General features: G+C 43.0%; 5 protein-coding genes and 1 pseudogene across 19 annotated transcripts; 3 read left to right on the top strand and 3 right to left on the bottom strand.

Moving 5' to 3' along the window:
• The first annotated feature begins 856 nt into the window (after positions 1–856).
• Positions 857–1438, top strand: LOC102942232 (annotated as a pseudogene).
• Positions 1439–14836: 13398 nt separating this feature from the next.
• On the bottom strand, positions 14837–20482 carry FUT4 (fucosyltransferase 4). The gene has a single exon (XM_043529091.1). The coding sequence runs from the start codon at positions 20296–20298 to the stop codon at positions 19228–19230; it is 1071 nt and encodes a 356-aa protein (XP_043385026.1). The 5' UTR covers positions 20299–20482; the 3' UTR covers positions 14837–19227.
• An 18937-nt stretch (positions 20483–39419) lies between these two features.
• Positions 39420–51646, bottom strand: C1H11orf97 (chromosome 1 C11orf97 homolog). Of its 2 annotated transcripts, XM_043529077.1 has the most exons (5): positions 51424–51535; positions 50473–50780; positions 49457–49561; positions 40794–40919; positions 39420–39579 (listed from the first exon to the last, which is right to left on the bottom strand). In XM_043529077.1, exons 2-5 carry the CDS (start codon positions 50627–50629, stop codon positions 39575–39577), a joined length of 393 nt encoding a protein of 130 aa, XP_043385012.1. In that variant the 5' UTR covers positions 50630–50780; positions 51424–51535; the 3' UTR covers positions 39420–39574. The 2 variants fall into 2 exon arrangements, with proteins under 2 accessions (XP_043385012.1, XP_037744995.1); XM_037889067.2 differs by lacking the exon at positions 50473–50780 and having other exon boundaries at positions 51424–51646.
• A 4451-nt stretch (positions 51647–56097) lies between these two features.
• On the bottom strand, positions 56098–60445 carry ANKRD49 (ankyrin repeat domain 49). 5 transcript variants are annotated; one of them, XM_027821842.3, is made up of 3 exons: positions 60298–60445; positions 58610–58895; positions 56098–57107 (listed from the first exon to the last, which is right to left on the bottom strand). In XM_027821842.3, the coding sequence occupies exons 2-3, from the start codon at positions 58880–58882 to the stop codon at positions 56646–56648; spliced, it is 735 nt and encodes a 244-aa protein (XP_027677643.1). In that variant the 5' UTR covers positions 58883–58895; positions 60298–60445; the 3' UTR covers positions 56098–56645. The 5 variants fall into 5 exon arrangements, with proteins under 5 accessions (XP_027677643.1, XP_027677647.1, XP_027677645.1 ...); XM_027821846.3 differs by having other exon boundaries at positions 60243–60390; XM_027821844.3 differs by having other exon boundaries at positions 58610–58977; positions 60298–60365.
• Positions 60446–60451: 6 nt separating this feature from the next.
• MRE11 (MRE11 homolog, double strand break repair nuclease) lies at positions 60452–114335 on the top strand. Of its 10 annotated transcripts, none has more exons than XM_037889683.2 (20): positions 60452–60586; positions 61525–61605; positions 62117–62249; positions 63360–63520; positions 64782–64869; positions 65756–65897; positions 71200–71314; positions 72939–73124; positions 73641–73812; positions 74369–74437; positions 74974–75100; positions 82473–82576; positions 91975–92148; positions 94486–94548; positions 97279–97501; positions 99008–99091; positions 102589–102647; positions 107440–107507; positions 108352–108430; positions 112626–114335. In XM_037889683.2, the coding sequence occupies exons 2-20, from the start codon at positions 61586–61588 to the stop codon at positions 112677–112679; spliced, it is 2121 nt and encodes a 706-aa protein (XP_037745611.1). In that variant the 5' UTR covers positions 60452–60586; positions 61525–61585; the 3' UTR covers positions 112680–114335. The 10 variants fall into 10 exon arrangements, with proteins under 10 accessions (XP_037745611.1, XP_037745607.1, XP_037745592.1 ...); XM_037889679.2 differs by having other exon boundaries at positions 74369–74449; positions 82476–82576; XM_037889664.2 differs by having other exon boundaries at positions 74369–74449.
• Positions 114336–127440: 13105 nt separating this feature from the next.
• On the top strand, positions 127441–133970 carry GPR83 (G protein-coupled receptor 83). The gene is made up of 4 exons (XM_007059400.3): positions 127441–128350; positions 129490–129615; positions 131064–131197; positions 132038–133970. Exons 1-4 carry the CDS (start codon positions 127964–127966, stop codon positions 132660–132662), a joined length of 1272 nt encoding a protein of 423 aa, XP_007059462.2. The 5' UTR covers positions 127441–127963; the 3' UTR covers positions 132663–133970.
• Positions 133971–143613: the final 9643 nt, after the last annotated feature.

Below are 143613 nucleotides of genomic sequence, written 5' to 3'. Positions count from 1 at the left end.
GTCTCCCTGGGCTACTTCTTACCCTGTCCTTGGTGCAGTGGTCCAGGTGTCTCCGGGGTCTCTGGGCTTCTTGGCCTGTGCAGCTCACAGCAGCTCTGACACTCCTTGGGCGTTCGCAGATGCTTGGGCATCTGCCTGGGTCTCAGCGCCTCTGGCTTCCACTGCCAGGGCCTCAGCAGTTCCCAGGCTGGAGCCTGCAATGTACATCCTCCCTCCTCAGCCCTGAATGAGCTGGGCTGCTCCCTTTTATACCTAGTCTCCAGCTGGAGCATGCCCAGAAAGGCCAACGGGTGTGGCCTCTTCGGCCCAAATTGTAGAGTTAACCCCTGCTGTTTCAGTGCAGGACAAGCGCACCCTGTAACAGTCTGTGACTGAGGCTCAAGGCCAGCCTTAGAGGTGGGCGATCAGAGCAGTTGCCCTGACTGTCAACTTCCAGGGGCACCAGATCAACATCTGGGGGGTAGGGGAGAAGGAGTGCCAAATTGTTTTGTTTGCTCAGCTGCTTGGGGAGCACCAAAAACGTTTTCTGTCCCTGGCAGCAAAACACATAGGGCTGGCCCTTCCTGGGCTCCTAGGTGAATTAATAAATACATACCTTAGGTATACTTTTAAAAGCAGAGAATGAAATGGCCAGAATTTGCCAAGAGGATTTGAAGTTCTATGATTATATTGATCAGGAAAGATCCCCTCTTTTTTCCTGACCAGGACTTTAGAACAGCTCAAATAAAGATACCCTCTCAGATCTCCATCCCGTGTTTTAAAAAAGACCCTATGCAGGCTGAGCTAGGACAGCCAACAGTTTTAGTTAAGTTTCCTATAGTGATCCCAGCCGGACGCGGAGCAAGATGACGCAACCATGGCCCTAGCAGAGCTGAGGAGGCGGCCAGGTGGCGTGTGGGGCACGGGGGCTCAGCGGTTGCTGCAGAGCCAATCCTGGGAAAAACCTGAGACCCGTGACCCTCATTATCCCGGGACTGTGGAATCCACTGAAGAGTATTTGTGGAGAGATTCATTCCACCCACCAAAAATCCTGCTTCCCCCAAACATGACCAGTACCCCACCCTGTCTGACTGGAGAGCGCCATCAGATACTCCACTTGCCCTTCCTTACTTTGTGAGATGTCCCCACATGCACAACGTTCCAGTCTATAAGGACATTATCAGTGGCAACAGGAGGATGACTCTCATCAGGAAAATCGAAGGACATATCTGGGCCCTGGAGGAGGAAGTTCTTCACTCAGCTTTCTGGAAAACCAACACCTATTCAAGTCAACGAAGTCACTGGCAGCATCCGTATCATGGGCTATTTTGACAATGAATTGAAAGAGTGGTTGTTGAACAAGGGGTTTTAAATAAACCAACTATCCCGTTTTCTTTGTGCTGATTCATGCTATCTGTCCCCTTCTGAAGAGGGTGTGTTTTCTTGCTCATAGCTATTCTAGACCCAGATGAACCAGTCTTACGATTTATTTAACAGCAGCAAGGAACCACAGGGGCACAACAAGGTTCCAGTAACATCAGTGATGAGTTGCCAAAATCTTAACAACGGGTTCCCTCCTCACCCCACGAGGGGGTTGTTGCCCACCCCCGCCCCCCGGGACTCCTGCCCCATCCAACCGCCCCCCCCCGGATCTCTGCCCCATCCACCCCCCTTCCCTGTCCCCTGACTGCCCCCAGAACTGGGCAGGAGGGTCTCATTGGCCACCGTAGTGGGTGCCCACCCCTAAGAGCCAGAGGCACCTGCCGGGGGGTGAGGTGCGGAGTCCCGGAGGTGCTTACCTGGGGCAGCTCCCAGCAGGTCCCTCTGGCTCCTAGGGGCGGGGGAGTGTAGCTGGGGGGGAGCAGGGGGAGCAGCTGCTCCCCCACTGATCACATCAAAAGTGGCGCCTTAGGCGCCAGCTCCATGGGTACTCCAGCCCTGGAGCACCCACAGGGAAAATTTGGCAGGTGCAGAGCACCCACTGGCAGCTCCCTGCCCCGCCCCGCGCCCTGCCCCAGCTCACCTCCGCTCCGCCTCCACCTCCCTGGACCTGAGCACGAACAACCTTCGTGGAACAACCGGTTCTAAAAGGGCTTCTAAATTTAACAACCGGTTCTAGCGAACCCGGAGCGAACTGGCTCCAGCTCACCACTGAGTAACATCCATATTACGCCCCATCTAGAGAAGGGGGAAGTGTCCACGTAATGTCCTATTAGCACAATGCTTTTTGCCAAGAGAAGGAGCTATACTATGACACCCATGTGAAAGTGAACAAAACTCCATCCTCTGCTGCGCTGAAGGACAAGGTCTGATTAATTGCACGTTTATTTACACCACATGAAATGTGCAGGAAAAGTTTACAAAATGACCCTTCCCTGCATGACTATTGCAATAAAGTTAATAAAAAAAAAAAACTACACCAAAGCCGGGTGCATTCATTAAAGCCACTAGATCTTTCCCTTCATTCTGAGTCTCAGTTAAATGCTCCGAATAGGACATATCTGGATTTGTTTTCTTTTTTCAGAGTGGATTACTATTTGTGAAGCTGGACAAATTGGCAGCCTTGAAAACTTAAGTTCTCTGTATCCCCACAGAACAGATATAGCACAGGCTGCAAGTTTCACCAAACTGTCCCACCCATCTGGTAACACCAGGGTGGGAAGGCTGGGACAGATGACAACACATCATCATCATCATGTTCCTATTAGGCCTCTGGCGTTTAGGACAGTGACGAAGCTCCTCCACGCCTGTCTGTTTCTGGCAAGTCTTTCAATGGTTCCCCCGCTGTGCCCCAGGTTTTTCAGCTCGGCTTCCACAGCTCTTCGCCATGTTGTTTTTGCACGGCCTCGTTTTCACTTGCCTTCAGGTGTCCATTGTGATCAACACTAAAGTTGAAATAGAAGCTTTTGATGACTTTGATTATACGGAAAGGAATTCCATATGCCTGCAGAATGTGCCATAGGCTGGTGCTGTGAATGCTATCAAAAGCCTTCTCAAAATCTATGAAATTTATGTAGAGTTGCCATTGCCATTCTAAGCACTGTTCTATTATGTTTCAAAGTGTTAAAATCTGGTCTGTGCATCCACACCTTTTCCGAAAACCAGCTTGCTTTTTTCTGAGAACACTATCAGCTGCCTCTGATATACGCTGAACTATGATCCTACACAATACGTTGCTTGGCACAGATAAAAGTGTGATACCACGCCTGTTATTACAATCACTGAGAGTTCCTCATCTCTGCGAACAGGGACCGCTAACAGGGAGTTTGGAAGGGGAGTGGGAAGAGGGCGAGGTACACTTGCCATTCTTTAAAACCTTTAAACTAAACTATAATCAAAACTTCTTGATTTAAACAAAAACCCTATCATTAACCTAGGTAACTGTAGGAGAAAATGCAGGCAGAAGCCCAGCAGCAGAGTGTGGGCTATCCTGTTTATTGCACTTAGTGTAGCATGTATGATTACCTGTCCTGTGGGCGGGTCGTGTATGTGTGCATTCAGTGCAAGGAGCTCCTGGCCCTCAGAGACCGTGTACAGGCTTTGGAGGACAGGGTGGCGGAACTGGAGGAGCTAAGGGAGGCAGAGAGGTATGTTGATGAGGCTTTCTGGGACACTGTAGATTTGCCCCACCTCTAGTCAGACAGCCCCTGCACTGTTAAGGAGGATGAAAGACCCAGAGAAGGAGAGCAGTCAACGGGAACAGAGGGAAACCTTCCCATAATTGGGACCCTCCTTCCAGATGATGATGGAGTATCCTCTTGCACTGAGGTTACCTCTCCGGGGAAGGGAACTCCAGTCATTAGGAAAAGGCAGGTGTTAGTAATGGGAGAGTCCATCATTAGAAACATACATACCTGGGTTTGTGATGACCGGGAGAACCGTACGGTGACTTGCCTGGTGCGAAGGTTGCAGATCTCTCGAGACATCTAGATAGACTTATGTGTAGTGCTGGGGAGGAGCCGGTGGTAGTGGTACATGTAGGTACCAATGATGTAGGGAAGGGTAGGAGAGACGTCCTGGAGACCAAATTTAGGCTGCTAGGAAAGAGACTGAAATCCAGGACCTCTGTGGTGGCATTCTCAGAAATGCTTCCAGTTCCACCCGCAGGGCCAGGTGGGCAGGCAGAGCTTCAGAGTCTCAATGCGTGGATGAGACGATGGTGTAGAGAGGAGAGCTTTCGATTTATTAGAAACCGGGGAAACTTTTGGGATGGGGGAGCCTATACAGGAAGGATGGGCTCCACCTAAACCAAAGTGGATCCAGACTGCTGGCACTTAACATTAAAAAGGTTGCAGAGCAGTTTTAAAACTAAGAGATGGGGGGAAAGCCGATTGCTGCAGAGGCGCATGTGGCTCGGACAGAGACTTCTCTTAGAGGAGAGTCTATTGATAGAGATTCTCTAGGTTTTAGTCATGAGGAGGGGATGAAAGAGGATAAAGTATGGGCCAGATCAGATGAGAAACATTCACATAAAGAATCTGACACATCAGAAAAGGGCAGACAAATAAACAGTGACAAGTTTTTAAAGTGCTTGTACACAAATGCTAGAAGTCTAAATAATAAGATGGGTGAACTAGAGTGCCTCATGTTCAAGGAGCATATTGATATAATAGGCATCACAGAAACCTGGTGGAGTGAGGACAATCAATGGAACACAATCATTCCAGGGTACAAAATATATCAGAAGGACAGAACAGGTCGGGGGGCGGAGGGAGGAAGGAGTGGCGCTATATGTGAAAGAAAATGTAGAATCAAATGAAATAAAAATCTTAAGTGAATCCACATGTTCCATAGAATCTCTATGGATAGTAATTCCATGCTCTAATAAGAATATAACAGTAGGGATCTATTATCGACCACCTGACCAGGACAGTGATAGAGATGATGAAATGCTAAGGGAGATTAGAGAGGCTATCAAAATAAAAAACTTAATAATAGTGGGGGATTTCAATTATCCCCATATTGAATGGGTACATGTCACCTCAGGATGAAATGCAGAGATAAAATTTCTTGATACTTTAAATGTCTGCTTCCTGGAGCAGCTGGTACAGGAACCCACAAGGGGAGAGGCAACTCTCGATCTAGTCCTGAGTGGAGCACAGGATCTGGTCCAAGAGGTAACAATAACAGGACCGCTTGGAAATAGTGACCATAATATAATAACATGTAACATTCCTGTGGTGGGAAGAACACCTCAACAGCCCAACACTGGCATTTAATTTCAGAAAGGGGAAGTATGCAAAAATGAGGTTAGTTAAACAGCAATTAAAAGGTACAGTGACTAGAGTGAAATCTCTGCAAGCTGCATGGACACTTTTCAAAGACACCATAATAGAGGCTCAACTTAAATGTATACCCCAAATTAAAAAACACAGTAAAAGAACTAAAAAAGAGCCACCGTGGCTTAACAACCATGTAAAAGAAGCAGTGAGAGATAAAAAGGAATCTTTTAAAAAGTGGAAGTCAAATCTTAGTGAGGTAAATAGAAAGGAGCATAAACACTGCCAAATTAAGTGTAAAAATGTAATAAGAAAAGCCAAAAAGGAGTTTGAAGAACAGCTAGCCAAAAACTCAAAAGGTAATAACAAAATGTTTTTTAAGTGCATCAGAAGCAGGAAGCCTGCTAAACAAACAGTGGGGCCCCTGGATGATCGAGATACAAAAGGAGCACTTAAAAACAATAAAGTCATCGCGGAGAAACTAAATGAATTCTTTGCTTCAGTCTTCACGGCTGAGGATGTTAGGGAGATTCCCAAACCTGAGCCCTATTTTGTAGGTGACAAATCTGAGGAATTGTCATAGATTGAAGTGTCACTAGAGGAGGTTTTGGAATTAATTGAGAAACTTAACAGTAACAAGTCATCAGGACCAGATGCCATTCACCCAAGAGTTCTGAAAGAACTCAAATGTGAAATTGTGAAACTATTAACTATGGTTTGTAACCTGTCCTTTAAATCAGCTACTGTACCCAATGACTGGAAGATAGCTAATGTAACGCCAATATGTAGGAAGGGCTCTAGAGGTGATCCTGGCAATTACAGACCAGTAAGTCTAACGTCAGTACTGGGCAAATTAATTGAAAAAATAGTAAAGAATAAAATTGTCAGACACATAGAAGAACATAAATTGTTGCACAAAAGTCAACATGGTTTCTGTAAAGGGAGATCGTGTCTTACTAATCTATTAGAGTTCTTTGAGGGGGTCAACAAACATGTGGACAAGGGGGATCCAGTGGACATAGTGTACTTAGATTTCCAGAAAGCCTTTGACAAGGTCCCTCTCGAAAGGCTCTTACGTAAATTAAGTTGTCATGGGATAAGAGGAAAAATTCTTTCATAGATTAAGAACTGGTTAAATGACAGGGAACAAAGGGTAGGAATAAATGGTAAATTTTCAGAATGGAGAGGGGTAACTAGTGGTGTTCCCAAAGGGTCAGTCCTGGAACCAATCCTATTCAATTTATTCATAAATGATCTGGAGAAAGGGGTAAACAGTGAGTTGGCAAAGTCTGTAGATGATACTAAACTGCTCAAAATAGTTAAGACCAAAGCAGACTGTGAAGAACTTCAAAAAGATCTCACAAAATTAAGTGATTGGGCAACAAAATGGCACATGAAATTCAATGCGGATAAATGTAAAGTAACGCACATTGGAAAAAATAACCCCAATTACACATATAATATGATAGGGGCTAATTTAGCTACAACTAATCAGGAGAAAGATCTTGGAGTCATCGTGGATAGTTCTCTGAAGACATCCACGCAGCGTGCAGCGGCAGTCAAAAAAGCAAATGCGATGTTAGGAATCATGAAAAAAGGGATAGAGAATAAGACGGAGAATATCTTATTGCCCTTATATAAATCCATGGTACTCCCACTTCTTGAATACTGCGAACAGATGTGGTCTCCTCATCTCAAAAAAGATATACTGGCATTAGAACAGGTTCAGAAAAGGGCAACTAAAATGATTGGGGGTTTGGAACGAGTTCCATATGAGGAGAGATTAAAGAGGCTAGGACTTTCCAGCTTGCAAAAGAGGAGACTAAGGGGGGATATGATAGAGGTATATAAAATCTTGAGTGGTGTGGAGAAAGTGAATAAGGAAAAGTTTTTTACTTGTTCCCATAATATAAGAACTAGGGTCCATCAAATGAAATTAATGGGCAGCAGGTTTAAAACAAATAAAAGGAAGTTCTTCTTCACTCAGCAAACAGTCAACCTGTGGAACTCCTTGCCTGAGGAGGTTGTGAAGGCTAGGACTATAACAGGGTTTAAAAGAGAACTGGACAAATTCATGGAGGTTAAGTCCATTAATGGCTATTAGCCAGGATGTGTAAGGAAGGTGTCCCTAGTTTCTGTTTGTCAGAGGGTGGAGATGGATGGCAGGAGAGAGATCATTAGATCATTACCTGTTAGGTTCACTCCCTCTGGGGCACCTGGCATTGGCCACTGTCAGCAGACAGGATACTGGGCTGGATGGACCTTTGGTCTGACCCAGTATGGCCATTCTTATGTTCTTATTTTCCTTTATTTGGTATCTTCACTATAACCCCATTGGTCCACTCATCTGGCACTTTTTCCCTTTCCCAGACTGATGTAAATAGGGGGGCCAGAATAGATGCTGCTAATTTAGAATTTACCTTGAACAATTCTGCATTCAAGCTATCCTTGCCAGGAGCTTTCCCATTTTGTAAGGATTTGATGGCTTGAATGATCTCTTCCTTAGTGTGGGGTGTGGGTGGGGGTTGATATCAAGATCTTCTGCCTCCTGGATGTTTGCTTCCTCTTTAGGTGACTCCCTGTTCAGCAATTCTTTGAAATGCTCTGTCCAGCCCATTTCTTGTTCTTTTTCGGTTGTTAGCAGGTGTCCTTGTTTGTTCCTGATAAGAGTGTTTGTTGGTGTCTGCCGTTTCCCACTGATAAACCACGTCATTTTGTAGACGGTTCCTTGTTCACCACAAGCAGCTGCATCTTCTGCTCATGTTGCCAGATTATCTATATAATGCCATTTGTCCACTCTCACAAGGTGTTTGACGTCCCTGTGTGCCTTGCGATACTGCTCATGGTATTTGTCCTTTAGCTTCTGGGATTTTGTGTCTAAAACTTTTTTCTTCAGGACTCATCTGGTTTCTATGGTGTTCCATGTGCTGGGTGTAGTCCACTCCTTCCTTCTCTTCTGCTGGTAGCCTAGACAGGCTTCATTGCTCTGTTTATTAATTGCTGTTACTTTGTCCCACTTCTTGTTGATCTTCTCATCTGCATTCCCCTCCTCTTCATCAAGGTCTGCTAGTGCTTGAAACCTGTTCTTTAACTGCAGAATGAAGGCTTTCTGTATTTCAAGGGATTTTAGCTTTATACACTGTGTTTTATAATGAACACTCCAAGCCTAAGATATATTTTAAACAACATGAAAAATAGAATAGACCCTGGAAGGACAAGGCAGGTCAGATCCACTAGTGATAACATCCATCAGCAGCATTTTTATGCTAATGACTTTAAGGCACGACCACCTCAGGCCAGATTCAGATTCATGATTAGCAATCAAATGCTCTACACCCCATTACTAATCCCTTGAGTCATCCAGTCCATGGTTTTCAGAATTATTTTGTTATTTGTATACAGCTAGGTATATGCAGAAAACTAAACATGTGGAGGGGTTCAATCATAAAAATAATGTTATGGATAGTGTACTGTACAGGTGCATTTTACTGCTAAAACACTGGCACCACTCATGAAAGATATTCCTTTAGTGCAAGAGGTGAAAACTGGTGCTTTAGGCGAACACAGTCCTGAGTTTTAACTCCACATATAACCATGTGACCACAGTCATAGATTCATAGCATTTAAGGCGAGAAGGGACCACCAGGTTATTTAGCTCTGAGTGTCCCCTGCCTCGGTTTGCTAGAAGCTGGGAGGGGACGACAGGGTGGATTTCTTGATGATTGCCTGTTCTGTTCATTCCCTCTGAAGCACCTGGCATTGGCCACTGTCAGAAGACAGGATACTGGGCTAGATGGGCCATTGGTCTGACCCAGTATGGCCATTCTTATGTTAGACTGACCTCCTGCATATCCCAGGCCACACCATCATCTGTAGTATAGATGATGAATGTGAAGTTCTATGCAGCCACTGAATCACTACAATTGCTTTAAAAAGATCCCCCAATACATTTTTATACATTCTGCAAAGCTTACTTCTCTTGCTTCTTATACAGATCTTTGTTTAAGGATTTAGTCTGCTACATATGTTCAACTTCTTAAACTTCTCTAGCGATACTGACATTATACTTAAATGTATTGCACGTGCACCGTGGGCTGAATACAATAGTCATGAACACATAACTTGTGAATATATTTGCATCTGCTTATGTGCTGCACAACTATAGTTTGTTGGCAGGTGCACTTGAATATAAAATAGGAAACTCCCAGTACCTAAGCTACCTTCCCATCTTCATAATACCTTTAATAAGCCGTTTAAACTTATCCCCTTCACCTTTAGTAGGTGGCTTTATGAAATTACCCAAGAACTGCTTCATTAGAATATATATGAAATCTGTTCTTTTTCCTTGTTTGTTGTTTATTTTATTTATTTATTTTTTTTTGTAGCAGCCTTACATCTGTTAGAACAGAATATGCAACAGGTATAACCAAGAAGATACATTTTCCTCCAGCACCAGACACCAATGCAGTAATGAAGTATGTTACCAGTAAAGATTCTCTCAGCACACCCTAAAACACTGAGCCAAATTTAGCCTTGATGTAGGTGGGCATTAGGCCACAGAAACTTACATACTTTAAAATGTCTTGCTTGTATTTTCTAGCTGTCTGACAGATATTTTTGTATAGATTGTATACATAGAGTGTAACATTTTCAAAAATGCCTAAGTGACCTAGGAGCACACGTCCTGTTGACTTTTAGTGTGCTCTTAAATTACTTAGGCACTTCTGAATATCCCACCCAAAGATAGGAGCTGGCTATATTCAGTATGGTAACCTATTCAGAGAGGCATGTATGTGTTTATGTTGACTGAGGTTTAAGTAGCACATGCCTTACAAATAGCCTGAGGGCCCAGATATACCCTTGGCAGCCTATAATTGCTCTGGGAGTTAGGCATTGGAAGAAAAGCAAACAAGGGATCCTTGATGTGAGTAACTGACTTTCTCCTGGGTGGGATAACACTCTCTGCCTTCCTTCCTTCCTCAGCACAGCTAGAATTAGAGAGCAGTGTGGAACCCGGCTGCCCAGGAAGAGACTAAGGTTTGTAGGATTTGCAGTATCAGAGGACAGGGGAAAATATATAATGACCACAGAAGATACACCTCCCATAAATGCCACTTGGTATTAATTTCAAAAAGTCCTACAGAAAATCCAAAAAGTAGCATTACAAATAGTACATTGGGTCACCTTCCCTCATTGATTCTCCCTTGCTCCTTGTGAGATGCTCCGTCTTGTGTCATGGGCAGCATGATTAATTCAGAACATAACAGAGCTACTCTAGGATATATTGCAAGATGACAACTACACTAAAATGACACTATGCCAAATCTTGCCCAGTTTACACAAGTAGTCCCAATGAAGTGAAAGAGATTACTCCATGAGTAAGGCAGACAGAACATGGCCTACAATCGTACAATGGTACAATCTGATGCTGCCTTCAGAGCTAGTTACAACCTCAGGCATATCTTTGATAATCATTATTTCAAGAAATCATTATGTTGATAATAGCATATACTTTCTGTATTATAATCATTTCACTATTAGTTATTATTTATTCACATTCTGGTAGCACCCCCACTGTGCTAGGCACTGTCCAAACACACAGGTAAACACAAGCCCTGCCAGAAAAAGCTAAAAATCTAAGCATGGGTCTTATCCTCTGCACTCCTGTAGTTTTTTCTGTGCAAGGATCTCAACATACACTTTACAATCATGAATGAATTAACCTCTCATCACAACACTTTTGTGGGATAAATCAATTTCATTCCCCTCCCACCTATGTGCTTTAATCAGGAGACTATGCTTCCTCTTCTAAAGATATGTGCATAAAACTAAGATATTTATTTAAGAATTCATCAGTGCCTGCTGTTTATTCCTCACATCACATCATAATCTTTAATTTAAATATCATTCTAATTAGCTGCTGTGGAGGTAATTAAAGTGTCACAACAAATTATAACAACTGCAGGCAAAGAATCTTTGGGGAAAATATATGTCAGAACCTAAGAAATGGTGTGTTAACTTTAAGAAAATCTAATTTTTGCCAGCATCCTTAATATTCTGGAGGAAGAAATAGCTGAGTGTATAATATTCCAAGAAAGAAAGGAGGAGCCAAATTCTCAGTTGTTGAAGTCAGTTATGTTGATATACACCCACTGAGGACCTGTATCTGTATTTCAGGTAATTCTGGAGCTTCAGGTGGAAAGAGACCTCTCAAAGGAGGGGTTGCTTTATGAAATCCTTAAAGCTACTGCTAGAACCAAGGAAAATGTAAATAAACATTTTAGGAAATTTTATTCCTAACCAGAATTTGATAGATCGATTTGAAGACAATTGCCTGTAGCTCCATGATAAAGTTCAGTAAGTACTTTAGACTAATTTCTAGCTGCCCACTTTCTAAAATGGAGTAAGGTGAGTATATTAATGGCCTGACTTTTAGAGGCGGACAGCAACCCCAGCTCCCATTCAAGTCAATGGGAGCTGCAGGCTCTCAGCCTCTTTGAAAATCAGGCCAAAAAAGAGAACCAGATGACTGAGTTTGCAAGCTTTTTCTATCTTGGGCTAACACATTTCTGTTGCTTGGCCAATAGTGCTTTCAATACCCTAAACTAGGTGCTGTAAATAAGAAAAGGAGAGGAAACTGAGAAAACAGACAACTCGACCACTCCGCTTTTTCATATTTGAGTGCCATGAGTGAAGATCTTTGTTGCTGTCTCTGCATTGGCCAAGGCTCACTCTATTGGTTTTGTCGATATGAATTCTTTCCTTTCTGTCTTAAGTCTTGCAGATTTTGCCCTTTCATGGGCATGCCGATTTTGCCCAAAGCCCACACCCAAGCCTGCTACCCAACACATTCATATATTTTTTCTTATTCTCTGTCTGCCTTATTGCAGAACTTTATAAATGACTGAAAGCAAAATATTTCACACTTGGGCCCAGAAAAGAGAAGAATTTGACGTGAACGGTATGGTGTCATTTCAAGAACTTTACAAGGGCAAAGGGCTTTCTCATTTTTGCATGGTCTGTTAAAACTAGCTCCTGAGCATGGTACTTTTCACATGTCTTCAGTGGGAGTTAAACTGATGAGGGCAGAAATAAATATACTGGGTGAAATCCTGGCCCCACTGAAGTCAATTGCAAAAAATATGTCTTCTGCAATTTCCACAGTATGCATCCGATGAAGTGAGCTGTAGCTCACGAAAGCTCATGCTCAAATAAATTGGTTAGTCTCTAAGGTGCCACAAGTCCTCCTTTTCCATTGCCATAGGTGGAGTCACCCCAATGTATACCCATGTGACAGAAGAATCAGCCCCGAGGTGTATAAACTCCAAACTTCTGTAGTGAACTTCCACAAATTAGGGTAGCCTGACACCCATTGAAAATGACCGGGGCTGTGACTGAAAATAGAGGTCTGACAGATGCACCAGTACAAGGGCTATATGGAGGACAGAGATTGTAATGGCATGAGGTCTAATGTGGCCTAAGTGTAGGTTCCTACAGATAAATGATCTGCTGGTATAACTCCATTAATTGAGAATTTGGCCCCTAGATCCATATTTAGATACCTTAGAGGACTGACATGATTTTCAAAGGTGCTGAGCACCAGTTCTGCTCAGCACCCTTACGCAGACAAGTTTGAAAATTGTGTTTTTTGTCTCTAAAGCACTATGCACACCTATAGGATTATATCAACAATAACATTATGGAAGGGATAGTAAAATGGCACACTTTTAATGTATGACAGTGGTAGATAATAGTGCAAGAAGGTCAGGAGGGTCAAGAGATTATATAGAAGATAAAAAAGAGTTTCAGAGCTTTGGTCCCAATTCAGGAGAGCATCCCTATTCAGGAAAGCACTTAAGCATGTACCTAAAGTTATGCATGTGCTCAAATGCTTTCCTGAATCAGGCCTTAATCAAGTACAGCCTATGGTACTCCTGCGGGAATTCTGCCACAAAAAAATAAAAATTCTGTGTACAATATTTTAAAATTCTGCAAAAATCTGCATATTTTATTTGTCAAAATAACACAATATAATCACACCAGTTTCAATTATTTTTAGTCATTAATTTCAAAATACCTGTCAGAAAGTATGTCTGTAACAATACATACAACAAAAAGAATTCAGGAGATGTTTTTTGAGAAATAGATTCCTTACTAGGCATATTAATACAGAACTCTGAGTAATAATTCATTTAAACTACAACAGGTTTTCTCAAAATTCATTGCACTGTGACCCCCTTCTCACAACAAAAATTACTACACAACCCCAGGAAGGGGGACTGAAGCCTGAGCTCTACCGCCCCAGGCCAGGGGGCCAAAGGCGAAGCTTGAGGGCTTCAGCCCAGGGTGATGGGGTGGGGGCTGTAACCTGAGTCCCACCGCCCAGGGCTGAAGCCCTCGGGATTCGGCTTCAGCCCTAGGTGGCGGGGCTTCGACAGGCTGGGTACTGCACCCTGGTTCCCCAAGAACCCAGAGCTGCTAGGTAACAGTTATGAGGAAGAAATTGTGTCCTCATGGCTTAAAACAAGCCCAGGCAAAACTCTCCAAGAGCAGAGGGGCAGTTCACACCTCATCAGGGCATGTATGGGACAAACCCAGCCCAGCCTCTCAGAAACAAAGGACACTGGCCTAGGGAGCAACAAAGGATCTGATGGACTCTCGAGTGAGTCACCCCCCTTCCTTTGGTCAGTTTGGGACTATGATGAGGTAATGCTCACTGGACTCTGAAGGGGGGAAGAAAGAACATGATAAAAGGGAGAGACGTTTGCCATGCTCATTCTCTCTTTTCCACCTCCATCTACAGACATCACTGCCAAGCAACTGAAGCACTGATCAAAGGGGAGAGCCTGGCTGCAGGCTAACCACCCAGCCTGTGGTGAGAAGCATCTAAGTTTATAAGGGCAATGAAAGTGTTAAGATCAGCTTAGAATGTGTTTTGCTTTTATTTCATTTGACCAAATCCGACTTGTTATGCTTTGACTTATAATCACGTAAAATTTATCTTTGTAGTTAATAAATTTGTTTATTCTACCTGAAGAAGTGTGTTTGGTTTGACGCATGACAGAAACTCCCCTTGGAATAACAAGCCTGATGCATATCAATTTATTTGTTAAATTGATGAACTCATATAAGCTTGCAGCATCCAGCGGGCATAACTTGACACTACAAGAAGGAGACTCCTAGGATTGTGTCTGGGACCGGGGATAATGGCTAGTGTCATTTGGTTGCACAATCCAAGGAGCAGCTTACATGCCAGAGGCTGTAAGCCCCGGAGTGGGGTTCTCACAGCAGAGCAGGGTAAGGCTGGCTCCCAGAGTCAAGGACTGGAGTGACCTAGCAGATCACCAGTCCAGATAACACCAGGGGAACACTGTGTCCGGTGTCTGCCTGCTCCCCTATCTCATAGGGAGCCTCCTGCTGCGGGTCTAACACCCCCACTCAGAGGCCACCATCCCTGTCCCCATGTGTCTCTGCCCCCACCCAGCCAGTCCTCTGTAGCTCTACACCCCCTTCTCCATCACCATGTGGCTCTGCACCTCCTCCCCCTGTGGCCCTGTGCCTCCAATCCCATTCAGCCCCTGCCCCAGTCTGTTCTCCCCCACTAGCCCTTATGAGCCCCTGTCTGACCCCCCCCCCCCCAGTACCCCACGCTGTCTGTCTCCCCATAGCACCTGTCTCCTGACCTGGCCTGACAGGTGCTGTGAAGAAGGCAGGCTCTTTCTCTTCTCTAGCTGGTTGGGAGCGGCTGCTGTGTTCTATCACCACAGTGCCATCTAGTAGGCAAAAGACAGAACTGCAGCAACATTTCAGCAGAAGCTCTGTTTTGCGCAAAAAATTAAAAATATGCATGGTTCATTAATTATGTGCACGCACAGTAGTGCAGAATTCCCCCAGGAGTAATATAGATTCAGTAATTCCCACATAGTTCTGGTTGTTTAAATATGTAAAATTCATGTTCTTGTTCTCCTGCAATTCCAATCCATTTGCTTCAGTTTGTTCTGAATTCGATGTGTCTATTTTAAAATATTTAATTTTGCTTTTAGAACAAAACTTTTAACATTTCTGAGCTGAACCTATTGGGTTGTTTCACAACAAACAATTTTCATATTTCACACTAGAAAAGACTTGGCAAGGCTGGCAATGTTGCAAAATATATTCCACAATACAATCATCTACATTTATTTTTTAATAAATAGAATTCAACATGTTGTGATTAAAAAACAGAAAGTTCCAGTTGTAGGCATACAGGTTTGCATTTGGATGCTCAAAGAAGCCCATCAAGCCATATCCTGCAAGTGCAATCTCTTTGTCATGAAAGTTGAACTTACAAATGTAGAATTATGTACAAAAAACTGCATTCAAAAATAAAACAATGTAAAATTTTAGACCCTGCAAGTCCACTCAGTCCTACTTCTCGTTCAGCCGATCACTCAAATGAGTTTGTTTACATTTGCAGAAGATAATGCTGCCTGCTTCCTGTTCACGTCACCTGAAAGTGAGAATAGGTGTTTTCATAGCACTGTGGCAGCCAGCATCACAAGATATTTATATGCCAGCTGCGCTATAGATTCATAAGTCCCTTCATGCTTCAACCACCTTTCAAGGGGACATGCATCCATACTCTACTCTACTCTACTCGATAACAATCCAAAGCAGTGCAGACCGACGCATGTTCTTTTTCATTATCTGAGTCAGATACCACCATCAGAAGGCTGATTTTCTTCTTTGGTAGTCTGGGTTCTGTAGTTTCCGCACAGAGTGTTGCTTTTTTAAGACTTCTGAAAGCATGCTGCACACCTCATCCCTCTCAGATTTTGGAAGACACTTCAGATTCTTAAATCTTGGGTCAAGTGCTGCAGCTATCTTTAGAAATCTCATATTGATACCTTCTTTGCTCTTTGTCAAATCTGCAGTGGAAGTGTTCTTAAAATGAACAACATGTGCTGGGTCATCAACCGAGACTGCTTTAACATGAAATCTATGGCAGAATGCGGGTAAAACACAGCAGGGGACATACAGTTCTCGCTCAAGGAGTTCAATCATAAATTTAATTAACACATTTTTTTAACAAGCATCATCAGGATGGAAGCAAGTCCTCTGGAATGGTAGTCGAAGCATGAAGGGGCCTACGAATGTTTAGTGTATCTGGCACTAAATACTTTGCAATGCCGGCTACAAAAGTGCCATGCAAATGCCTGTTCTCACTTTCTGGTGACATTATAAATAAGAAGTGGGCAGCATTATCTCCCTTAAATGTAAACAAACTTGTAAATTGGCTGAACAAGAACTGAGTGGACATGTAGGTTCTGAAGTTTTATATTGTTGGTTTTGAGTGCAGTTATGTAACAAACAAACAAAAAAAATCTACATTTGTAAGTTGCACTATCACAACAAAGAGATTGCACTACCGTACTTGTCTGATGTGAACTGAAAAATACTATTTTTTTATCATTTTTACAGTGCAGATATTTGTAATCAAAAATAATATACACTTTGATTTCAGTTACAACACAGAATACTATTTGAAAATGTAGAAAAACATCCAAAATATGTAATAAATTTAAATTGGTATTCTATTGTTTAACAGTGCCATTACAACTGTGATTAATTTTTTTTGTTAATCACATGAGTTAACTGTGATTAATCAACAGCCCTACAATTTATGTAATAAATGATAAATCAGAACTTTAGATTAGCACTCCAAACTGTGGTTCTCTAACTTTTTCCATGATGTGGACCACATTTTAATGAGTCTCACGGACCTGCCCATCCCACTCCCAATTGTGCAGACCATCTTCCTTGACATTCAGAATCATATAATATCCCTGCAGCAACTATGGCAATTGCCAATATCAAAGAGTAAGATCAGGAAAGAATATGAAGTGCTTTTAGCTGCATTTTACTGAAACTTTAGCAACCGGGAATACAGATGGGAACCAGCAGTGTGTGACCTGACCACCAGCCAGTGGCTCATGCACCAGTTTTATTATTATTAATAATAATATTAAATATTCAAAAATATTCAATAATGTACAGAAGTGTCACTTGACCATCTACCTAGCCATGGGAACCACTGATTTAAAGTATATTATAGTCTGCTGACAGCAAATGAATCTCAAAACTAGCAACTCGCCATGTAATAAGTTCAGATCAAGTCCAAACCTCTTCAGAATACTGGTCCCCAATGCTGGTAAACTTACCTGTACTGACACGTCATTCTTTTGAAACTGGTCTCCCCCTTCCTTCCTTTAGACCCAATCCTATTCCTACTGAGGTCCATGGGTTGCAGAAAAAGGCCCATAAATGTCTGTATTGCACTGCAGTGTGTGGCAACTGTGTGCCCTTTAACCTGCAATAAAGCTTGGGCACCTGAAACACCAGAGGAGAGCCGCCCAAGGCCTTTTGTGGGTTGGAAAGCATGCAGACACTGGAGGTGGCAAGTAACTAGGACAGGGGTTCCCAACGCGGTGCCCGCGGGCGCAATGGCACCCACCGGGGCAGTTGTGTGCACCCGCAGGACATCGCGCCGCCAAAATGCCGCCGGAGAACCGCCCACCGTTTCTCGGCGGTATTTCAGCGGCGGGGTGTTTGGCGCCCACCACAGTCTTCTGGGAATAGGAATGTGCTATTCCCACAGAAAAGTTGGGGACCACTGAACTAGGAGGTAGAAAATACTGACTGGTATGCCAAAATCTTAGTCTGGCAAACTGACACAATTGCATTAAAGAGTTGGGACCCATTGCACTAACAGGAAAGTTTCTAGCCTAGGGACCTCATTTTATCTAAACAAACAAAACAAAAAAAACTGGAATAAAGGTATCAGAAAAATAAACTCAGTAAATAATAGATCTCTGTCCTCCTCCATTTGCATTCTCTCTCAGTATCAAACATTTTAAAAATATAGCTTAGACCTAGTTTTCCATAATGTTTTTCTATAAGAAAGAGAACTGTACTTACAATTTACCACAAAACAGCATTTTGAATTGTCCACCACCTGATAGACTGATTTAAAATTCATGTTGCAAGCCTTGATTAACCATTATACAAGAACTTCTAATAATATAGAAATAAATTAACCTTTTCATAAATGTTTCATCTGTAGTAACAAAATTTGCATTGTTCTGAACCTTCCCCTGCCATTTCCTGTGTGGCAGTACTGTTACAGAGAAAAACATGCAGACTCCTTTAAACACATTCTGATTCCTGAATAAAGCAAAGATGGATGAGCTCCTGCTTTATTTCTGTATTCCTTCCTCTCCTTTCCCTAGGTCTCCTCTTCACCTTCATACAGGGCAGGAACGCACTTAATTTCAGCAGGCAGCAGAGGAATTACTTGCTACCCTGCAGAGCTTGTTATTTTTCTACTCACACCCACATCCTTCCACACACTTTTTCCTCACTGGGACTTTTAAGATGCCTAGTAAAGGATTTTTCCATTTTTATTTTTGGTTATAGCTCTTTAAAACACTGCCAGAAATTGCCTGTGCATTGTTATAATATTACATTAAAGGCACCAGGGTCGGAATTTGTATGCAAAGGAGTTTGCATCTTCCCAATGATCACTGTTAATACATTTGCCTTTGTGCAGCAGAAATATGTTCCCAGAAGGGAATAAAAATACACAGTCAGAACTGTATGAGGAAGTCTCACAATTCTGGAAACTGTCACAGCTGACAAAATTGGCTGAGTGACAGAAATTGGCATAGTTTATTTGTGTCTAACACCGTGCTGCATTTATGGTTTCCGCTCTGGATGACCAAATAATCAAGTTCTTGAGAAAGTGCTAGGTCTGTCATAGCTCAAAGATGGAATTGCATAGGTTCATAACAAACATATAGTGGTCTGATGGTCTGTTCACCCACATTTTTAATCCTGCCTCTCAAGCAACAGCTCAGACACACTTCTGAAATCCTCTATTTTTTTTTGGCGGGTGTGTGACCCCCTGAGAACCGGTACTTTTTAAGCCTTGGTTTGACTGCACTGCATCCCCAAGAGAAGCCAACAAAGAAAACCTCCCCAACCAACATTATCAGCTTTCAAACCAGCTAGCTAAATTTTGTATGGTCTTGAGCTGATCCCCAGCTGTCCTGACAGCCTCGCAAACCTTGCAGTATTGCTCATCCCAGAACGAAGTCATATGAACATCATATTTGTCCCTCCAGGCGAAGTACCGCCTGTAGAGGGGTTTGTTTTGGTCGAGGAATTTCAGGTAGATAGCTAACTTCCTAGGGCTGGGGAAGTCGTCGACGTGGATGAAGGAGCCGGGCGGGATAAAAAGCTCGTAGTTGGACCTGGAAGGGCCCAGCACAACGGGCACGGCGCTGGATTTGAAGGCATTCCGCCACAGCTTCTCGGTGATGTAGTCGGGGTGCTGGGAGTTTTCAAAGGCCAGGTAGAACTTGTACTGGGAGATGGTCCTCACCATGCTGCCCTGCTCCAGGGCCAGGCCTTGTGCCCCATACACGTCGATGGGGACGTACTTCCTCAGCTGGTGGTAGTAGCGCACCCTGGCATGCGCCTCGTTCCAGTTGCTGATGACCCAGGCCACCAGCTTGGTCTTGCGGGGCAGGCTGAAGTGCGAGGCCGCCCGCCTGGCCCGGAGGTACCCGTAGGGCACGAAGATGTCCGAGTCCACCCGGTAGGACATGGTCCAGTTGAAGATGCCAGCCAGGTCCCTGAGCCCGGGCGAGTGCGAGGGGGACTCGAAGTTCATCCACACCCACCGCTGGGCCGGGGGGCGCTGCGGGGGGCCGGCGGGCAGCTGGCCCAGGCCGTGGAGGACGAGGTCCCGGTGGTGGAAGATCACAGCCTGCGCCTCCCGGTAGCGGCTGCGGTCGGCGCTGGGCCGGCAGCCGCTGATGTTGAAGCGCCGCTGGCAGTCGGTCATATGGCGGCGGTGGCCGAAGGGCTCCCACCACAGCAGCACGGTCACCTCCGGCGGGGGCCGCGTCCGGCCGGGCCACGCGTCCAGCGCGGGCAGCTCCGGCAGCCAGGCGTACAGGGCCAGCAGCGTGCAGCTCAGCCCGGCCGCCAGCAGCCGCCGCCGCCTGCGGCGCAGCGCCCGGCTCCGGCCCGGGGGCCCAGCGGGGCCAGGCTCCATCGGGGGCAGCCGCCCGCGCCGCCTCCGCTCTGCCTCGGCAGCGCCCCGCGCCGCTGCTGCCGGGGAGCCGGGGACCGAAGCGAGGGCGCGAGCATCCTGCAGCCGCCGCAATCCCTCCAGCCCCTAGGAGCGGCAGCCGGGGGAGGCTCCGAGCCACTCCCCGCCGGCCACGCTGTCCCCTCTCCTGCCGGGCCGGAGCTAGCAGCCCCGCCCAGCCGGGCCCCGGCCATTGGACAGCCGCGGAGCCCCGACCAACAGCTCAGTGCTAGAGCCTCAGCCGCTCCCCAGGTCCCGCCCCCCAGCAAGGAACAAACCACTCCCCAGGGACCCACCCCCTACCTGGGCACAAGCTCTTCCCCTGGGACCTTCACCCCTTTCCAGGGCACCCTCACTCCCATAGGGACGCACTCCTCCCTGTTTTCAGAGTAACAGCCGTGTTAGTCTGTACTCGCAAAAAGAAAAGGAGGACTTGTGGCACCTTAGAGACTAACCAATTTATTTGAGTATGAGCTTTCGTGAGCTACAGCTCACTTCATCAGATGCATACTGTGGAAACTGCAGAAGACATTATATACACAGAGACCATGAAACAATACCTCCTCCCACTCCACTCTCCTGCTGGTAATAGCTTATCTAAAGTGATCATCAAGTTGGGCCATTTCCAGCACAAATCCAGGTTTTCTCACCCTCCGCCCCCCACCCCCCCAACAAACTCACTCTCCTGCTGGTAATAGCCCATCCAAAGTGACCACTCTCTTCACAATGTGTATGATAATCAAGGTGGGCCATTTCCTGCACAAATCCAGGTTCTCTTACCCCCTCACCCCCCTCCAAAAACCACACACACAAACTCGCTCTCCTGCTGGTAATAGCCTATCTAAAGGTTTCAGAGTAACAGCCGTGTTATTCTGTATTCGTAAAAAGAAAAGGAGTACTTGTGGCACCCTAGAGACCAACCAAACTACCCGAGCATGAGCCTTCGCGAGCCACAGCTCACCCCATCGGATGCATCCGATGAAGTGAGCTGTAGCCCACGAAAGCCCATGCTCAAACAAATTGGCTAGTCTCCAAGGTGTCACAAGTACTCCCCTTCTCTTAGCCTATCCAAAGTGACCATTCTCCTTACAACGTGCATGAAAATCAAGGTGGGCCATTTCCAGCACAAATACAGGTTTTCTCACCCCCCCCCCTTTTTTTCCAAAAAACACACACACACAAACTCACTCTCCTGCTGGTAATAGCTTATCCAAAGTGACCACTCTCCCTACAATGTGCATGATAATCAAGGTGGACCATTTCCAGCACAAATCCAGGTTTTCTCAACCCCCCACCCCCATACACACACAAACTCACTCTCCTGCTGGTAATAGCCTATCCAAAGTGACCACTCTCCTTACAACGTGCATGAAAATCAAGGTGGGCCATTTCCAGCACAAATACAGGTTTTTCTTACCCCCCCCCCCCTTTTTTTCCAAAAAAACCCCCATACACACACAAACTCACTCTCCTGCTGGTAATAGCTCATCCAAAGTGACCACTCTCCCTACAATGTGCATGATAATCAAGGTGGGCCATTTCCAGCACAAATCCAGGTTTTCTCACCCCCCCCCCCACAAGTTAATTTCTCATCCCAGGTTATTTCTCATCCCTTAGCTCATCCTTGCCTGTAAAGATACCATTCCTCCAAGCATCTCTTCCCCTACTTCTTACTTCCATCTAGGGTGCACAGATAGCAAATGTGAAAAATCGGGACGGGTGTGTGTGTGGGGTAATAGGAGCCCATATTAAAAAAAAAGCCCCAAATATCGGGACTGTCCCTATAAAATCGGGACATCTGGTCACCCTACTTCCATCCCTCCTCCTTCCCTTGTACAGTTCCCCGAGCAGCCCCACCGTCCCTCCCTGAGGTATGTTCCACTCCCGGCTCCTCATCCTTTCTGGGTTGATTTATCTGCAGCAGCATCTTGCTGATGTGGCACTGCGTGGCTGAAGGCAGCATAAAGACAAAGAACCTCCTTGTTCACTCTGGATCCTGCAGAGTAAAAGGAAATCCACTTCTTCCCTTCCACTGATTGCGTCAGGGAGTTGCATTTCAGGAAGGAGAGCCAGAGAAGACCAACACCCCTTGCTGTCTGCCTCCAAGCACAGGCATGAGGAGAATGCACAGGGAACAGAATGTGAAGACACAGACCATGAGGACTGTGGGCAGACACAGGGCAAGATGGGGAGGGCACAGAGGCCACAATAAGCACAGTGAGGAAAGGACCCTCAGCGTGAGGGTTGGAGGACTCTTGCTTCTTCATACACTTTCACTCATTCCTTATACTTCTTACTAGGCTCTCTCCTTCCAAGGGATCTGGAACAGCCTCCATGCTCCAAGTACTTTCCCTCCATCTTCTCCTTCAGATCACTCCTTCAAACCCACTTTGTTCCCAGAGCCACAGGCCTTGGCCCATCCAAATCCCCTTCTCACATTGCCTCTGTGTCAGGGGTTCTCAGACTTTTGTACTAGTGACCCCTTTCACACAGCAAGCCTCTGAGTGCGACCCCCCCTTATAAATTAAAAACTTTTTTTAATATTTAACACTAGTATTATAATTTTTTTATATATTTAACTGCCAGTTTGAGAACCCCAGCTCTATGTCTCCTTGTGTTTGAATCAGGTTGTGTATTTTCTGGGTTTGTCTGTAAACCCTGTGGGGCAGGCAGGGACATCCCCGTTTTAACAAAGTGCTGTGTACAGCTTTGGTGCTTTGTAAACCTGAGAGCTATTTTATGGAAAGGTGAAGTTTCCAAATCTGACACTCTATTTTCATATCCAGTAGATATGTAGGGCCAAAGTCATCTCTCATGTAAATCCACTGCATTCCATGGTGACCCATAATTTAGATGAGAAGCTAGATATTTATTACAAATAATAATAAATAATTTGATAACAGTAGCATCTAGATGCCTGCCAGGTCAGGGCCCCATATGTACTGGGCACGGTGCAAATACCAAAAATGACAGTCCCTGCCACAAAGAGTTTAGGAGGATTTATGTCAGGATTATGTTAATCCAGGAAAAGGAAGAAGAGTTTATGTGTGGAGGTGTTCAAAGATTAGCTAGCATCATAGACAGCCTTCCAATTCCCTGTTCACAGCAGTTACAAAAATCCAAGCAACAGTAGCCCTGATATTCACTGTATATGTATAATAGTCTATCTGTGCTGGGTCCTTATTTGCAAAGATTTACACATTCTATATAATATTTTCCTAACATAAAAAAACCACATATCTCACCAAACAAATATAAGATCATGTTTATTTTGCTAAATTTGTCACCACTGGGGAAGTGGCTGGGGATTATTATTTTTGAAGTCTGATGTTTTAAATAGTTATTTTCTTCAGTTGTGGGTATCCAGGTTTTGTTAGTAACTGGAACATGTTAAAAGCAAATGTAGGTCCGAATCCTGCAGTGAGTTTTGCATTCAATCTGTAATCCTCCTGCCCGTCAGAGCTGGCAGCAGCAAGGGCCAGGTTCAGTATCTAGGGGTTCCGTTTCAATAACACAATGCAAAACCGGCTCGAGCCTCCACCCAGTGACCTGGGACAATTACATACCACCCCCCTGGGTGCCTCTAAGAGGCAATAATTCCCCTCTTGCAAGCACAGAGTCTGAGTGTAGCAAAAGCCTTTTAATAAAGGAGGGAAACAATGTGGCATTATGTTGGGGAAACACCACAAACAGGATTCATAAACACCAACCATGAGCAAAAGACCCACCCCCAAGTAAGTTTGGCAGTGTCCTTTTCCTCTCAGGGTCTTAAGTCCAACAACCCAATAGTCACCCCACACACACACACAGAGTTTCTGTCCTTGGTCAGTGCAGCCCCCTAGAGTTCAGAAGTTAATCTGCAGAGTTTACCTCCCAGCCTGGGTGGAAGTGGAGGGAGGTATGGGGGGCATCTTACATGCTCCGCTGCTTGGGTCAATGGCCAAGTGCCATGCCTCTCCATGGGGTTCTGCTGCAGTCTTCACCACCAGCCACACCTTTCCGTCAGCTGCCCTGCTATCCACTCCACACTGCTCCGCCAGCCACCCAATTATCTGCTCTGCTCTCTACTCCTCTAGCTGCCCGGTTATCCACTCTGCTCTCGCCATCCTGCTGTCCACTCACCAACTTGTCTTCAGGGCCCCCCCACTAAACACAGCTCTCAGCAACTTCAAGCTGGTAGTAGGGGGAGCTTCAGTGCTGGTGCACCACTAGCCCAAAGTAGGTCTAACGCTTAGATTAGTGATTTCAGCTCTGCAGCATGTAACAATACTCCTAACGGAGCCAAAATTAGCTCTGTTATTACTCCATAGAAAGAGGAGAGGTCAAGATAGTGTTTAGGGCCCTCAGAAGAGGCCCACACTACTAGATACACATACCTATCCCCAGCCTCTCTTAATTCCCTGGGTTTTGAAACCTATGTCCCTTGCCTAGCAAGTACTATTTAGTTGAGGGCGACTCCCTCTGTCATAAAATGCCAAGTACAGTTCTATTTTCCTTGATTCACATAACCAGGATAACAACCTTTATTACTCCTGCTCCAATAACAGAGAGACTGGGGATCCCACAGCAGTCAAAGTGACCATTTGGGCAAGCAGTCCATCATGCTAGGCAGGGTGGGTGTGCCCATGCAAACGAGAGTGCCCATGCAAACGAGATCAGCCCCTGAAGTCCTTTTCCACAGCTCACCACCAGATGTCAGGGTAGAGCTCATTCTGACTGCTTACAGATCAACAAAGCTTTGGGCAGGCTCACTGAAGGATCAGCACAATAGTTATAAACACTCAGCACAGTTCTCTTATCTGAAGTAAATAGCACTTTACCCCTATTCTAATGCAATCTTCCTTCTGCCAGGTGGTTAATGGCAGCAAAAAGGGATGGGTTCAATACATCTAGGTCCCCACTTGAGAAACTGGCTTGAGCCCCCACCCAGAAATCTTGGGAAAACCAAAGACTCCCTGCTTGGGTTACCCACTGGCAAACATTCCAAAACTGTGTACAAACAGGAAAACCTTTATTATGGGAAAAGGAACATAGTCATAAACCCAGCAACAGAGTATGTATGTAAATAAAGAGTAAAATATCTCATCCCCAGCCTTCCAGTAACTTTGACTATCCTCTAACTCCTTTCCCATCAACCGGTGAGAATGTTGGATGGGTAGTGATCCCTTGACTGCACCACCTCACCCATCCACCAAACCCTGCTCACAGTTTGGATCACACAGGTAACCAGCACCACGAACGGCACGCACAAGTCAATGCAGAGCATTGAGCACATGTATTATGTGCTCACTTCGGCCTAACTGGCTTAAAGAGAGGATGACCATATTCTGCTCTAACAGAAGAGTCCAATTGATATAAAAGGGCTACTTTATTGCTACCGATTCTTTCGTTCAGCCATTTTTGCTTGATAATTTGTGAAAAACTGGCCCAACTGAAGTGAGAAAACTCCACTGACATCAATGGGGCAAGGAAGTTGTTCATTATATTTATTATAATGGCTATGATCATAATTCTTATGGCTTTCAATAGTATAATTTCTAGCAGTGATGTCAGATGCTATGGAAATTTCAGCTACATAATTTTTTGTTCATCTGGCTCCACTTGGCACATCACATTTTTATTTTTGTAGCTTGTGGGGGTGGTTCTATGTTAAGCATATTATGATTTGATCATACAAAGCCCAATCCTACACATAGTGAAGTCAATCAGTATTTTGTCATTGCTTTAGAATTTGTAAAGTACTTTGGGACCCCTCGAAATGTAAGTTGCTATATGTTAAATATTATTAACAAATATGAAAATAAATATAATGTAAATTCCAACTCTTCTGTCTGTGTTCCATTGATATAAGATATTGTTTCTCCCACTAATTGTACAAGGCTTCCCCTTTTCATAGCCTTATCTGTTTTAAAGGTAAAATGGTTTGTTTTTTCTTTGGGGATTAGTAGTACCATTTGGCTAATTATTTTTGATTTTTTGCAGTCTTACATTGAGTCTTCAGCAACAAATCTGAAATCACACCTAAAAGCCAAATAAACAAGTAGGAAAAACAGCTGCAATACACTTTGAGCCTGATTCTGTCCTTACATTGATGTAAAGCAAGTGCAATGCTATCCAAAACTGTGGAGTTATTCTGGTTTAAACGAGGTCAAAATCAGACTCTTGTATTCACATACACCAGCTAAAGCTCTATTATCTTGTATACAGGAGCAAGCTCTTATAAATATCTACATCAAGTTGTTACCGGTAGCTAGAGATTTGAAAATATAATATGGATATCACCTTATTATTTGACTTCCTATTATGACAAAAATAAGACCAATCTGAAGTAGAAGATGGATCTTAAATTGTTTTTTAGTATTATTGCAGTGTAGTAAGAGCACTTCCACGGTAATGTCCTGCTGTTAAAAAGACTTACACGTGCTTAGTTTTACATATTGTACATGGTCCATTAGAAATTATATTTCTAATAACAGAGTTAGTACAGATGGGGATACATGTAGCGTTAACTTGGATCCTGGCACATATCAGGATAACACGGAATTAAATCATGGAAAAAGTAGCTGAAAATGCTGTATGGAATGGAAGAATTGACACAGAAATACCCTTGAGTAAATGGGAATTCAAAAGCTTAGTACAGAAAAATATAAAAGAGGAATGGCAAGAAAATTAATGAAAAAAGAGGGAAAAGATTTTTTGAATTGAGGATAAAGATATATTTCAGGGCCTGGATAGGAACAATGAAGTGCTTTTGTTTAGAATACTAACTGGCTATTGTGGCTTAAACAAAAATCTTTTTCAAATAAGTAGACACAAAGATGGACTATGTGTGCACTCACTGTAAGGTGGAAGAAACAGTGGATCTCCTTTCATGGGTATGTAAAGGCTTTGATGAAGAAAGGGAAAAGCTTTCAGAGGAATTCAAACATCTTAAGATAACAAAAAATTACATTATGTTATTTAATAAAAATGTTGGGGAAATGGGGTAATACTAGAAATTGGTTGTTGCATTACCTGAAGGACACAGGGTCGACTGAGAAAATATAAACCGTTAAGTATGGATGTGTGCTTCATCCGCTAAACCACCTATGTCTCAGAGCCTAACAACTTCTACCTCTTCCACAAACACCAGAAATTTGAGAGACAGCATAATGGTCTCTTTTAAGCACAGTTAATAATTATCATAATAATTAATAATAGTACCTTGCACTTTTAAAGTGTCTTGCCTTTGACAGTCTAACAGCATGTTGTAAATGTGGACTAGTTAAGCCTGGGAGGCAGGTATTATAATTCCCACTTTGCAGGTGGAGAAACTGAAGCTCAAGAAAGTTGAGTGACTTGCCATAGAAAGAATCAATGTCATTGCCAGGGTTAGAAGTCAGGAGTTTTTGTCTCTCACTCCTGTGCTCACACCACTGGGTCACCGTTTTTTTTTTTTTTTTAATTCTTCACTTCCTTTATAGAGAAGGAGTACACAATTTGGACAAAATTCTGCATGTCATCTCCCCTATGCCTGATCCTTTCCTGGTATAAGGGATTTTATTCCAGCCGTGTCACTTGGACCTGCTTCCCTGCTGCTGGAATAGGAGGAATGAAGTAATTTTACCTCTGTATCTGGCACTGTGCCCCTGGAACTGCTGGAACACTGTGTCCAGTTCTGGTGCCCGCAATTCAAGCAGGCTGTTGATAAATTAGAGAGGGTTCAGAGAAGAGCCACAAGGCTGATTAAAGGATTAGAAAACCTGCCTTATAGTAACAGACTCAACAAGCTCAGTCTGTTTATCTTACCCAAGGGAAGGTAAGAGGTGACTTTATTACAGTCTGTAAGTACCTCCTTGGGGAACAAATATTTGATAATGGGCTCTTCAATCTAGCAGACAAAGCTATAACACGATCAATGGCTGGAAGCTGAAACTAGACAAATTCTGACTTGAAATAAGGTGCCCATTTTTAACAGTGAGGGTCACAGGAACAATTTACCAAGGGTTATGGTGGATTCTCTATCACTGGCAACTTTTAAATCAAGATTGGATGTTTTATGCTGTAGTTCCAACAGGCACTAATTCAAGGACGTCTTATGGCCTGAGTAACACAGGAGTCAGAGTAGATGAACACAGTGGTCCCTTCTGTCTTTATAATGTATAAATCAGGGCCAGGTGGCTCAGACACTAAGAGCTGTAACCAGCTCCCTGCACTGCCCCTCCCCCCGCACCTGAGCGGAGGTCAGACAGGGTGAAGAATCTGCCTCTCACGGTATGTCTACACTGCAATTAAAAACCTGCCTCTGGCCTGTGCCAGCTGACTTGGGCTTGTAGGACTCCAACTAAAGGGCTGTTTAATTGCAGTATGAAGAGCTTATATTCGGGCTGCAGCTGGGGCTCGAGGACCCTGCGAGTTGCGCGGGAGGTGGCAGAGCTCAGACTGCAGCCCAAGTTGAATGTTTACAGTGCAGTTAACAGCCCCATAGCCCAAGCTCTGCATGCCTGAGTCAGCTGGCACAGGCCAGCCCTGGGTGTCTAATTGCAGTGTAGACATACCCTTAGTTTCTCTGGGTGGGGAGACTGGAAACTCTGCAACGCTGTCCTTAGCCATGGTTCTTCTACATAAATGTAGGGTCTTATACAGCAGTCCTGCTTTTTCTTTACTTGGGCAAAACGCCCATTGATGTCAATGGCAAATATGCCTTAATAAGAACTGATAAGAGTAATATTCCAGTATTGGGCCCTTAAGCTATAAATGCATTGTGAAGCAAAACATGTTTGCTTCTTTTGTTGCAGTTTCTAACACCAGCAAATGCTTTTGCCCAAGAGCTGCCCAGCTGGCCTCTTCACCCTCTCTGACTCACTGTCTTCTTTAGCACTTGACGTTTATTTAGGTCTAAATTCTTTCTAAATTTATCAACTGTCTCAAAGCACCAGTTTGAAAAGGCACCGGAAGATGGTGATGTATTTCGAGTCCCAAACTACTGAGCCAGATACTGTAGTGCAATGGGAGACCTTACAGAGTTTTTTAAAAACAGAAATGAGTATTTTCACAGAATGGCAGGACACCATTTTCCTGCATATAAATATTTCTGGGTCAGATTTTCAAATCCTTTCCCCACAAATAGTACTGAAGGGAGTGTTTGCAGAGTACGGCATTACTCAGTGTGAAAAAGTGGGTCAAATCCAGCCCTAAGTGAATTATATGCTATTTGCTGGTGTAATGTTTAAACATATATGTAATTTGATTACATACAGCGTATTATTTGGATAATGTAATCAATTTGGTTGAAGGTATAAACAATTCTGAAAAGTATCTGTGTCTAAAAGATTAAATCCATGGTCCTTATATGCAGTAAAGGTGGAGTCAATGTGCACCTGTATTCTAGCAGGCAATAGCCCCATGTGCGTCTGAGTAGGGTAGAATTAATCTTTGCAGAGGGCTGTGTAAAGTTAATATTGCCAGGTGAGGTTGCAGAGATGCATAGATGTGTTGACCACACCCTGATCTGCAAACCCTGTCCCAGAATGCCTCTGTGCTTTCTGGTGCAGAAGATGTCCTCAATGACTGCTCCATGTGTTAAGGTCAGAGCCAAAACTGGAGCAAAAAACTTTCATCTCAAAGATTCCAAACTGCTCTCAGGTTTTGTGACACACACATAGAGGCAGCAGTGAGCTGGAGCCGGTTTGCACCAGTTCGCTGGAACCGGTTGTTAAATTTAGAAGCCCTTGTAGAACTGGTTGTCCCACGAGGGACAACCGGTTCTAAAAGGGCTTCTAAATTTAACCGGCCAAAAGTGGCGCCTTAGGCGCCGACTCTGTGGGTGCTCCAGGGCTGGAGCACCCACAGGAAAAATTTGGTGGGTGCAGAGCACCCACCAGCAGCTCCTCCCCGCTCCACCCTGTGTCCAGCCCCAGCTTACCTCCGCTCTGCCTCCCCCTCTGCTTCTCCACCCCCAGGTTTCCCGCAAATCAGCTGTTCGCGCAGGAAGCCTGGGAGGCCTGAGAAGCAAGCGGTGGCTTCGCGCTCAGGCCCAGGGAGGTGGAGGCGGAGTGGAGGTGAGCTGGGGCAGGGCGCGGGGCGGGGCAGGGCGGGGAGCTGCCAGTGGGTGCTCTGCACCTGCCAAATTTTCCCTGTGGGTGCTCCAGGGCTGGAGTACCCATGGAGCTGGCGCCTAAGTCGCCACTTTTGATGTGATCAGTGGGGGGAGCAGCCGCTCCCCCTGCTCCCCGCCCTAGCTACGCTCCCCGCCCCTAGGAGCCAGAGGGACCTGCCGGATGCTTCCTGGGAGCTGCCCCAGGTAAGCACCACCGGGACTCCCCACCTTGCCCCCTAGCAGGTCCCTCTGGCTTGTAGGGGCAGGGTGGACACCCACTATGGTGGCCCACGAGACCCTCCTGCCCAGTTCTGGGGGCAGTCAGGGGACAGGGGAGGGGGGTGGATGGGGCAAGGGTCCCGAGGGGGGTGGGGGTGGGCCATGACCCCCTCGTGGGGTGAGGAGGGAACCGGTTGTTAAGATTTTGGCAGCTCATCACTGCATAGAGGCACCAGACAGCCACAATATGACTCTGTGGATGTCTGTTAGTTCTTTTATGATACAGTATCCCATCTTGAATCTTTGGTTAGAAGCAATTCTTGGAACACTTGGTTATGAGACTTGGATTTATAAATCCAGAGACAAAGAATAATTCTGCACAACTAAGATTTCTCCCCTACCTTAAAGTCCCATATGTGATGATGCTATTAACTAAGGGAAAAGTTTAAAAAGACTAAGACCTGCGATTCTGCAACTGGCTCCACTCAGATGGATCCTTGCACTGACACCGGGCCTCACTGCAGTCAGTGAGTTTCCATACAGGTGCAAGGATCCACCCTTACAGAACTGCAGGATGGGGCTATAGCTCAAAGTAACATATTAAACTTACTCATCGGCTGCCGCAACTGCTAAAACCACACTATGCATAACTCTACTCCTACTCATGACAAGATGGAGGAGGAAATACTTGGAAGAAAAACAAAAAGACAATGACTTTTATGCCTTTATTTATGTAATTCAACACTCTTAATCAGCAACAACCATTTCATAGGGAGGTGTTTCCCTTAATATTTCATCTTTGATTTCTTGATATGTTGATTTTGGATCTCTTTTGTGTTAGTAGTTCAAATATATTGCGTGACTTTGAAAGACAAAAGTCAATATATCAGCATTTGTAAATCTTATCAACACTTACCAAAAATAAGAAGAGTTCTTTGGGTTTTTTAATAGTAGGATTGTTTAGTTTGGAAATGGCAGGAGAGATACAGGAGAGCTATATAACAGAGAAGGCCAGCTGGACAATCCTTTTAACCCTGTCCCAGAATAAAAGAACAAAACAACGGTTGATAAAATTAAAAGATAAACACAATCCATGCAGATAAAGGGAAATATTTTTGTGTGCAAGTACTTTGAACTCACAGTTGTGGAATATTATTGAAGCAAACTGTTTAATAAGATGCAAATGAATGATTAGACACATAACTAAGGATAGTGTCTGTGTGTATGTTAGCCTTGATAACAGTTCAAGAGAAATCAATCCTCAAGCTTCTAGGGAAAAATGTTCAGTGGACAGGATCAAGAAGAAATTTCTCCATGGTTCTACAGTTGTGCAGGTGCCGTATGAGGCTTTTCATCTGCCTCTGAAACTCCTGGTACAAACTACTTTCACAGCTAGGACACCAGACTAGATGGACACAACTAGACAGAGCGTGAAAGGAAATTGCTGTGCTCCCTGTAGTCAATTTTATACCATCTTCATCGCAGCAAGGTTGAGCTACTTTTAATGAGACTTAGGCTTCATAGGGTATGTCTACACTGTGATAAAAGACCCGCAGTACGGCTGACTAGGGTTTGCAGGGCTCAGTCTGCACGGCTATAAAACTGCAGTGTAGACATTCAGGCTCAGGCTGGAGCCTGGGAAGGGGTAGAGTCTCAGAGCCTGGGCTCCACCCTGAGCCCAAATGCTAACACTGCAGTTTCATAGCCCCACAGCCTGAGTCAGCTGACCTGGGCTCTGCGACTCAGTGCCACGGTTTTTTATTGCAGTGTAGGCATTCTTAATGCCTCAAGTGACTCCCAGGTCAGGTAGACAGATGTGCTGGCTGTGCTTGAGTGAGCATGCTGAAAATGGCGGTCTGGCTGTTGTGGCATGGATGACTGCATGGACATTGATTTTGTCACCTGTGGACTAAATTTATCCATTGCTTCCACACACACACACCCCTGACAGTTTTCTATTTACAACAGTTTGTTTTGTTGTGGCATGCCCGAATTGTACAGCCCGGCATATTAAAAGGGAAGGCAAAAAGGTTCTTACTTTAAACACCCCCAGCCCATCTCTGTAAGAATGTGTACATTTCTAGTAAAAATTTCATTTTATATGTTTATTTCACTGTTGTTTGTGCTTCCCAGTCTCCATTTTGAGTTCCACATGGCGGTGGCGGCCAGGATGCTGGAGTGTAATCCGCCATTAGTGGATGCATGCTGCTGCCTATGGCTTGCAATAAATTTTGCATTGGGTCATAAGCCAGAAATCCGTCCCATCCCTATACAGTATTAATAACAACAAACATGGGGTCAGAAACTGACCAGGCTCAGGGGTCAATTCTGCCCCTTGTGTTTCTGATGCTGGTTCTGCAGTGGACAGCTCCTCCAGGGACAGGTGGTGGGGGACCAAAAACCTGCTCTGAATAGGGACCCAGAATGTGTCGCAGCTGCTCTAGTGGCAGAGCCTCCTCGGGGACCAGTGTGAGTACAAGAGTCACTTCGGCAGCCTTATCTGATGCTTGCTGTCTCCCCTCCAGTCCTACATTGGATTCAGGGGTGAGAAGGTCACCGTCCCGGCTGACCAGGCGGTTAAGAAGCGCTGCTGGCTCTGCGCTTGGCACAGTACCCAGCACCCAGTAAAACTCCTTGTAAAAGTTCCCAGAGGTGCAGTTCTCATCCCTGGTTTCCTATAGTTGGTCTTGAGCCACTTAATCTGCTCCCTGCACTGGTCACTGGTCCAGTGAATCCCAAATGCTGCCAGCTTCTTCGCTATTAGCTGGTATGCATGGTCATTCCTTTGCTAAAGTCAAAGTGCTTACTTACCACACACCAGAGATTAACCAAAGTCTGGCCGTGTTCCCATGACCACTTAGCAGTGTGCTTGGTGAAGGATTTCTTCGTGTCAGTGGCCATTACAAACGCAGGGGAAGGTTTATTCTGCGTGCAGCTCAGCAGTCAAAACAAAATGGAAGGGTTAAATGCTGAACAGCTGTACTTGAACCATGGGGTTGCTTCAGTTTCCAGGGAGTCAATTGGCCAGTCTTGGGATAGAAGGGACACTAGCCCATGGGATTGTGGGATAGCATTGGTGACTCTCAGGACCTAAGACAGGGGGCCCAGGCTGAGCTGTATTCACACTGCAAAATGATGGAGTTCAGGCCTGTGCCTCGGCGGGACTCTGTCTCAAACCCTCTACCTCTCAGGGTCCTGGGCCCAAGTTAGACCCATCAATGGCTATTAGCCAGGATAGGCAGGGATGGTGTCCCTAGCCTCTGTTTGCCAGAAGTTGAGAATGGGCAACAGGGGATGGATCACTTGATGATTGCCTGTCCTGTTCATTCCCTCTGGGGCACCTGGCATTGGCCACTGTCGGAAGACAGGGTACTGGGCTAGATGGACCTTTGGTCTGACCCAGTGTGGCTGCTCTTATGTCCTTATGTTAAATAGATTGAGCGTAGATGGAAGTGGGGTTTGGGCTTGAGCCTGAATCTGAGCCTGGGCTTACATTGCAGTGTGGCTACACCCTTTTATGCTTTTGAAAATGTTACCCATGGTAAATAACCATGCTCTAAGTCAGCGGTTCTCAAACTTTAACAACCTGAAGACCCCCATTTTGATTTTAAAAATTGTGGGGACCCCCAAACCCTGACTCAGCCCCGGGCCTCACCCCCACTCCACCTCTTTCCCCAAGGCCCCGCCACACCTCTTCCTGCCCCCCGCTCACTCCATCGCTTTCTCTCCCCTACCCTTGCTCACTTTCACCAGGCTGGGGCAGGGGATTGGGGTGCAGGAGGAGGTGCAGGGTGCGGGCTCTGGAAGGAAGTTGGGGTGCGGGAGGGGGTGCGAGGTGTGGGCTTTGGGAGTTTGGGTGCAGGAGGGGGTGCAGGCTCTGGGAGGGAGTTCAGGTGCAGGAGGGTATGTGGGGTGCAGGCTCTAGGAGACAGCTTGGGTGCGGGGTGTGGGCTCTGGGCTGGGACATGGGTTTCGGGTGTGGGAGGGGGTGAGCGGTGCGGTTCTGGGAGGGACTTTGGGTGTGGGAGGGGGTACGGGCTCTGGGAGGGAGTTTGGGTGCAGGAGGGGGTGAAGGGTGCGGGCTCTCGGCTGGGGCAGGGGATTGGGGAGCGGGAGGGGGTGAGGAGTGGCACTTACCTCAGGTGGCTCCCGAAAGCAATCAGCACATCCCTCTGGCAGCAGCTTCTAGGTGGGGAGGGCAGGGGGTCTCCGCGTGCTGCCCCTGCCCACAGGCACCGCCCCTGCAGCTCCCATTTGCTTCAGTTCCCAGCCAATGGGAGCTGCGGAGTTGGTGCTGGGGCAGTGTGAAGAGACCCCCTGCCTTCCCACCCCAGGGGCTACAGGGACATAGCGGCCGCTTCTGGGAGCGGTGTGGAGCCAGGACAGGTAGGGAGCCTGCCTTAGCCCCACTGCACCGCCAGACCTTTAGTGGCTAAAATCTCCCGGTTTGGCTTCAGTAGCCTCTGGGAGATAGACGGTGGGGGAGGAGTTGAGGGAGGGAGGGAGGAGTTGATCAGTGGGGTCTGCGGAACCCCTGGAGTTCCCTAGGGGACACCCAGGGGTCCAAGGACCTCAGTTTGAGAAACGCTGCTGTAGGTTGATCTCTTTCCCATCTGTATCATACCAGTGACTACCATACATAGAATCATAGGACTGTAAGGGACCTCAAGATGTCATCTAGTCCAGTCCCCTACACTCTTGGCAGGACTAATTATTATGTAGACCAGTGCTATTCACTATTTCTGAAGTGGGGCCACTTTGGCAAAAAAACCTTCAATGTGAAAGCCACATGGGGTGGGGCCGAGGGGTTCGGAGTGTGAGAGGTGGCCCAGCGTAGGGCAGAGGATGGGGTGCGGGGGGTGAGGGCTTTGGCTGGGGGTGATGGCTCTAGGGTGGAGCTGGGGATGAGGGGTTCAGGGAGCAGGAGAGGGTTCAGGGCTGGGGCAGAGGGTTGGGATGCTGGGGTGAGGGCTGTGGGGTGGGGCCAGGGATGCAGGGTTCAGGGTGCAGGAGGGGGCTCAGGGCTGGGGCAGAGGGTTGGGATGCTGGGGTGAGGGCTGTGGGGTGGGGCCAGGGATGCAGGGTTCAGGGTGCAGGAGGGGGCTCAGGGCTGGGGCAGAGGGTTGGGATGCTGGGGTGAGGGCTGTGGGTGGGGCCAGGGATGTGGGGTTCAGGGTACAGGAGGGGGCTAAGGGCTGGGGCAGAGGGTTTGGATGCGGGGGTGCTGGCTCTGGGATGGGGCCGCGGATGAGGAGTTTGGTTCGCAGGCAGGCTGCTCCGGGGCTGGGGCCTCAGGATTCCCCTAGCCCTCTCTCTGCTGGCAGGCAGCATGGGAGCTCCCGCCCACCTCCTACCTCTCTCCTCTCCAGGTCCCCACTGTGTTGCCCTTTAGAGCTGCTGCACAGCTATTTATAGCCTGTTGTGGGGCCGCGCAGCTTAGAGGGAACGTAGGGAGCTGCACTTCGGGTCAATGGGAGCCGCCACTGGCTCACGGGCCTTGCAATGAAGACCCCTGATCTAGACCATCCCTGACCGGTGTTTGTCGAAGCTTCTCTTAAAAACCTCCAATGACGGAGATTCCACAACCTCCTGAGCCAGTTTATTCCAGTGCTTCACCACCCTGACAGCTAGAAAGTTTTTCCTAATGTCCAACCTAAACCACCCTGACTGCAATTTAACCCCATTGCTTCTAGTCCTGTCCTTAGAGGTTAAGGAGCACAATTTTTCTCCCTCTTCCTTGTAACAACCTTTTAGGTACTTGAAAACTGTTATCGTGGCCCCTTCTCAGTCTTCTCTTCTCCAGACTAAACAAACCCATTTTTTTCAATCTTCCCTCATAGGTCATGTTTTCTAGACCTTTAATCTTTTTTTTTTTTTTGCTCTTCTCTGGACTCTCTCCAATTTGTCCAAACTTTCCTGAAATGTGGCACCTAGAACTGAACACAATATTCCAGTAAAGACCTAATCAGTGTGGAGTAGAGCACAAGAATTACTTCTCATCTTCTTACAATACTCCTGCTAATACATCCCAGAACAATATTTGCTTGTTTTGCAACAGCGTTACACTGTTGACTCATATTTAGCTTGTGGTCCACTATGACCCCCAGATTGCTTTCTGCAGTACTCCTTCCTAGGCAGTCATTTCCCATTTTGTATGTGTGCAACTGATAGTTCCTTGCTAAGTGGAGTACTTTGCAGTGCCCTTATTGAATTTCATCCCATTTACTTCAGACCAAAGACAGGAGTTGCAGAGGGAGCAAAGTAACAGGAATGAAAGATGATTTTGTCAGCAGTTTTTTGGCTGGATTAAGGGTGGGCCAGATTAGTATGGAAAAGACCCAAGGTGATGTGGACGTGGATGATTAATATGGCTGTTGGGTAAAAAGGAAGACTGTTCATATGGAATTTAGCACTCGTCAGTGTGAAATGAAGACAATAACAACTTTGCTCTTAGAAAAGAGGCAAATTTTCATGTTTGGTTCATTATTATGTTAACTGATGGTTTTAAGGGTGTATCCTCAGCAAGACCATGGCAGCTGCATGTGCCCAGCACCTCTCAGGATCAGACCACATGAAAGGTATGGACTAGCAGCCTGCACAAAGTATGAGAAGCCAGGAACTCCTGAGCTCCAGCTCCCTCATCGACCTCGGGCAAGTCACTTAACCCCCATGCCTCAGTTTGCCCATCTGTAAAATAAAAATAATATTTGCTTACTTCACAAGTGTGTTGTGAGAATACTTGTGAAGTTCTCTGAAGATGAAAACTCTGGGATAAGGGTTAAAGGTTATTCAACCTGGAGTAAACCGTGAAACAAGTAGTTGGGAATATGCTGTAACTGTTCCTATCAATAAGTAATGGATTTCTCATTAACCATTTCTTTTTACCTCACTGTAGTAATGCCTAAAGGCTGCAGTTAATGGATTTATTATTTCTGGGTTCCCTGGTGCCCATTTCTATTCTCTTTAAAACCAGAATAACTTTGCTGTGTAAATATTAGATATTATGGGGGGGTGGTTATGTTCAACCTTTATTAAATGAGGATCTTGATTCACAATATTTTAATTTTGGGCCTACAAGATGCTGCCATCAATAAATGAGCCCAGACAAAGGAGGTTAAAACACTTGTCAATTGTTTTATAATCTTGCTGTGGGGATTGGTATCACTTTACAGTAAAATTGCCAGAAAGAGGGCCAAAAATACCAGCATTAACTACACTTTACCCTCAAACACATTTCACTGTTCACATGTGGCAAATGCATCTTGTATTGTGGAGTTGTGCTGGCCAAGATACATGCAGGTTTCCTTTCAGCTCAGAGATGGATGTTACAGTAATATCAGGTGACTAAGAAATACAACTTTAAGTAACAACTGAGCAGAACAATGAGCCCAACACTTTAGATGAGCAGGCCTACATTTTCAGAAGTGACTAGTGATTTGGAGCGGCCAACTGGAGAGACCAAAAAAGGCTCAGATTTTGACAGGGCAGGTGCTCAGCATTTTGTGAAAACCAGGCCCCTCTAAGGTGTCTCAAGTTGGACACCCAAAACCTATTTGCTTTTGAAAATTCAGGCCACAGGACAAATGTCAAGGAAAGACAATAAAATATAGCAGCAGTAATATATACAGGAAATTCACTAACGTCTGCATTGTAGGTATCTCTTCTTGATTCTCCCTCTCTTCCACTTCTTACCACCTCCTTTTCTCTCTTCTTTTATCCATTTTATTGCTTCTCCTTCATTTCTATTTAATTTTCTTATTTGAATCTTTCCTTCCCCTGAAAAGCAGCATCTCCCTCTCCTTCTTTGCCTCTCTCCTATTTGCCCCGTTCTGTTATCTACCCTGCTTGTTCTCCCTAGGTTGCCTCTGTCCCCTTATTCCTCCTCTTCTGCTCTTTCCTACTTCGGCCTCCCTTATCTCTCTGTTCCTTCTTGCTTCTCCCCTATATTGCATGGTCTCCGGATGGTCCTCCTCTCTCTCCTTCCCCTCGTCCCACTCTTTCCCATGAATTTTCCCTGTCTCTCTATCCCCAGGATATTTGCCTCTCCCCTCACACCTCTGGTTTCCATTCTTTTGCCCCTTCCCTCTTTTTCCTGGGGATCCCCTTATTCCTCCATTAAATTTCTCAGGCTCCTTGCCTATGCCCCTTATTTTTCAACCTTGCCCCATTACCCTAGTCTGTGTCCAGTTCCTCTCTTCTCTATTCTAGGATCTCACCAGCTTCTCTTTCCCCCAACTTGAGCATTCCTCCAGTCGCTCTCAGGTGAGAGGGAGTGTACAGCTGGTGCTGTCATTGCTGTATGTATGTGTGAAGGGGGATGTGTTGGTGAGCATGAGAGCTGAAGCCAGATCACATAGTATTGGGATAACTATCAGCTGTGGGTGTGATTTTTTACTGAACTAGCTATACCAGTATAACCTATAGTGTGGACACAGTTATACCAGTATAAAGGTGTCTTATATCACTATTGCTTATTCCCCCGCCCCTTCCCACATGGGAAAAAGCTCTACTGGGATAAGCACTTTATATGTCTCTAACTGCATCCACACTAGGGGAAATGTGCCACTTTAACTATACTGCTACAATTTTTCTATGTAGACAAAACCTTAGTACAAGATCATTTGCCCAATATGTTAATTTGAGGTAAAAAAACATCAATAAACCTGAGTGGCTGATCTTTACCTGCCAATGCCTGCAAATAGACAGGTTTGGCAATCAAGCCTTTACACATTCAACACCTTCTAGCTACAGCGCTCTGTAGTTAGAGCTGATCAGGTGCCAATACAGATGGCTTTATTATTTTATTGTACAAAATATAATATACAGTCTATATTGTGGTACTTTGAGTTTGCTGGAACAAAATAATCGTAGGCTTGGTAACACATGGAGGTGCCTGCCCTGACCCACGTCCTCCAGAAAGGGAGAAGTTGCTTTTCATTGGAGCTATCCTAGAGGGAAAAAATATATGGAAACAACAGAAATTAGTACAGATTTTACTTGGCAGGGGATATTTTTAAACAGCCTTTGCCTCAGAATTCTAGCATATTTTATATTTGTAAGGAAGCAGGACAAGACAAAGCAAGCACAGGGTGTTGAAATCCACTGTGGAGCAGTGCACACAGCACAGCATGCAACCTTTGAGGGAAGGAGAATAACCGTGGGAGTTGGGGAGAAATAAGGTGTAGATACTGTGTATATCTGTGTGTAAGCCAACAATTTATGGGCCCCCCAAAAATGAGTTCTTATGGGATCGATAATAGGTTAATCACAGAATCACATGCCCGGGCAGGAGGAGAGAACTGCTACAGAAGAGCTGAAGCAAGTCCTGCCTGGAATGCCCACTCCCCAGCCTGGTGAAGAGGAGCCCCACTTAATCACACAGTATGCAGAGAGTATCAACTCTGCATGGTCCCCCTGGCCCTAGCAGCACTGCCCTGACAGAGCTTATAAACTCTGTATGCCCCTGAGCTTGGCAGCTTTCTCCCCACCACAAAAAGTCTACAAATTCCTCAGGAAGAGAGCTGCTGGGCATAGTGAGCATGCTATGCTGATAGCTGGGAGAGGACAGGCCCATCGGACTGAAGAGGCCCCTTGGGGATTGTAAGGGAAAAGAGAAACCTCCCCAAACTGTCCACTACCCTCCCAACATATAAAGAAGGAAATGACTGAGATCTCACCCCAACCTCGTATCTCCCCAATGGGAGATGTGCAGAGGAAGGGGGTCACTGCATTCCAAGACCTGCAGAAAACTCTGAATCCCATGAAGAGAGGAAAGCAAGTGTGACTCAGGAGCCACATAAAGCTATTGAGATCCACCCACCAACATGAATAAAAAGTAAGTATTCTACATCTTCAAGCAAAGTCCTTAGCACATGAGCTTAAGGTGACTCAACAAAGCAGCACTAAGCAGCTTTCCCATGTAGGGTCTGCAACCCAGTGCCCTTCTATTTGCTGAAGGAAAAGAAGGGGTGGTTCATCTGTTAAAAAATGCCAAGATGCTATGGTGATGGGGGCCATATTGGTACCTAGGTAAACAGAATAAAACCAAGCAAGGTACAATTGCTATCTGTTTAATAGGTTTGTAGTGTATTATAAAACAGTGTCATCCTAATATTGCAAAATGAGGTGTTACAGTTGAAATCTACTGATTACTGTCTCTTACTTCTTATTCCTCCGTGCCTGGAATAGTACTTGGGCTGTGAAAGTAAACTGTTTCTGTTCTGTGATGTTGGCTTAAAGCCTCCCACGGAGAAATTTCTTTTCAAACTCCATATTCCTTCCAGAGCCACTGTTAAAAATGTATTAGAATAATACCATTAAAATGGATTATTCTAGCTTGGTTTGTTTTACTTTTCACCTAGGCTGCTGTAAAAGAATTAATATAAACCACTTTTAAAACAAATACCTTTGGTCAACATAATGAACAGAAACAAGATAATTTACTAGAAACAGACGAACACTACACAAAAGATATAGCACACAATTTACTTAACATACTTTAATTTTCTAACATTTTGGATCAACAATTATTGAATTTAAGGTTTTCATTAACTCCTTCCCTAAACAACACCAAGAGAAGCTCTACAAACTCATCCTCCAAGAACCCACACGAGGGACCTTCTACCAGCCACAGCACTCTTACTAAGGAATATAGGGACTCATAGAAACCATTCTCAAACCACTCACCACACCAAGGCCCAGCTTCCTCCAGGACATAACCAACTTCCTCCACAAATGCTGCAACGTTAATAACCTCCCTCAGTACACCATCCTTGCCGCCACGGATGTCAATTCCCTATATGTCACCATCCCTCACAATGACAGCATAGCTGTTTGCCTCACATATTTACAAGACAATAGACAACTCTGGGCTATCCACCCCAAACACATCACTAGACTCATCCATTTCATGCTCATCCATAACAATTTTTACATTCAACAACAAACACTTTGTCCATAACATGGGAACAGCCAGAGGTACGAGGATGGCTCCCCAATATGCCAACCTCTTCTTGGGCCACCTTGAAGAAGAATTTCTGGGCAAATGCACCACAAACCAATAATATACCTGAGATACACTGATGATATTTTCATCCTCTGAAGAGATGACTTAAACTCCCTCATAGATTTCCATCACAACTTCAACAGCTATCACCAGTCCATTAAATGCTCTCTAGAACACTCCCATACCAGCATCAACTTCCTAGACACCATGATCAGCTTCAACAACTTACAGATAACTATATACAAGAAACTCACAGATCACCACACCTACTTTCATAGATCCAGTAACCACCCCAAACACACCAAGAAATCTGTTATCTACAGCCAGACACTCAGATACCACAGAATATGCTCTGAGGAGAAAGTCCAGGATATACTCCTTAAAATACTCAAAACTACCTTCACTAACCAAGGACACTCCACCAGAGAAGTAGATTGCATCAGGGAATGGGTCCCCCAAATGCCCCAAGAGAATCTGCTTCAATACAAAAATAAAATCCCTTCTGACCACATACTACTAGTTGTCACCTACCACCCCACACTGGAATCCACACGGGGTATAATAAGGCTAAGATTTTGTCATGAGTATTTTTAGTAAAAGTCACAGACAGGACGCAGGCAATAAACAATAAATCATGGAAGCCTGAGCCCCGCAACCTGGTGCCAACAGCCTGAGCCCTGCTGTGCAGGGCTGAAGTTATGGAGGTCATGCAAAATCAAGGAATCTGCGACCTCCATGACCAACTCATAGTCTTAGTGTATCATCAAACAACTATCAACCCATACTTGATGGGGATCCTATCGTGAAAGACGCACCAATTCAAAGCGGCAACAGACCCTGCCAGAACAATAGATGCAAAACCTGCAGACATATCTCCACTACTACAATGATCAACACCCCCTACAAAACACCCTTCAAGATCCATGGTCCTACACAAGCCTATCACAACATGTGGTGTCAGAGGTGCTGGAAAAAATTGTATAGTGGGGGTGCTGAGAGCCATTGAACCAAACTGTAAATGACGGAAACCACTACAAGCCAAGGGGTGCAGCAGCACCCCCAGTTCCAGCACCTAAGTGCGGCATACCTCATCCAGTGCACTAAATGCCAAAATAGCAACTATGTGTGTGAAACCAGACAATCATTATCTCTGGAATGAATTTACACAGGAAAACATTAAAAGACAACAACAAACCTTTTGTTAAAACACAAAAACGCCCTGTGGGTGAACTCTATATCTGACCTATCAGCCCTCATCCTCAAAAGAAACCTGCACAACACTTTCAAAAGACGAGGCTGGGAGCTTAAATTCATTACTCAACTAGACACCAAAAATCATGGATTGAACAGAGATGCTGGATTTATGGCTTATTACAACAATCTGTAGCCCACTGACCCCCTCTTTTTGCCCTATGACTGCAGAGATTGTTAACGGGCCACTCTAGCTTGAATGGTCCCTTATACTATGTGCTAACTACCTATGCTAAACACTCTATTCCACCTGGCATTTTGCTGTGACTCTGGGAGTTCCTTTCCCAGTCCTGAAGAAGAGTTCTGTGTGGCTTGATAGCTTGTCTCTCAGGACAAGCCTACACTTAAAACACTGCATCAGCGCCACTGTAGCACTTTAATGAAGACGCTCTACACCGACAGGACAGAGCTCTCCTGTCAGCATAGTTAATCCACCTCCCTGAGAGGCGATGGTTATGTCCGCAGGAGAAGCTCTCCCACTGACATAGTGCTGTCTGCACGGAGGATAAGAATCAGTATAACTACGTCACTCAGGGGAGTGGATTTTTCATACCCCATAGAGATACAGCTATTCCGATATAGGTATGTAGCGCAGACCAGACCTCACCAACAGAAGTTGGTTCAATATAAGATATTACCTCGCCCACCTTGTCTCCCTACCAATGGTACCTTTCAATTCCAAGTGTGCTGGTGATTTATGTTACAATAGAAACAGTGCCTTTCTATATCTCCTCCCATCTAAGGATAAAGTCTTTTTATCAAAGATGATTGCCCACCCAGCCCCCTGAAAAATCAAGAGCTTGTACAGGAAATAGCAGGATGAGTGTGTGCAGACAGGAATGCATCCGATGAAGTGAGCTGTAGCTCACGAAAGCTCATGCTCAAATAAACTGGTTAGTCTCTAAGGTGCCACAAGTACTCCTTTTCTTTTTACGAATACAGACTAACACGGCTGTTACTCTGAAACCTTTAAATAGACATTAACTCAGGTGCAAGCATATTTTAAAATAACAGAAAATTCAACTCTCCGTAAGCTTGGAGAGATTTTTGAAAAAGGAATAACTCATGTGGAAAGAGTTTTATTAATAGGAATTCAGACTGATTTTACCCTAGTACTGTGACGATATTAAAGAGCATGCTGTAATGATTAAAGAAAAAGCCTTTTGTGATACTATGTATGAGGAGCAGGACACTATTACAATTAACTGTATAAGCCTATTAAAAACTAAGGATCCAGTCCCTTGTTATACAGTGCATTCTCAACCCACAGTGCAGTCAGTGGTAGTTGAGAACTCTCAGTACTTTCCTGGATCAGACCCTCTAATGGTCTTGTGCGGATTTAAATGCATTTTACTAGCCCCTGCCTGTTATATAATCAGACAGATATCTCATTAATATGTTCATTCAAACAACCATTTACATAAGGGAAGCGAATGGGTGGATTCTATTACAGAATGGGTGGATGGACCTGGTAGATATGCTGTAAAAGCAGACTTCCTGGATGAACTAAGTAGGTATGGTAGATTCATCAAATAATTTTAAAACTAATGTTCACCCCAAAAATAACACATTGGTTTTAATATTTGTGCAAATATTTGATTAAAATGTACTGAAGGTACAATCTTGCACCCGCAGGGAGATGTGCTGAATGACCTACACGGCCTTTTCCATCTCTAACATCAATGATTTTATGCTACCTAACATTTCACAGCTAGACAGCAATATTACTAGATAACAGTGTGGTGCTCACAGTCAGCTGGAAAACATTCAAAATCTCACTAACGTTTAAAAGGCAGGTAAAGGAGGCGTTGAAAGGGATTAAGTAAAAATGTGGAAGAACAATAAAGAGGTTTATATTTATTATGTGGTGACTCAAAGTCCTGTAGGTGCAGATTCATTCACCTTACTATAAACTGCTCTTGCATTCACTGGGAGTTTGGCCAAATCTGCGATTGCCCGTTGAGCAGGAAAAAACAGCCTGAGAGAACAGATTGCAAAAAGGAACTGTTTAAGCTTCATTTACCAATAATCCTTCACATCAGCTACCAGTCAGAGCTGCTGGGTTTAGCTGTAGGAATACATAGTCATGAAACAACTGTAATATAAAGGTTAAACAATAATTAAATAAGGAAACAAAAAATATGCTGAGATGCCTTTCAGTGTAGTCAATGGAGATTTCAAAAGCAATTTAATAATGAAAAGCCAGTTAGTGACATCAGCTAAAAAATGTTCCAAGAATGTTTCAGTGGGATCTGCCAAACACCCTCCTTCCTTATTCCCAATCTGATATATTACTACGGATCTTCTTAAACTGCAGTGTGATCCTCTCATGCCTTGAGGGCAAAATCTTGCCCTCCTAGCCCACCCGAAACTCACACTGACTTCAATGGAATATTGAGTATGTATGCAAGGAATGCAAGATTGGATCTTGAGTCTGCAAGTTAGTGGTCTCACTCTCTTTGTCCAAAGACCATTGCAATGTTGCATAATAAGGACTTGGTAGGAGTCAGGAACTCTTGCCCCAAAGCCTCCATTCAGGGTGGAGGAGGTATGTTTGTTCTTCACAGAAAGGGAATTTAAGGTATATTGGGAACACACAAGATTAATGTTTAGCAACCAAACTGTATGGTAGGAGAGTTGAAAACATAGCCTCCCATGTTTTCACTGGAAAAAAGGTTGTGTTTTTACACTGCGATAGCCATCTGAGTGTAAAATCCTAGTGGAGACAAAGCACTGTAGTTTTAACTCAATATAGCTAGTTCTCAAGGGGGAGTATTGACCCTGAGTAGCTATATTGGTATAGCTATAGGTAAAACTACCTATGTCATGTCTCCATTAGGATTTTACATTGAGATAGCTTTCGCAAGTTAAAAAACACACCTTTTTTGCAGTGACGATAAAACCTGAGTTACAGTGAATCTAGAGGGGTGTAATTTACATATTCAAGGGGTGGGAAGATGGAGGATACTTCTTAGACTTACCTCTGAATTTAGCTTTTGGTCACATACAAGCTTGGCACAATAATTTTGATGGATAATATCAATATTTGTTTTTAAGCATGTTTTTTTTTTTATTGATTTGAATTTTCACAGCTGCAGGAAATCCTGGGCCAGATCACATAATAATTATTTAAAGACAGTAAACATTGAGATTCAAAAAGCTAAAGCTTTATAGAAGGGCTGTCAATTAATTGCAGTTAACTCAAGTAATTAACACAAAACAAATTAACTAGATTAAAAAATAGTTGTGATTAATTGCAGTTTTAATAGCACTGTTAAATTAGTATTCTATTATTGTTTATTATAAATATTTTGGATGCTTTTCTACATTTTCAAATATATTGATTTCAATTACAACACAGAATACAAAGTGTACAGTGCTCACTTTATATTATTATATCGATTACAAATATTTGCTCTGTAAAAAGATAAACAAAAGAAATAGAATTTTTTTGATTCACCTCATGCAAGTATTATAGTGCAATCTCTTTATCGTGAAAGAGCAACTTACAAATGTAGAGTTTTCTGTTACAAAGCTGTGCTCAAAAGCAAAACAATGTAAAACTTGAGAGCCTACAAGTCCACTCAGTCCTACTATTTGTTCAACCAATTGCTAAGACAAACAAGTTTGTTTACATTTATGGGAGATAATGCTGCCCACTTCTTATTTACAGTATCACCTGAAAGTGAGAACAGTGATGCTTGTTTAAAAAAAATAATGCAGTCATAAATACAAAGGGAAGGGTAACCACCTTTCTGTATACAGTGCTATAAAATCCCTCCTGGCCAGAGGCAAAACCCATTCACCTGTAAAGGGTTAAGAAGCTAAGGTAACCTAGTTGGCACCTGACCCAAAATGACCAATGAGAGGATAAAATTCTTTCAAATCTGGAGCGGGGGGAACAAAGGGTCTTCTATCTGTGTGATGCTTTTACCGGGAACAGATCAGGAATGCAGACTTACAACTCCTGTTAATGACAGGTTTCAGAGTAACAGCCGTGTTAGTCTGTATTCGCAAAAAGAAAAGGAGTACTTGTGGCACCTTAGAGACTAAACAATTTATCTGAGCATAAGCTTTCGTGAGCTACAGCTCACTTCATCGGGTGCATCTGATGCTTCGTGGTTTTACCCACATTCTGCCATATATTTCATGTTATGGAAGCCTCAGATGACGGCCCAACATATGTTGTTCAATTTAAGAACACTTTCACTGCAGATTTGACAAAATACAAAGAAGGTACCAATGTGAGATTTCTAAAGATAGCTACAGCACCCAACCCCATGTTTAAGAAGCTGAAATGCCTTCCAAAATCTGAGAGGGATGAGGTGTGGAACATGTTGTCGGAAGTCTTAAAAGAGCAATGCCCCGAAACTACAATATCCAAACCACCACCAAAGAAAATCAACTGTCTGTTGGTGGCATCTGAGTCAGATGCCGAAAATGAAGGTGCGTCGGTTCGCACTGCTTTGGATCGTACCAAGTAGAACACACCTGTTCTCACTTTCAGGTGACATTGTAAATAAGAACCAGACAGCATCTTTAGAAATCTCCCCCAAGATTATTTTTTTAATGAGCATCATCAGCATGGAAGCATGTCCTCTGGAATGGTGGTCGAAGCACGAAGGGGCATACGAATGTTTAGGCATATCTGGCACGTAAATAGCTCGCAACACCGGCTACTACAATGCCATGCAAATGACTGTTCTCACTTTCAGGTGGCATTATAAATAAGAAGCGGGCAGCATTAATCTTCTACAAATATAAACAAACTCGTTTGTCTTAGCTATCGGATGAATAAGTAGCGGACCGAGTGGATTTGTAGGCTCTAAAGTTTTACATTGTTTTGGTTTTGAATGCAGTTATGTAAAAAATAAATAAATAAATAATTCCACATTTGAAAGTTACACTTCCACAATAAAGAGATTGCACTATAGTACTTGTATGAGGTGAACTGAAAAATACTATCTTTTATCTTTTTTACAGTGCAAATGTCTGTAATAGAAATAATAAAATGAGCACTGTACACTTTGTATTCTGTGTTGTAATTGAAAACAATATTATTTGAAAAGAAAGAAAAACATCCAAATACAATTAAATTGGTATTCTATTATTGTTTAACAGTGCAATTAAAACTGTAATTAATTGTAACTATTTTTTCATCTTGTGATTAATTGCAATTTTTTAAAATCGTTTGACAGTCCTATTTTATAGGTGTTAAAAAACAAATTGTCAACATCATATATCAAAATATTCAAAGTAAATATTCTTAAATCAAACTCTTATCTATTACCATTATCTTACTTTGCCTATAGGTAAATTTTGCTTATTATTAATGGAATTATTTTTATCAGTTTCTGTATGTACAGTGGAATCAACATTTATGGATAAAAATCTAATCCTTTAAAACAAAGTCCTATATCAAAAGGAAAAGTACAGTATAACAGTAGCATAAGTGAAACCTATCCAGAAAATGATTGTTACGGAAGCACCCTCTTTATGTGATATACAATCACTAGCAGCGCTAAAACAGGATGCTACAGAAGAAACAGTAGCCTTGTTTGTGCAGGACAATTTTAGTCTCAAATGATGGGATTTGGGAAACTCTGTTAATAGATTCAGGGAGACACAAATCAAGGCTGGAGAGATCTTAAACAATAAAATAGCCACAAGGATATGTTTTTGAACATGTGACTTAAAAATAGATGGATCATATGTTCTTAAAATGATTTTAAGTAGGTATAGACCGGAGCATATTAATTGAAGAAAATGATACTCAAGGTATGTTTTGAGACCTGCCATAGGATTTATTTAAACACACTCTGGGTCTTATCCAGAAAGTACCATTGGGGCCATGCAAGCCCTAAAAAGTTGCTGCAGATCCTGGTTCTGTAGCAGTCTGATTTGCTCAATGGAAAGACTGAAATGTCCTGGAAACCAATACACTGAAAATAACATTCATATCCCACGTGGCAAGTTGCAGAGCTGACTGGGAAGCAGAGATCTCTTTGCCTCTTGTAGTCTAGGTGTCATATTTTAAAACACTCTTCTGCCCCTTGTGATTACACTTCAAATGGGAATTCAAGAGTAGCATAAACCTCTTGCATGACCACAAGCAAATCAGACAAGTTCCTAAATCCATAGTCTGAGTAGCTGCAATTTAATTTCATAAAATATGGAGTTAGAAATATGCTGAACTCAGTGTTTAAGAAACAAAGGGAAAGAGCTATTTTCTCTGTGCAAGGTAACATAGGTATATTTGCCATGAGAAAATTTGAGAAATATCAGGTTACTGAATCACATGGTCTTTTCCGGGTTCTATGTTGCATAATGTCAAGCTGATGAATTGCATGGACTTCTATGTACTCTGTATGGTCCCCAAGTTTTAGAATGATGGAACAAATAACGGGCCATAAGGATTTCTCCAAGTTCTGTACATTCCCATAAGGATGATAATCAACATCATGGCTTTGCTTTAATGAACTGACCTGGTTTTCAGCATACTCTCTCATCAGCATTTTAGATTCCATTTCCCAAACAAACACTTCTTATTTTCTGACTATAGAGATTACCTGCAGCTGGATGTTTAATTTGGCATCCATCTCTCCGAAAATAAAGCTCTTCTTCAAGTACTTCCTTAACTCTCTTAGGTGGCTCAACATATACAAATTTCTTCCCTGTTCGCAAAACATATTGCAAAAAATTGGTTACTTTAAAGCCCCAAACTGTTAATGTACATCTTGTTTTATCCTATTCTATTAGTGTTTTTAATACACCTTCCCACTTCTCATCATTTAGAGATATCCAGAGGTATGCAGTCAGGTCCAGATATTCCAAGCTTGGGTGGCTCCCAATATTATGGCCAAAGGGGAACTGTTTGCAAACCTTTGCAGGGTTCAGAAAGTGCAAGACTGTGCTTGGATTCACTGAACCACCGTGACATGGCACTGCAACTTTTAAGACTATGGTACAGTACATCTAGACTACAAACAGCAGCCTGTGGCAGTGAGTCTTGGAGTCCGAGGTCTACAGACTCGGGCTCATGGGGCTCATGCTACAGCGCTAAAAACAGCTATGTAGACATTGCAGCTTGTGCTAGAGCCCCTACCCCCATCCGCTCCCCAGGGCCTCTGTGAGCTGCAGTTATCTTTAGCACTGTATTGTGAGCTCAACGAGCCAGAGTCTGTAGACCTGGGCTCTGAGACTTGCTGTCATGGGCCGCCATTTGTAGCATACATGCACCATGACCCCGTGATGTTGTTCCAGCACATGGAGAACCCAGGGGAATGGTAGTGCAGGGTAAACGGGCAGGTCACACCCCTGCCCAAGGAAAAGACAGTGTCCTCGGCAGGGTGGGGATGTCTGAGACTCCCTGGTGAAGGCTACTGCTCACTACAGGGTGGGGATGGGGTAGGAAAAGACCCCCAGGAGGAAGAGTGAAGGGGCAGGAGAGACTACACAGGAATAGTGAGGTGCCCCTACAGGGAGATATGGGAAGACACCCTCAAGGAAAGGCACTGCAGGGAAGGATGAGCTGGGAAGGGGGGAGACCACTAGAGCAGTAGTCTCCAAAGTGGGGTGCACACACCCCAGGGGGTGAGCCAGAGGATCCCAGGGGGTGCGCAGCAGGAGGAGCGCTGCCGGACGGCACTTCGCCATTTTTTTTCTTCGGTAGCAGCTCTGCACGACTGCAGCAGGCCTTCCTCTCTGGCAGCACGCCCGCAACGGGTCTTCCCCTCTCCCATCTTCGGCGGCACGCCTGTGGCAAGTCTTCCCCTCTGTGGTAAGTCTTCCCCTCTCCTTTCTTCGGCAGCACCGTGGGGGTGCACGATCCAAAAACTTTGGAGACCATTGCACTAGGGCAGTGGTCTTCAATCTTTTTTCATGTGCAGACCCCTAAAACATTTCAAATGGAGGTGCGGACCCCTTTGAAAATCTATTGTCTGTATATACAGCTGAACAGATTCAGTCAGTTTTCAGTCGAAGTTTTTCATGGAACCCTTAAACAGTCTGTGGACCATCAGGGGTTCATGGACCAAAGGTTGAGAACAACTATACTAGGGAAAGGAAGGTGATGGGTTGTTTGGGACCCCATGGGGAGGCAATCTCTCCCACATTGAAGGGCTGGAAAAGATGGGGTGAGACACCCCGCCCCCCCGGAAGAGGGCTGGAGTGACACCACCAGGGCCAAGGCTGTGCCCACTACTGGGGAATGGATGGGGAGATGGGACCCCAGAGCAGGACAGTCGCACTTGAAGGGGGATGGATAGTGAGATGGGATTCCAGGGCAGGACAGTGCCCTTTGCAGGGGGAATGAATGGGACATGTGACCACAGGGGTGGGGCAGGGCAGCAGCCCTGCTGGGGGATGGATGGGGAGAGGAGACCCGAGGGCAGGACAGTGGGTGGGAGCCAAGACACCCCAGGGCAGGGCAGGGCAGTGCCCCTGCAGGGGGATGGACGGGAGCCGGCCGGGACACCCCAGGGCAGGGGTGGCGGGGCCACGGGACCCCAAGGCCGGGGGCGGCCCCACCACTCACAGGGCTGGCCGCAGTGGCCGCTCCCCGCCGGCTCCGCACAGACGCTGCTTCCCGCATCCCCGGCCGCCGGCTCCTGCTGGGGCTCCGCGGCCGCCTCGCTCATGCCGCCGCCGCCGCCTCTGCCAGCCGCGCCCCGCCCGTTGCCATAGGAGCTCAGGGGCGGGGGAGGAGGAGCGGCAGCCCGGGGGACAGCAGCGCGGCCCGGCCCGGAGGCGAGAGCTCGGCCGCCGCGGGGCTCTGGGCAGAGGCGCGGGGAGAGGGGCCGAGCAGCCCGGGGCTGGGCCGCAGGGCACCCCCCAGGGGAGCGGAAGAGGGCGGCGAAGGCTCAGGGAGTTCCTGGCCCTGCGCGGGCGCCGCTCTCCCCTCGCTGGCTGTTAGGGCGGCTCGATAAGCCGCCCGGCTCCGGCGGTAGCTCGCACGTTTCGTCCCAGGGTCACTCAAAGCGGGGCTGCTGCAAGCATCGCCTGCCCGCCCCAGGCCCTGCCTGAGGTAGGGGAGCGGCGCCCAGTGGTAAACCGAGTGAGTCCTGAAGCCTGCTCCCCTGCCTCGCCCGGCCCCTGGCCGCCTGAAATAGCGACTGAGGCAGCAGAAGCTATGGGAAACTCCAGCTCCATCCTCTTCCTTTGGCTGTTTAGACCAGTGGTTCTCAAACTTTTGTACTGGTGACCCCTTTCACATAGCAAGCCTCTGAGTGTGCCCCCCCCCGAAATTAAAAACACGCTTTTATATATCTAATGCCATTATAAATGCTGGAGGCAAAGCGGGGTTTGGGGTAGAGGCTGACAGCTGGCAACTCCCCTTGTAATAACTGAGGGTTAGGGGTCACGACCCCCCATTTGAGACTGCACATGCTTCAGGGCAGGGATTGGGTCTTCCCGTGCCTTTGGAAAGTCCCTAGCACATTTGAGGCTCTATCACAAGCTAAAGAAATAATATTTTGGGTAAAATCAATTAATTAAATAAACACACACCTCCTCCTTTGTTGCCCCACCTTTTGGGTCTTCCACACGTTTTATAGGCCAGGTAAAGGTAGTTGGGTAAACTGCCTTTTTTACCAGATTGCACTGTTTGTCCTATTGCTAGAATTGGTTCTAGCTCAAGGCTAGGAACATCCAGTTTCTGTGGCCTATGGCAAACTATGTAATAATTCTTTGCAACCTTGTAAACTGCCTGTGGCCACTATAATTAAAAGTGGGGCTGGGTTTTTAACTGTTATTGTATCTGAAAGGTTTGTGCAAGTCAGTATATTGGACATGGAATGTGCACATTGCACTAATTAACCTTTCCTTTGCCATATTTCTACATGGTGCCAGTGTTAGGCCTTTTAGAAGCAGAGCTATTTAAAGGAGAGGACCTACAGAAAATACATCACAGTAACAAAGAAAAATGCTGCTAGATACGTTGGCTGTTGTAGATTTATAGTGTAGGAAGAATGTCTGATTTTAATAATAATTAAGTTTGCAAACTGTATAAGATTAAACATCTTGAAATGTATTCCATTCATAAAAATAAAGCACAGAGCTTTGCCTCTTGTTTAGCTGATGTTTTATTTTTTCTAGATTTGAGAAAAAAAAAGTTGGTATTTATTGCAGGACATAGAGAACGCCACTAGATGGAGGTAGGGTTGCAAAGATTGATGATCTGATGCTGGTCTGGTAGAAAATTTCAGAGTAACAGCCGTGTTAGTCTGTATTCGCAAAAAGAAAAGGAGGACTTGTGGCACCTTAGAGACTAACCAATTTATTTGAGCATGAGCTTTCGTGAGCTACAGCTCACTTCATCGGATGCATACTGTGGAAATCGCAGAAGACATTATATACACAGACACCATGAAACAATACCTCCTCCATTTCCATTTCCTCCATTTCCAGCACAAATTTTGGATTTGGATTTGTGCTGGAAATGGCCCAACTTGATGATCACTTTAGATAAGCTATTACCAGCCGGAGAGTGGGGTGGGAGGAGGTATTGTTTCATGGTCTCTGTGTATATAATGTCTTCTGCAGTTTCCACAGTATGCATCCGATGAAGTGAGCTGTAGCTCACGAAAGCTCATGCTCAAATAAATTGGTTAGTCTCTAAGGTGCCACAAGTACTCCTTTTCTTTTTGAGTCATATATAGGGAATGATGATTTTGAAAACCCAGGCTTGTCTATGCTTGTCATTTTTAGTTGTGTTTTAACATGTTACCCTGTGCTAACACATTTGTAAATTCTAGTGTAAACCCTAGCCTAGGCTTTGAGTTAAGCTTGATTAGCAGCATATGTCTGTGTCCTGGAACAAATGTTCATTCAGCATCTAGCATTTACAATCATATTAACAAAAGTGTTAAAACACCACTAAAAATGAAAATATAGACAAGACCCATGTTACTGTTATGTTTGCATGTCTGTGTGATACTGGTGTAGTTTGGACTCAAGGGTTTCATTCACTTTCTGCAGACAGGCTACAAACAGAATTTACAAACGATGTGATGATTAAAAACCAGGATTGTACTTTGAAATTTCACTTTTCAGTTGCAGTTCTGTACATTATAATAGAAGTGCTGAGTAATACTACTTATGTAATACTTTTCATCTCAAACTACTTTACAAAGGAAGGCAAGTCTCCAAAGTACAGAGAGGTGAAGCGTCTACACAGAAAGCAACTAGCAAAACTGGGAACAAAATTAAGGTCTCCTGACTTCCAATCAAATGCGCTATCCAGTGGGGCACCTTCTGGGCTGATGGCATTGCTGAAAATATACCATTATCTTCACCACCACCATTGATTTGAACGCAGCTCCCTGACCAAAGCAGTTGTTTTTCACAACAGAAACATGCTGTACAATTCCTTGAAAAGTCATAAACGTACACAGATAGCAATGATTTTTGCTTCAAATATAATGTACTTTAACACCTGCTGTTGATAAATCAAAGTGATACACACCCTTCTTTTCACACTCCAGGAAAAATAACTCAGGTTTGAAAAAGTATACTATTGTAGCTAGTTAATAATCCAGATATGTTCATTTTTCAAAGTGAATTGCAACATTGACAAGTTCTATATGTGCATTTTTCCCAACCTAAGTACTGGGGACAGGAGGTGCAACTCTACTTCAGTCATGAAACTTTTGCTTGCTTTCAGAAGGGCTGAATCTATTGTTGAAAGAGAGCAGGTTTACTAAGACTGCCTGACTGGGGGAGAAGATGTGAACACTCTCTCAGGAGAGTGCTTTAACCACTGAGATACAGAATGTTGTGAGGTGGAGCTCCCTTAGTCTTTCTTGTTGAAGCTCTTCTGGTGTGTATAAATATTTAAAGAATCATTGGTCCAGAGAGAGAAAGACTCTGTAGCCTGGTGGTTAGAAGACCCAGGGTCCAGTCCCTCTCCTCCAATGACCCTCCTGCATCCCAGGTGCATGCTCTAACCACTGAACTAACCTCCTGCGCTGGTCATTTTGTGTAGAGTGAGACAGGCACCTTACTCATTCTCACAATAAATGAGTTAGGCACCTAAGCCACCTGACTGCAGGAGATGGGTTCCTAGTTGTGGGCCTTGTGTCCCTGCAGCCCAAAGTTATGTGCCTATTTCTGTGAGGAGGTGGGGCTTAGGACACACCCCTCTCATCCAAGTCTCCCATTGGCTAGCTTACCTGGCTCCCCAGCCAGTACACTGACTTTTTGTGGATCACATGCTAGGGAGCCTGTCTCTTCCCAGTCACTATTTAGGTACCTAACTTAGGCTTTGTGGCTCATCGTGTTGTTCCTGTGATTTTCTAGGCACCTAAAAGGCAAAGCTGAGCACTGCAATTCCCTTTGTGGATCTGGGCCTGAGCTGTTTGGAGAGGAAGGTGTTGGCAAAAGGAGAAAATGCTGGAGTTAAAGACTATCCAGTGTTGCCAATGCTTGTGATTTCATTATGAGTCTCATCATGTTCGGTGTATGTCTTAAAGCTCTAGCTCCTGGGCTCATGTGAATACATGAGAATCTACTTTAAACTAAAAGCTGAAAGTAAGTGTCTAGCTCTCATGGTTGCAGAGAAAAGCTTACCAATGCCACTCAAGTGCACCTCAAAAGGTTCAAAAGCCAGAAGATAAACAGTGAGAACTCAAGAGGCATTATTTTTAAAATCACATGATTTTTAATCCAATCTCATGTTTTTTTGTGCCTGCCTCATGATATTTGAGTGCTCTGAATATTGATATTTGACAATACTGGTCACTTGTCAGTTAAAAAGGGGATCAAATATAGAAGTAAACTCAGGGAGCTGTCCAAAAGTTAGAGAGACTATCTGAGAAAAAACACAAAATGAAATGTATGGAACTACAATGATGTCCTGACTCCTGTGTTAGAATGAACTGTACAAGACTTCAGCATGGATCAGATGCAGAAGGGACTTTAGTAGTGTATTGCAAAATGTTCCAACCAAGTCAGACACAACAGCGTTTTGTTTATCTTGACATGCTTCAACTTGTAGACAAGTGTGTATTTGGATGCATTTAACCATTATTCCTTAACTAATTTTGAAGGAGAGTGTAAACAGTACCCTTAATGACAGTCATCTCCATATGGAAGTATCAATAAAACTAAACTGGAAGTGCTTTTAACACTACAGGAATAATGCTCTTGGTCTATGAACAGACAATTTCATTGATTATTAGGCCTTCAACAAAGATCCATAACATAAGCAATATTTAGTGTTAAGTATTTTATTTCAAAATAAGGTAACTATATATTTTGAGTGTCCCCTGTATAAGTTATATTCAGTCGGCATTTTCATGCAGTTTTTAAGACGTTAAAACAAGTGTTTCAAAGTTTAAAACAAACAGTAACTACCAATTTGTGCATAACCTGCTAGCTTACTTAACGGTTAATGTTCCAGTTCTCTCCTTGACTTGAGATTAGTGTTTTGGACTTTAATTACAGTAGATCCTCGCTAATTTGCACTGATTAAGCAGAGACCCACTGCAAATTACTAAATTTACCAAAGCTTTATTCTGCAGAACACCTCAAGTCCCATTGTATATAAGTGATAATATGTCTGAGTAAGTATATGGTCATTTATTTTGCAAAAATAATGAAATCTTAATCATGAGACCTCCCCTTCTACAACATCGCCCATTAAATCTTTTCTGAGAAGTGGGGAGAAACCATTAGTTTTAGGTGCAAGTATAAAGAATGCCGTGTTACAAAGAGTAAGTAAGTGAAATTCACATTCAAAAGTTTAAATAATGAGAATTTTTAAGAATCTGGCACAGAATTTGTGCAATTTTCTACAATTTCAAACAGGTAGTGATATATGTCAGTTCTTCTAGCAATATCAAATGCAGTTTCATCCAAGTTATTTTTTAGGTTTGGTTTCAGGTAACGATTCATCAGCAGCAATTCAAGTGTTTCTTTACTCCCTCTGTTTCCTGCAGCAAGATGCAATGGTGTCAGCAATCCATTTGTCTGAGCATTGATATCTGCACCATGCTGAAGTAAAAACGAAGCCACCTTTGTATTGTTCCACTTACATGCACTATGTAGAGGCGTCCAGCCATCCACTGTCACTGCACGGACATCTGCACCTTGGGCAATCAATTCACGCACAACATCTAAATGTCCACTGTAGGCAGCTCGATGGAGGGGAGTGTACTGATCTTCGTCTTGGACATTAACAGGAGCTAGCTTTTGAGAAAGGAGCTTGTGCACTGTACTAAGCTGTGTAAGAAAGACAGACAGCTTAATATAACCCTCACCCCATGAGATGCACTGCTTTTATTTCTACAATCTAGAGCCAGCCTGGCATGCAGTCAAAGGAAGTTTATAATATTGGTCTCAGGAAGAAGCTTGTACACAATTTTAAAATACCACCAGTTATTTTACTGTTGCCATTTCTTTTGGAGACCAGACATGAACACACTGGTGCATGCATACACACACACACACACAAACTCTGTACTTTTAGACAGCAGTTTATGCAACAAGTGTAATTAAATAAGGTCAATTTATAGTCTGTTGATTTTAGTGCATATAGGATAAAGTACCACTTAACGGGAATGTTTCTGTCACAAGTAACTATCTTCCCCTTCAGTCAAAACTCAGTTCATCTTCTGTATATATATATAAAACATAGTTTTGACGGGGGGGGGGGGAGGGGGGAAAACCATGTTTGAAACAAGAATTTTTTGGTTTGTTTTAATCTTATGGATAAACAGGAACTGTCCCACTGGATCAGACCAGTAGTCTACTTAGTACAGAATCCTGCTTCTGGCCCCAGTTCAGGAAAGCATGTGCTTAAAGGTATTTGCTTCAGTCCCACTGACTTCAAGCAACCCCGTTTCCAATTATGGAATAACTTGCCCCATAACTTGCATTATGGAATAACATGCCTCCCTTCATGTAGTGCTTAGTTTATGTCCTAAAGCACAAGATGTTAGATTCCTTATTTTAAAGAGTTATCCTCTACAGAGAACTCTTGATGGTCTTATCTATATAGCTGGATTCAAATCAATCTTTCATTGAATCCTACTAAACTCTTGGCCACAATCATAACCTGTAGAACTCTGCCACAAGATAACTATATGCTTCTTATAAACTTCAGTATACAAAGTTACTTCTGGCTGTATTTAACCAACTTTACAGTTGGTGGAATACTGTTTGTTAATGGACACACACACAATGACAAAATCCCTCAAAAAATTATTCTCCAATTTATTGGAAGTAGTTAACCAGCTTCAGTTGACACAGGGTGAACAGATCATTTGCAAGAGATGGACCTCATATCACCATTCAAAATTAATGTACTTTATTTTAATATGACATGCATTAAAGCAATACGTTAGGATTAAGAGCGTACCTGCTGGGCTCATAATTTGTATTAAAATACCCAGAATGCTCTTTCAGTTAACAATATTTTCAGATTAGTGTTAGTATTTGAGCTCTTGGTACAAATCAAGGCCTTGATCCTGCAAGCTGAGCTGCATGGAGAGACACCTGAAGTTATTTGGAGACTTGCTGACTTGAAAGGAAGGCCACCCCTGTGAATTAACTTGCAGGACCTGGCCCCAAATATTCTATGTCCAATTAGCTGGGCTCCCAGTATGCTTTGCAAAAGTATAACAATTATGGCTAGATTTTTGTTTTTTAAGCATAATCTGCGTAGATACCAATTTAAGGTAATACAGTCAAAAAAATATATAGTGGATAAACCTCCTTCTTACCCGATTTTTTTCAGCTGCCCAAAGCAGCAGTTTTTCTGGATTGTTCTCCATTTTTTTTTCTTGCATTTGGTACCACTCCTCACTTTTTTCCTCTTCTTCATCTTCCTCATCAGACTCTCCTGACCAAAGACTCTGAGTTCCTATAGGAATTAGATGTCTGTGTGTTTCCAACAATTCAAGTTGGTTAAAGTTCTCAGTAAATTCCAGTAACTCCTCTCTGTCATCTTCTCTATTGTCAGCACTTTTCTCATTTGATTTTCTGCTTTCATTCATTTTTAGTTAGCATCTGTAAATGTCAAACGTACAGAGTTAAATATTTTTCTTCTTGCGCTGTCTTGCCTCTTTTCTGAGTCATTCATCATTACCTCCTGCCAAATACACAGACATAAATCATCAACAAAAACTAAAACAAGGGATGTGCTAACAGCAGCAACACTGTGAAAATTTTCAAGAATCAATTTTAAGAATTCCAGTTTTATGTACGTTTACCAAACTGGCTATGTAAACAGGAACTGTGTTAGCTGCAGTTAACATATTTGCTATCAACCCCCCACAGAAATAGAGTGCTTGTACGCAGTAATTATGACATCTGCAAAAGTATATGGAGCAACACTGAATGTGCATTTTGCATAATGTGTTTGGAATACCCTACAGCAGCCAAATGGTTAACAGTGTTTAGAAATTTTATGTCTATTTTCAACATTAATTTTTGCTTCTGTTTTACTTTTGAGTTGTAACAATAATGACTTGTGTATACATTTCATCCAAAAGCCTGGGATAGCTTCAGGGTGCAGATGAGGTGAGAAAAAAGGAGAACACTGGGCATTTCCTCTGTAAAGCACCACTGCTAGGAGAGAAACCCATGACTGGAGCAGAAAGGCAATCCTGTACTGAGCTAGACAGGATTTTTCTCTGTCAGTGAAACTGTAGGAACTGTCTGAGCATGCAATCCTCAAAAGCATGCTCTCAATTTAATCCATCCTGCTCCCATCCAAGAATGAGTTTATCCATCTTTAAAATTCAAAGAGAAGGGATGGAAGCCATGATCAGCCTCCTGCCCACTGTTGCCAGCTTCCTTTTGTCCATTTCCTCTGCCTATTCCCTGAGCCCACCTGTCCCTTCTGGCTCCTGCTCCCAGGATGCAGCTGGTGCACAGCAGACGAGCTAGTTAGCATTGTACTCAGCAGGGTAACTGGTCTAATACCACTTCCCCAAACAACTTACTCTTGTTCCTCATCCCAGCTTTTTCTAAGGATGCAAAACACGTCTCAGGTGACTGGCAACCGGAGCTGGACTCTAGCCAGGTCTGAGATTCACAATACTCCTTATGGCATTCACATTGCCATGAGATCTGTAATGACCTAGAATAACCAAGAGCTCAGGTTCACGTGCCACCCCACAGCCAAGACCTCCAGACTCCCCCTAGCAGTCTCCCGGGGCAGCAGGTGCAATACTGATGCCAGGGAACGAGTGCCACTTACTTCACCACTTGCGCCACTGAATTCTGGTAGCACTGGGCGCTCCTGCTAAGGAAGGCACCCAGCCAGGCACCGGCACCGATCCACCCGGGCGCTGCTGAGCTTCCGAGCTGTGACTGGGTCCCGCCCTGAGCGGCTCCAGGGACAAAAAATACCTGCCCAGCCTCACGTTCTCCACGGGCGGAGCCGGCTGGCGACAGTAGCACCCACCTCAGTCGCGCTCCCGCTCCGTATGAAAGCACACAAACGGAACCCAGCATACCACTTCCGGTCCGCAGCTGCTCCCGGAAGTGGCCGTGGCGCTGCCTGTGATTGGTTCCAGTCTGACCAATTGCGTCCCTTGCCTTGCCCCGGTCTCGAGGAGGCACGGGTAAGGCGGGAGCGGGTGGGCAGCTATCGCGAGAGCACACGACTCCGTCTATCCCCGCCCCTTCAGCGCTATGGAAACTGAAAGCGCGGCGCGGCGCGGCCCGCGCTGCTGACGCCGTAGAGCTGGCGGGTGCGGAGCGCGCGGCGAGGCGGGGCTGAGAGAGGGCAGAGCGGGGACAGCAGCTTCCCCGGGGCGCTGGTGCCGGCCGGGCTCGGGGCAGGCGGGCGGGGCCTCGGGGCAGCCCGCGGCGGCTGTGGAGCTTGGGCCTGACGGGCCGGCGGGAGAGCCGCCCGCTTGCGTCACGTGGCGGGGTGGAACGGGGGCCGCCAGAGCGCAGGGGCCCCCTTGCTGGGGCTGGAGCAGCAGCTCTCCGGGGGTCGGCACAGGGGGGCTGTAACGCTCGGCAGCGGGTCGCACGAGCACCTGGATCCCCAGCGTGCGGCGCTCCCTCTTGAGTGGGCTGGACTGGCTGCCCCCTCCTTTCCTGGCAGCTCTGGTCCATGGGCCGTATCTCAGCCCCTGAGCTCAAGATGCAGCATCGCCGGCGCCCACGCTTGCTGTGGGCCGTGCTTCTGTCTGCTCCAAGGCGCGCTTGCTCGCAGGCAGCCTGGCAGCGTGGCCCCCTAGGCGTGGGGAAGTTTGGACGCCTGCTGATTAAGGGAGTCCTGTCTCATTGCTGTTCAGGTGCCGCATCGTTACTTAAATGGCGAAGGATCGCTCTTCCAAAGCCCTGTTTCTGGGGCAGCTTCCGTGCTCTGTACCGTCGCAATGCCATTCTGGTGTGCAAGGGGCAGGAATAGAGGTTCGGTTTTGCCCCATATAAATACTTGATTACATTGTGCAGCAATGAAATCAGTAACCAAAAAAGTGTCATTTTCTTAAATACCTGTGATTTTTTTGTATTTTAAAAAAAGTAGCAGCACAACTATCAGTGCAAAACTGGATAGGTGGCATGAGTTCAGTTTATTATGCGCTTAATTGTAAACCATTTGTATTCATGTCATTTAGACACTATACCGTGTATTCTAAGCTAGAACTGAATTTTCTGCCCTGTACTGACCCATCAGGCTCTGTCCAGAACTGCTGAGTGAGGAGTCCTATCCACCTGGAGCCATTGTGAGCGCAGAGATGAGTCGCATCAACTCAGGGTAAACTCCTGTTTTTTTCAGGCCCATAACCTCCCTATGCAAGCATTGCATATGTTTCTGTTCCATTTGAAAGGAAATAGACAACTGGCAAACTATTCAGTTTTTTTTAAAAATGAATTAAATATAGTTTCAAGTAGTTGATGTGCCCGTTTCTCTCAGCCAATATTTGTGGTTTTATGACTAAAATTTTTTTTTCTTTAGGATTAGAAGATCCTTCAAAGGGATCCACATGGGTGCAACCCTGCACGGATCCATTTGTGGGATCTAGTCCATAACCTCTTTCATTTACCATAATTTTAGATGGTGTTTGAAACAGAAGTAGGTTAAACATTTTGAGACAGACTTGATTTTTAAGTTGATGGTGTGCTGTTAAGTCTACAAAATACAATGTTTTCTGTGCCAAACTGTGCATTCAGTGATTTTTGGCAAAACAGTTTATTGTACGAAAGGCTGTGGAAATAGCTGAATTCATAGTACAGTTTTCTATTTTTATTTTTTTAATTCAATTTAGGGGTGAAGAAGATACCTTCAAAATTCTGATTGCTACTGACATTCACCTTGGGTACTTGGAGAAGGATCCTGTGCGTGGAAATGATACGTTTGTAACTTTTGATGAAATTTTGAGACATGCTCAACAAAAAGAAGTAAGCAGTCTTACGTCTTTTGGAAAATAAGGTTCTGAGACGGACTTCGGATGCTTTCTGGAAAATATTAGGAAGGTTGGCCCCAATCCTGTATCTGGATCTTGTGGACCCCTTGAAGATTGCAAGATTGCAGCCCTTGTTTTGAAGTTGTTATAAGAAGGTTGCTCAATCTAAAGAGGAGTTTGAGCGAGAGTAGAAATGTAGCTGATGTTCAGGTCTTAGCAGCTAATATGGTACTTTAAATGTAATAATGGAAGTACTGGACAGTTTTCTTTTCAGGGACTCTGGTAGGAATGAATCATTTATTTTGGAAATTGAGTACCTGATACTAGAATGAGCTCCATGAAGACAGACCCACATTGGTTTCAGTGGAGGTTGTTTGCAGAGGCGCTCATTGCAGGATTAAATGTCAATGGAATTTAGGCTTTGGTGCCTCTTAAAATGGGAGTTAGGCTTCCAGGTCACTTAAGCACTTTTGAAAACGTTACCCTCTATTCTTATGAGCATAATAATTCCTAAATAGATCCAATGGTATATTTGTAATCCTGGCTGAGTTTTTATTTTTTTTTGGTGAATATCCATTCATTTAACATGAATTCAGAAATTCAGATTGGTTGGGCATCCTTATCAAATTAATGCAAAGTGAATTAATAATGATTTCCTAGGGCTAGAGACAATAAATTTCCAGCTTCTCCTCTGTGAAATACTTAAACATTTACTTTAGTAAATTCAGTTTGAAAAAACTGGGGTGGAACTCCTGTTTTTGGCTCCTTCCTTGTCATTGATTTTAAGAATTCTGAGGTGCTGCTTTGCAAAGTGTTGTATGCTTTTGTTGTTGTTGTGGTTTTGGGTTTTGTAAATTAAAATTGTCTTTTAGTTTTTCTGAATCATTGTTAGACACTGAAATATTAAGGTTAGATTAATTTAACTATAAGCATTTTAGGTTTTACTTGTTTTACAATCTAAAAATATGGTGTTAACATTGAAGGTCTGGTAAGAAATTCCATACACTTCAACATAAAATTAATCTTTTATAAGAGCATGTAGGGAATTGCTTTTAAGATAATACAGAATACCATTTGACTATAACAAAGCTCTTGATTTGTGCAGGTGGATTTTATTTTATTAGGTGGGGATCTTTTTCATGAAAATAAACCCTCCAGAAAAACATTACACACCTGCGTTGAATTATTAAGAAAATATTGCATGGGTGATCATCCTGTACAATTTGAAATTTTGAGTGACCAGTCAGTCAATTTTGGTTTTAGCAAGTAAGTATATTTTACTGTGATGAAATAACTACAGTATGTTGTGCAATTTGCTGGTTAGGTACAATAAACTGCCACTGCAGTAGATTTAAGAGTCTGATCCTGTAAATGGCTTATAGGCAGACCTCTGTAAGTCAGTGGATTTCTGTGCACTTTCAGTAGTCCACTGTGTGGAGCAGCTTGCAGGATCAATTCCTCAGTCTATTTTCTGAGAAAATTTTAAGCTCGTTAAATATTTTTATGAACTTTGTCACCATCTTTGGATGACTTTTCTAGGTGTATTGCGTGTCATATAAATTCTGATATATGTAAGCCCAGTATTGGAAACATGATGTTAGTATACTCATTTGAATAGTCATTGAATACAGTAGCATTTCTTGTATGAACTAAAATTATTCTCTCTAAGTATTTGTAGGATTGGGCCCCCATAATTCTAGTTAGGCTTTTGAGCTTTTAGGACGGAAAGATTCTAACATCATAAATTAAACTGAAAACAAAATTCAGCTTTGGACAGAGACAAGGCATGAATGTTGAAAAGGAAAGGAGTGGGTTTTGTTTTTTTAATGGAGAATGTGTGAAATAATTTTTCAACCTTAAATATAACAAAGTGTGTACCAGGTGAACACAGTGATGCAGTACAGTGCAAACTCCCATCTGTATCCAAGGTCTTGTTTATCCAAATTAATGTAATGCCTTTCCTCCCCTACACTCCTGCGCACTGTCTGTCTGTCTAAGCTATATCTATGGCCTCCATCTGCAGAATTTGAGCACCTCACAGTTATTAATGTATTTATCCTCACAACACTCTTGCGAGGTAAAGCAGTGCTATTATTCCCATTTCACAGGTAGGAAACTGGCACAAAGGCCCAGATCCTCAAAGGCATTTAGGTTCTGTGATTTCAATGGAAGTTAAGGACCTAAATACCTTTTGAGGATCTGGGCCTAAGTGACTTGTCAGCATCACCCAGGAAGTCTGTGGTGGAGCAGGAACCTGAACTCAGGTCTCCTAAGTCCTAAACTGGTGCCTTTAACCACTGCCCTTCCTCTCTTAGTCCCATTTAATTTAGGTAAAGTGAAACCGCATTTAATAATCACCTGCTTCAGAGTGTTGCTCAATGCTTCTTTATTAATGTTCCTAAAATGCTTTAATATGCAGTTAAAGTTTCTGTATAAGTTAAATTGTTGTTTTGATAAGAAAAATTGTGTCATGAATGTTGTGTATGCAAATAGCTTGTAAACAAATGTAAACTTTTTTCCTATTCAGATTTCCATGGGTGAACTACCAGGATGGGAATCTCAACATTTCTATTCCAGTTTTTAGTATTCATGGGAATCATGATGATCCCACAGGGGTAATTATTATAGTGATGACAAAAATGATAACATTGTACAAATACAAGTATTTTTTTTCCTTTGGGAACAAGTTACTAATATCAGTCACCCCGTTTCACTTTTAAGTTTCCGTTTTAATTAACTGGGAGCATTTTCCAGAGTCCTTTGTTTTGCTCATGTCAGACTCAAACTGACATGTTAGGCTCTACATTCAATTATTAGGGTGGTGGGAGGAGAGGATATGGGACCATATGATCTGCCTATCTAATACCTTATTTTAGGGATTTCTAGAACTAGAGATGGGATGAAGGCATTTTTGGGGGCAATAAGTAAGACACATTGAAAGGGTTTTCAAAACATTAGGCGTAGAAAAGTTCAACATTCTTTTATGTAAGAAAATGTCTTTAATATCTTGAGTTTTAATTTTAGTCCTTTTCCATGCATTTAGATTATTTGTTAGCTGTATCTTTTAAAATGATTTGCAGCTTTAGTTAGTTCTTCTGGTCTGTATGAAGGAAGCCATCACAATGTTGGTCAAATATTTTTAATTGTTACTTAAAATTAAAAAAACAGCCAAGTTATTAAAGTTTAAAAAAGTGCAGAAGGCTCATGCTCTCAAACTACTGTTCATAAAGGTTTTCATTATGCATTTGATATGGTGGATCTGTAATACATGATTATTACTATTCTTCACAGCCTACAAAAAAATGAACTATTTAATAACAGCAAAAATGTTACTTGGCAGTTCATACTGAGCAATCAATTTAGCCAAGCCAGATCTCATTCAGACTTCCTTTTTATAATACTTAATAAACTATTACTATTTGTCTTGCATAGTTGAACAAATTTAAAAGTTGAATTTAAGTACAAATTCATTATTTTTCTGTTCCTTAATATTTACAATAGGCAGATGCATTGTGTGCATTGGATATTTTAAGCAGTGCAGGATTGCTGAATCATTTTGGACGCTCATCATCTGTAGAGAAGATAGACATTAGTCCCATTTTACTCCACAAGGGAAGCACAAAAATTGCTCTATATGGATTAGGTAAGCTTTCTTTCTGTTCAGCTAGATATTTCAGAAGCATGTGTAGACCCTTCTTTATATCACAGAAAGCTATTTCCTTTCTTACTGAGGTTTATATTCTTTCTTCATATAGAAGTAGTGAGCCAGGTAAAGAATCTTAGAATCAATATTTCTGGGAAAAGGTGTTAGACCATAGATGGGCAAACTATGGCCCGTGGGCCACATCTGTCCCGCGGGACCATCCTGCCTGGCCCCTGAGCTCCCAGCCAGGGAGGCTAGTCCCTGGCCCCTCCCCTGCTGTCTCCCCTTTCTTGCCGCCGTGTGGGCAGCGCTCTGGCCTGCCACTCCTACTGGGCAGCGCGGGGAGCGCAGCTGGATCCGGCTGGGTGGCAGGGTTGCGAGCTCCTGCTGCTCTGAGCAACATGGTAAGGGGGCAGGGACCCAGGGGGCAGTCAGGGAGCAGGGGGGCGATTGGAGGGGGTGGAGGTTCGGTGGGGGGGGGGGGGGGAGTCAGGGAACAGGGAGGGTTGGGAGTGGAGTCCGGGGGGGGGGGGGGGGGGGGGCGCTGTCAGGGTGCGGGGGTGTGGATAGGGGTCGGGGCAGTCAAGGAACAGGGAGCAGGGGGGGTTGGGTGGGGTGGGGTCTTGGGGCGGTTAGGGGCGGGGGTCCCGGGGACAAGGAGCTGGGGGGGGTTGGATGGATTGGGGGTTGTGGGGGGGGGGTAGTCAGAGGGCAGGAAGTGTGAGGGCACAGGGGCCAGGCTGTTTGGGGAAGCACAGCCTTCTCTACCCAGCCCTCCGTACAGTTTCACAACACCGATGTGGCCCTCGGGCCAAAAAGTTTGCCCACCCCTGTGTTAGACATTGCTCAAAAGCATGTGTGCACATGCTGTTTCTCTTATCCTGAGATGAGGTTCCATTTTTTTGAAATTCTCTCTTAACAGCCTTTATCATTGGCTTGTAGTTTGTTCACAGTACAGCATGTTTACTCACTGAGTGGAGCAGCCATGATCACTTTATCTCACCCTACATTCTTTTCAGAGGCTGCTTGTAAAGAGGCAAAATTGATTTTTAGTTTGTCTTGGTTTATAAAACTCTTAGTGGTGCATATTTCATCTATACTTTTATGACTTCCTGTTAGTCCTGTTGAGATTAGTATCTGTGCTCTTGACGGTAGCTATCTTTTAGGGATTCTTCTGTTGTGTTAGGGGTCAGCAAGTTTGATATGGTGGTATGTAAGATATACTTGTTTATTACAGTGGAATCTCTTGCTGTTGAATGAAACCCATTCCTCCCCTTTTTTTTTATCCTGACAACACAACATTGTTCGGGATTTTTTAATAGTACTTGCTGTGCTTGTCTGAAATAGTGTTTTTGGCACAGAGGCCTTTCTTGTCCTGTCCACCTAAGTTGCTGCATAAATAGCATCTGTCTCAGTCAATTCCTCACCACTTGAGAAACACCTGAAAGTTTTTCTCTTTCAGAGGTGTTTTATGATAGATTTCAGCCTCAATTTGTAGGACCCTTTCCTTTTTCCTTCCTCTCATGTAATGCTCTCTTTATTTTCTGGGTTTTTGTTTAGACAGTAGTTTTCCTCACATTTTTCAAAAATAATTGTATTACACTATGAGCCATTGTGTCGTATCCATAACATATTGGTATTTTTAATTTTTTTTTGCACATCCTGCCTCTTGTACCTCTTGCTTAATATTATAAGTGTTTGATTTTTTTTTCAAGTTATGATAGTGGGAAATGGAAATTTGATTATTAAGTGTTGCTGGTAAAATAAGGCCCTAATTATAAGTAGATTTCACTGCAGATCAGGGCCTTTATATAGAGAGGTATTTAATAAGTGAAATCTAGTGAAACTAATAGTTCATATCTCACACAAAATATAAAAGTGTTAACAAAAAATGTACTTTTTAAGTAGATGTATTTGCCAAAAGTGTTGTAGATTAGCAATAATAATTTTCTTATGTGCAAGTTAAAAGAAAAAAAACAGCAACTTTTCTTCCTTGGTGAAGAAGTACTTGAGTTCCTCGTAGAAATGATGATTACTTTTAAGGATTTTATTGAGGTGCCTTCCTTGGTTTTTGTGGAGGAGATTTAGATGCAAAAATTTTAATTATTTTGTGCTTCCCCCCCCAAAGGTACATGCATATGTCTCACAAAACTTTTGAAAATGGGCAATGCCTACTCCTGGGGGAATTCTGCACCACTGTGCAATGCAGAATTTAATGTTTTTTGCACAGAATGTCCTTTACCCACAGAAATAGGCTGCAGTGCTGCTGGCTGCCACTAGGGGCCACTGGACCCAGCGGAGCTGAGCTTGCACATAGAAGACACTGCCCGGTGGAGGGGGAGGGAGAGGGAGCTAGAGGGTTCCTGGCAGCTGCAGTTCCCAGCATGCCTTGAGGGAAGAAGACAGCGGCGTGCAGGAAATTCCACACAAGCTAGCATCAGGCTGTTTCTCCCTCTGGATCCCTGGGTTTCTGAGGAGTAGGGGGGTGGGTGTCAGGGCTAGGGGGCCCCACAGCTGGGCTCTAGCAGGGAGGGGGCGGGTGTCTGGGCAAGGGGGACCCCGCACCTGGGCTCTGGGGAGGAGGGGTTGTGGGTGTTTGGCCCCCGGCTGGGCTCTGCAGGGGGTGGGGAGGGGGCAGAGAAACAGGAACTGGGTTGTCATAGGGGTTTCTTTCAATTCTGTTACTCTTGGGAGAATTTTTGTGTGTGTCTGTATTGTTACAGACATACTTGCTGACAGGTATTTTGAAATAAATTAGCAAAATAATTGAAACTGGCATGATTATGTAGTGTTATTTTGACAAATAAAATTTTCAGAATTTTAAAATATTGTGTGTAGACTTTTTAATTTTGGGGGGCAGAATTCCCCCGGGAGTAAATTCCAAGCAGCCCTCAAATTCTAGTATGTGGATTTATTGTTTCTGTGATGTAAGGCATAATCTTGAAAATACACACATCAAATGAAAAACACAAAAAGCTTTACCAAAATAAATTATTTTAGGGCTTGATTCTGCTAGGTGCTGAGTGCCTCCAGCACCTATTTAAGTCAATAGGAACGGAGGTTACTCACCCCTGGCTGGATTTGACATTGAGAGCACTGCACCTTTCAGGATCAAACGCATGAAGAAAATAGGTTGGTTTCACAGATGGCCGTTTTTTGCAAACAGAGCAATTTTTTGAGTCTACTTCACTACTTCCCTGTATGTAGTCCATTTTTGTTTAGCCTTTTCACATACAACCAAAAGGGAGAGAGAAGCATGTGTGTGTGTGTGTGTGTGTGTGTATGTATGTATATATAGTACATAGGGCTGTCGCACAATGAAAAAGATTAATTGTGCAATTAAACAATAATAGAATACCATTTACTTAAATATTTGTGGATGTTTTCTACATTTTCAAATATATTGATGTAAATACAACACAGTATACAAAGTGTACAGTGCTCACTTTATATTTTTTATTACAAATATTTGCAGCGTAAAAAACAAAAGAAATAGTATTTTTCAATTCATCTAATATAGATACATTAGTACAGTCTCTTTGTAATGAAAGTTGAACTTACAAATGTAGAATTATGTACAAAAAATAACTGCATTCAAAAATAAAACAGTGGAAAACTTTAGAACGTAAAAGTCCACTCAGTCCTACTTCAGCCAATCACTCAGACAAACAAGTTTTGTTACAATTTGCAGGAGATAATGCTGCCCACGTCTTGTTTACAATGTCACTTGAAAGTGAGAACAGGTGTTCGCATGGCACTGTTGTAGCCGGCATCGCAAGATATTTATGTGCCAGTTGCGTTAAAGAGTCATATGTTCCTCATGCTTCAACCACCATTCTAGAGGACGTGCGTCCATACTGATGTTGGGTTCTGCTTGATAACAGTCCAAAGCAGAGCGGACCAACTCATGTTCATTTTTGTTATTTGAGTCAGATGCCACCAGCAAAAGGTTTATTTTCTATTTTGGTGGTTCAGGTTCTGTAGTTTCCGCATTAGAGTGTTGCTCTTTTCAGACATCTGAAAGCATTTTCTACACCTCGTCCCTCTTGGATTTTGGAAGGCACTTCAGATTCTTAAATCTTGGGTCGAGTGCTGTATCTATCCTTAGAAATCTCACATTGGTACCTTCTTTGCGTTTTGTGAAATCTGCAGTGAAAGTGTTCGTAAAACGAAAATGTGCTGGGTCATCATCCGAGACTGCTGTAACATGAAATGTATGGCAGAATGCAGGTAAAACAGAACAGGAGACATACAATTCTCCCCCAAAGAATTCAGTCACAAAAACACTTTTTTTTTTCTCTCTCTTTTTTTTTTTTTTTTTTTTTTTTTTAACGAGCATCATGAGCATGGAAGCATGTCCTCTGGAATGGTGACCAAAGCGTGAAGGGACATATGAATATTTAGCATATCTGGCATGTAAATACCTTGCAATGCTGGCTACAAAAGTGCCATGAGAACGCCTGTTCTCATTTTCAGGTGACATTGTAAATAAGAAGAGGGCAGAATTATCTTCTGTATAAATGTAAACAAACTTGTTTGTCTAAGCGATTGGCTGAACAAGAAGTAGGACTGAGTGGACTTGGAAGGCTCTGAAGTTTTATATTGTTTTATTTTTCAGTGCAGTTATGTAACAAACAAATGTGTTTGTTTTTTTTAAGTTGCGCTTTCACGATAGAGATTGCACTACAGTACTTGTATGAGGTGAATTGAAAAATACTATTTCTTTTATCATTTTTACAGTGCAAATATTTGTAATAAAAATAATATAAAGTGAGCACTGTACACTTTGCCATCTGTTGTAATAGAAATCAATATATTTGAAAATGTAGAAAAACATCCAAAAATATTTAATAAATTTCAGTTGGTATTGTACTGTTTAACAGTGCAATTAATTGTGATTAATCTTTTTAATTGAGTTAATCGCATGAGTTAACTGCGATTAATGGACAGCCCTAGTAGATAGATAGATATAAAAAGAATAAACTTCATTGTAAAATCTGATAATTGGCAGGGGGACTCCAGGGCAGATGTAATACCTGCTGGAATTAATTTTAACTTAGGCCTTTTTAAAAAAAAAAAAAAAAAAAATTTTTTTAAGTTTATGAATCTCCGTTTTAGAGACAGAGTATAATATATAATAAAATCACCTTGATCAAATCTGTGTTAGTGCCTCAAGGTTCTTTAACAATCAAAAGATAAGATGTAATCTTGCCACACAACTTCACTTTCCATGCTTTTGCTGATTAAAAACATAATTTATTGTACAGTAACATTGATTTACATTTTACCATGCACATTCCAGGATCTATACCAGATGAGAGGCTATATCGAATGTTTGTCAATAAGCAGGTAACCATGCTGAGACCAAAGGAAGATGAGGATAATTGGTTTAATTTGTTTGTAATTCATCAGAACAGGTAACAATATTGACTGGATTGTGATTTTTTTTTTTTCCAAAGTAGATGTACAGTTTTGTGCAACAAAAATATTCAAAATGCTATGTAGGAAAATTAGGTTCATGACCTGATACCTGCTACCTTGGGGCTTGTCCACGCTGGCAATTTACAGCACTGCAACTTTCTTGCTCAGGGGTGTGAGCCCCCCTCTACCCCCTCCACCCCAAGCGCAGCAAGTTTCGGTGCTGTAAAATGCCAGTGTAGACAATGCACCAGCGCTGGGAGCTATGCCCCTCGTGGAGGTGGTTTTTTAAGAACGCTGGGAGAGCTCTCTTCCAGCACTCTGCCGCGATTACACGAGCCACGTTAAAATGCTGCCAGTGTAGACTAGCCTTAAGACTGTTGGATATTAGGTGCATCAAGAAAATGGAATATGTCAGTTCTTGCTCTAACAACCCTGTCCAGCTGATCTGATTACAGAATAAGGAGGTTGAAAACAGCACTGCCTCAGCAATTAGGTTTCTGGAGATGGTGCAGTTTGTCACAAAACAACTGTAAATTGTCTACTCTGTATTACTTCAATGTGTGTGAGGAGAAATATGAGTCTGTAAATTTGCACGTTATAACTGGAATAACAACTCAGCCACTGATTGATTATAGTAGAGAAAGGCATAAGAACTATAAGTGAGTTGGGTTTGCAAGTCCCATGTTTTCCTTTGCATTTTCCAACATTTTAAAAATCTACCTTGGCGAGAGTATTGTACATGCCTGTACTGTTCCGCAGCTGTTATTTCCCAGAAGTGTTAGCAGGCAAAGAGTGAAAATCACAACATTCTCATCAGTTTTGCTCTGTGTCTGTTCAGGAAAGAGTATGTGAAGGTGTCACAGATACTTCCAGGAAAAAGATGGGGAGGTAAAAGTCTGGGAACTTTGTAGAGAGAGCACCAGCAGATAGTGCTTATTATTGACCCCATCCAGCTGGCTGAAGGAGCAGCAATAACTGGATAGAAGGGGTCAATTGTGGGTCCCCATTTTAGAGGAAAAAAGGTAAAGGGGAGTGGGAAATGAGGATTAAGGATTTAGGACTAACCCTAAAAAGAGAGAAGTGGAGGAATTTTTTTCTTTAAACAGCGGCTGTAACAAAAAGGTTTGAGAGATGGGAAAGAGGTTCGTGTGGAGGAAAAGTGAAGAGCATGCAAGCCAAGTGAAAGGAGAAAGGAATGGAGGGATGGGGCAGGGGAGAAAGAGCCCACATCAAAGCCACAGCTTGGGGGAGGGAGAAAACAGAAGTAAATATTCTTAATGTTAGAACAGAAACGATATTTGAGTTTTTTAGTACCTTCTTACTTGTTAGGAAAAATAACCTCTATTAAAAACCAAGAGAAATAGTATTTCTCTTAACTCAGCATTTGGATAATAACTCTTATCTGTGCATGGACATTGTAAAGGAGGAGTATTTATTGTCCATGTGCATGTGAAATATAGGCATTGCCAAATGTTGTAAAAGTGCAAACCAAATTTAATTGTAATATTGGTCATTATTTAAATTTAGTGCTTTACCACTGTTCTCTCCCCCCACCCCCCGCTCCTACAAAACAGCCAAAACTGTACTTTATTCTAATTCTCTTCCTTTTCTTTGAAACAGGAGTAAGCATGGAGCCACCAATTACATTCCAGAGCAGTTTTTAGATGACTTTATTGACCTTGTTATTTGGGGTCACGAACATGAATGTAAAATAGCTCCAACCCGAAATGAACAGCAACTTTTCTATGTGTCTCAGCCCGGAAGTTCAGTGGTTACTTCTCTGTCACCAGGGGAAGCTATAAAAAAGTGTGTGTTTTCTTGAGCTTTGTTCTAACATTTTTCTTGCATGCTGTGTTGAGCAGTACATCTCCTACCCAGAAGATAAATGTAGTTAAATATGAGGGAATGTATTGGGATATAGTTTAGTTCTGTCTGACAATTTATTACGTAGTATAATCAGCCAAAAGGTTAAAATCAGTATTTTATAATGTAGCCTTGGCTTCTTTAAGCTAAATTCAGCTTTGTATGTAGGTTCAACTCTGTTTACTTAGGTGGAGTTAGCCTGGAAAAATGAAGGGGCTCCTTGCATCCTGTCTACTTCCACACGTACACACCCTCTCATGTAATGACTAGGTGCAATCTGGCCTTTACAGGTGTAATGTCCTGAAGGCAGGACCTGAAGTACTGCTCTGAGCACATTGTTACTGCTTTAAGGATTTTCAGTGAGGTTAATGTAAGAATGAAGGAGACATTAACCAAAGTTTTGATCTGAATTCTGTAACTTGTCTGTCCTCATTTGAAAAATTATTTATCTAATTCCAGGCACATTGGTTTACTTCACATTAAAGGCAAAAAAATGAATATGGAGAAGATTCCTCTTGAAACAGTACGAAGTTTTTACATAGAGGACATTGTTCTTGCTGATCATCCAGACATTTTTAATCCAGACAATCCAAAAGTAACACAAGCGGTACAAGTATTCTGTATGGAAAAGGTAACTGCCTTGTACTTGAACTGTAGGAAGGGAACGTGATCTTGTGGTTAGCGTAGGACTGGAAATTGGAACACCTTCATTTTCTCCCCATGTATGCCACTGACATGCTGATGCCTGGGGAAAGTCTCTTCATTACTCTGTCTCTCAATACTGGCCACCCCCTCCCTTCCTTAGAATCACCAGTCGAGTGAAGGATCACAATTATATCTAATACTGAAGTATTCACATAGTATAGAACTTTATAATATTTGATATGACACTGAACTACCTAATGAAAACCTGAGGAGACTTGTTAGCTACTAGCAGGAAACTTAATTCTAATACCGCAGTCTTTTTGTGTTGAGATTGAGTGTTTGTGTTTCACACGTTTTTGGCCAAATTCTGCCATCTGTTACGCATATGTGCATAAGCTCTTTATTAATTCGACACTTTTTTCTCCCTAACACATTTAGTTTTAGACAATGGCTGGAAAGGTCCAAGTAGCTACAACCAAAGAAAGTAACAGTTGCTGAAGAGTAACTTTTATATTTATCCCCTTACTGCTTGTGCTACTCAGGTTGAAACACTGCTGGATAACGCAGAAAGAGAGCGTCTGGGAAATCCACGCCAGCCAGAAAAACCTCTCGTAAGATTACGAGTAAGACTTAGTTGCTTTATTCTAAAACCCTTGTTGATTTTATTGCTTTATGCTACATTTCTTTACAAGTTTTATATTTAATAATTTATCTGCTCATACACAATTTAAATTTTGTTTTGTTTTAAATCCCATCCTCACCGTACATGTACCCTGAGCCTTTTTGGCATAATCAATACTTTCCAGCAGTCAATTGTATGGGATTCCCATCAGTGCATGTCACGGCTCTTCCTTTATTGGTTGGTGGGATAGAAAGCGTTATCAGTTATTAAGGAATGTGATGATGTTCTTTACAGAGGCATACATGCTACCTTTGCCGCACTCCCAGACATAGGCGTGAGAGACTGGATTGGTAATTAAGTGTATGGTGTTAACATTAGCACGTGACTGGCTCATTGTTCAGACTTTTATTTAAAAAAATAAAAATAAAAGAGAGCGAGAAAGAAACTGATGCATCTTAGACTATTTGAAGTGCTTGGTTTCCTTGTTTCTATCCCAAATTTCATCTATTGACGTTCTCATTTTAGGTTGATTACAGTGGAGGTTTTGAACCATTCAGTATTCATCGTTTCAGTCAGAAGTTCATGGAAAGGACAGCTAATCCAAAGGACATTATACACTTTTTCAGGCATCGTGAACAAAAAGAGAAAAATGGTAAAAACAGAATTTGTCAGTTAAAAGTAACATGGGAATTTTATTTAACTTTTAAAACTAACATAGGGGTTCACTATCTGTGTAAAATATGTAATTAACAGAGACAGTATTACTATTTTCTTTACCATAGCACCTAGAACCTTAGTCAAGGACCAAGACTCTAACAATAGAAATCTGCAAGGACCCTTCCAAATCCATACAATTTTTGCAGGAGTATGTATTCTTTGTTTGTTGGTGTTCAGAGGAGCACCCTCTCTCAACAGTTTATAGAAAGTGACTTAAAGGCCTCAGAGGACCTTTCTGAACTGTGTGTTTAATGCTGTGCATGAAACTGCATCACAGTTGGGTTCTCAAAAAGTGAACAAATTAAGAGGTAGAGTAGCAGTTCTTATATGATTTTAAAAACATCCATAGGAGCTGTGAAAACTTTGGAGAGTTGGGTTTTTCAGTGATTTCTTTCCTTGAGACATGTCAACACATTTACCCATTTGACAAGGGATTTGTCCTGACTTCAGAACATCTGAGCACCACTGGGGGTAGGAAATAGCTTTATTATCCACATACAAACTTCCCTAACCCTTTATAGGTCAGTGCACACATGGAGGCTATCAGAGCTTTTTCTCTCTTCCCTTCCTGGCTACATCCATTTACTTAGTACATGTTCATCTAAAAGTTGTAGGAAAAATTTGCTGAGGTGTATTTGACATCTCTGAAAACCCAATAGCTAAATCTTTGCCTAAAATACCAGTCTGAAATGGTGCCATGTTTTTCTTTTTGGTTTTAGTAAGAATGAGAGTGCTTGATGTGGAATAGTGTGATCTATTTGCCTTGATCCATTACCAGAATATCCTATTCCAGGTGTCTTCTATCAGAGTGACAGGTTTCAGAGTAACAGCCGTGTTAGTCTGTATTCGCAAAAAGAAAAGGAGTACTTGTGGCACCTTAGAGACTAACCAATTTATTTGAGCATAAGCTTTCGTGAGCTACAGCTCACTTCGTCGGATGCATACTGTGGAAAATACAGAAGATGTTTGTTTTTATACACACAAATCATGAAAAAATGGGTGTGTGATCACTCTCCTTACAATGTGTATGATAATCAAGGTGGGCCATTTCCAGCACAAATCCAGGGTTTAACAAGAACGTCTGAGGAACAGTGGGGGGCGGGGGGGAGAGGAGGAATAAACAAGGGGAAATAGGTTACTTTTTATAATGACTCAACCACTCTCAGTCTCTATTCAAGCCTAAGTTAATTGTATCCAATTTGCAAATGAATTCCAATTCAACAGTCTCTTGCTGGAGTCCGGATTTGAAGTTTTTCTGTTGTAATATCGCAACTTTCATGTCTGTAATCGCGTGACCAGAGAGATTGAAGTGTTCTCCGACTGGTTTATGAATGTTATAATTCTTGACATCTGATTTGTGTCCATTTATTCTTTTACGTAGAGACTGTCCAGTTTGACCAATGTACATGGCAGAGGGGCATTGCTGGCACATGATGGCATATATCACATTGGTGGATGTGCAGGTGAACGAGCCTCTGATAGTGTGGCTGATGTGATTAGGCCCTGTGATGGTGTCCCCTGAATAGATATGTGGGCACAGTTGGCAACGGGCTTTGTTGCAAGGATAGGTTCCTGGGTTAGTTGTTCTGTTGTGTGGTATGTGGTTGCTGGTGAGTATTCGCTTCAGGTTGGGGGGCTGTCTGTAGGCAAGGACTGGCCTGTCTCCCAAGATTTGTGAGAGTGTTGGGTCATCCTTCAGGATAGGTTGTAGATCCTTGATAATGCGTTGGAGGGATTTTGGTTGGGGGCTGAAGGTGACAGCTAGTGGCGTTCTTTTATTTTCTTTGTTAGGCCTGTCCTGTAGTAGGTGACTTCTGGGAACTCTTCTGGCTCTATCAATCTGTTTCTTCACTTCTGCAGTTGTAGTTGTAAGACTGCTTGATAGAGATCTTGTAGGTGTTTGTCTCTGTCTGAGGGGTTGGAGCAAATGCGGTTGTATCGCAGAGCTTGGCTGTAGACAACGGATCGTGTGGTGTGGTCAGGGTGAAAGCTGGAGGCATGTAGGTAGGAATAGCTGTCAGTAGGTTTCCGGTATAGAGTGGTGTTTATGTGACCATCATTTATTAACACTGTAGTGTCCAGGAAGTGGATCTCTTGTGTGGACTGGACCATGCTGAGGTTGATGGTGGGATGGAAATTGTTGAAATCATGGTGGAATTCCTCAAGAGCTTCTTTTCCATGGGTCCAGATGATGAAGATGTCATCAATATAGCGCAAGTAGAGTAGGGGCGTTAGAGGACGAGAGCTGAGGAAGTGTTGTTCTAAGTCAGCCATAAAAATGTTGGCATACTGTGGGGCCATGCAGGTACCCATAGCAGTGCTGCTGATTTGAAGGTATACATTGTCCCCAAATGTAAAATAGTTATGGGTGACGACAAAGTCACAAAGTTCAGCCGCCAGGTTAGCCGTGACATTATCGGGGATAGTGTTCTTGACGGCTTGTAGTCCATCTTTGTGTGGAATGTTGGTGTAGAGGGCTTCTACATCCATAGTAGCCAGGATGGTGTTATCAGGAAGATCACCGATGGATTGTAGTTTCCTCAGGAAGTCAGTGGTGTCTCGAAGGTAGCTGGGAGTGCTGGTAGCGTAGGGCCTGAGGAGGGAGTCTACATAGCCAGACAATCCTGCTGTCAGGGAGTCAATGCCTGAGATGATGGGGCGCCCAGGATTTCCAGGTTTATGGATCTTGGGTAGTAGATAGAATATCCCAGGTCGGGGTTCCAGGGGTGTGTCTGTGCGGATTTGATCTTGTGCTTTTTCAGGGAGTTTCTTGAGCAAATGCTGTAGTTTCTTTTGGTAACTCTCAGTGGGATCAGAGGGTAATGGCTTGTAGAAAGTGGTGTTGGAGAGCTGCCGAGCAGCCTCTTGTTCTGGTTCCTTCCCCACTCTGAACTCTAGGGTACGGATGTGGGGACCTGCATGAAAACCTCCTAAGCTTACTTTTACCAGCTTAGGTTAAAACTTCCCCAAGGTACAAATTAATTTTACTCTTTGCCCTTGGAATTTCCACTGCCACCACCAAACTTTAACTGGGTTTACTGCGAAACGTAGTTTGGACACGTCTTTCCCCCAAAATCCTCCCAACCCTTGCACCCCACTTCCTGGGGAAGGTTTGGTAAAAATCCTCACCAATTTGCATAGGTGACCACAGACCCAAACCCTTGGATCTTAGAACAATGAAAAAGCATTCAGTTTTCTTACAAGAAGACTTTTAATAGAAGTAAAGGAATCACCTCTGTAAAATCAGGATGGTAGATACCTTACAGGGTAATTAGATTCAAAACATAGAGAATCCCTCCAGGCAAAACCTTAAGTTACAAAAAAGACACATAGACAGGGATATCAGAGTGTTCCTTCCATTAAAATAACAACCACTTGTCACAGTGAAAATCCTACTATGCCTAGAATTTTTAATACCTGGTTAATAGTTGTTGACAATTTAGTCCTAATAATGAATCTCTAATGGTCACTAATGAAGATATGGTTTGCGTAAGAACATGCTGTGCTGATCTAATGGACTGCTAATGTAGTACATTAGTGCTTTATAAGTAATTTAATTCCATTGACAGGTGTGTATACAGCGGCACTTGAACTAAGTTGAAAACATTATGCTTCATGATTAGTAAACACACTTAAAAAGCTGTTAACTAATTTTGAATTAGGTTACTGTTCTTCTGGGCAGGATTGTTTGATTTAATTGAGCACATAATTTATTTAAAAATCTTTACCTTATTAGTCTTTTGAAAGTACAAAATAGCTACTGTAAGCTTGATCACTTTGGGTTGAAGAACTTTTCACATGTCTGCTTAATAAGCAGCTCTACTTTGAAAAGTGAATGTAAAAATGGCATTGTGGGGTTCTGTGTTTGTGTCTCAGTGGCTTCTTTGCTTAATGCCTTTTTACACAAGGTTGGTGACTAGTAGAATTAATACAATTCATGACTCAGTACAGAATGAGGCACTTGACTTTGCATGTATAACAGATCTGATTGGAAGACACTACAGGTTCACTGTTGTTTCCAGGTGGATAAATGGTTCAGCAGGAGGTGAAGGGACACAGCTGGAGTTTTTACATCTCACCTCAAATGTAGATTTCCCATTACAAGGCTAGATCTGATGAGCGTATTCACATCGTGTATGAGTGCCAGAAGGGGGATAGGATTGGACAAGTGTTGTTGTAGTGTTTTCCAATGGAAAAGACCTGTTTGGGCTTATCCGATTACTCAGCTATAGTGGTGCTGAAGTAAGTGAGGTTGATTTAGTCCAGTGGTCTCCAAACTGGGGTGCACAAGATGATTGCAGGGGGTGTGCGGCAGCAGGAGCGCCGCTGGACGGCACGCCGCTGTTTTTTTTCTTCGGCAGCAGCTCTGCATGTCCGCGGCTGGTGTTCCCCTCCGGCGGCACGCCTGCGACAGGTCTTCTGGTCTTCACCATGGCGATGCGTGAGCCAAAAAGTTTGGAAACCACTGTTTAGTCCATGGTGTCTGTAGATGTTGATTCTTCTAGATCAGCTCAGATTTTTAGATTATAACTTCTGTGGGACGTGGATATAGTTGACTATATTTTTGCACAGAGCCTAGCACAATGAGGTTCTCGACAGGGGGGTAACTTTTGGGCATTACTGCAGTAATAAGATCTTGGTTGGCACCACTAGTAAAACTGAGTGCACGCTCTGGATCTTGTGTTTGGCTTGGAATTGGAAGTTGGACAGATGGATATTACGGATTTGCTGAGTGACCATTGTCCTTTTGGTTTGAAGTTAGTATAAACCTGTCCTCCAGGGACCTGTTTTTGAAGGTCTTCCTCAAGTCTGATGGAACCAGTGAACTTCCAGGACAGCTTTGATAGAGAATATTGATTAGCCAACTGATCGCTTTATCAGTGCTTTGGTGGGACTTCATAATGTTCCACTAATGGTGAGGTGGCCGTGAATGCCCTCTTTGAGAAGGAAGGCAACACAGGTCACCATGGTTTACAGGTGATGTCTTGTGTAGGATGTTCATATTACTTTGTGGATGAACTTGCTAGCTGTTGAAGGCCAGCAGAGAGATACTGGCTGTACTGTTGGTGGAATTTGCCAGTACTGTATTTTTCTATGGAGGAGTTGTTGTGTACCCTCTGCTCAAGAAACCAAGTCTTGACTTGGGGCTTGGATGAATGCTAGCTGGCTGCCACTTGATCTGGGTAAGACAGAGATAATATACATGACTTGTGGGAAGTAGTCCAAAGAGTTTGCAAAGAATAATTTGGCACCTTTTGCTGAAGGATTGTAACCACCATTTGCAGTATAGGTGCATATTTAAATATATTACTAGGTCCTGGACTTTTGGATGCTCAAGGTGTGATTGTGGCCAAGATTACTTTTTCCTTCTACAGGTGAGTCGCATCATACGCACATTTAATTTAAGTGAATTCAACTATACACGCTCGGCCAAAAAAAAAGAAAAATAACAAGATACCTGTAAATAGTGTGGGCAGTTCTGCCCACCATTCCACTCAATGAGCGTATGCCCCGGAGTGAGCGTAAGATGGGAGACATGAATCTGCTGTTCCCTCAGTCAGTCTCAGTTCCCACGTGCCTTTCGTAGGGTGAGCATCTCGCCGCGCTGAGTGTGATTCTAATGTTTAAAGATACATATTTTTCGTACAACATGGCCCCTAAATGCAAGCCAACTACTTCATCTGGTGCTCAACCGAAGAAACAGCGATCTGTTCCAACGCTGGAACACCACCACCCTCCTAGTGAAAAAGTTTTTCCTAATATCCTACCTAAACCTCCCGCACTGCAACTTGAGACCATTACTCTTTGTTCTGTCATCTGCTACCACTTGAGAACAGTATAGATCCATCCTCTTTGGAACCCCCTTTCAGGTAGTGGAAAGCAGCTATCAAATCCCCCTTCAAATGTCCTCCTGCTGCATTTGAAATCGGCAAAGGCATTTGAGCTTTAGCTCCTTGAGTATAAGAGAGGGAGCTGCTGACATGGTGTTCTCCATGAGGGGCCTTTGATTTTGGAATTTGCCCTCCTTTTGATCTGCCAAAGCCCAGTTTTTGTTGCTCAGTCCCTCTCTTCTTCCAGGCATTTAGGGGGGTTGGAGGGATTTTATTATTATGCCTGCTACAGATGGAATTCTGTTTGGGCATATTTGTATATTTATTATTGGAGTAGAATGAGCAGTCAGGGTATTTATTGTGGAAAATTTAAGTTATAGAAGAACTCCTAGACTGGTGGCCAGTGCTGTTGCAGGAGTCTTATTTTCAACAATGACAGGTTTCAGAATAACAGCCATGTGAGTCTGTATTCACAAAAAGAAAAGGAGTACTTGTGGCACCTTAGAGACTAACCAATTCATTTGAGCATAAGCTTTCATGAGCTACAGCTCACTTCATCGGGTGCATCCGATGAAGTGAGCTGTAGCTCACGAAAGCTTATGCTCAAATAAATTGGTTGGTTAATTGTATCCAATTTGCAAATTAATTCCAATTCAGCAGTCTCTCGTTGGAGTCTGTTTCTGAAGTTTTTCTGTTGTAATATCGCAACTTTCATGTCTGTAATTGAGTGACCAGAGACACTGAAGTGTTCTCCGACTGGTTTATGAATGTTATAATTCTTGACATCTGATTTGTGTCCATTTATTCTTTTACGTAGAGACTGTCCAGTTTGACCAATGTACATGGCAAAGGGGCATTGTTGGCACATTACAACAGAAAAACTTCAGAAACAGACTCCAACGAGAGACTGCTGAATTGGAATTAATTTGCAAATTGGATACAATTAACTTAGGCTTGAATAGAGACTGAGAGTGGTTGAGTCATTATAAAAAGTAACCTATTTCCCCTTGTTTATTTCCCCCCCCCCCCCCCCCCCCCCCCGACTGTTCCTCAGACGTTCTTGTTAAACCCTGGATTTGTGCTGGAAATGGCCCACCTTGATTATCATACACATTGTAAGGAGAGTGATCACTTTAGATAAGCTATGACCAGCAGGACAGTGGGGTGGGGGGAGAGAAATCCTTTTGTAGTGATAAACACCCATTTTTTTTCATGGTCTGTGTGTATAAAAACATCCTCACTGTATTTTCCACTTTATGCATCCAATGAAGTGAGCTGAAGCTCACGAAAGCTTATGCTCAAATAAAGTGGTTAGTCTCTAAGGTGCCACAGGTACTCTTTTTCTATTTTCAACGTTTCAATTTTTATTACCTTTTGTATTATAATGAATCAGGGTGATGTTAGTAGCTTTTAACACCTAAATTGATGTATGAAGACAAAAATAGGTTCTTATTTTAATATATATCTCTTTTCTAGAAGATGAGATTAATTTTGAAAAGCTCACTCGAAGACCTGCTTCGGAGGGAACAACCCTGAGAGTGGAAGACCTTGTGAAGCAATATTTCCAGACAGCAGAGCAGGTAACTTCATTGTTGTGTTTTTAAGTCCTGGGTGCATTTATGAAATCACACATTTGATTGCTATGGTGATAGGGTTTTTTTCCTGTGGAGGTTTGACAGAGCTCTGTCCTTTGTGCCCCTTCTTGTCTCGCTCTACATCTTATCTTTGGGTAATCTCGTCTGCAAACACAAATTCAGTTACCCTCTCTGTACTGAAAACTCACTTGTCTTTCTGTCCAAACTGAAATATCTGCTCTCTCTCTGACATCTCCTCCTCATGGATGTCTGGCCATCAGCTCAAGCTCCACATGGCTTAAGCTGAGCTCCTAAACTCTCCCTCCCGCCCCTCAACTTCCTTTCTTGATCACTGTGGACAGTGCCAGCATCCTGCATGTCACTCAGGTCTATAACCTGGGTGTCCTGTTTGACTCAGATCTCGCTCTCTACATGCTCATGTACAGGCTTAGCGTCTCTAAGATATACGCTTTCTAATCCATCCACACAGCTAAAATTCTTGTCCAGGCTCTTATCATCAATATCTTTCTCTTTGGTCTTGACAAATGCAGTCTTGTCTTACTCAGTCAAAATGATGCTACTGAGATCATTTTCCAAGTCTGTTGCTTTGACCATGTTGCCCCTCTGTTTGCATCCCTCCACTGGCTCCCCACCCTTCTCTGTTGCATCAAGCATAAGCTGCTTATCTTAATTTTCAAGGCCCTTCATGGTCTATCCCCATCATACCTATCATCTCTTATTGGCTATTGAGATGTTAACTCTCTCTCGCTTCAGATCAGACTGTGGCACCAACCTCTATCTCCCACTTTGTGCTTTCTCTCATGCTTGGGAGGAGCTCCCAGTCAACATCCACAAAACTAACAACTTATCCTCCTTCAAAAACCTCCTCAAAATTCTCCTTTGCCAGGATGCCAACAAAAAACTTGACAACAATTAGTCACTGTGTTGAGCCTATCATGCTGACTAGTATTGGCTCGTTGTTTCTTTGTATTCTGTCTATATCCGTCTCTTGTCTTATACTTAGATTGTAAGCTCTTTGGGGCAGAGACTGTCGTTTTTTGTTTGTTGGTTCATAGGTCCCTAAGTGCTACTGTAATATATTCATATTCTTTTCTCTCTCTCTCTCTCCCTCTCCTCTCTTCCCCCATCTAAGCCACATGAAATGAGTATAAATTGTAGGGTTGTCGTGCGGTTTAACAAAATTAATCATGTGATTAAACAATAATAGAATACACTTAAGTTGATATTTTTGGATGTTTTCTGCATTTTCAAATATACTGATTTCAATTACAACACAGAATACAAAGTCTACAGTGCTCACTTTATTTATTTTTGATTACAAATATTCGCACTGTAAAAAAACAAAAGAAATAATATTTTTCAATTCATCTAATACAAGTACTGTAGTGCAGTCTCTTTATCATGAAAGTTGAACTTACAAATGTAGAATTGTGTAAACAAACAAACAACAACAAAAAAAAACCAAAATGCATTCAAAAATAAAACAATGTAAAGTTTTAGAGCCTGCAAGTCCACTCAGTCCTACTTTTTGTTCAGCCAATCACTCAGACAAACAAGTTTGTTTACATTTGCAGGAGATAATGCTGCCCACTTCTTGTTTACAATGTCACCTGAAAGTAAGAACAGGCATTCTCATGGCACTGTTGTAGCCAGCGTCGCAAGATATTTATGTGGCTGATGCGCTAAAGATTCGTATGTCCCTTCATGCTTCAACTACCATTCCAGGAGACATGCGTCCATGCTGATGACTGGTTCTGCTCAATAACAATCCAAAGCAGTGCAGTCCAATGCTTGTTCCTTTTCTTTATCTGAGTCAGATGCCACAAGTAGAAGGTTGATTTTCTTTTTTGTTGGTTCTGTAGTTTACGCATCAGAGTCTTTTAAGACTTCTAAAAGCATGCTTCACACCTTGTCCCTCTCCGATTCTGAGTGGCACTTCAGATTCTTAAACCTTGGGGTGAGTGCTATAGCTATCTTTTAGAAATCTCACATTGGTACCTTCTTTGTGTTTTGTCAAATCTGCAGTGAAAGTGTTCTTAAAATGAATAACGTGCTGGGAATCATCCTAGACTGCTATAACATGAAATATATGGCAGAATGCGGGTAAAACAGAGCAGGGGACATACAATTCTCCCCCAAGGAGTTCAGTCAGAAATTTAATTAACTCATTATTTTTTTAACAAGCGTAATCAGCATGGAAGCATGTCCTCTGGAATGGTGGCCGAAGGGGCATATGATTGTTTAGCATATCTGGCATGTAAATACCTTGCAGTGCCGTTTACAAAAGTGCAATTCAAATGCCTGTTCTCACTTTCTGGTGACGTAAATAAGAAGAGGGCAGAATTATCTCCTGTAAATGTAAACAAACTTGTTTGACTTAGCGATTGGCTGAACAAGAAGTAGGACTGAGTGGACTTGTAGGCTCTGAAGTTTTACATTGTTTTGGTTTTGAGTGCAGTTACGTAACAAAAAAAAAAAATCTACATTTGTAAATTGTACTTCCATGACAAAGAGATTGCAGTACCGTACTTGTATGAGGTGAATTGAAAAATACTATTTCTTTTGTTTATCATTTTTACAGTGCAAATATTTGTAATCAAAAATAATATACACTTTGATTTCAGTTACAACACAGAATACAATATATATGAAAATGTAGAAAAACATCCAAAATATTTAATAAATTTCAATTGGTATTCTATTGTTTAACATTGATTAATCACGATTAATCGTGGTTTTAATTTTTTTGAGTTAATCGCGTGAGTTAACTGTGATTAATCAACAGCCCTAATAATATCCACTTTGGATTCAACATTTTTTGAACTAACTAAATATTAAGAATGTACTCTAAATTAGGCATAATCAAGCTAATCACTTTACCAGATTTTGAAAAAAAATAACATGGTTAATAAAGCCGCTTTTATTCCCCTTCGCTCAAGTCCAAACTATAAGTTGCATTAGGTCAGAAACTCTTATTATGGGTATGTCTACACTACGAAATTAGGTAGAATTTATAGAAGTCGTTTTTTTAGAAATCGGTTTTATATAGTCGATTGTGTATGTCCCCACACAAAATGCTCTAAGTGCATTAAGTGCAGTAACTTGGCGGAGTGCTTCCACAGTACCGAGGCTAGCGTCGATTTCCGGAGCGTTGCATTGTGGGTAGCTATCCCACAGTTCCCGCAGTTTCCGCCGTCCGTTGGAATTCTGGGTTGAGATCCCAATGCCTGATTGGGCAAAAACATTGTCGCGGGTGGTTCTGGGTGCATGTCGTCAGGCCCTCCCTCCGTGAAAGCAATGGCAGACAATCGTTTCGCGCCTTTTTTCCTGAGTTACCTGTGCAGACGCCATACCACGGCAAGCATGGAGCCTGCTCAGCTCACTGTCACCGTACGTCTCCTGGGTGCTGGCAGACGCAGTACCGCATTGCTACACAGCAGCAGCTCATTGCCTTGTGGCAGCAGACGGTGCAATAGGCCTGATAACCATCGTCATCATGTCTGAGGTGCTCCTGGCCGCCTCGGTAAGATCGGTCAGGAGGGCCTGGGCAGACATGGGCACAGGGACTGAAATAGGAGTGACTCGACCAGGTCATTCTCTTTAGTCCTTCCAGCAGTCCTATTGTACCATCTTCTGGCGAGCAGCCAGGAGATGAGTATGGCTAGTAGTCCTATTGCACCGTCTGCTGCCAGCCAAAGATGTAAAAGATAGATGGAATAGATCAAAACAAGAAATAGACCAGATTTGTTTTGTATTCATGTGCTCCCCCCTCCTTTCCTCCCTCCCTCTGTGATATCAACGGCCAACAATCGTTTTGGTGAGGTCTGTCAGGGGCACTTTTAAAAGTTTAATGGAGATTCAGTCCTGCCTGAAATACCGGGGGGAGGGGTAGCTCAGTGGGTTGAGCATTGGGTTGAGCATTGGCCTGCTAAACTCAAGGTTTTGAGTTCAATCTTGAGGGGGCCATTCTGTGTGACAGTTTTTTTTTTTTTTTTCTCCTTGATGTAAAGCCACCCCCTTTTGTTGATTTTAATTCCCTGTAAGCCAACCCTGTAAGCCATGTCGTCAGTCGCCCCTCCCTCCGTCAGACAATCGTTCCGCACCTTTTTTCTATGCAGACGCCATACCCCGGCAAGCACGGAGCCTGCTCAGATCACTTTGGCAGTTAGGAGCACATTAAACACCATCCGCATTATCCAGCAGTATATGCAGCACCAGAACCTGGCAAAGTGAAACCGGGCGAGTAGGCGACGTCAGCGCGGTGACGAGAGTGATGAGGACATGGACACAGACTTCTCTCAAAGCACGGGCCCTGGCAATGTGGGAATCATGGTGCTAATGGGGCAGGTTCATGCCATGGAACGCCGATTCTGGGCCCGGGAAACAAGCACAGACTAGTGGGACCGCATAGTGTTGCAGATCTGAGACGATACCCACTGGTTGCGAAACTTTCGCATGCATAAGGGCACTTTCATGGAACTTCGTGACTTGCTTTCCCCTTCGCGGAGGCGCAAGAATACCAAGATGAGAGCAGCCCTCACAGTTGAGAATGAGTGGCAATATCCCTGTGGAAGCTTGCAACGCCAGACAGCTACCGGTCAGTCGGGAATCAATTTGGAGTGGGCAAATCTACTGTGGGGGTTGCTGTGATGCAAGTAGCCAACGCAATCAAAGATCTGCTGATATCAGTGGTAGTGACCCTGGGAAATGTGCAGGTCATAGTGGTTGGCTTTGCTGCAATGGGATTCCCTAACTGTGGTGGGGCCATAGAAGGAACCCATCTCCCTATCTTGGCACCGGAGCACCAAGCCGGCGAGTACATAAACTGCAAAGGGTACTTTTCAATAGTGCTGCAAGCACTGGTGGATCACAAGGGACGTTTCACCAACATCAACGTGGGATGGCCTGGAAAGGTACATGACGCTCGCATCTTCAGGAACTCTGGTCTGTTTCAAAAGCTGCAGGAAGGGACTTTCTTCCCAGACCAGAAAATAACCGTTGGGGATGTTGAAATGCCTATAGTTATCTTTAAGGACCCAGCCTACCCCTTAATGCCCTGGCTCATGAAGCCATACAGGCAGCCTGGACAGTAGTCAGGAGCTGTTCAACTGCAGGCTGAGCAAGTGCAGAATGGTGGTAAATGTGCATTTGGATGTTTAAAAGCGCGCTGGCGCAGTTTACTGACTCACTTAGACCTCAGCGAAACCAATATTCCCATTGTTATTACTGCTTGCTGTGTGCTCCACAATATCTGTGAGAGTAAGGGGCAGACAAAAGAGCACAGGAGGGCACAGTGCGCATCAGAGAAGCTTTGAAAATCGGTTTCATGACTGGCCAGACTACGGTGTGAAAGTTCTGTTTGTTTCTCCTTGATGGAAACCCCCCTCCCCTGCCCTTGGTTCACTCTACTTCCCTGTAAGCTAACCACCCTCCCCTCCCCACTTCGATCACCACTTGCAGAGGCAATAAAGTCATTGTTGCTTCACATTCATGCATTCTTTATTAATTCATCACACAAATAGGGGGATAACTGCCAAGGTAGCCCAGGAAGGGTGGTGGAGGAGGAAAGCACTGGGTGGGGTGGTGGAGGAGGGAAGGACAAGGCCACACAGCACTTTATAAAAGTTTAAAACTTATTGAATGCCAGCCTTCTGTTGCTTGGGCAATCCTCTGAGGTGGAGTGGCTGGAGGCCCCCCCACCGCGTTCTTGGGCGTCTGGGTGAGGAGGCTACGGAACTTGGGGAGGAGAGCGGTTGGTTACACAGGGGCTGTAGCGGTGGTCTGTGCTCCAGCTGCCTTTTCTGCAGCTCAACTATATGCTGGAGCATATTAGTTTGATTCTCCAGCAGCCTCTGCATTGAATCCTGTCTTCTCTCATCACGCTGCCGCCACCTATCAGCTTCAGCCCTCTCTTCAGCCTGCCACCTCTCTTCTCGGTCATTTTGTGCTTTCCTGCACTCTGACATTGTCTGCCTCCACGCATTCGTCTGTGCTCTGTCAGTGTGGGAGGACAGCATGAGCTCAGAGAACATTTCATCGCGAGTGCGGTTTTTTTCGCCTTCTAATCTTCACTAGCCTCTGGGAAGGAGAAGATTCTGTGATCCTTGAAACACATGCAGCTGGTGGAGAGAAAAAAAGGGACAGTGGTATTTAAAAAGACACATTTTATAGAACAATGGGTACACACTTGTTCATGGTAAACCTTGCTGTTAACATTACATACATAGCAAGTGCTTTTTGTTACAAGGTCGCATTTTGCCTCCCCCCACCGCGTGGCTCCCCCCTCCCCATGGCTAACAGCGGGGAACATTTCTGTTCAGCCACAGGCAAACAGCCCAGCAGGAACGGGCACCTTTGAATGTCCCCTTAAGAAAAGCACCCTATTTCAACCAGGTGACCATGAATGATACCACTCTCCTGAGGATAACACAGAGAGATAAAGAACGGATGTTGTTTGAATGCCAGCAAACATACGCTGCAATGTTTTGTTCTGCAATGATTCCCGACTACGTGCTACTGGCCTGGCGTGGTAAAGTGTCCTACCATGGTGGACGGAATAAGGCTGCCTGCCCCAGAAACCTTTTGCAAAGGCTTTGGGAGTACATCCAGGAGAGCTTTATGGAGATGTCCCTGGAGGATTTCCGCTCCATCCCCAGACACGTTAACAGACTTTTCCAGTAGCTGTACTGGCTGTGAATGCCAAGGCGAATTAATCATTAAACACGTTTGCTTTTAAACCATGTACACTATTTAAAAAGGTACACTCACCAGAGGTCCCTTCTCCGCCTGGCGGGTCTGGGAGGCAGCCTTGGGTGGGTTCGGGGGGTATTGGCTCCAGGTCCAGGGTGAGAAACAGTTCCTGGCTGTCGGGAAAACTGGTTTCTCCGCTTGCTTGCTGTGAGCTATCTACAACCTCATCATCATCATCTTCCTCATTCCCCAGACCTGCTTTCGTGTTGTCTCCCTCTCCATTGAAGGAGTCAAAGCACACGGTTGGGGTAGTGGTGGCTCAACCCCCTAAAATGGCATGCAGCTCATAGAAGCAGCATGTTTGGGGCTCTGACCTGGAGCGGCCATTTGCCTCTCTGGTTTTCTGGTAGGCTTGCCTCAGCTCCTTAAGTTTCACGTGGCACTGCTTTGGGTCCCTGTTATGGCCTCTGTCCTTCATGTCCTGGGAGATTTTGACAAATGTTTTGGCATTTCGAAAACTGGAACGGAGTTCTGATAGTACGGATTCCTCTCCCCATACAGTGATCAGATCCCGTACCTCCCATTCGGTCCATGCTGGAGCTCTTTTGCAATTCTGGGACTCCATCATGGTCACCTCTGCTGATGAGCTCTGCACTCACCTGTAGCTTGCCACCCTGGCCAAACAGGAAATGAGATTCAAAAGTTCGCGGGCCTTTTCCTGTCTACCTGGCCAGTGCATCTCAGTTGAGAGTGCTGTCCAGAGCGGTCACAATGGAGCACTCTGGGATAGCTCCCGGAGGCCAATACCATCTAATTGCATCCACAGTACCACAAATTTGACCTGGCAAGGCCGATTTCAGCGCTGATCCCCTTGTCGGGGGTTGAGTAAAGAAATCGATTTTAAGAGCCCTTTAAGTCGGGGAAAAAAAGGGCTTTGTTGTGTGGACGGGTGCAGGGTTAAATCGATTTAACACTGCTAAATTCGACCTCAACTCCTAGTGTAGACCAGGGCTAAGATGCTAATGCTTTACACTTTCTATTTTCAGATGACATTGATGTGTATAAAACTTAGGAAAATAGTTGCACTGATGTGAATATGAGTAAGAGTTGGCAGGATTAGGCCCATATGTCCTGATTCTATGAAATGCTGAGGAGTTTGCAGGACTTGGGTCTTTAGAGACTCCCAGTGGTGTTAATTCAAGTAGGCACAGGGTACTCTCTCAAAATGTTATGAAATGAAAGAAAAAGGATTCGTTATTCTGCATTTATCACAGTGTTGGAAGTTTTTAATGTCCTGTTATAACAGCTTGCTATTGCATTAGTTTTCTTTAATTACAGTAATAGCTTTTCCATTTTGTGACAGAATTCCTGTTCATACAGTTATATACGAATTTACTGACTGTCAAAAATAATACTTCCTTAAAAAAAAAAAAGACAGTTCTACGTGTAATGCTGGTGCATTTGCTTCATGGGGACTAAAGCTAACAGTTAATTTTAATGAAAAAAAAAAATCCTTTTTAGCTAAGTGTATTTAATTTAACTGTTTCTCAGGAGAAAAGGCTCCACTGCTTCTGACATAACTCTTTTTATAAAATAGCACCTTAAGGGACAGCTGGAAGATTGGAAAATAAATTAAGTATATATAATGTTCCCGAGTAAGAGTGTTAGTGCTGCATTATCACAGACTAAAGAGAGCATGCTTATTCAAATGTCAGTATCCTTGCTTGGGAATAAGTATCTTGCTTTGAAGATCTGGCTACTCTGAAAAAAAAATATTGCAAAATAACATTAGTAATTTCTACATTTTGGTTTAATCAACAGCTGTAGCACTATCCTGGCATGACATAACTAGTAGGAATTACTATTGGTTACAGAAATTACAAACTTCCAGTGTTAGGAGCTATTGATCATTCAGAACACAATATTACCTGTCCTATAATTTTTACTGCTTTCTCGATGAAATAACTTTAATATAAATATAATAGATTCTGCTTTATAGAAATCCTAAGAATAACCGCTTCCGGTTAATGGAAACATATTGCCAGGAACCAATCTGTCCCATTAATATTAATGTTAATAGGATTCGGATATTAACCACAGGTATGCCACTTAGTAGCAACTTTTTTAGAGGAGAGGTCGATCCTATAATTAACTTTCAGGCTCTGAACATGTGCAGCTAAATGCTTCTGCTGTGTGCCATGGCTTCCAAAGGCATGGACCTAACTCTCATCAATAAAGTTTGTGTGCTGGAGGCCCTACAAAAGCACTGTGCTAAGCAAGTAAGAGTGGCTGAAAGGTTTGATATCTCCAAAGTCCATTGATTCTTGCATTCAGAACAGCCATAACATTATCACTTCCTCCATTTAAATGATTCATTTGTGAGATGTATTTTACTCTTTTCTTCCATCACTAATCATAATGCTTTTTAGCTTAATTGATCCTTAATTTGTTTTACATAATACATTAATCCTTTAATGCTAGAGGTTCTTGACTAGAAAGAATCTCCTGTTAGCTTTTCCTGATGTTATCCAATTCTTTGACTAACATCTTAAAATATTTTTGGGTATTTCTCTTTTCTGAAGAATAATATGACTGTAATACTCTGGGATATATATTGCTGTTTGAGGGAAGTTTTTGTCTTGGTTTTTGTTTTTGTTTTAACCTTTCCCCCCCTCCCTCTCTATCGCTTACAGAAAGTACAGCTTTCACTCTTGACTGAAAGAGGCATGGGTGAAGCAGTGCAGGAATTTGTTGACAAAGAAGAGAAAGATGCTATAGAAGAGTTGGTGAAATTTCAATTAGAAAAAACTCAGAGGTTTCTTAAGGAACGTCACACCGATGCAGAGGAGGCAAAAATAGATGAGGAGGTTAGTACTAAATTACTCAGTCCTTCTGGTTAGGAGAAGCCTAGGTTGTAGCTCAAGATTGTGGTTTATTGACAGCTTTGTGAGTATTTTGAAGCTTGCACAACACCTGCCTCTAGCCAGTCCCCTCAGTGGTTCACATTCATGAGCACACACAAAAATTAAATATATTACTTAAAAGCTGCTTAATCTGTTTTTAAAATTGTATCTTTTAATTTGATATGTTGCTTCCTATTTCATCTTAGTGAATCATAATAGGATCTTACGTGTACACAGTCTGTCAGTTTTTAAGTATATGTGGCCTACAAGTTAAGCTCTGCACAAACTCTGACTGAGATAACATACATACTGGCACGTATTGGTAGATACAAATGTTTAGTTTGCCTTTTAAGACTTGGGACCAAATTGACCACTGATGTTTATCAGTCATCTTTGGATTGCACTTGCTCATGCCAATGGTGAATTTGTCCATTGGTTAAAACAGTAGCAGCTTGATGACTAGTTTGAATTTAAACTTTTTACTGTAAACAGAGCAGTGGGTCTAGATGTATATTCTGTGATGCAAGTTTTCTCTTTCCATTTTTTCCTTTCTCTCTTTCACCTCCTACTTACCTTCACTTTTATTTTTCCTCTTTATTCCTGACCTCTACCCATGCTTTCTCTGGGGTCTACTGTATTTCTTCATATCCCACTACCTCTCATTGCTCTATTGCCCATTCTCTGTTACTTTTACACTTTGCCCATGTTGTGACCGTTGAGCTTACAGACTTACTTCTTACAGCTGAGTTCACAATTCAAGTATGTAAAAGTTCATAAGATGTTACAATAGCATATAATAATAAATGTTGATAGGAAAAGGTAGGAAAGGAAGACCGAATAACTGAATTAGCTTTAACAAAAAGGCTAAGTTGATATAATTTAAAGACTGTGTTAAAATTATGCTTGCTAACAACAGGAGATGTGGAGCCAGAAGTTAATGAGCCAAAACTGGTGTACCACATATTAGCCCTAATTAGTAGATTAAAATAACAAGGGGATGGGCAATTCTACCCTTTTTGGATCCTTAAACGAAAGAGATTTTGTGGGGAATGAAAAAAGAAAAACTGGAGGGAAAAACAAACAGAAGCTACAGCAACAGAGTTTCACCATCATGGCTGCTACCCCCTGTGTTTTCTGGGACCCCAGGCCTTCATTATCATGGTCCTGAAAGGTGTCCTGACCAAAACAGGACAAAGAAAGAGGAACTCAGATGACATCACCACCTCTACCAGCTCCAGCTGAAAGCCAAACACTATGTGGGATAACATTTATTACCATCTTTAACATTCTAAAAGACTGTCAAACAATGGGGCTTTTTTCCTTCTAAAAACAGTCTACAGCTGAAGGGAAATAGAACAAGAGATGCTGTTAAAATGGAATACTTTACATTTCAGTTGCTTTAACTGTTTTCCCTTCTTTTTTGTGTCTTTAATAAAAAGGTAAAAGGATTTTTAATAGTGTATTTGTCATGGTGCTAAACAAGCTGAGGTCTCTGTATCTTAAGGCCCAGACCTTGTTTAACATTGTTTAATGTTAGATAGTGACTATGTTATGTTAATGCCTTTTGCCTGTATATTCCATCTAAAGTAATGCATCTCCTTTCCTTTCTACCCCATATCAAGCACGTTTTCAGCCAGTGCTGAGCTTTATTGCACTGGCTCACATCCCATGAAATGTGAGATTCATGGGCTGCATGCAGCGTTGGCCTCCCTTCCTCCTATGGATTTTGAACATGTTATTGGGCATCCTTTGTTCTCACGCTAGATCGAATGTGAGAAGAGCACCAACCCCATGATTTTTTCTGCAGATGCCCGTTGCTGGCATGCTCTACTATCTAATGGTGCCAATAAGTAGTGGTGGGGCTGCAGACCTACGTCGAGCCTTCAATCTCTGGTGGTGATTTCTTTTTTACTAGGAGTGGACTAGATTAAACTATTCTACATTACTTAATGATTTTTTATTTTGCTTCTCAAAAAGAGGTGTCTCTATATCTCTTGTGTATTCTGGACTCATCCTATTACAAACATATCTCAAATGTATTGTTTGCACCTGGTAATATAATTGTTGCTCTTTAAGTCAGAAAAGCCTTCCTGGCAAAGCGTTGAATAGTGATAATACCATTCTATTTCTGTTCAAAACAAATCCAGTAAAATAACAGACGTTCATTTGATTTCTCTAAAAATCTAAGTTCACCACTAAGCTATTAAAACAGGAACACTTTTCTTGGAATTTTTGTGTCTTCAGGTATTGTACAGTCCAGACTATTAATTTGGTCTTATATTTTATATTACTGTGATCTAGGTGCGAAAATTTAGGGAGACCAGAAAAGAAAATATTGAAGAGGAAGAGGAAGAAGTTCGTGAGGTAATTCCCCTAAAACAGAAATGTAGGGTGTAGAATATGTGTCTTTATTGATATTGCATGAGTGGAGTACTGTCGTCTTCTATTAATGTATAATAAAATAAATAATAGATACATTCTGTATCACCCAGGCCTAATTGTTCAAGAAGGATGAGAGAATTCTATGGCAAGTTTTGTTGATTTCTGTGAAAAAGAGAGATCCCACAAGGTCTTGTGTGGGATGCAGAATTGCAAATCACCTGAAAATATCCTTGTGTATGATACGCCCTCAAAGTCACAGCATGCTTCTGGTTTAAAAGTCAAACAAAAAACATTCTGAATCTGGATGTCTGGTTTACAGTTCTCTTTAGATTACAAATAACAAATTTCGTTGTTTTTCTCTACATTATAAAGTCACTACAGTTTATTTTTAAAAGGTAAAAATCCCAGATTATATCACTATTCATCTGGGTGAAAACAAACAGTTTCATTGTAGAAGACACAAGAACGTGTCAGTAAATTGCAGAATAACTAATCGACTATCAAAAATTATGCAAATCGTAAAGAAATTCAAACATAGATATCCACTTTGCTATGTATAATTTACTTATGTGGACTCTCTTCCTGGTACATAATTGTGGGACATAATCCCACGCATAAAACCTATATTAAGACTCCTAATAAGTGAAGTCCCAGAATCTATTAAATTGACCTTTATGTAAGTGGTTTTGCAATTACTGTAGATTTTTTTGTATGACAAAAGGATACCGGTTTTCTGTTCTGTCTTTTGGCAGCAGCCTCGTGCTGTATATCTAGGGAGACATGTTGAAGCACAGAATGTAGTCAAAAGTCCAGAGTAAAGTATTTAATAGTCCATTTATGCAGGGTATATTTATGAGAGACAGAGCACAAAATAAATGGCCTAACTGGAGCTATTGCCCAGTCATCCATATGACTGGTATCATTTGGATGACTGGGCAGCCATTTGGGAGACAGCTCTACCAAAAAAACCAACCTCGGATCCATAAGATTTAGACAAGCAATTGCATATTTCCAACCCAAAGTTAGCAGTGCCTGAGCAGTCCCAGAAGCAGTGAATTAATGTCCCTATTGATGAACTACATTTCAGGCAGATGTCTGAATCTAATGTTCATAGTGTTTGTAGTCAGGTTGGTCCCAGAATATGAATAATTTAAAAAAAGAACGAGTAGATTTCCTGATTTTTTTTTTTCTTTATTCCAGTGTGTGGGAGCATGTAATGGATTTGGGTTGTTTTTTTCTGAGGTGGTCCATTCTGGAGTATGGGAGGTGAAGGAGAGAGTTCCTCAATTTTTCTTCAGTCCTTCTGCAAAGCTGTTCAGAATCTAATGTCCATTTATCTATAAGAAGGAAAATGTCTACTTGAGCAATGTATATTTGGGTTCACCACCATAGAATTATATGTGACTGGCAACCTCTAGGCGTGTCAAAATCAGCGCTTAGTTTTCAGCAAGCCGGGGTGTAAATCTCCATACTAGGCTGTCATGTGCTAAAAGTTCCCTCGTATGTGCTTTGATCTATCCTGCTTTGAAACAGGAGTAAAGGGCACTAAAAGTTCCCCGGTGCAAGGCAGTAGGGTCCACACAGATACTTAGTGTGTGGCAGGCTGGTGTGGGGTACATTTATACCGCAGCTTGCCGTTAACTAAAGTTTTTGTGTAGACAAGTCCTTTCAATAAGCAGTGCTGAACTGTAGCTGTAAAGCTGTGTTTCAGGTTAGTGAGGTGAAAATTACAAATACTACCTAGTCAGGAGGCCCTTTTACCTCAGATGGTTCAAATTTATAGTGTAGATGGGAAGTTAGTTATGTTCTTATGCCCTGGACTGTCTCTGGATCAAATTTTCAAAACTGCCTAAATGACTTAGGCTCCTAAGTCCCAGTGAAAGTCAGTAAGGGACTTAAAGTCCCTTAATTATAACAACAACAACAATAGCACGTATGTCCTCTGTATGGTTAAACTATGATTTAAGTTCATGTCTAAACTACAAATGGGAATATGGACCAGGGGATCACTGTGCAGACAGGGGCTTGTGGAAATCTAGAAACGCCAAATTCACTTCCAGCCTGGTTCTTCTCATTTAATGACTTCAGTGGATTTACATTGGTGTAAGTGAAAGCAGAATAGAACCCTTAATCTTTTTAAGAAAGAAAAAAAGAAATAAATGTTAACAGTCCACTCATTCATAAACCCCATTAATCTTTATACCAGATGGCAGTTCCCTTTCTTTGTATCTTCACTTCTCCTCCAAACTGTTTTCGCTCTCATTTGTTTTTTAAATCACAGTCCTTGGGTTGTAGAAACTGCTCAGTTGTTTAAATACTTTTTCCCCTTTTCCTTTATTAAGCCTTAATGACCCATCTTTCATAAGCAGTTTTTGCTAAGTTAATGGAAGAATATGCATGTTGCCTCTTGGAGAAAGCTGTTTTCTCTGTTGTAAGTTGGCTGACTTGTTAGTCCATTTCACAATTTGTTGTAACAGTAGTTTTTTCAGACTTCTTTGAATGGGAGTGAAGCATTTTGTAAACAATCATGACTTAGTGTACAAATTGGGACTGCATCAAAATGATTAGAAAAGAGACATCTATTTTCTGACTGATTTACATTACCATTGAAGTTGGCCCTAAATCTGAGTTCTTATAAACACGTCACCACTATGATTTCAACCCTTGTGCATTTTACTATTAACACTAAATATTCTGTATCGTTTCTTTCAGGCTATGACCAGGGCTAGAGCTCACAGATCCCATGAGGCTGCTCTTGCCTCTGGCTCTAGTGATGATGATCTTATGGATATTGGAATATCAGAACAAAAAAACGATGATTCAGATGCTGGCACCTCTGCGTCATTCAGCAGAGGAAGAGGTCGAGGAAGGGGTCAGGCAAGAGGTGGAAGAGGGCAAGTCTCAACATCAAGAGGAGCCTCTCGAAGGGGAAGAGGTCCGTAGTTTCTTACATTCCTTGTATTGCAATTATTAGCAGTTTACCCTTGTAAAAAAAAAAAAAAAAAAAGCCTTTTTTGTAATGCTCCCATGAAATGCCCTATTGGCTTGTTGTTTAATTAGGTTCCCGATGTAATAATCTTATTATTGCCAGCGTTTTTGGCACCAGTTGCTGCAGTAATTTGCCACCTTACAAAGGTTAAGTTAAAATATTCAGGTTTTGACAAGAGGAAAAAATACCATGCTCCTATGCTGCAGTAGTTATCGCAGTTTCTTGGGGAAGCCCCATGAAGAGAGATGTATGTCTATTCTTTTGTATTAAAATTAGGCAATACCTCTGCTGGCTGGTGTTTGTATTATGATAGCTTCCAACATGGGCTAGGTGCTGACCATGTGCAGAAGGTAGTCTCTTCCCCCAAGGGCTTGTAAAACCAGTAGTCCTTCCCAAGGCTTAGAAAACTTGTCTTAATCAGGGAAGTGGGAGGGCTTGCTTTTTTTTTTTTTTTTTAACCAAAAATATCAAACCACCTCCTGGTCTGGTTGTAATTGATTGTGCCCTTTAATGAGTTACAGTCCTTGTTGTTAACGCCTTTAATAAAAATTTTTTCTTTTTAAAGTATCCAATTCTGCAGATGGATCAGCTAGCCAAGACTCCCACTGACTTCAGTGGGCCCAGCATGTTTGTAGGGGGACTAGAAGATCTGACAGCAAGATCAAGGCCTATGAATTCAAATTAAGACTGGGCACTTCAAAAATAAATTGGTTATGGAAACCACTAATGGGAAAATGTGCCCAATGTACTGTCAAGAAAGGGAATGAGTTTTTGGCCATGGGGTAGACACTATGTCAAAAGCTAAATCATGCTCTCATTTTTATCCACTTTCTAGGCGGAAGAGTATGAATTGTGATAAAGATGAATGGTGTTTATTAAATTTCTTACTCGGCCCCCTAATATTCTTGTTGATTATTGGTATCAATCACTGCAATGTGTTGTATATGTTCTGTAGGCTCTTCCTTATAAACCATTAAAGAAATGAAAATGGGCTGTAAATATTACTGAATTGGTGTTCCACTGAAAAAAGCAGTGTAGCTGGGGGTAGCGTTGATGTGGCTCAGGCTAGCCACCCGAGTACATACACAGAGTTTCTGGGGGGGGCGTAGGGGTTGTACTCAAGCGGCTAGCCCAAGCCTCCAACAATGCTATCCCCGCAGTACAAACCCACCCAGACACCCTGGGTATGTATTCAGGTAGCTAGCCTGAGCTGCCACCTCTGCTATCGCCAGCTACGCTGATATTTTCTGCTCTCTAGTTCATGCAGAGCTAGTGAGTGTCTGTCTGTCTGATCTGGAAAGCACTTTCCTGGCTACAGTGTAGACGTACCCTTAGTTATGGACTTTTGATGCTTGTTTTTTAGAATTTCATAATTAACAGAAAAAATGCAGAGTGCTAAATATTGATTTTTTTTAAAAAAAATTTGTGTGTGTTTGTGTATTATCCTTACAGGAAACACTAGCCAAGAACAGTCTAATAGCAGTAGAAGTTACAAGCCTGTGTCTACTCCTACCAAGAATATGTCTATCATAGATGGTATGTTCAGAATAGTGTGTTATTTTCACATGCCCTCTAAAATTGCTATCACTTTGCAGAATGCCATAATGAAATTAAGAAGTTTATGATGCAGTCTTTATTTCCAGTAGATAAAACTCAGCCATCGCGTGGAGCTTAGTTTGCCTTTATTAAGTAGGGAGGTGAACTGTTAGTGAGGTTTAGTCCAGCTAACTTCTTTTCCTGCCCCATCTCTTACCTATTATTTTAAGAAGATTAATTAATGGGGTTAATTGGTCTGCCGCTCTCTACTTTACCAGCTGATGAGTTCAGGTTGTTTCAAGAACTTCCCCCTTCAGATGCAAAATGTATCCAGAAGAGTGTCTTTGTCGAATCCTCCCAAATTGTGTGACCCAAACTGATTGGCTAGTTCTGGATTTGTGATGAAGCCTTCTCTTAGAGAAGGGGACAAGCCTGGCATGGAGCGAGAGGTGTCTATTCAGGTCATGGTGGGTGAAACAAAATACTGTGAGAGAGTGAGCATGACACAAGTAATTTAGGAATCCAAAGGATGCAATTGCCACTAGGACCAGTGAGTGCAAATAAATAACACAGTTAGGCACTAACAGTAAGCAACAACTTTTGCAACAAAAGAATTTTTTGTAGAGACCATGACAGATAAAATGCTATGTTTAGAGACCCTGGGCTGGATCCTGCTCTGATCTATTGATTCTGTTACATCAATATAAATCTGGAGAAACTCGATAAAGAAAATGGTAAACTTAGATTTACCCAGTGTCATTCAGATCATTATTGGCACCCCTTAGAAACAAAGTGCTATAAAACGCATTTTTCAGTTGCAGTTTTAAAAATTTTCTGTCTCGGGATCTCTGAAATTATTACACTGGGTTAGTAATCTTCAAAATCTCATCATTAAAAAGTTTGGGATCCTATAAAAAGACCAGTTTAAAATTGCAGACTGGCTGGCTTCTTTATGCAGATGTTAGTTTTTAAAGTCATCTTTTAAAATACATTAGCACCTGTCCTTATAAAACTTGATGCACAACCTCTGCATCTTGGAAGTATATTGGATTTATACTGTATTTTTTTTACTTATATTAATAAAAACATTATTTTCAATTTTCCCTTGTACCTCCTCTCTTGTGCTCACTTTATTATAAGTATTCAGTTGGAGTATATCATGTGGAACAGAAAAATTAATACCAGACATTCTGACGTTGTTGTTGTTATTATTATTATTACCACCTTCGTGCACATGAATGCAAATGAACCACTGTAGTCTCCAAAATTACCACTTTCAAAGTCTCTTTTAATTCAAGGATGTTTAACTCGATGATATCTGAAGATTAGCTGTGAAAAGAAGTGGCTGATAATTCATTAAAATATCCTTTGTCTCATCTGCATCACTGCCCAAGTAAAGGCTAGTTTCATTGTTTGAGCATCACTCAGAAATGAACTGGATTTTATAGGATCAGTTTAGCACAAAGTGAACGTATTCATTTTATTTGAAATTACTACTGATTTCCATTTTATATTTTAAACAGGACCACAGCACAAGTGGGGTTTTTTTATGGAGTCCTTTAGAATTTAATAATAGCGCTGCCCCGAATCCTGCAAGCTGATCCATAAGGCTGGGTCCTAATATCTTCCCGGAGTCCTAATGAAGTCAGTGGGGCTCTCAATTATTATGGGCTTGCACGAGCGCATTACACTGTAGGATCAAGGTCTAGGTTTCTTCTGAATCGCTGTCACAACTTGTGCATGTTTGAGTACTTTAGTCTAAAACTAATATTTTTGGGAAGTATTTTTTTAAAAAACTCCTATTTTGCAGACATATTAGACAACTTTCCATTGGCTAGGCAGTACATGCTAAAAATCTTTTAATAAACATCTACATTTCTTGTGAAAGTTATACATGCTCTTGGGTAAAAACATGACTGATTTTTGAAGTTGGTCGTGTCAAAAATGGAAAATTTTAATTCTTTCCAGACTTGAAGTGCTGAAAATGTAGTCTCTCTTGAACTAACTGTATGACAGTGATAGAAAACTCTAACTTTTCATAACAAGATGTTTTCATGTCTGTCTGATTTTTACTTTAGATAATTGGAACACCTTCAGAGGTCTGGCTCTGAGGCGGTCAAATTAAATTGTTAAATTAGAAATATAGTAGGAGAGCAAGCTGACAATAAAACGTTCTGCTGGCATGCATTGCTTAAGTACAGGCCACTTTAATTCTGGTGTATCTCGCTGTGGCAAATTGTTTTCCGGGAGCCACTGGAATACCAGGCCTTACTGGAGATTTAGCTTATCAACATTGCACAGAAATTAAGAAACTTGCTTTTGCCACAGAGCCAAAGCATTGTCCAAAAACACAAATGACTTGATAGAGCCAGTGTTTTCAAATCCAGTTTAAAAGGCTGATTTGGGGCAACTTTTGAGAATTTAAAACTGTAGTGGATGCACTTAAAGACAGTAGTTTCTTAATTTGAAAACGAATCTGCCTATGAGTTGGGAATCCAAGCATGCACTTTGGCGAATAAGTTTTTCAGAACAAAGCATTATTAATTTAGCAGTGTTGAACCGCTTCAAAACCTGAGTACTATACCAGTGAGGCACTGCTCACAGATATCTGTAAAAGAACGCAGCAAGTTTTCTACTTGCAGTTTAAACAAGGCCAGGTTTATCATATCCCATGTAAAAGGTAGCAAGGCAAATTCATCACAATTCAGTGAAAGTGACTAAGAAGAAGTCATTTGTTTTATGAGGTCATTTTTGCATTTGTTTGATAAATAGAAGAATGTTTCTCTTCTTTACTGAAAAGAAACCTCATACAATAAGTACGATTAAGAAATCAACATTTTTCTCGCAATTAACGCATCACGGTATCCGAGATACTGCAGGTCTTGCCTATTCTAAGTACTGTATAGGAAGACACTGCAGCATCTATTTATCTAGGCTCTTTCCACATGAGCACCCTGTTCTTTCAGATACCACATTGCGTGGGGCAAAGGGAAACAAATGATTATTTCAGTTTTGTTGACGTGTGCTACAAGAATTAGAATAAAACTCTTGAAAACGTGACTTAAAATAAAGCAAAAATATGTTAACTAGAAAAATTGGACTTCTCAAATTGTAATGTTAATATTAGACGATATGAACTAAATGTTAATTTAGTTTGTATTTGTGAATGTTTTATCTAACCAGTAGGATTATACTTTCCCCAGATAGAATAGGAAGCTTCTGATAACGTTAGGGAATTAATTCCTATGGGTTTTGCCTCCACTCACTATCTTGGGAAAATCACAACGCTATTTTATCTGGAATGTTGTGGGAGAAATCATAAAAAGTAAACTATAGTAAGTCTGTGTACCATGCCTTTTTAGTCATACATTGTAGTAAAATACATACCAGTCAAAATGTAAAGGTGAGACCCTTGTGTGATAAGATGTGATCAGATAATTAATTGTGGTTATTTCAAGTGCCTTCCGTATGATATGTTCTCATCTGTTTTATTTTAGCCTTTAAATCTGCCCGACAACAGCCCTCTCGGAATTCATCTGCTAAGAATTACTCAGAGGTGAGAAGCTATTTTGCATATGTGTACAGTTATAATACTACTGTGTTGTGTATAGCACACTGAGGCCGTGTCTACGTTACAAACTTACGTCATCTCAAGTTACATCGGTATACAGCCACTGCAGTTAGTTCGTCACTTGTGTGCATGCTTACTTGGCTCCTTGTGTCAGCGGTGCACATGCTGACCAGGAGTTCTTGTATCGATGCAGAATGCAGTGCACCATGGGTAGGTATCCCACTATGCAACTCAGCAGTGCACTGTCTTCTAGGAAGTTTTGGCAATGCATGATGGAGCTGAAACAAGTCATGCAAGGGCAACTGGGAGCATGGGGCCAACTTCCTAGTTTGTAACTGTCTCCATCCCCTAATGTCATCTGTATCCCACAAACCCGTGCAGCCTTTCTCGTTGTCTGCCATCTCCGACAGCAGCATGGAGCCTGCGAGATCTGTGCTGTTGTCATGAGCACTGCAAGTAGGATGCACGATTGTACAGTATCTGCAGAGCTGCAAGGAATGAGACTATTTCTTGGAGGACAGATTGCTGTGGGACATAGTGGGAGCCAGTTCCATGTTGTTGGTAGCTTTCACGGAGCAGCTACAGATGGTGGAGCGCTGCTTCCAGGCAGAAGAAACAAGCACTGACTGGTGGGGTTGCATCGTAATGCAGGCTTGGGATGATAAGCAGTGGCTGCAGAACTTTCAGATGTGCAAGGCCACATTCCTGGATCTGTGTGCTGAGCTCTCCTCAGCCCTCCAGCACAGGAACACCAAAATAAGAGCTGCACTGATAGTGGAGAAGCGAGTTGTGATCACACTGGAAACTTGCAATTCGCTACCAGTAAGTCAGGATTCAATTTGGAGTCAGGAAACCCACTGCTGGGGCCATATTCATGGAAGTGTGCAGGGCCATTAATCACCCCCTGCTATGCAGGACTGTGACTCTCGGCAATGTGCAATACATAGTGGATGGATTTTCAGCAATGGGGTTCCTGAACTATGTGGGGGCGAGAGATGGCACACAGGTCCCTATTTTGGCACCAGACCAACTTGCCACAGAGTACGTCAACAGAAAGAGCTACTTTTCTATGGTTATGCAAGCGCTGGTGGACCACTGGGGATGCTTCACCAACATCAGTGTGGGCTAGTCAGAGAAAGGTGCATGATGCTTGTATCTTTAAGAACACCGGACCGGAAACAGGGACTTTGTTTCCCAACTGAAAGATTATCATTGGCGATGTTGAAATGCCAATAGTGATCCTGGGCAACCCAGTTTATCCCTTGCTTTCCTGGCTCATGAAGCCGCACGCTGGTCAGCAGCACCAAGGAACGCTTCAACTACCATCTCAGCAGGTGCAGAATGACAGTTACGCGTACATATGCCGTTGGTCGTTTGAAGGGATGCTGGCATTATTTACTCACAAGATTGGACCTCAGAAAGAGAAATATCCCAGTGATCACAGCTGCCCACTGTTTCCTGAATAATAATGTGAATCTGTTTCCACTGGAGCGGATGTGGAGTGGCTGTCTGCTGAATTTGAACAGCCAGATACAAGGGCTATTAAAAGAGCTCAACACAGAGCTATACGGCTCAAAGAGGCTTTGAAAGACCATTTTAACGGTTGAGCCAGAGTAGTGTGTGCTGTTTGTAGTGTGCGCTACCTGGCCCTTCTTTTCGTGGCCTGAAAGGAATTGTATGGTGACTGCTGTATGTGTAGGGGTATAACATTGTCAGTGCACCTGTTAATTTTGTTTGTGAATGATCTTATGAGTTGTGTGACATTGAGCAGTAATTGGTCACTTTCAAAACTGATGAGCACCAGTCAGCATATGTTGTGAACTAATAAAGATGAATTATGTTCCAAATAATAGAATTTTATTCTGTAACAAAATCAGTGACCCCACCCCCACCCCAAACCAGGCAATTTTAAAAACAAATACATTAAAAACTTAATCAAATTTAATAAATTACGAGACCAGAACTTAGGAGGGGAAAAGAATATTCATGTCCATTTCAGCTGCACATACAATGACCTGTGAGAGCCATGTTTAGTGTATGTGACTCTGTGTCAGTCTTTACTCTCCCCCAGGGTGGAGGGGTAGGGGTAGTGGAGCAACCCCTGATGCCATGTGGAATGTTGAAGGGGGAGGGGTAGGCAGGTCATGATATTGAGCTCTCAATGGGCTGCAGAGGGAGGTGAACACAGCCTTGTTGAACCTGCAAGTCCACCAGAGTCTGCAGCACCTCTGCTTGCTGCCTGAGAAGCCCCGTTATGTCCTGGTGCATCTCCCTCTCCTTTTCTTGCGCCCCTCTTTTCTCCTCTCTATCCTTTTCCTGCGCCCTTCTTTTCTCCTCTCTATCCTTCTCAGGGCTGTCCACAGTGTTCACCCTTCAGACTCTCTGCTCTCAGTCCAGTGCAGCACTGGCTTGCAGGATCTCACTGAACATGTCATCCTGAGTCCTCTTTCTCCCCCACCCCACCCCCTTATCTGCCTCAGGTGTTCTGTGGGCATAGAGGGGGAAACCCTGAAAGCCGCAGTGGTAGCAGCTGCAAATAAAACACACACAGTTATCGTCAGTGTATTCACTACGGAAGGTGAAACATAAGGTTCTGAACTCACTCCCCTTGCACCTCTAAAATTTTAAGCACTACATTCTCACTTCCACTTGGGATTGCTTGTTCGCAGCACCTGCCATGGTGAGCATGGCTTGCCAAGGGTTGGGGAAGTGCTGAGTTTCATGATTCTAGTAGTATAGGGCAATGTCACTGAATCCTGGCACTGTTTTCCATAGGCGGTAGTGATTTTAGCTGATATCTCACTCCTGAGGGTGGCACAGGCAGAGAGAGCACAGCTGCTGCAGGCATCCTAAAGTCACCTGCCCCGTATGCTGCTAGCCTGTGTACTGCAATGGTGCCTGCAGAAATTATTGCTGAGTGGTGTGGGAAAGTGTCCTACCGTGGAGGAGGAATTAAGGCAGCCATCCCTAGAAATCTTTTGGAAGAGGACTGGAGAGTGCCTCCATGAAAGTTTCATTGACATTTCTCTGGAGGATTCACAGGACACCCCTGTGTACATAAACAAACTGCATTGCCTCCCCCCCCGCCCCACCCAAACTCTAAAGGGATAGCAGCACCTCCTCTGTTGGTCGTACCATGACCTCTTCTAGCACAAGAAAATTAAGGATAAGTCAAAAGATGTGTCCTGCTATTTTTGGGGTGCATCCCTGTAATTTAAAATTAAACTGCACACTTACCCGACATTGCTTCACCTTCATCAGGCTTGCCCGTGCTTGACTCGCTGGACTGTGGTGGAGTCAAAAACAGGTCTTGGTTGGCTGCACAGCTGGATTCCCCCAGTTGCCTCTCCCCCATACTCTTCCTCCTCCTCTTATGACTCTGGCTTCTCAGACGTATCCACAGTGCTGGGAGGAGGGGGGATGCTTGGGTGTCCGCCAAGTGTGATATGTAGCTTTTTGTAAAAGCAGCAGGTCTATTGTTGGTCTCCCTGGCCTTCTGGTACACTTGCCGAAGCTCCTTGGCTTTCATGCGGTACTGCTGCTGGTCCCTGTCGGTTCCCTTCTGCATCCCCCAAGCAATCTGCTCGTAGATGTCAATGTTTCTGCAGCTGGTTCGTAACTGTGCCTGCACAGCCTCTTCTCCCCCCAGGCCCAGGAGATCTAATGTCTCCTGTCCACTTTAGGCTGGAGTGTGTCTGTAGCATGTAGCTAGTATGGTCAGCTGGGCAGCTGCACTCAACAGTGGAGAGCTGCTAGGTGTGTTCACCAAGCCAGGCAGTCAGGAAAAGGAATTTCAAAAATTCATGGGGCTTCAAAGGGGAAGCAGGCTCTTCAGTTTGCAAATTAATTCCAATTCAGCTGTCTCTCATTGGAGTCTGCCATGTACATTGGTCAAACTGGACAGTCTTTACGTAAAAGAATAAATGGACACAAATCAGATGTCAAGAATTATAACATTCATAAACCAGTCGGAGAACACTTCAGTCTTTCTGGTCACTCGATTACAGATCTAAAAGTCGCAATATTACAACAAAAAGATTTCAAAAACAGACTCCAACAAGAGACTGCTGAATTGGAATTAATTTGCAAACTGGATACAATTAACTTAGGCTTGAATAGAGACTGGGAGTGGATGGGTCATTACACAAAGTAAAACTATTTCCCCATGTTTATTCCCCCCCCACCCCCCACTGTTCCTCAGATGTTCTTGTCATCTGCTGAAAATGGCCCACCTTGGTTATCACTACAAAAGGTTTTCTCTCTCCCCGCCCCCGCCTCTCCTGCTGGTATTAGCTCATCTTAAGTGATCACTCTCCTTACAGCGTGTATGGTAACACCCATTGTTTCATGTTCTCTGTGTATATAAATCTCCCACTGTATTTTCCACTGAATGCATCCGATGAAGTGAGCTGTAGCTCACGAAAGCTTATGCGCAAATAAATTTGTTAGTCTCTAAGGTGCCACAAGTACTCCTTTTCTTTTAACTTAATAACAGTTATAAGCCTAGAGAGAGTCTCAGTCCCAGTCTGCCAGTCACTTTGCAGACTGTACAGTCCAAGCCAGTAAAGCACTTAAGCACATGGTTAAGGTTAAGGATGTGAGTAGTCCCTATGAAGCTTTTTTGTTTTATTCAGATTAAATTGTTTGATGTGTAGACACTCCAGAAAACACTAAACAAAGAGCGAAATAACTAGTGCACTGGAACTGTCACTACATGTTTCATCCCAAAAGAGTATGTAATGTACTACCTTCTGTAAAGTATTACTGTTTTTTCCAGGACATTATAGATGATGACTCTGATGTGGAAGAAGTTTCTTTTACTGCTGCTTCCAAAGTTACTCAAAGGTTGGTACAGTTATGTCAAAATGGCCAAAGAGCCGTTTGAGGATCTGTAAGCCCCTCTGGAGTGGTATACATGAGTTGGGCCGAAGAACTATATACCTCTGATTGTCAATAAAGAGTTACATTAGCTGAAACTCACTTTTTAAAAGTCATAATTTAATATTTAATTAAAAATTTTCTCAACTGTTTTAAATAGAAAAATTAGCTTCTGTGGTGTAAGAGAATTTCATAGTGGTTGAGAGAGGTTCCGCCCCCTTTTTTTTTTCTTTTGAGACATTCAGCGACTAGTATTAGAAAATGTAGTTGAAGGACTTGAAAGTGCATGTTGCCATGATGAGAACAGACCATGTATATATTTTACCATTTTTTAAAGTATATTAATTACTAGCCAGATTTTCAGAAGTATTCAGTTCCCCCACTATATGCTCACATTTAGGCATCTGGCCAGACTTTTTAAAAAGGCCTTGGTACACAGCAGTTCCTGTTGTCTTCATTGAGAGTTGCTGAATACTTTTTAAAATCTGGTCACTTTCTTTAGGGATCCACCTGGGAGTGTATCTCTTCTGGAAATATAACCTCCATTGCTAACAACCAACAGACAATTGATTGCCACTTAACATCACTTCTGAATTCCTTCACTAAAACCTTATTTATTATATGTTTTCAAAACTGATACATACACTTAACAGCAACCTGAGGACACCATGACCTGGATTAACAGGATAATAGGATCTACAAACAATATTTTTATTTAGGTTTGGTCTGGCCAAACAGAAAACTTAGAATGTCTGGTTCTGGTGCCATGCTCTGTGATGATCATTAAATGTTTCCTGTTGTAACCCTCAAGGTTGTCAAGCATGTCTACATCCAGCAAAAGGAGCTCGCAAAGCCAAATAACTAGAGGGGTTGACTTTGAATCAGATGAGGTACAGTATGGTCTTCTCTTGTCATAATTCTCACAACTTCATATTATCACTTTGCAAAATATTAAACTGATTAACGGTATATTATCATCATTTCAAAAAGGGAGGGGCACAAATGAAGGAACTAGTTAAACAGAAATTTAAAGGAAAAGTTACAAGGGTAAAATGCTTGCAAACTGCATGGAAATTAGTTAGATACATAATAAAGGCTCAAACTAAATGTATGCTGTTTAGTCATGGTGATCTTTTTATTTTTATTTGGGGCAGAGTAAAAACCATGGTTGGAAGCAAAAAGGCAGCCTTTAAAAATTCATAAAAGTCATATCCTGCAGAAATGGATCTGGGGGGGTATAGTGGATCACAGTCTAAATATGAGTTAACAATATAACACCATTGCAAAAAAAGCAAACATCATTCTGTGATGTAGCAGTAGGAGTGTGATAAGCAAAGCACATGAAATACTTCTTCCACTCTACTCCACACTGATAAGGCCTCCACTGTGGTATTGTGTCCAGTTCTGGGTGCCACATTTCAGGAAAGATGTGGACAAATTGGAGAAAGTCCAGAGGAGAGCAACAAAAACGATTAAAGGTCTACAAAACATGACCTATAAGGGAAGATTGAAAAAACTGAGTTTGTTTATTCTGGAGAAGAGAAGACTGAGAGGGAACTCGATAAGTTTTTTCAAATACATAAAATGTTGTTGTATGGAAAAGGGTGAAAAATTGTTCTCCATAACCTCTGAGAATAGGGCAGGAAGAAATGGGCTTAACCTGCAGTAAGAGAGGTTTAGGTTGGACATTAGGAAAACCTTCCTAACTGTCAAGGTAGTTAAGCACTGGAACAAATTGCCTAGGGAGGTTGTAGAATCTCCATTACTGGAGGTTTTTAAGAACAGGTTAGACAAACACCTGTCAGGAATTGTCTAGTTATTACTGAGTTGTGCCTTGAGTGCAGGGGACTGGACTAGATGTCCTATTGAGGTCCCTTCCAGTCCTACACTTATGATTCTATGAAATATGAAATTGCACAGCTACTAACTGGGGTATGTAATCTATCACTTAAAACAGCCTCTGTGTCAGAAGGCTGGAGAATAGGTAATATAATGGTGATTTAAAAAAAAAAAAGGCTTACTGGTTTATAATTGCCAAGATTGCCTTTGCAGCCTTACTTCAGAACCAGGCAAACTGGTTGAGACTATGGTAAAGAACAAAATTATTAGATTCATAAATAAACATGATATGGTGGCAAAGAATCAAGATGGCTTTTGTAAAGAGAAATCATGCCTCACCAATCTGTTAGAATTCTTTGAGGTTGTCAACAAGCATGTGGACAAGAGTGTTCCAATGCATATAGTGTATTTGGACTTTCAGAAAGCCTCTGACAAGGTGCTTCACCAAAGGCCCTTAAACAAAGTAAGCAATCATGGGATAAGATGGAGGCTCCTCTCATAGATCAGTAACTGGTTAAAAGATAGGAAACAAAGAGTAGGAATAAATAGTTAGTCTTCACAATGGAGAGAGGTTAATAGTGCCCTTCCACACCCTGCAAGGATCTGAACTGGGACCTGCACTCTTCAGCATATTCATAAATGATCTGGAAAAGGTGGAGAGCAGTGAGGTCACAAAATTTACAAACAATGCAAAATTACTTAAGATAGTGAAGTCCAAAACTGACAGTGAAGAGTTACAAAGGGATCTGACTAAACTGAGTGGCTTGGCAACAAAATAGTGTGTTAAGTGCAGAGTGTACTGCACATTGGAAAAAATAATCCCAACTATATATGCAAAATGATAGTATCTAAATGAGCTGTTACCACTCAAGAAAGAAATCTTGGAGTCCTTGTGGATAGTTGTCTGAAAACATCTGTGCAGCAGCAATCAAAAAAGCTTACAGAACATTAGGAACCATTAGGAAAGGGATAGTAATATGACAGAAAATATCATAATGCTACTATATAAATCCAGGTACAGCTGCCCTTTGAATACTATGTGCAATTCTGGTCACCCCATCTAAAAAAAGAAAAGATGTTAGAACTGGAAAAAGTACAGAGAAGGGCAACAAAAATGATTAAGGGTGTGGAACAGCATTCATTTGAGGAGAGATTGAAAAGACTGGGACCGTTCAGCTTAGAAGAGAGATGACTAAATGGGGATATGAAAGAGGTTTATAAAATCATGACTGGTGTTAAGAAAGGGAATAAAGAAGTATTTACCCCTTCACATAATTCAAGAACCATGAGTCATCCAATGAAATTCATAGGACGCAGATTTAAAAGAAACAAAAGGAAGTACTTCTTCACACAACCTGTCTACCTGTTCTTTTTGCCATGGGATGTTGTGAAGGCCAAAAGTATAACTATTAAAGAAAAAATGGGATAAGTTCATGGAATATAGGTCCATCAATGGCTATTAGCCAAGATGGTCAGGGTCACTACCCCATACTCCAGGTTGGACACCACCCCATACTCTAAACCTCCAACTGCCAGAAGCCGAGGCTGAACAAAGGGATAAGTCACTTAAAATTGAGCTTTTCTTTTCATTCCCTCCAAAGCATGTTGCACTGGTCACTTTCAGGAGGCAGGATACTGGTCTGGATGAACCATTGGTCTGACCCAGTATGACTGTTCTGTTGTTCTAACGAATATTTATAAGGATTCCTGTACACTTGTTTCTAATAGCACTGTACTGCATTGTATATTAAAATCAATAAAACTAATAGTTGCAGTTCACTCAGTAAGGACAAGAAAACCAAGTTGTCATTTTCACTCTTCTTGTCCTTATGCACAAGAAAAAATGGGGGTATTTTTGGGTTCCCAGCCCCTCCTGATAATGTTTGAACTAACACAACTCCTCCCCTGTCCGCGTCCAATGTTGTAAGTACATGGCTGTTCCTTCCTATGTTGTGGTACTACAAGATGGGTTAACTCTGTTGTTTCGGTATGTCTAATGGGTTTATGCTGCTACGCATCACTGTAGTATATGAACACCTGATTCTGTTCTATTTTCCAGAGCTCTCTGACTGTAAGATGCTTAGTACAAAAAGAAATGTAAATAAGCTAATACGGTGTAATGGTGTTTAGCTAACAAAATGCAAATATAGTAAAAACGAATTCCAGATACCGTACTACTTGCTTTTCAAATTCTTAGTATTCTGTGGATCTAAAATATTTTTATCTTTTGTTAAAATTATTGTACATCTTTGTGTGCATTTCAAAATAAGGCTGCAGAAATTGTCCCTATTCAGGACAACATTTAAGCATGTTTTTTTCCTGAATCAAAACCAGCATAACTGCAGCATGAATTAGATGTTTCCAACATACCCAAGCAATAGAAACTTTACTTTTGCATTTAAAAACTTTTTGGAGATGAATGGGACAGCTCCCTATCTCCACTGCTGTTACAAATTATGAAAAAATATATAAGAAAGGGTAAAAATTAATTTTTACCGTGTGTGTTTAAAAATTGAAAGCTGAACTTCATATTACTAAGGAGGCAGTGTTTTTACAGGACCAGCCCTTACCTGCTAAGACCAGTCCTGTAATCCAATAATAATAATACCTAGATCATATATAGAACTTTTCCTCAATAGATGTCAGAGTGCTTCACACTTGATTCTCAATGTCCCATCAGGTTTTATTCATATTAAACTACCTTTATGGACATCTAACTTACAGAGATACATAGGATTTGACAAACCATATTGGACTGTTGGTTCATTGAGTCTGGTATCCTAACTGGCAATGGCCAGTATCTGACATCCAGAGAAAATCTTAACCAACCTTTCCGTCTCTTTTCTTCAGACCCTGTCCTCCCTCCAGCTCCTGATACACAAAATAGTTGTGCAGTGCTATATGATAAGGGGGGACAAATTCTTCCCTGAGCTCTGCAGATATACTGATTTCTCTTTCACAGAAATCAGGATTTAGTTTATGGATGCTGTGTGTGTGTGTGTGTGTGCGCGCGCGCCTGATTACTGCTCTCTTTATGATGTCTTATTTACAGTTTATATCAATAAATAAATATCCTCCTTCATATTGAAAATAATAGAACAAGAACAAAGAAACTAACAGAAACAGGCAGAGTGGAAAATATGGAGTAAGATGGCGGGCCTTCTGATTTAGCCAACTCTTATGTTAATTCTGCCTTTTTAATTCAAAATGCCTTGATAGCTTTTTAAATGAACTTTTACATTGCAGGATGAATTTGACCCCTTCAAGAGTACTGCTGCTTCAAGAAGAAAGCAGAGATGATTCTGGATTCATTATATAAAATCACACTGCAGAAATGCCCAGGTCTTGTGATGGAATCAGAAAACAATATGCAAGGTTTTAGATAGTGTTTTACTCTAAACTATTTTTTGCCTTAATGTTTCAATTCTTTTGTGAAAGATTAACTCTCAGTGGTACTGTGTATGCAACATAACTTGACGTGTATGTTGGGTTACCAGTGCCTACTAGTAAAAACTTTGAGAAATATTCCATAGGAAAAATTCTTCCTTCTGTAAAACTTCTAAAAGGTTGTGTTCATCTCTGGGCTGTATATAAAAGAATTCTTCCTTCTATAAAATTTCTCACTGTGCTTTACATTTTATAGAGGAATAAATTAAAGCAATATGCATGGATGGATACAGTTAACTTATTTTTCAGGCCTAATGAACATTACATTTATCTGCAGTTTGCTATGGTTAGCAGAAAAATTCAAGGACCCAAAGATTCAACTTTCAATGTTAAAACTATTAATGCCTGGAAAGGGTCTCCTGTTACTGTCTTATAAAATGTCAGAAATACAGAAGCAACATTCTGCTCTGCAATTCTAGAAAATGGCTTGTATATTTCTAACACTCAAGTGAGACTTGTAAGATAGAACCTTGCAGCTGTGCAAGTTAAACTCTCAGAAGTTGGCATGAGTCTTACCTGCATAAAAAATATGGAATTGGGCTAGTAATGGACGAGACACTGCCTCTGTATATTTGTGCAAATGACACATTTCATGTATTTTTTTTATTTTCAGTATTCCCACTGAAACAGCACTAATTCAATAATGCTTGAATGATTTGTTTCCAAAGTGAGCACAGAAAAACATGATCAAAATAGGAATTACAGCAGTTGCTATTTTAAAAAGTCAAGATTTCCCCACACTTGCTGCGTAGTGCTAACTGAGAACCACAGCTATACCCTTCAGTAGTTTCATCCTGAGAGCTAGGACAGTTCAGGGCTTAACTGCAAGACCTCTCAGTGGGCTGTGTGGCCCATTTGGTCTCCCTGACTGACTGCCTCTGGGATGTTGAAGAAGCACTACACTACATACAACAGTTGGGTGGGAAAGTGCAGAAGCATGAACTATTCCTGGAGCGAGATGGAGTTTGGCAGCTGTATGGCCATGGTTCTGGCCTATCATGGCCACCCCTGGGTCTGCATTCACTTCTGCCGTTGTGAACCCAAATGAGCCATAGAGGCCCTGAGAACTCTGTGGAAGTTGTCAGATCCGGGACTTGTCCCTCAAGGTATTAAATAATTGGTGGTAGTTTTTAAAGCAATCTGTTCCCTTATGGTATCAGAACATGCTTGTTCTGGCAGTATTTGCAATGGCCTGACTCTTCTCCTGCCTCTTCACCAACAGCTATTATTGCTATGCATAGACTAGCTGCTCTAAAGCTTCTCTCTAAAGGGGGGCTATTTATGTTTTGTGCCAGAAGCCAAAAATATGTCAGATTGCCATCAATCTCACTAGTAAGAAAAGTTACCTTATGTTGTTCCTATGATAAAAACCCCATATAATGCTATGTGAACAATGGATGTAAGTTGTATCGCCCTGTGTATTTTGCATTGAATCTGAAGGATTTAAATGTAAAATCATAGCTTTTTTTATATGTTGCTAGCTAAATAAAATTTTGTACTGAAAATAGATTAACAGGCTCCTAATTATTTAAAAAAAAAAATCTTCATCATAGTGTGTGTTTGAGGGGAACTTTTTAAACGTTCCAGTCACACAGGTTGTCAAGAAGCCAATTCTGCATTTTCTTTTTAGATATGTCCATTTTCCGTGTGAAATCAAATGCTTCCCATGTCTTTTCCTATTATCCCTTTTACATGGTCTCCTATTTAGTGTTCAGATTTATAGTATAGTTGTGTGCACTATTTCTAGATTAGTTGCCACAGTTCTCAAATATCACTATAAAACTCAAAGGTATTACATTTGTTACACCATAGAGAGGTGTAAAAACCTCCTTATATATAAACATAACTAGCTTTATATTTAAACATCACTTCTAGAACTGTTAATGTTGAGGATGGTACAGTGTGCTCTGGCCTTGTAATAATAGAATCATAGAATTGGATAGGACCTCGAGAGGTCATCTAATCCAGTCCCCTGCACTCAAGGCGGGACTAAGTATTATCTAGACCATCCCTGACAGGTGTTTGTCCAACCTGCTCTTAGAAATCCCCAATGATGGAGATTCTACAACCTCCCGAGGCAATTTATTCCAGTGTTTAACCACTTTGACAGTTAGGAAGTTTTTCCTAATGTCCAACCTAAACCATTGCTTCTTGTCCTATCCTCAGAGGTTAAGAAGAACAGTTGTTCTCCCGCCTCCTCGTAACAACCTTTTATGTATTTGAAAACTGTTATCATGTCCCCTCTCAGTCTTCTCTTCTCCAGACTAAACAAACCCAGTTTTTTCAATCTTCCCTCATAGGTCATGTTTTCTAGACCTTTAATCATTTTTGTTGCTCTTCACTGGACTTTCTCCAATTTTTCCACATCTTTCCTGAAATGTGGTACCCAAACTGGACATAATACTCCAGTTGAGGCCTAATCAGCGCGGAGTAGAGTGGAAGAATTACTTCTCGTGTCTTGCTTACAATATTCCTGCTAATACATCCCAGAAAGATGTTTGCATTTTTTGCAACCGCGTTACACCGTTGACTCATATTTAGTTTGTGATCCATTATGACCCCCACATCCCTTGTTTGCAGGACACTGCCATCTGTTGATTGTGTCTCCTTACTCCATTCCTGCTGCCTTGCAGAATGTGAGGCTATGTTAACAGCAAAGTGTTAACCCTTGAGGGCTCAGACTCGTATTTAGCTTGTGATCCACTATGACGCCCAGATTTCTTTCTGCAGTCATTTCCCATTTTGTATGTGTGCAGCTGATTCTTCCTTCCTAAGTGGAGTACTTTGTATTTGTCCTTACTGAATTTCATCCTATTTATTTCAGACCATTTCTCCAGTTTGTCCAGATCATTTTGAATTTTAATCCTATTCTCCAAAGCACTTTCAACCCCTTTTAGCCTGGTATTGTCCACAGACTTTATAAGTGTACACTCTATGTCATTAACTAAATTATTGATGAAGATATTGAACAGAACCGAAACCCAGAACTGATCCTTGCGGGACCCCACTTGATATGCCCTTTCAGCTTGACTGTGAACTCCTGACAACTGCTCTCTGGGAATGGTTTTCCAACCAGTTATGCACCCACCTTATAGTAGCTCCTCTGTTGTATTTCCCTCATCCACCTCTTCTTCCTGGTTAGGTGGTCTGTTTTTTACCCCTTTTATCATTGCCCAGAGACTTTCAACAAGTCTCTCTCTTATTTACAACTCAACCTCAGTCTAAGTCTATACATTTTTAATATATAAGGCAACATGTCCTCCCTTTTCCCCTGCCTGTCCTTCCTGAGCAAGCTGTACCCTTCTATACCAATATTCCAGTCATGCGTATTATCCCACTAACTCTCTGTAATGCTGTGTCATAGTTGCATTTATTAACTAGCATTTCAAGTTCTTCCTGCTTATTCCCCATACTTTTCGCATTCGTATAGACATCTAAGATACAGATTTGATTTCCCCTCTATGTTCTCTCTTGTCTCACCCTTATCCCTGCAATAATGGCCCATACTCCCCCCAAATTCTGACCCTTCTCCCAGGTCTCCATGTTTTTGACTTACCTGTGGGCTTTTGTCACCTGTCCCAGTAAATCCCTCCTTACTAGGTTAACCAGTCTATATCCAAATACGCTCTTCCCCTTCCTCGATAGGTGGACCCCATCTCTGCATAGCAGTTCTTCCTGGAACAGCACCCCACGATCAAGGCAGCCAAAGCCCTCCTGGCTCAATAAATAGTTTAATCTGACTGATTAAATAGTTCAAGACCTTTAAAAGTTGGGCATCATGCTCTGCCAGGATCTTTCCAGATACAATTAAGGTAAATGAACACTTCAGTGAAGTTCATGTCTTTTATAACTGGCTTCATTAAGACTGTAGCCGTATCCAGGGATACTGTGGGTCATACTTCCAAATGGGTAGAAACTGTAAAGCTCTTCTCCTTTTTAATTAAACTGGAGGGGGAGTGCAGGTGAGACGAAACAGGGATTGTGAGCTGTGAAACGTGGTGGGGTATGAGAGAAGCCACCATGCATGTGCAGGGGAGTGTGGAGATGGGAAGCATGCGGGGATGGCGGATGTGCAGATGAATGGGAAGGCAGGAAGGAAACTGAGCTATTTCCCCCTAAAATTGCCTATTTAACAACACTTACGGCATTTGTTAGAACACAGAACACATCCCTGAGCCTGCAACATTAGTCCTTTTAGTATATATTAAAATAAAGGTGTGTACTAATTATAGAAGGCAGCTCTTCTCTTTCCTGAGCCGCCATAACTGTCATCTTACGATCTCAGAATTCCCCAAACATTCTGCAATCACAGCAAATTGTCATGGATGTCCAAGTATGACTCCTTACCCTTAAACGGTCTGCTTAGGCCACAGGACGGATGCCACTATCCTCCCTGACTATCACAGTAAAGGAAGCCATCATATTGGCCAGTAGCACATTGAGCCACATGGAAGAGCACTTGCCAATATTCTTCCTATTGATCTCCTGAGCCACCTTATATTAGACCTTAAGACTCTTGATGTTTTCCTGACTCTGCCAGATCAAGGGGCATCTGGTTTGTTCGGGGTTAAAATAGAAAACTGAGTCACAACTCCACCCAATTTAGGCTTAATCAATTTTTGCCTTTATTATACAATTTCAGACAGAATTATTGTCACTTATAATATCTGAACATGCATTTGTGCCAGATAACAGCAGACAAGATGGAATTGATAGGGGCCCAAGTTACCACATTCCAAGGCACTAGGAAGTCCTTCCATGGGATGTTCATTGTCTCCTCTGATTTCTAGGTCTGGTCCTTCACTCCCATCCTTCAGGTTCCCAAAGTAATGCATACTGGAAAACATAATTCCAACTATACATATAAAATGATGGGGTCTAAATTAGCTGTTACCAGTGAAGAAAGAGATCTTGGAATCATTGTGGATAGTTCTCTGAAAACATTCACTCAATGTGCAGTGGCAGTCAAAAAAGCGAACAGAATGTTGGGAATCGTTAAGAAAGGGATAGATAATAAGACAGATAATATCATATTATCTGTATAAATCCATGGTATGCCCACATCTTGAATACTCTGTGCAGATGTGGCTGACCCATATCAAAAAAGATATATTGGAATTGGAAAAGGTTCAGAAAAAGGCAACGAAAATGATTAGGGGTATGGAATGGCTGCCATATGAGGAGAGATGAATAGGACTGGGACTTTTCAGCTTGGAAAAGAGTCAACTAAGAGGGGATATGATAGAGGTCTAGAAAATCATGACTGGTGTGAAGAAAGTAAATAAGGAAGTGTTACTTACTCCTCCCATAATGCAAGAACTAGGGGTCACCAAATGAAATTAATAGGCAGCAGATTTAAAACAAACAAAAGGAAGTATTTTTTCACACAGTGCACAGTCAACCAGAGGATGTTGTGAAGGCCAAGACTATAACAGGATTCAAAAAAAAACTAGGTAAGTTCATGGAGGATAGGTCCATCAATGGCAATTAGGATGGACAGGGATGGTGTCCCTAGCCTCTGGCCTGGTCTACACTACGAGTTTATGTCGGATTTAGCAGCATTAAATCTGAATTAACCCTGCATCCGTCCACACAACGAAGCCATTTTTTCGACATAAAGGGCTCTTAAAACTGATTTCTGTACTCCTCCCCAACGAGGGGATTAGCGCTGAAATCAACATCGCCATTTCGAATTAGGGTTAGTGTGGATGCAATTCAAAGGTATTGGCCTACGGGAGCTATCCCACAGTACACCATTGTGACCGCTCTAGACAGCACTCTGAACTCAGATACACTGGCCAGGGGTACAGGAAAAGCCCCGGGAACTTTTGAATCTCATTTCCTGTTTGGCCAGGTGAGCTCATCAGCACAGGTGACCGTGCAGTCCCAGAATCGAAAAAGAGCTCCAGCGTGGACCGAACAGGAGGTACGGAATCTGATCGCTGTATGGGGAGAGGAATCCGTGCTATCAGAACTACATTCCAAAAGACGAAATGCCAAAACATTTCAAAAAATCTCTGAGGCCATGAGGGACAGAGGCTACATCCAGGATGCATCACAGTGCCAAGTGAAACTTGAGGAGCTCAGACAAGCGTACCAGAAAACCAAAGAATCAAATGGACGCTCCGGGACAGAGCCCCAGACATGCCGCTTCTACTCTGAGCTACCATTCTACTCTACCATTACCCCACCCCTGTCCGTGGACTCCGAGGATGGAATACTCTCCACCATAGCTGAGGATTTTGCAGATGGGGAAGATGAGGAGGACGACGAGCTTGGGGAGAGCACACAGCACACCGTTCTCCCTGACAGCCAGGATCTTTTTATCACCCTGACTGAAATACTCTCCCAACCCAATGAAGCCGGAGAAGAGACCTTTGGTGAGTGTACCTTTTAAAATATAATACATGTTATAAAACCAAGCGTTTTTTAATGATTAAGTAGCCCTGAGGACTTGGGATGCATTCGTGGCCAGTACTGCTACTGGAAAAGTCTGTTAACGTGTCTGGGGATGGAGTGGAAATCTTCCAGGGACATCTCCATGAAGTTCTCCTGGAGGTACTCTAAAAGCCTTTGCAGAAGGTTTCTGGGGAGAGCAGCCTTATTCCGTCCTCCATGGTAGGAGACTTTACCACGCCATGCTAGTAGCAAGTAATCTGGTATCGTTGCATGACCAAGCCTGGCAGCGTATGGTCCCGGTGTTTGCTGGCATTCAAGCAACATCCGTTCTTTATCTCTCTGTGTTATCCTCAGGAGAGTGATATCTTTCATGGTAACCTGGTTGAAATAGGGGAATTTGATTAAGGGGACATTCAGAGGTGCCCGTTCCTACTGCGCTGTTTGCCTGTGGCTGAAAAGAAATCCTCTCCACAGTTAGCCACGCGGTGGGAGGGGGGGCCATTGGCGCTGAGCTGTTTGCGTTTGGCTAGCAGGGATCTTCCCTGATACCAGCCACGCGGTGGGGGGAGGGGAAAAGCGATCATCCCAGAGAATTGGATGGGGGGAGGGGGTTAGTTTGGTTTCCGCTGCTGCAGGTTAACAGGAAAACTGCAGCAGTAAATGGCCAGCTCAACGGGCTTTGTTTGGTATGAGAAAGGAGGAGGCTGCTGTTATGAAGGTTGTAGAAGCTGAAAGACTATGGCTTACCATGGCCGCCTGCAAGCCAAATTCTGTTGCCTGGCACTGCGTGTGTGATCTCTAACACCAAAGCCGCAGGCACTCAATATAAGATGCAAAATGCGACCTTGTACCAAAATCTCATGTGCTATGTAATGTGAATAGTGTTGTTCACCGTGAAAGAGTATAGTCATTGTTCTGTAAAATGTATCTTTTTAAATACTTCACTCCCTTTTTTTCCTTCAGCAGCTGCAAATGTTTCAAGCCTTCCTCCTCCATCCCAGAGGCTATCTCAGATAAGGCGGCGAAAAAAACGCACATGCAATGACATGTTCTCTCATCTCATGCAGTCATCTGGCACTGACAGAGCTGTGTGGAGGGACACAATAGCAGAGTACAGGACGGTGGCTGATGAACGTGAGGGAGAGGAGGCGGCAGGAAGATCAGAGGAGGCATGAGGAAACGCTGGGGATACTGCAGGATCAAACGGAAATGCTCCGGCATCTGGTGGAGGTTCATGAACAGCAGCAGGATCACAGACTGCTGCTGCAGCCCCTGCTTAACCGCCCTCCCTCCTCCCCAAGTTCCATAGCCTCCCCACCCAGATGCCCAAGAACACGGGGTGGGAGGCTTTGGGCACCCAACCACTCCACCCCAGTGGACAGCCCAAGCAACAGAAGGCTGGCATTCAACAGGTTTTAAAGTGGCCTTTTTCTTCCCTCCTACCCTCCTCCCACACCGCACCCGGGCTACCTTGTGAGTTATCTCCCTATTTTTATAATCAATTAATAAAGAATACATGTTTTTTAAATGATAGTGACTTTATTTCCTTTGCAAGCAAGCTGTGATCGAAGGCGGGAGGGCGAGTGGTTTACAGGGAATTAGAGTCAACAAAGGGGGCGGGCTTTCATCAAGGAGAAACAAACAGAAGTGTCACACAGTACCCTGGCCAGTCATGAAACTGGTTTTCAAAGCTTCTCTGATGTGCACCGGTTCCTGCTGTGCTCTTCTAACCGCCCTGGTGTCTGGCTGTGCGTATTCAGCGGCCAGGCGATTTGCATCAACCTCCCACCCCGCCATAAACGTCTTCCCCCTTACTCTCACAAAGATTGTGGCGCACACAACAAGCAGCAATAACAATGGGAATATTGGTTTCGCTGAGGTCTGAGCAAGTCAGTAAACTGCGCCAGCGACCCTTTAAACGTCCAAATGCACACTCTACCACCATTCTGCACTTGCTCAGCCTATAGTTGAACAGCTCCTGACTACTGTCCAGGGTGCCTGTGTACGGCTTTATGAGCCAGGGCATTAAGGAGTAGGCTGGGTCCCCAAGGATAACTATTGGCATTTCAACATCCCCAACAGTTATTTTCTGATCTGGAAAGTAAATCCCTTCCTGCAGCCGTTTAAACAGACCAGAGTTCCTGAAGACGTGAGCGTCATGAACCTTTCCCGGCCATCCCATGTTGATGTTAGTGAAACGTCCCTTGTGATCCACCAGTGCTTGCAGCACCATTGAAAAGTACCCCGTGTGGTTTATATACTGGCTGCCCTGGTGGTCCGGTCCCAAGATAGGGATATGCGTTCCGTCTATAGCCCCACCACAGTTAGGGAATCCCATTGCAGCAAAACCATCTAGTATGACCTGCACATTTCCCAGAGTCACTACCTTTGATAGCAGCAGATTGTGATTGCGTTGGCTAGTTGCATCACAGCAACCCCCACAGTAGATTTGCCCACTCCAAATTGATTCCCGACTGACCGGTAGCTGTCTGGCATTTCAAGCTTCCACAGGGCTATTGCCACTCGCTTGTGAACTGTGAGGGCTGCTCTCATCTTGGTATTCTTGCACTTGAGGGCAGGGGAAAGCAAGTCACAAAGTTCCATGAAAGTGCCCTTACACATGTGAAAGTTTCGGAGCCACTGGGAATCATCCCAGACCTGCAACACTTGCGGTCCCACCAGTCTGTGCTTGTTTCCCGGGCCCAGAATCAGCGTTCCACAGCATGAGCCTGCCCCATTAACACCATGATCTCCAAATTGCGGGGGAACGCGGTTTTAGAGAAAAGTGTGTTCAGGGCCTCATCACTGCGCTGCCGTCGCCTCCTTGCCTGGTTTTTCAGGTGCTGGTTCTGCATACACTGCACAATAATGCGCGAGGTGTTTACAATGGTCATAACTGCTGGGGTGAGCTGAAGGGGCTCCATGCTTTCTGTGCTATGGCGTCTGCTCCTGCTCGGGCAATCCAGGGAAAAGGGCGTGAAACGATTGTTTGCCGTTGCTCTGGCGGAGGGAGGGGCGACTGACAACATGGCTTACAGGGTTGGCTTACAGGGAATTAAAATCAAGAAAGGGGGTGGCTTTGCGAGAAACAAAATGGCCCCCTTAAGGATAGAACTCAAAACTGGGTTTAGCAGGCTGTTGATTTCACGGAGGGAGGGAGGAGAAAATGAATACAAAACAAATCTGGTCTATTTCTTGTTTTGATCCACTTCATCTATCTTTACACATCTTGCTGGCAGCAGACTGTGCAGTACGACCGCTAGCCATCGTCATCTCCTGGGTGCTCGGCAGAAGATGGTGCAGTATGACTGCTGGCCATCGTCTTCTGCTGGCTGCAGATTAAAAGACAGTGCACTGCCGGTCGGACTGAATCGCCATGAGACTAAACTTAAAAGGGAAATGACCTGGCTGAGTCACTCCCAGGTTTGCCCAGGCGTCCCTGACCTCATTGAGGTCGGTTAAAAGACACCCTGGACTACGTCGACGATGGCTACCAGTCATACTGCACTGTCTGCTGCCAAAAGGCAATAAACTGTTGCTGTGTAGCAGTGCATTACCACGTCTGCCAGCACCCAGGAGACATACGGTGACAGTGAGCTGAGCGGGCTCCATGCTTGCCGTGGTATGGCGTCTGCACAGGTAACTCAAGAAAAAAGATGCAAAACAATTGTCTGCCCTTGCTTTCACGGAGGGAGGGAGGGAAGGGGGGCCTGACGCTATGTACCCAGAACCACCCGCGACAATGCTTTAGCTCCATCAGGCGCTGGGATTTCTACCCAGAATTCAAATGGGTGGCGGAGACTGCAGGAACTGTGGGATAGCTACCCACAGTGCAACGCTCCGGAAGTCAACGGTTGCCTCGGTACTGTGGACACACTCCGCCGACTACATGCAATTAGAGCATTTGTGTGGGGACACACACACAATCAACTGTATAAAAACGCTTTCTACAAAACCGACTTCTATAAATTCGACCTGATTTCGTAATGTAGACAAGGCCTCTATTTGCGAGAAGCTGGGAAAATGCGACGGGGGATGGATCACTTAATGATTACCTGTTCTGTTCATTCCCGCTGGAGCTCCTGGCACTGGCCACTGTTGGAAGACAGGTTTCAGAGTAGCAGCCGTGTTAGTCTGTATCCGCAAAAAGAAAAGGAGGACTTGTGGCACCTTAGAGACTAACAAATTTATTTGAGCATCAGCTTTTGTGATCACTTCATTGAAGTGAGCTGTAGCTCATGAAATTTGTTAGTCTCTAAGGTGCCACAAGTCCTCCTTTTCTTTTTGTTGGAAGACAGGATACTGGGCTAGATGCACATTTGTTCTGACCCAGTATGACCGTTCTTAGGTTCCCTTTTGTGTTTCTCCAATTCTTCTATACATTTTTACATTATAGATCACATAATTGTTCTCCAATTGCCTTTTAGCACATCAACCCTTTTGGTTTTATGTAACCTGTACGTTATGCATGCGCAATCTTTAATTTATCCAACTTCCGCTTTTTTTTTTTTGCTCTTTATGTATGTTTTATAGCATGTCGTTCTGTGTCACCCTTCCTCTGTGTTTTCCCAGTAAAAGGCTTGTTGTTGTTACAGGTTTGTTTGTTTCTACCTTAAAACTTCCAGCACAACATATTATCTTTGTTTTGTCAGCACAGCATCGTTTTAAGCAGATCAGCAATACGACGTAAAAGAAGAATTGGCAACACCAACTTAAGCCAAAGCCTTGCTGGCATAAGTGTTATCTCATCTAGACTCATTCACTATCCATAATTACAAATTATTAAAGTATAACTCATAAGCTCGTAATCTTACCGTTTAGCAATCCTTCATTTTTGTATTTATCATATTCAGTATGTGTGTATTATCCTCCCCCTTAACCTATGAAGGGAGGAGTGTTATGGAAAACACAACGATTCTTTAATGTCAGCATATCATATCTTTAGACATGGGTTTTCAAAGCACAGTTTTATTCAAAGTCCAGTTTTGTTTGTGAATCATTACAAAGAAAACTTTATTAGAAATTTTCCTGTTAATGCATTTTGAAGGGTGTCTCAGTTATAGGGCCTTGATGTTTAGTTGCTTGTAATGGTATCCCAACAGGCTTGAGAAAGTGTTTGGATGCTCAGTCATGGATCAGAACATTCTGAATCAGCTACAACTGGATTTTTTCTTTGCCCCAGATGGTTACCATGGACTGCACTCTGGCCAGCTGGTATCACATTCATTAGAAAGCTTCCTCTGAGACATGCTTGTTGCTAAAGGAGTTCATCCATTCTGTCATCTGTGGAAGAAGTTAAAACTGGCAAAATAGCATGCAAATGAGCTCCATAGAGAGTCTAGCTCTACCTATACCAGTGGTTCTCCATCTGCAGCCCATGGGCCACTTGCAGCCTAATCAGCACAAGCTGCGGCCCATGTGACATCCTCAGGGCCATACAAGTAGTATTGGATGCAGCCCACAATGGTAAATAGGTTGAGAACCACTGATCTATACAGATAAGTGGCTTCTGGCACACTAATGCCCTCTGAAGCAGAGTGCATGAAGTAGACTGGATAGTTCACCTTAGGAGTGCCTAGTGCACTGTGGGATGATGGTGGGAGTACTAAATGCACTAATGAGACTATTAACCTAAATTACCCCCAAGAGTTTACAAGGGCTTCTAATAAATGTTTGTATAAGGTCTAGCCTATTGAGACTCAATCCTGATTGGGGCCCGTAGGAACCACTGTAATATAAATGATATTATATTACACCAGCATTTCTTGTTTGTACTGGGTCTTCCCAGCAGAGATTGGCACAATAGTTACACACACAGACGTTAACCTTTAAGTCAAGTGCGATGGACTAATAGGAAGAATATATCCCTCAGGGTGGGGAGTGCCTCATTTAATATGTATATTATGCACACATAGAATCCTAGAATCATAGAACTGAAAGGGACCTCGAGAGGTCATCTAGTCCAGTCCTCTGCACTCAGGGCAGAACTAATTATCTAGACCATTCCTGACAGGTGTTTGTCTAACCTGCTCTTAAAAATCTCCAATCTTGGAGGTTCTACAACCTCCCTAGGCAATTAATTCCAGTGCTTCACCACCCTGACTTTTTTTCTAATGTCCAACCTAAACCTCCCTTGCTGCAGTTTAAGCTCATTGCTTCTTGTCCTATCCTCAGAGGCTAAGAAAAACAAGTTTTCTTCCTCCTCCTTGTAACAACCTTATACATACTTGAAAACTGTTACCATGTCCCCTCTCAGTCTTCTCTTTTCTAGACTAAACAAACTCAATTTTTTCAGTCTTCCCTCATAGGCCATGTTTTGTAGACCTTTAATCATTGTTGTTGCTCTTCTCTGGACTCTCTCCAATTTGTCCACATCCATTCTGAAATGTGGTGCCCAGAACTGGACACAATACTCCGGTTGAGGCCTAATCAGAGCGGAAGAATTACTTCTCGTATCTTGCTTACAACGCTCCTGCTAATACATCCCAGAATGATGTTCGCTTTTTTTTGCAACAGCGTTACACTGTTGACTTATATTTAGCTTGTGGTCCACTACGACCCCCAGATCCCTTTCCGCAGTACTCCTTCCTAGGCAGTCATTTCCCGTTTTGTATGTGTGCAACTGATTTTTACTTCCTTTGAGGAGTACTTTGCATTTGTCCTTATTGAATTTCATCCTGTTTACTTCAGACCATTTCTCCAGTTTGTCCAGATCATTTTGAATTTTAATCCTATCCTCCAAAGGCTCTTGGAACCTCTCCCATCTTGGTATCATCCACAAACTTTATAAGTGTACTCTGTATGCCATTATCTAAATCATTGTTGAAGATATTGAACAGAACCATACCCAGAACTGATACCTGCAGGACCCCACTCATTATGCCCTTCCAGCATGACTCTAAACCACTGTAACTACTCTCTGGGAAAGGTTTTCCAACCAGTTTTGCACCCACCTTATAGTCGCTCCATCTAGGTTGCATTTCCCTAGTTTATGAGAAGGCTATGCAGGACAGTATCAAAAGCTTTACTAAAATCAAGATATACCACATCTACTGCTTTCCCCCTATCCACAAGGCTTGTTACCCTGTCAAAGAAAGCTGTCAGGTTGGTTTGACATGATTTGTTTTTGACAAATCCATGCTGATGGTTACTTATCACCTTATTATCTTCTAGATATTTGCAAATTGATTGCTTAATTATTTGCTCCATTATCTTTCTGGGTATAGAAGTTAAGCTGACTGATCTGTAATTCCCTGGGTTGTCCTTATTTCCCTCTTTATAGATGGGCACTATATTTTCCCTTTTCCAGTCTTCTGGAATCTCTCCCATCTTCCATGCCTTCTCAAAGATAATCGCTAATGGCTCAGATATCTCCTCAGTCAGCTCCTTGAGTATTCTAGGATGCAGTTCATCAGGCCCTGGTGACTTGAAGACATCTAATTTGTCCAAGTAATTTTTAACTTGTTCTTTCCCTATTTTAGCCTTGTCTGATCCAACCTCATTTTCACTGGTATCCACTATGTTAGACGTCCAATCACCACCAACCTTCTTGGTCAAAACCGAAACAAAGAAGTCATTAAGCACCTCTGCCATTTCCACATTTTCTGATATTATTCCTCTTACCCCCAGTTGAGTAATGGAGCTACCCTGTCCTTGGTCTTCCTTTTGCTTCTAATGTAATTGTAGAATGTTTTCTTGTTACCTTTTATGTCTCTAACTAGTTTGATCTCATTTTGTGCCTTGGCATTTCTAATTTTGTCCCTACAGACTTGTTTGTTTATATTCATCCTTTGTAATTTGACCTAGTTTCCACTTTTTGTAGGACTCTTTTTTGATTTTTAGATCATTGAAGATCTCCTGGTTAAGCCAAGGTGGTCTCTTGCCATACTTCCTCTTTCCTATGCAGTGGTATAGTTTCCTCTTGTGCCCTTAATAATGTCTCTTTGAAAAACTGCCAACTCTTTTGAACTGTTTTCCCCTTTAGACTTGCTTCCCATGGGATCTTACCTACCAATTCCCTGAGTTTGCTAAAGTCTGCCTTCTTGAAATCCATTGTCTTTATTTTGCTGTTCTCCCTCCTACCATTCCTTAGAATCATTAACGCTATCATTTCATGATCACTTTCACCAAAGCTGCCTTCCGCTTTCAAATTTTCAACCAGTTCCTCCTTATTTGTCAAAATCAAATCTAGAACTGCCTCTCCCCTGGTAGCTGTCTCCACTTTCTGAAAGAAAAAATTGAAAGAAAAAACAGAATTTACATGAAGCTGCTGCTGCAGGTCAGGATGCTGACAGGGGAGAAAAGGATGCTCAGGTGAAACCAGACAGATTTTCTTTTTCTTACACAGTACAGATGTAATTATCCCAGAGGAGAAGGGGGGGCATGGAGTAAAACCCAGTAGGAGTGCAATCTTGGACAAAGCGAGCACATCGGAGTAGCAGTAGTATTAAGCATCGAATGCGCGGAGATTCTTGCTAGCAGCCTGCCTGAGACGGGAGATATAAAAGTGCTGAAAGAGAAGTCTACACTGACTGAGTGTCAGATCTGCATAGCCACAGCACTTGTCTGGATCACCTGCTGTTGTTTTGGCTGATAATGTTTGCATTTTGTTCACAGTTATGAAGATTGTGCTAAGGAAAGCAAGCAAGAGCTCGTCAAGCCTCCCGCTGACTGGATACACAGTATTGTTTCATAGATGAGCTATTTCTGAATCTGAAGAAAGAAGCAGCGTTTCAGAAATGGTTACTCATTATATATGGCTCTCTCTCCTGTACTTAGCTAATGCCTTTGACAGATCAGCAAAGCTTCCCATCAACAGAAGTTTTGAAGGATCTTTTGAAATACCCAGCATCTCCAGTTTTTTTTCCTGGAATAACTATACACTTACTGACTGGCAGAGCTTTGTGGACAGGAGAAGATATGGGGCAGAGTCTCAAAATCTTACAGTGAAAGCCCTGCTCATTGTGGCATACTCCTTCATCATAGTGTTCTCGCTCTTTGGGAATGTCCTGGTCTGTCACGTCATCATCAAAAATCAAAGGATGCACTCTGCTACCAGCCTGTTCATTGTGAATCTAGCTGTAGCAGACATAATGATAACGCTGCTCAATACTCCCTTTACTTTGGTAAGAACCTGACAGAGGTCTGTTCCCTCTCGCTCTACTTTTTTCTCTAAACTGTGGGCATCTGTAATGGAAAATGTATCATTTGCCTTTTCTTCCCTTAACAGAAATAGCTTAGTGTGTGGAGTTCACCTCTGATTGTTCTTGCTTGCACTCACGGGAATGACAAATGACACTAGTAAATGCGAGGCTGCAATTTCAGCTTCCAGTCATGTTAAAGCATTAGAGTTAATTTAATGACTTTTTTTCTTTATCTTGTTATATAGAGTTATATTCTCAGTTTATCCTCTGCTAATGCAAGATAGTTCTATGAGACACTTGCTAGTAACCTTTCCAGACTAGTTTTAAATGTCTGTAGGGATGGAGTCATTACTTTTTGGAAGATTTAACAGGTCTTTTCCTTTTCTAATTGCTATGATCCAGTTAGAAACGTAATAATACTAAAAATTGCACCTTTATGTCCAAGGACATTGTTGGCACTAAACTAGTCAGAATAATAGGGCTGTAGTTTCACAGTTTTACCATATTTAATTATTTTCCCTCCCCTGAGGAGCTTCCAGTATAATACAATGAATCTCCCTTATTTAAAAAAAATGGTTAATGGTCAGCATCATGTTACATGATCTGGTGAAAAGAGATACTTGCATTGTACCTAGATCAGGGATGCGGGAGTATCCATGTATCAAGCAGGGATGGTGGGATGAGGGGAACTGACTTGTTGGCAGTTCTTTGGGTATGGAGGAAAATATTCTGAAGGAAGTCAGACAAATGCTTTAGAAGTTGCTCCACCATACTGGCTGCGTGCATATTGCCAGGTCAGTAAAGTGGCACTAACATAACTGTATTTCTGGATCACCTTCCCAAAAGTCTTGACTCTATTTAATGTCCTATTGCAGGCTTCAGTAATCAGCCAATAAATCAAAGGAGACAGAAGTTAGATAAAAGAAAGGAGTGATGTGTTAGCCTGTTTGTGACCTGCAGATTTTTAATAATCCTTTTGGGATGGAAGTCAAAAAAATGACCACAAGAGCAGCTAGTAGTGTACTGACAATGGCACAATGAGTCGAATGTCAGGCATGTGAAAAGTACCCTAATTATGCATGTAGAAAGCTAAATATATTCCCTGATGGGATTGTTCCTAGGCTTGGTTTGTGAACAGCACGTGGATATTCGGGAAGGGGATGTGTCACATCAGTAGATTTGCACAATACTGCTCCCTCCATGTCTCTGCTTTGACTCTTACAGCAATCGCAGTGGACAGACACCAGGTGAGAGTTCCCTTAAGCTAAATGGCCATGAATTGAAAATGCTGGAGCATTCCCTTATTTTAAAATAAGAAATTAAAAACCATTTTCTGAACACCTCAGACCCTAAGGAGTTTAGCACAGGGCACTCTCTGTAAGACTTGTCAGGGTGGTGGTGTATTTTTTTTTCTAATCAGCTCTCTGGTATCACTTAAGGAGGAGGAATAAGTACAATTTAGGGGCTAGAGGGTGTGCTGGCAGTCTGGAATCCTGGGTTCTGTTCCCAGGTCAGCCACTGGCTTTTTACTCAAACCTCTCTGCATCTCTAATAAGTTGGTAGTAATACCTGCCTCAGAGAGGGAGAGTGAAGCTGAATGAACTGCTTGTTCTCCTTGAGCCAGGGATCTCAAAGCACTTCACAAAATATTATGTATTATTCTAAATGCAGGTACATGCTGCATCTTCAAATCTTAACTTAATATGCTAAATTCACATAAGAAGCAGAGCTGTCAAATAAATGATTTCCAAGGGACACTAATTTAAATAGTATATTTAGCTCTGGGCAGGAACTGGGATTTCTATCCCAGGGAAAATTTTGCATTTCCAAAAAAATGTGTGTTCTGAACGGGCACACAAGGCGGGATATGCAAAATGTGCTGGGAGAGGAGCGTTCTCCATACATTCACCCACATGGAATTTTTCAGTAATGTACAATTTAGGTGCCACAGCAGCCTGCCTAGCATGCTGAAAGCCCACAGAGCCTGGGTGAGCAGGGAGCCCGGTCGCAAGCTCCACACCAGAGAGGCTGCTGAGGAGCCAGGGAGCTGGCCAGCTTGGAAGCCCTGGGATGCCAGGGCAGGGTGCTGGGGAGCCCGCCAGCCTGAGAGTGAGGAACCTGGGCTCTTGGGAGCTTTCATTTCAATTTTCCCAACAGGAAATTTCAGTATTGCAGAAAATGCATTTTCTGTCGGAAAACTATTCGGCTGTAATGATACAGGAAACCCACCATTCTTTGTGTCACTGGTGCTGTCGAATACAAACATTGAAAGCATTTTAAAAACCTCCATTCCCCCCTTTATTTATATTGTTGAATTAGGCCCATCCTGCAAACTGATGTGCAAGGGAAGAACTTTGTTCCTGCCCGGGAGCCCACGGAAGTCAACCCATCTCTATGTGGGTGCAGAAGTTCACCTTCACAGCTGCAGTAGCGGGATCGGGGCCTTTCTTTATCCATTTCTCTCAGCTTGGACTACGAAAGTTAATTACTTCAGTTCAGCTTTCATTCAGAGTCAAGTTCGCTTTCTGGTTCTGTAACCTGAAGTCAATGGAAGTTGCATGCAGGCAACTCCCATGCAGTGTTGGCTCATTAAACTGCCACGATTACTGCTGTATTTAAGAGTGGGAGATTATGTGAGGAAAATCTCATAATTATTAAAATGTCATCAGGCCACATGTTTGTTTATTCCAAACAGGTTATAATGCATCCTCTGAAACCACGCCTATCCACTGCAAAAGGCATTGTCTACATCTCTGTCATCTGGATTATGGCAACGTGTTTCTCCCTCCCACATGCTATTTACCAAAAACTATTCACTTTTGAATACAGGTAAGGCTGATCCCTGCTTTTGATCTGCAGAAACATATTGGGCCAGATACCCAGCAGGGACAAGCAAGTGTAGCCTCATTGAAGACAAGGGAGCCATGTCAATTTACACCAGCTGAGGATCTGGTCCATAATGTACATCTATACCTTTCCCAATGGCTACTCTTCTAGTATTATTCATCAACAACACAGTGTGTCAAATGCATCAGGCCAGATACACAGTTCGCATAAATTGGCAGTTTACACCAGCTAGCGATCTGGCCCATTGATTGAGGCGAGGACTGGAAAGGAGGCCCTAATTGGTTCTTATCTAACCCCAGCTCTAACTCTGATTCCCTGACCAAGTAACTCAACCTCTCTGTCTTAGTTTCCTCTTCTGCAGAATAAAGATAATAATACTACCTGTCACCCTCTGTTGTGAGGGTTAATTAATGTTTGTGAAGTGTTTTGCTGATGGAATGGGTCATAAACGTGATAGACTTTTTATTACTGTTTACATACAGAAGTTCATTGAAAGGTAGAGTGAGTTTCACTTCACTCCTAAGAACTTAATTTTGTGCAGCTGGTAATTAGACGTTGCAATTAATTAGTTTCGTAAGGAGATCATGTCATGCATGCTGTGAGAAATTATTCTCAGCACATTTCTTGTAAGCTACGCTATGGGCCACCTCCTCAGTTGGTGTAAATTAGCATAGCACTGCTGAAGTCAATGGAATGATGTGAATTTGTACGACTTGAGGATCTGGCTCTTTGGTTTTATGACAGGAGTCTTGTCTTTCTCTCCCTTACTGTGATACCCAGGCATATTTGTTCATTCATTGTGTTCAGTCCTTTTATCTGCAGTGAAGAAGTCACCCGATGCCTGTGTCTCCCAGATTTCCCTGAACCAGCTGACCTCTTCTGGAAGTATCTAGACTTAACAACATTCATTTTGCTCTACGTTCTGCCCCTTTTAATCATCTCTGCTGCCTACCTGAGAGTGGCCAAGAAACTCTGGCTGCGCAATGCCATTGGGGACGTGACCACAGAGCAGTACTTCGCCCTTCGGAGGAAGAAGAAAAAGACCATTAAGATGCTGATGTTGGTGGTTGTCCTCTTTGCTGTTTGCTGGTTTCCTTTAAACTGCTACGTCGTCCTCCTTTCCAGCCAAACTATTCATACCAACAATGCCCTGTACTTTGCTTTTCACTGGTTTGCAATGAGCAGCACCTGTTATAACCCCTTCATTTACTGCTGGCTCAATGAACATTTCAGACTGGAACTGAAGTCTTTTCTCAACATGTGCAAAAAACCACCTACCCCGAGAGAGCACAGGTGTCCATCCACAGTTCCATCCTACAGAGTAGCCTGGGCAAAAAACAGCAACTTCAAGAGGTCTCAGGTCTCCCATGTCCTTCCATCAACCTCCAATCTCCAGTCAGGAAAGACAGACATCACTTCAGTTGAACCTATAGTAGCTGTGAGTTGAATGATGCAATAAAATGGGAACACATGGGGTATGCACCAGGATTGCAGGCGGATTTGGTGAAAGCTGAAGAGTGTGACGCAGAGACACAGGAATCCTTGACTACTTCACTATAATGCACACACAAATGTGTGTGCTGTTTGTGCAGAGAACCCAGAACCATAGGAGTCAATGCATTCCTATTAGCAAGAGAGTTATCTCTTTAATGCAGACTGGTAGTATATCTATACAGCCTTCAAAGAGAAGACAGACAGCATAGCCATTGAGAAGGGAGGGAAAAACCCTTTTCTTTGTCAGGCTGACTTTGAACTGGTGGCTAGCAAAGAACTCTCTGTGTATCTGTAGCTATTATCTGTCGGTAATGCTGTCCAGTGCGGTCCTTTTTCCTCGGAGGTTTGTGTGTGTGTGTTGCCTGTTGTTGAGCTAGAACCAAAACACTGAAACCATTATCTAAGTACATTGAGTCTCAGTATTAAAAATGTCTTTTAGTGAACACAGGACTGGTAGAGACAATTTCACCATTATGGTGCTGCTTGAATCCAGCCCAATTTAGGAGTCACAGAAAGCTGTTACCAGGGGTCACAGGCTGACTGGCTCTTTAAGGCAAGCCAGGCTCAACCTTGCCTATGACCTAGCAGCCATCCCCTGCTAATGGTGATATGGTAACTTAATGCTAATTACTGACCCCAGCTGTGAAAGGGTTAGGAGAAGACTGTACAGCCAGGGAGGGAGAGGCTGAAGAGAAGGCAAGACTCTCCTGCAGGCAGGCAGAACTCACAGGGAGCAGCACTAGCTCCTGTGGGGGAAAGCCCTAAGCTAGGGCTACAAGGAGCAGGGAGATCCCTAGGGGAAACTGCCAGAGTCCCTGCGGAAGACTTACTAGTCTTCAGCAGGGAAGGGAGAAGCCAGAGGCCTGAGAGGCAAACGGAGGCCATGTTAAGCAGAGGCTGTTGGGAAGCAGCACAAGGGGGGATTTAGACGTAGGAAGTGGCCCAGGGAAACAGCAGCATGTCTGAAGAAGCAAAGCCAACTGCTTAATACAGGGTCCTCTGGGTGGGCCTCAGTTTCCCTACTTGAGGAAGGGGCACGCAAGCCCCACTGCAGCGGCAGATTAGGCTCCTGTGAGGGCGGCTCAGAGGGAAGGCCCTGAGGACACTTCAGTGCAGCCGTAGAAGGACAGAAGAATTATTATTGGGTGTTTAGCTTGGACCTTTTGTTACCCCTGAAAGGGACTGAACTTAGGGGACTTGGCCAAAGGCCAAGTCACCTAAGACCTGGTGAGAAGCAGAGGGTGGTGGGAGGTGGTGGGAATGAGGATCCCTCCAATAGGAGGTGGTGGGAATGAGGGTCCCTTGCAGTGTTGCACTCTGACACAAGGGTGCACTGCATGTGGTTAGTACACTACATTACACCTTGTAATGGGTCTTCATTGGCCCGTGTGATATATGGTTTGGTCTTAGTCCATTTCCAAGTGAAAAAGTGTCTGCATCACAAGTACCATCACCCAAACTATCATCAGAGATGCAATAGGTTGGATGGACATGGAAAAATGGAACTGTGCTATTACCCCGATAGATGCTTCCTGGAAGGCAGGGTTGAGGCACACTGAGGGAAGAAACTGTACTTTTTAAAATACATAAACAAAAGATGACTTTGGACTTCTGGCTGACAGTTCAGCAAATTTTGCCAGGAATTTTTTTAAGGAAATCTAGTTACAGTCCCATAAAATCAAGTAAATGAAAGAACATTTAGGCAGTTCCTATGGTCAGAGAATTAAAATCAGGAAATCATTTCTCAGTGCATTGAAAGTACTGCACAAGCTCATTTAGAACAGTAATGTTTACAAACCAAATTGTATTTGGTTTAGAATCTTCTTTGCCAGAGTATGTCTGAATCATCATCACGTAATAGCTAAGGAATCCTGCAACTTACATCTAGAATTTAGCATTGCTCCCTTGCTCTGTAATGCAGTTGTGTAGCTGTTCTCAGTTCAGAGACAGAGGGACTATATATGTTTTCTTCTAAAATGCTGTATACATTACCTCTTTGAAATTGTGTACACACAAGCTATCTGCTTTAAAATAGTAGGACTGATGGTGCATGATATCAGGCAAGGAAACTCCAGAGCCTCCAAAAGCTGTGTCGTGAGCAGTGATGTTTACCTATGTGTTCATGGTGCGGAAATCAGCTGGCCATTATCAGCGTGTTGCTCCCAAAGGTGCCCTGTGCTACATGAAACACTCAGCAGCTAACAGTAAAAGGAGAGAGAAGACTGTTGTTTTAAAGGAAAATAACATGACTGGAAAGGGAAACCAGTTGTAACTGATGTCCTGTACCAGTTTCTGGTGCCTTTGACTTGTGCCAAGTTTTTCATGGCTGTATATTTACAGAAAATAAAATGTATGCAGCGTTTGTCAGCTAGCCTATCAGTGTGCACACCACTGTGTTAAACAGCGGGAATGTCACACCCCCTGGTCTCTCAGGGCTTTCCTTCTCAAGGCATCATCCAGCTCTCTCTCAGAGTCAGGCTTTACTCTGTTACTCTCTTGTTAAGGTCCTAAGAGTCAGCATGTCCCTGATATGTAGAGTCAGCTGCTTCTATCACCCCTTCAACCCAAATATGCGAGCAACCCTCTCTACCACTAGCCCCCCCACCACCACTAATATGCCAGTCGCAGGAAAGTAATTCTCAGGGCCTGTTGCCATTACCCCCCACTCGAACAATAGATCTTGATACATTTGGGGGGAAATGAACCTTTTGACATTTGAGTTTATAGCAAGAATGTGACAGAAAAAAATCAGTCGTGGGGTTTTTTTTAACCCACAAACATAGCCCATGGGGCAGAACCTCAGCTGATTAACTCAGCATTGTTCCGCTGATTTCCAATGACTGAAGATCTGCCCTCCCCTCCCCACATTAAAACTTATAGTAAAGAGCATATAGTATGTGGGCTGACAGAGGCAAGAGGCTGCCTGCCCAAGCACATCTCTGGTCCAGTGGAAAGAGCTGGGGAAAATCAAGCTAAAACAGGCCACCCTTGTGGTCACTTTGGGGACTGGAGCACAGTCCCCTTACTTTGTACCAGTTCCCATGTGTATGTAAAATCAACCTGTTGAAAGCTGCCCATCTCTGCTCCATTGGGAGTGGAAGACAGGAAGGTACGGGGCTGCAAGGAACCCTCCTCCATGTTAAATGTGTAAAAGTGGCCAATCCCATATATCATTTGTTCAGTGTATTGATCCTTTCATTTTTCCCTTCACCTTTGGTTCATTCTTTCTTGTCGTCATGTTGATCTTATTTTATTTCAGCCTCTCTCATATATTTCAGCCTCTCTCATAACCCCTTTGCTGCCATCCATCCTCACTCCATTTTTGCTTATTTTTCTTCTCCTTTCAAGGTACTGAAAATGGTTAGAACTGACACATCCCCAAGAGAGCCCAATAGAAGAAGAAGAAAGAAGAAGGTCAAAGTCCCAGACCCCCTAAACAGCTCCTCCTAGAGATACCATTCCCCAGAGGCACCCATTCCTCCACCCTTCTCTTGTGGGTTCTGTTGAGGCAGGGGATGATGTGGGCGGTAGTTCAGTTTCGGTACATAAACTCGTCAAATGCCATCGGATTAAGACATAACGTGTAGGGGAAGAAGGGGGGTGGTTCATTAAAGACTTTGCAATGGTGGAGAGGGAAATGCAAGTGTAAGCAGAGTGTGAATGAGCTCTCCCCTGACATCTGGTCATGAGCTGAGGGGAAAGACTTGAGGAGAAGACTGTATTTGCATAGACACATCTATTCTGCTGAAGTGTGCAGCAGATGGAGCTGCTTTTGCCAAAATGATCAATTTTGGCTGATTTTGGGTTACAAATTACTCTAGTTTTTGAATGCACAGGTAAGAAATATGTTATCTTCATTGCACAAGTAAAGGGCAGCAGTACTGTTCTTAGCATGCGCTGATGTAAGGGGTTCACCCTAAACTGAACCTCGTTTGCAAAGCAGGGGATAGGGATGCCAAATCATAGTGAAGATGAGAGTGGGTGAGGGAGGATATTCCTGTCTGGGGGTGTGTATGCTGTTGAGAGAGGCCCAGTGACTGTGTGGTTTCCCCCTCTCCAACATTTAATGATTAGACTCCACTGAGAATCCTTGTTTCAAGGTGGTGGTTCCTGGAGCTGATATCAGTGCTGTATGGGGATTGAGGAGTTAAGCCTTAGAGCTTGTGTGGGGGCAGTGAGCACAGAGACTGCACTGGCTGTGAGGTTCCCCACTGCCTGCTGGAATTGCTGAGATCTCAGTTAAGCAGTGACACCTCAGAACGTGATGTTGTGGGAGCAGCAAGTGGCAGTGACCAGCAGCAGTAGAGAGCAGTGGTAGCAACAGAGGCATTGCCTGATGCACCCGACCCCCACAGGGATAGGAAGGGAACCCTGTGAAAGCACCTCTGAACTCTGGGTCTTCGCTAGCCAGGGACAGCAGCTGTGAGTGGGATGCAGAGGAGGGAGAGGGGAGTGATGTGTTAAAGGGACATTCGTTTGTTGGAGTTTCCCACCACACGGTGGGAAACTGAGACAAAGGACACTGCCCAACACACTGTGGGGCTGGGATTTTTCTTACAGCTGCATGCTTTTGAATATGGTTGTGTTGTTTGCCCAAACTAATGCTTAGTTCCCTTTCCCTTTTAATAAAAGTTCTTTTGTTTTACACAGACTCCATGCGTGCAAGAGGGGAAGTATTGCCTCTTAGAGGCACCCAGACGTGGTTGTAAATTTTTCCAGATTACTGGGTGGCGGCTCAAGCTGGTTCTGTTGCTGCTGATTCCACCTGGCAGAAGGGTTACCCTGTAAAAAAGAATCACAGGGACATATATCAGTGGACGAAGATAAGTAATCTAGGAATGACCGCAGGCCCTATGCTCCCCACACTGCCATGGGGAACCCAACCCAGTAAAGGCAAAGATTTTTAAATTTCTGCACGTTTAAGTGAATCAAGACCAGATTTTTCAATACCTTACCAGACTGAGACCTTAAAAAGGAAGAAATGCATTTGATAGCATATTGCCAATAAGAAATCTTTCAGCACTTTGTTTACGTGGTATTTTTTGAACTAGTTATGTAATAATTAACCTTCTCCAGCACTTCAAGAGGAGACTGGCCACCAATATTAAATACTCTATAAAACAAGTCCAGGTTAATGCATGAAAAGAAACGTCACTGAAATACTCTTTATTGACGTCAGACAAATATGCATTCATGCTAAAGAAAAATACCCTGCAGTGATTTTCAGAATCTGATGGTTTTTCCCAGCACTCTTTTTTTATTTGTTATCTAGAGAAGTAAAAAGGGAAAAACTGAGGAGGGTTAATCATTAATATCTCAATCCATCATGAAGTAAATCAATGGAATTTGTTTCACAGAAAATTGCCCAAGCTGTGCCAAAACTTTAAGCCTTGAATGGGGGTAATTTTGCTGAAATCTATATGTTTGGTAATACATGAAGGTAATTACTGAATGAAGTTCTAGGTGCTTAATTTAATTGTGACATTAACACCAGTGATCTAAAATTATCACCTAACACCTCGTAAGTGGCAAAGATGACAGCAATAGTTTACTTTTCAGAGAGGCAATGGTAGGATGAGATGAACAAGGAGGGACAAAAATAATTTGCGACATTAATACATCTAGTATACATGGCCTTCCAGTCTCTGAAGCTGCTTTCCCCTTAAAAGACAGAGTACAAAGCAGCAGGAAGATTGGAGGTTGTGTTTACTCCTTGACAGGAAAATAAAGCCAGCTGTCATTATACAAAGCGTGCTTTCTGAACAATTGCTCTTTCTGTGTTCCGCCCCCAGGGTAACGTTTTTATTTAGCCAGTTTTATCCAAGTGCAAAAATTAATGATTCATAATGTATAACGATGGAAACACAGGACCCCTCTTCCATTCCGTACCCAGGAATGATATGCTGTGGGATGAATCAGCATTGTGTAGTGTGGGAGGCTTGTCTGTAGGACCCCTTCCTCATTCGCTGTAGAAGTTGGAAGGTGTATAATGAATGAAGCAGGGGATTGCCGGTACCGAATGGATGGTCTCATGGTAAATGCAATTCATTGCTATCCTGGAGAACTGGATTCTGTTCCTGCCTGCACCATAGAGTTCCTAGGTGATGCTTTTTACAGAAGGTCCCTAACTGCATGTTCCTCATTTTCTGGATGTCTGACTTGAGACCATAGACTATAATTTGCAGAAATGCTGAGCACTCACTGCTACAAGTGAACTTAGCTGGAGCTGTGCTTTGAACATGTGACATGCTATATACAGATCCTAGGTGTCTCAAAGTGGGCACTCAAAATTAGCAGATACTTGTGACCTCAATCTCTGTGCCTCAATTCCCCCCTCTGTAAAATGTGAATAAGATCATCGTTACACTTCCTGGGGGTACCCAAGCTGTGAGGCACCTTGCTACCACCTGCCCTCAGTGTAGAGAAGCCTTGTCTGTGCCTGCAGTGGGTCAGCACCCTGGCCCTAGGCAACCCAAGCACTGCAGTCCTCCACAGGCCCTGATGTCACTCTGCAGATTAGCTTGAGCCCTCTGAGCCCTCCCTGGAGCCTTTCAGCCCCTGGTCCACTGGACACTTGTGTGTTCACAGATTTGCTGCCTCCAAAGAATCAGGGCAACACAGCTCACTGCTTCACTTACCTCAGCACACATATACTTGATTTCACTGTAATCAAATCACAGTTTATTGAACAAAGCAGGTTCAAGTAGTAACAAGTAGAAGCACCGGAAACAAACCGTTCCGTATAAAATAAAATCGTAACACACATTCTAGAGCCTAGACCTAATTAAAGGGTACTCTCATGCCTAGTAGAGTGTTGCTCACCCAAAATCTTTGCAGAGCTTTACAGCCAGGCTACTTGTGACCCTCTTTTTACGAGACACTCACAGAGTCAGTTTGTGTCCTAGGTGAAGGATTCCATGTGTCACTCTGTACTTCAAGAGTTACTAGAACAATCTTTTGCCTTTATTCATAAACAGGACACCTCTGCCTCCTCCCCCAGCTGTTTTTTAATGCCTGTAGATTTCCTTTCTTGTAGATTTCACAATCTCTCAAAAGCCAAGACCTTAAGAACAAAAATTTTAGTATAAATACATATATCCTTAAATATTATCCATCCATACATTTTGCAATGATTATGATGACTGGTGGGCTATGGGCTCTCAGTAAAGACCTCACATGCCACCTTGGGTATGCATATATCTGACTCAAGGGCTCCCTGTAAAACCTTATGCACCCCCTGTGTCCTCTGCCTGTTGGCATCAAGGGCATCTGTGGGCCACAACCATTTCATCTCACAAGGCTGTTGTGAAAATAAATTCATTCATGTTTGTGAAGCATTCAGCTACTAGAGTGATGAGCCCCAAAGAAAAGCCCATAAGGAAGTTATTCTGTCTTCAGAGCACACTTTGAATACTGTGCACTAAATAAGACTAGGGCCACACACTGAACCACAAGGAAGACAAAAAGTGAATAGCTGACCATTAAGTGAGCGCTGTTCATCCTGTGCACTGAATGGAGGTGGGCCTCTGTGGAAAAAATAGTATATGATCATGTAATTAAAGACTGTAGCATAATGGGCAAAGGAGCTGAATTAAGGATGCACAGGCAACCTTAATTCAGGCATGTCTGAACTTCTGAATGCTTGACTCGCAACATTAATTCTTTAGTGTAGTTTTCACTATGTACTAGTATTGTATTTAAAAGAGGAGTTATGTCTCATGATAAGGCTAATTTCTTCCTTCTCAAGTTCCTCATAAAATGTTCTTTTGGATCCTGGACCACTGAAAATTAAGTTACAGCTCCAGAATTCAGCTGCTCTTGTTCCTAATGGGTATTCATTCCCTATCTTAAAACCTATATCCTGAGAGTTTTGTTCATCTTCATACAGAATTATACAGAGAACAAAGGAACAAAGACTGTGGGAGCAACTGGCTGACGCGGGTTGTGAGTGGCAGCTCGCTCTAGCCTGAATGCTCAACAAGAAAAAAAATAGTGTCTTCGAAATGGCTCCCTAGTGCCTGTCAGGCTTGTTGTTTAAAAAGTGCAAAAGTTAATCAAACCAGGAGTGGAAATGTGTTCATTTCAATGGGTAAAAGCAGCAAATGTTGAAATGGGAGACGTAATGGCTGAGTTGTTAGTGAAAGACATGACTGGTGCTGTGCTAAGGATGCTGCCTTCTTCTGAAGGGTGAGGCCTCGTAAAGGACAGGCAAGTCTTTACTAATAAGCACATGGATTAATGGTCTTCGTCACTCTGGCAACGCCTTTCAAGTGGCTGATTTTGGGCCGCCCAACCCAAGACACTCAGGGGTCTGACTTTCAGAGGGCGGGTGCTCAGCACTTCTTAAAAAATCAGGCCCTTTGAGGTGTCTCAGGGTGAGCAAACAAAAATGGAAGCATCCAAAAATCACTTCTTTCCCTTGAAAATGTTGGGCCAGCTGCATTTTCCCCGGCCTCAATCTCTTCCACTCACTCTACATAATTCAATTAAAGTAAATCTGGTATGTAAAGTTTTTCCATCAGTATCCCTGATGTCTTTCTATAATGAGCACTTTAACATTGCTCAGCCATAACTTTCTTAAATTATACCAATTTCGCTCTAGCTTCACGTGGGCCCTGGTATCCTCTGATTCTAGGATCTTCTCTTTTTTGATAGATCTGCTACATCTTTCATTTTCTCAGTATTATTTTTCTATGCAACCGTTCAGTCAAGTTACTACCAAAGATAAAGAACACACGTATGCCTAAGAACCTTGACGAATCAAATGTTCTTTTCAAATGCCAGATAAGCCTCAGTTAAGACACAACAACAGTGGTAGCAGGATGTGGAATAATTGGCCCATATTGAGCCAATGCACAGAGACTACAGTGTTTCTCAGCAATAGCAGACAGTTACAAATATAGCTGTGTCATTGCGATAGTTAAAGCAAAGGAATAGGCTTTACCGACAATGTTTTCCCAACCCATCCTAGCTGTCTCATTAAAAGGAAGGTATAAAAGAGTTTCTGCTAGGGTGGGCTCCACGAAGGAACTTAGGTGCCTAAGTCCAGTTTTTAGGTACCACTGTGATCCGCAGAACTCCTGCTCAGCTGTCTCCTAACCCTGTAGACATTAAACTCACTCAGCACCTACTTTTCCCCTCTGGGCTCATGCGTGGCAGCCTCACGCCAGGCGCCTGGATGCCTATCTCCCACCTAAGCCCCACAGTGGGTCACAAACCAGGGAAGATAGGTTGTGGCGCTCTAAGTCACGGCCTCTGAGCATGCCTATGGGGATTGGGCCCCTCAGACAAGTTCACACAGATCAGTTGTGGGGGAGAGGAGAAGTTGACAGCCTTTCCTTATAATTTTCAGCGTAGTGGATAGGAGGATGTGGGAGACTGCTGGGTTCAAGTCCCCCTTCCTCCTGAGGCAGAGAAGGGGTTTGAACAGGGATCTGCAACTGCCGCAAAAGAGGGATTTGGTGTTGCTAAACTGTGTGACAGCTCCCTGTCAGCCAAACGGACTCCACCAGTGCTAACTTTGCCTTGCAGGTTAACCCTGGGTGTAATTCAGTTCCCAAACTTTCCAGCAGCATCTCCCTGCAACATATGGCCCCGTCACAGGACACCCACAGCAATTACCAAGTCTGGTGTCTCCAAAGAGACAGTGTACACACCAGCCTGTTGGTTCAGCTGTGTGGTCACACCCTATTTTAATATGACAGTCCTGAGATGAATTTATAATAAATCAAGAATAAGTTTATTAAGAAAGAACAGAGATGTAAGTGACAGAAATGGTTATCAATAAAACAAAAGTATACCATACGTCTAAGAGACAACATATAACCTGAGCACACTCCAAGCTTTGTCTACAGCCTACAGCCACTTCTCCGCATCACCAACCCATGCGCTTGGGGATCCACTATTCATAGATGCAAAAAGCGCTGACCTCTTTGTTCCCTCGGCAACGGATAACAAAGGGATTCTCTTCCCCTCTTCGTATAGTCCAGTAACTCTTTGATGTGTATTCTTTTGAAGTGTGTCCCCAGATAAAGCTTTTCCCCTCCGTTGTTTGTGCTCCAGTGTGCTGGCGCCACGCTGTTTTCTCATTCTCCTGAAAACTTGCTTTTCCTGTTGACTTAAAATGCAAATGCTGCATCCTTTGTGTTGGTTTTACAGTACTTGATTCACAATGGGTACTTAGGCAGGCAAGTAACTCAACATCACTTTGTCTGGGGCAGAATTGTTTGTCAACCCAGTTTGGTTACATGGTTTTAAACATTTCCAGTATATACCTACCACTTTTTAATTAACATACATACACACATCACACAATACCTGTGATGACCAGTACAATATACATTTTCATTTGACACCTTGCATGACATTCTTTATAAATACCCTGACTGCGACATGTTAGGTGCAGTGAGTTTGTCAGGCTTAACAGGAGGTGCTGTGACATGGCAGAGAACCCTTTGTCAGTGGGCATTGAGGGCCACTTAGGGTTACAGCCCCACTTAGCTGAATGCCCTAATCACTAGGCTATACAGTCTTTCTAACTCTTTCTCTGGCCCAAGTAACATTTAAGTATTCCATTGTTTAATTCAAGTGGAACAACTTCAACAGGAGAGATTGAGGGAGCCCCAAATCAGACTATTCCCTAGCCTAGTGGTTAGGGCACTTACCACAGAGATGGCAGAGCCCTTTTCAAATCCCTTCTTTTCCTCTCAGGAGGAAGGGGAACTTGAGCTGGGGGAAGGTCTCCCACATCCTGTGTGAGTATCCTGCCTAGTAGGATAAATGTTATACGGGAGCTCCCCCTCCTTGATTGATGGTTTCTTTGGGGGGTCCTGCACCCAACTTTGGCAGCCAACCACCTATCTTCCCTCAGTTTGTGGATGACTATCAGAGCTAGAGACCTCTGT

Source organism: Chelonia mydas, chromosome 1 (genome assembly GCF_015237465.2).
Source record: "Chelonia mydas isolate rCheMyd1 chromosome 1, rCheMyd1.pri.v2, whole genome shotgun sequence".
NCBI classification, from domain to species: domain Eukaryota; kingdom Metazoa; phylum Chordata; order Testudines; family Cheloniidae; genus Chelonia; species Chelonia mydas.
This window is presented reverse-complemented; position numbering and strand designations above follow the sequence as displayed.

Excerpts from the sequence above, each read along its gene's own strand:
- FUT4 (XM_043529091.1), bottom strand. The coding sequence starts at position 20,298 with ATGGAGCCTGGCCCCGCTGGGCCCCCGGGCCGGAGCCGGGCGCTGCGC.
- C1H11orf97 (XM_043529077.1), bottom strand. The coding sequence starts at position 50,629 with ATGGGAGAGGGGAAGACCCGTTGCGGGCGTGCTGCCAGAGAGGAAGGC. Across the intron at positions 49,562-50,472 it reads CCTCTGGCTCACCCCCTGGG|GGAAGAAATTTGTATATGTT; the intron begins GTGTGTGCACCC and ends TTTTGCGAACAG. Across the intron at positions 40,920-49,456 it reads AATTAAACATCCAGCTGCAG|TGGCTCTGGAAGGAATATGG; the intron begins GTAATCTCTATA and ends CATTTTTAACAG.
- ANKRD49 (XM_027821842.3), bottom strand. The coding sequence starts at position 58,882 with ATGAATGAAAGCAGAAAATCAAATGAGAAAAGTGCTGACAATAGAGAA. Across the intron at positions 57,108-58,609 it reads GGGCAGCTGAAAAAAATCGG|CTTAGTACAGTGCACAAGCT; the intron begins GTAAGAAGGAGG and ends TTTCTTACACAG.
- MRE11 (XM_037889664.2), top strand. The coding sequence starts at position 61,586 with ATGAGTCGCATCAACTCAGG. Across the intron at positions 97,502-99,007 it reads AGCCTCTCGAAGGGGAAGAG|GAAACACTAGCCAAGAACAG; the intron begins GTCCGTAGTTTC and ends TTATCCTTACAG. Across the intron at positions 99,092-102,588 it reads GAATATGTCTATCATAGATG|CCTTTAAATCTGCCCGACAA; the intron begins GTATGTTCAGAA and ends GTTTTATTTTAG.
- GPR83 (XM_007059400.3), top strand. The coding sequence starts at position 127,964 with ATGGTTACTCATTATATATGGCTCTCTCTCCTGTACTTAGCTAATGCC. Across the intron at positions 128,351-129,489 it reads TCAATACTCCCTTTACTTTG|GCTTGGTTTGTGAACAGCAC; the intron begins GTAAGAACCTGA and ends GATTGTTCCTAG. Across the intron at positions 131,198-132,037 it reads CTATTCACTTTTGAATACAG|TGAAGAAGTCACCCGATGCC; the intron begins GTAAGGCTGATC and ends TTTTATCTGCAG.